Source organism: Syngnathus scovelli, chromosome 7 (assembly GCF_024217435.2).
Source record: "Syngnathus scovelli strain Florida chromosome 7, RoL_Ssco_1.2, whole genome shotgun sequence".
Taxonomy (NCBI): Eukaryota; Metazoa; Chordata; class Actinopteri; order Syngnathiformes; family Syngnathidae; genus Syngnathus; species Syngnathus scovelli.
In genome coordinates, this window is record NC_090853.1 from 7,421,891 (window position 1) to 7,555,211 (window position 133,321).

A 133,321-nucleotide genomic window follows, 5' to 3' on the forward strand; every position below is an offset into this window, starting at 1 on the left:
TATGTATCTATGTATGTGGGAGTATGACATGTATGACATCAGCCCATTTTTCCACATTAATGACAAGAAAGTAATACACCCGCCAGTCATCCAGTCAGTCAGCTACGCTTGCAGCTTGAGTGGTGTTGTGTAGAGCATAGTGACTATTGGCGAGCTGTCACTGGCTCTAACACACATCTTGACGTGGTATAGCCCTGCAGCCTGTCAAGAGCAAAAAAAGGGAGGGAAGTGTGTGTGTGTGTGTGTGTGCTTATGTAGGAGAACAGTGTGGGTAGATCAATAATAATCAGCTGCTTTAGAACTGGAAGGTAATTCAACAGGAACTGATGTGCACTAACATACTCAAATGTCCATGCACAGAAGGACCTGGAAAAAAAAAAAAGCTATATGACAGCTTCAAAGAAAAGACCATGCAATGGCACTCTACACTCAGACTGCACAAATCAATTTGAAAGAAAGTGCTCATAAAGAACCGAACTAAAAATGCATACATCAAAAACAATCGATTTTAGAAAGAATTAGTGCCCCTCCCCTTGGTACGAAATCCAAGCCTTGGAACCTTTTCCACTCTCTTTCCTACTCATTTTGTTTACCTTTTTGATGTGGTCTTGATGATGTCGGACACTTTTTGTATGTAATCTGTGGCAAGTACCACGATCTCCTTGTCTTCAGAGAAGTTGTCCTGGAAGATTTTATCCAGCAGGCGTTTCCAGTGAAGCTGTGGTCAGACAGAATCATCAATTGACACTGTGACGTAAACAATGTTATTTCCCCTTTATTGCATCATACTGATGGAATTCTTTGACTGACCATGTGAGCCCCTTTTTACTTGCTGTTTCAAGGTTAATATCGGGAGAATGTTATTTATAATATTCTATTCTACAATTATATAATTGAACAGTAGAGAGCCTTGTTAGAGTTAGGTCAGATGCCTCTAATGGCTAATTTCCATTGTCAAATTTAGTGTTTTTCTTTCAGCTGATCACTGTGTTGTTTGTTTATCTTGGTGCTCTAGTAATCAAAAACAGTCAATTCTAGGGAGTGACGATTCATGCTCATTGTGCATGTGCTCAGTTCGTAATCAGGTTATTGAATATACTGAAGCACGCAATTAGTGCATTAAGGAAACCACATTGTTTTAATAATTAAATACCTTTGGCATAATCACTTCAAATCCACACATATTTTTGAGAAATGCATCATGAAGTGTGTTTGCACATTTTTTACCTCTTCAAATCTCAATTATTTATTTATTTTTTCCTTTCTTTATTTCCTCCTTTATTTATTTATTTACTAACTACCTTGTCATATTCTAAACCAATCCAATGAGTCAGAGGTTCTATTATATTGTTGAGGAATACAGTACTTAAGAATGCATAATCACAGACTTCATTATAATACGTCTGTTCGAGGCTGGACCATTACTTTAATGAAAAGCCAGGCAAAGATTCATAAGTCAATATTCACGCTCAATATTGCATATTGTTATTCAATACTGATTCCACTGACTTTTCTTCATGAGATTTTTTACCATGGCTGCATTCAGACATTTTTGGTGGTGACAAAATAAAGGCGTATTCTTGCACCCTTGAAAAATGTTTTACTGCGGCAGTAAGAAATAAGTAGGCGAGCAAATCACTACACTATGGGCCATCAATGTGCAGTAATATGAAGTACTGTACTATAATACGTATATTGCGGAGATAGTAACATAACTTAGGTAACTTACCCATCCATCCTCTACACTGTGTATACTGTATATACATATGTGTGTGTTTAAAATGATATAGTTTTTCTTCTACAAGATCCAATTACATTAATGAAAATGTGTCCCCTTTGACAAACGAGTGAGTCTGGTCTGAGAGTTGCCTCAGGATGCAAATAGTTTAAAGGAAAGACCAAACAAAAAAAGATCAAGAGCGTTTGCCTTCCACAAATTCATTTGGAGGAATCAGTTAGTAAAGCCTCTTAATTACGTATCATGTAAACAAAATTTGCATCCTAAATTCATCAGCATCCTCCAGATCTAATTGACAGTAAATTGGTTGCAGCAGCACAGAGTGCTTCTTATGCTTCTGTTTCGGTCCAATTTTCAATCGGCATCTTTGGCCTCATTTTAAGGTTTGCAGATATTCACGATCAGAGTATGTTTCTTTCTTTAATGTAAATGTTTAATCTCATTTTGGCCAAGAATTTGAAATCAGGTACTTTATCTTTCTTTTTTTTTCTCATGTGTCTCTCTTCTAACCACAAAACATCTTGAGGATCTCTGTCAGCGTGCGCGCTGCTTCAGGGTAGTGCCTCCTCCTTCTCCTCGCTCGAAATCCAATTTACCTTTCCTCCTCCTCCTGCCATCATGTCTAACACTCTCCAATGTCCGCTTATACTTCTTCCTCCCCTCTCGCATTCAAGCTTCAATCTTAAGTCCTGCAAGGCGGACGCTTTTTGTGATTCACTTGTGTGTGTGTGTCTGTGTGTGTGTGTGTGTGTGTACAGTACTCACACCAGGAGCAGTGCGCTGTAGCTGCCTGAGTGTAATACGGTTATACATCGTGCTGACGTCCTTTCTTTGGTCATCATAATCTGACATGGTGATCTGGAGAGAGATTTTACTGAAGACTGGACACATAAACGTATGCTTGCTCGTAAACTGGCGCAGACACACAATCAGCTCACATTGGCTAGACGAGTCTCCAGCTGTATAATCTCCTTGGACTTTTGTGTAGCATTGTGAGCTCCCAGCATGCTTAGTAAGCGCTCCATGAGGGCCTTGTATGCCGCCAAGATCTGAAAAGCACAATGACTTCAGCGCTAATCGAAGGGAGGAGCGTCATAAATAACAGCTGGTGACGGCCTGACATGTGGCAGGGTGTAAAGGATAACAAAAGCACAGTGGGACACAAAAGAAAACAGGTGGATTAATGCAGATGAGCCAGGCAACTAAATAGAACAGATGGGAGAGGGATGAAGAAGTGAGGGAAGAAAGCAGCAAAAGACAAGAGGGTGAACTCATTGACAGTGAAGGGTGCAGGAAAGCATCATATTGGAAAGGGGATTGGATGTGGTCCAATAGGAAGTGAGGGCAGAAGGTACAGTGCAGGGAGAAAATGGCATGGAAAACGAAATGGATGGAAAAAACAGGAATTTCTACCTTGACACTGTCTTCATCCTGACCCAAGTAAAGACTTCTCTCAGGCAGTGTGAGTCCTTCCTGATCAATCTATGCAGACATCAGACATGCAATTCAATGTCATAGTCACAAAAGTGACAATATTTACCAAAAACAATGAAATACATGTTTATTTTTCAAATCATAAACATAACTGTGGCTAATCATTATTTGGGTCTGTTCCCTTTTCAAATTTGAAACTGAACCACCAACTAAATCATTTCTAAAAATCTGTGAGTGGCTCTTCTGCACTCCCACCACTCTATCACATAAGATTGGGACTAATTTACATAATAAATGCCCTCATGCGAGTTTCCTTTTGCCAACCCTCGCACATCATGTTATAGGCAGAGAAACCTGTTGTCCACTTTCAAGTGAGGGACATTTTATGTCCTATTTTTTTTTATTTTGCTCAGTTTTACTCCGTAAAAAAGAAAACATACTCAATTGCCTTACCTGCATGATTACGTACATTGGGTAAGATAAATAAATAAATAAATGCCCCCATAAGGGTCTCTGCCCTGCCGGGCTGATGTCACAGGTGGTGAATGGGCTTGGGTCGGTTATTATACAGAGCTACTTTAAAGTCCTTTTCTGAAAAATTATCAGGTAGAAAAACCAATATTTCAGTAAAAAAATCAATAAAATACAGTGGAAACTCCAAACTGTATGCCTTTAGGTTTTTCATTTTGTTGATGTGTGACATTTATTTCAAAAGTGACAAAGCATCCTCAACAAGGAGAAAAAGAGGAAGAGAAGAATGCACACAATAAATAAGTATGTTACATGATGTTTACAGCTACCAACCTTGCTTGTCTCACTATTAACAGTGGTCAACTTATATGTACACTAAAAAGCTAATCAGAATTTGATCAGCATCCCTTCAACAGATTGTCTTCAACCTTAGAGGTTCCACTGTCGAGCCACAATAAATAATACAATTTGAAGGTGTCTTTAGATTTCAAATTCGTCAACATAGAGAAATCATTAAAACCATGTAATATATTCCAACAATTGTCTTTGTCTGAAGTTTCTATTAAAAACTTGCAGGACAGTATTATAATGAGAGCCTTCTAAAGGCTATGCTTGAGTCAGCGCCTTATAATGTGAATTTTGACATTTAAATGAAATGTTTTCCCCGCTCCCTTTTCTTCCCTTCTTTAATCAGGAAAAAAAAGTATTTTAAACAGTCACAGTATTTGATCGTGGATATGAGCCATGTTTTTGCACCAAGAGTATCTCTGTGAGATCAAGTTCAACTCTGTGAGATCAAGTTCAACTCTACTGCTCAAACATGCTGTAATTAGGAGGCAGTCTATGACAACAAGCTGTGTTGTCACAGAGGATTAACCTTCTAACATAACGATACACACACGCAGATGCACGTGCCGCATAAAAATGGACACTGTTTCTCACCCTGATTGCATTCCGAGAAGAGTTCTTGTCATCCACGTTGACGGTGAGAGAGAAAAACACAGCAGTGCTGTACACGCCCTGCGTCCTATAAAGCAGTTCATTGAAATCTGGTCTTTGTGGGGCACCTTCTTTCTCCCAGCCTGCAGCCCCAGGAGGAGCCCCAACCTGATCCCACCCTCCGCAGCTGTCAATCACCTCCATCATGGGGTCAGAGCCTAGCTTGTCGATCTCTTGGATGTTGATGCATGATCTGTAAAACTCCTTGACTTTGCGCTCTGCCGATTGGGGCTCACGTCTCTGAATTGGCTCCATAAGTATGTGCTGCAGTTTTTCTTCATTGTGCTCTCCTATGGCTGTAATGATTCCATAGCTGAGCTTGTCCTCTGGGATGGCGTGACGTCTCAACCAGCCTCCACACGCAAAGGAGTAAAAGTCTTGGCAGGGCTGGATGGTGGGGTCAATATTGGCCTGCACAAAACGTGCCGCCCGCAACAGTACGCGTCGCCGCTGGCAGTCCTGCCTGCACTGCGGATCTTGCTGGGCCTCCAGCGAAATGTATTTCATTGCTAGCATGCTTCCTAAAATGACACACATGCCCGCTGCGAAGACCAAAGCCGATAGGAGGCAAATCTCTCTCCGGCTCCACCGGGGGAGCCCGCCACCGCTGCCGGTGCTGCTCGCATCTCTGTTGCGACCATTTGACCAGGTGCTTCCCCGCCCGCGCGTCATGTGACGGTCCAGACTGCCACCCAAGTGAAGGGTCATACCATTACTGAGGATGTCACTGCTGTAGCGGCCGCCATATTTCACTTCCTGGAACTCATCATAGTGTGCGGTTAGCGAGTAGGTCTTCTCCATGACAATGGGACGTTATGAATTAGACGTCACGAGCAGACGGCTGTGGGGGAGAAGGGATTAAAGGGATTTATTTTGTGTTCAGATTAAGACCATGACGCCGAGTGAGATAAATAGAGGGAGGCCACACAGGGCAAAACACGGATGATATGGACGTCTTAGGCTACGTTGCCTTTGTTCCTTTCAAATCACAAGCCGGCAGAGTGAGGACTTCCATTCTGCTTGAGGAATCTCCCGGGTCTTGCTCTCTATCTCGCTCATCCTCTTTCTCCTGGCTCCCTTTCCATTTGTTCTCCTCCTCCCCAACTGGTTCCAGGTCACCTGCTGATGAAAATAAGAATGATTTAGGAGGGGGCTTTGCGGCATCAAAAGAAATATTGAACAACCAAGACTTTAAAGTTTGGGCACAGTTTTTGCACATATTCTGACCAATTCTGATGGATGGCGGCGAAACCTGTTGGGTTAATCGCTGTCTCTGAGGGAAGTTTGGATGACTTGCTAAAAACAGGGGATAAAAGCTGAGAAATTGAGTGTAAACCTGAAGATTGGGTTCGCCAAGGTAATTTTGTGCTTAAAAATAAAATGCACCCAGAGAGAGTAATCAAAAGCATAAATCTTAAATGAAAGGCATCATCCAGATCCATGTTTCCGAGGGAACAAAATAATAGATCCCAACCTATCAACACAAGAAATTAAATCTGGATTAGAAGAAATGTTCAATCAAGTTTCCATATCTGTAATTGCAGTCATAAAGCATCATCATGTATTCTACTTGAAAAAAAAATCCCTAAAAATAATGCTCGAAAAGCTGCATTTGTGAAAGTACACAGACCCACAAGGTAAAGGTACATAGAAACAGTCGAGGGCTGACTGCTCCAACTAATCCACTGTCCATACTGCCTGTAGGCGATATCACACAAAACAATGACAGCGCCGGACAGATAAGTCGTGTTGTACCGGTGTGAGGGAGCACTCTGTATGACTGTGTTGCACGGGGTTATTGGTCAGCCAGAGTCAACCTGCTCAGAGCTATGAAGACCATCAGTTACACCTGATATGAGAAGAGCTTGCTGCAGTTGCTGCGTTCATCATGCATACACGTGGACACATCAAAATCCATCACCTCAGAAGACATAAAGTCGAAATGGTGAGCACCACATGACAACTGCAGGAATACGGATCGTACAGTAGTGCCTCGTCTGATGAATGATTATTAAGTGTATGGAGAATGTACATCCATCTTTTATTAAAACAAAATCGAAGCAGCGTATGAATTATAATGGAATTTTTCCAACAAATGCAATCACCATTATAAAAGACCAGCAATAGTTCAATGAGTATATAACAATTGCTCGCAAAAACATCATCGTCAGCATCATCACGACAGTTTTAGTAATTGGGTAGTTCTAGCACAGTCTTATGACAGGCAAGTTAACCTAATTGATCATATCAGCTTTTTTTTTTTTGTTGATAATTTAAGTGAGAATTATTCTTCCAGACGTCGTTAGTCGGCACACTTTTTTTGCAATGATGCCTCCCTATTAATATTTCTGATATTATGTATTTCTTGTAGCATCTAGTACTAAAAAATCTTAGTCATTACTGCTCTTGTTTCTGCTACGGGGTTATCAGTCATTCGCACCCTCCTCAAAGTGTTCGTCTCAATACACAGTGCTGTGTAGTTCAAGGCAAATTGGGTATCCAAAAGGGCAGAAAATTGGGGCAAGAACTGGGAAAATTCAACGATTAGGTCTCTCAGTGAGATGTCATTGTCCATCCAAATTTTCATCTGTCAAAACCGCCACTTTGGTGCACATGCTTTTGTATCGGTGAGGCTTTAACTACTGTATGTATCATGACATTAGTTTCATGTACTTAATGGATGAGCACTTATTCTCTCTACCTCTACTTATTATAATGCACAGGTGATCGGATTATATGATTTCGATATATGCCTCCTCTCTTTGCAAGTACTCTCGTCTGCTTTTGAAATGCACCTACACTCCCTTGTGCCACAGCTCCTTAAACACGACAATAAATTAAGGCGCGCACACAGACACACACACACGCACTCATGCACACACACATACGGACCTGAACTCGTGTATGGATAATGGATTGGATCTTGTGGGTTCCATCACAGAACGCTATGTGTGATGAATGGCTATTTACTGAACATGACAGCTTCTGATATCTGAGGGTAACTTATGCTGAAGCGTATGCACACACACGCGCACACACACACACACACACACGCACACACGCACACACACACGATGCAACTGCACAAGACTGGACACATATGTGGAAAACACAGGTCTCATGAGATATTGCACTTTAGCAGCTTTTGTCATTATATTGTATGCCTTTGAAAGTATTCTATTAACATAAGTGGTAAATCATTTCTTGGAAGGGCAACACTTTCTTTCAATGGCCCTCATTTACCACCAGTTCTTGATACGTCCTAGGGACTTATTGTGGTAGAATTGTATAATAATTGTTTGTATAAAAATAATTGGGTCTCTGGAATACATGCCCACTGATCCTTTGTCCGAGTCTGACGCCAAACTACACAGAAGCGCAATCATGTTGAAAAGAAAACATAAGCAGAGCTGCAGTGTTAGCACAGATTAGTGTCAACCACTGGTGTTACCAGCATTTATGTTTTACTCTCCAAAATGCTAATGAGCAGACAAAGCAAGACAGGTTATTATCAGGGGACTGTTACTGTATGCTAAGTCAGATCAGCTGGCAGACACCAAAACCGTCATACGCAATCACACTTAGCCAATTCAATCATAACAGCCCTAACTTCAGTCTGATAACCTGCTGCCCTGTGGCATCTTTTCTTGATGAAACACTTGATGACGACATCTTTCCTGACTTTGCAAATTATTTTGAGTGCTTCTGTTTCTTTTGTTGTGTGACACAGGCTTTGATTGTGCAACCTGTCCAGCTCGAGTTGCGTGTTCGTGCCAAGAAGAGGAAAGTGTGGTGAACTTTTTCTTTCTTTCTTTCTTTCTTTCTTTTTTTCTTTCTTTCTTTCTTTCTTTCTTTCTTTCTTTCTTTCTTTCTACAAACAAACCAGAAATTTGTAGTAATATGTAGTATTAGTGTATTTTTTTTTTGCATATGGAAATGTGAGCGTATTGTAACTTTTGTGCTTCACAGTGCTTGTTTGCCAATCTGGCAGACCTGTCTGCACCAAGCGGGGCATTGTGGCAGAGCGAGAGCGTGTCCTTTGACATGCACCCAGCACTACTGAAAATTTGGTGGCTGTAAGTCTGTCTAACTTCACATCTGCTTGTGCCATATCGCGGTCTGGCGGAGACCGCTGACTTAATGTGATTTTGATGAGCAGACCAGACGCAATTGGAGGTGTCGAGGACTAAGCGGCGCCCCAGAGGGGATCGAAACCTTTCTGTTGCTGGTCCTATTTAATGACCTTCCCTTAAATGTTGGGCAAGTACCATCTCTGTCAATTTTTAACACTCTATGGGCCCTATTTTGTGTAGCAAGTCTAATGCAGAGCATAGTCTAACAGGGATGGAAGTAGTCGTGTCTCTCATTTGCATCAAAATTAGGGCGATTGAAGAGTCTACCGTGCCTAACATTGCGAAACAAAAGCATCACCCTACTTGGGCATCATACCGTTGCTTAAAAGTGCAGGGCACTAATTGATGAGCTAAAATGAAAAAAAAAAAAAAAAAAATAATAATTCTTCCATGTACATGAATGTCATCGTATTTCATATGACAACCGGGTATCAAACCGTCTAAAGTAGTAATCAATTGATTGTATTATTATCATCATCATCAAAATTATAGTTGTTAAATCCCTTTGGATGACACAGGGATGGGGAGCAGGGCATGAAACGTCAGAGGTGGGGATGAATAAATCACCTACTCGGGCAAGTTAGCACCAGTTAATTCTACATTTATTGAGGGTACCTGCTAACCATGTCTAGTGCCACACGGGCCAAAAGCATCAACAAAGCGTCTAGCTTGGCTGGATTGCTGCCTTATTTTCCGCACAGCGATGTCTCCAGGCATGACTGTCATTGCGACACAATCAAAAGTGGAGCGGTTTATATTGGCGAAAAATTGTGCTGTTCACACCCACAGCGGCACGATTGGCCCTTTTTGTTGAACAAAATGGCTTGAGTGAAATTAACAATCCGTAATTGGTAATCCGGTTACCAATAGACCTAACTCACTTTCTTTACGCGCTAGACTTGTGCCAGCCGTGGAAAAATGGGTGCTCTGTTTTTCTTTTTTTTGCTTTTAGGGAACATACAGGAAAAACTGCTAAAGAAAATAACGTGGACAAAACGAAAGCTAACATAATTGCTTCTTTACAAATGTTTGCTTTTGTAGTGCCTCTCCACCCATCAAGTATGAAATTGTTCAGCCAAGTAAATTTTTTGTTAGGTGCCTGTTTCCAAAAACGGGTCTGTAAGCAAGCCTTTCAGATATTTCCTGAACTGTGACATCACAGGGTGTTTGCCGATGAGTCCATTGCGTATGCCACACGCACAAATCCACACACAAATTGACAAGTTTACTTTGGATGCTTGGTTTACGTTTCTTCATGAATAAAATTTTGATTTGTGGCCCGAAACAACTTGTGCTATTGTCATGTCCACAGTCTGCAGTGGAGATGACAGCATGGCTCATTTGTATGAAACGGGATGCTGCTCAAAGCTGGCTGTTTTCAAGAGGGCTGCAAAAATGTTTTGTATAAATGTTAAGTGTTCTATATTTCTGACTGACTGAGATATCTGTCATATATCAGTGTAAGATGAAGCATCACACATCTCTTTTAAGAATTGTCACACAAAGACGTCTAGCCTCTCTTCAATACCACTGCCACCACCAATGAGTCACACAGTATGTCTGCTTGCTGCTTGGCATTGTGCATGTTATATTGATTTTCAGAACGTTTTCTGTATAAGCAACTCCTTCCTGCAGCAGAGATACTATGTACATTAATACGGCGTAGTGTCTTTTGAAATAACAATCATGGACCAACTATAACTCTTGCTTTCACTTAACTGCTCAACTCGGGACCTTTGATGGTGACCAAATATAGACCATACCTTTAGCTTTTTTTCTTCAAACTCTCAAAATTCTCAGTGGATTAAATTATTATCCCTGAGATCAAAATTGTTTCAAAACTTGCTGTAGGAGCACTGTGACTCAACCCTTATCAGCAGCTTGCAGAGGCTACACTCAGTAGTTAGTCTTATGGTAACATGTTTAAAAATCAGCCTTGGATTTGTAATTTTAAGTAGCAGTGAATTCATTAAGGCACAACAACAGCAACAAACAGCAGCGACATCAACAACAATAGTCTTAGTAAATTGATCCATCAAATGTTAACTATTGGCTCACACATGCACTGTGCATATACGCTACAGTATATTGATACATCACATTTGTTTCAATACACTTTTTACGTGACATGCATTTATTGCTTCAGTTTTCTGTTGATCCTTCACACTTGCAAAGAAACACTGCGCGTCTGTTGTTTAGATTAGGAAAATATGAATACATAATAACTGTGAGAATATTTCTTTCTTTTTTTTCTTTTTCTTTTTTTACCAGATAATATATAACCATGAATTGGAAAACAAACGTTTATCTTGCTGTCAACTGAACGTGAACTTTCTTGTACTATTTGAACTTCAAGAACTTTTGTTTGTGACGCAAGGCACGGCAGCAAATTCATGGCTGTGCGTAAAACACAACCAGGGCTGTGGGCAATGGTCACTTTAATCGAATGGCAAAAATGCAAAGGCCTAGTAACAAAATTAATGAGGAATATATTACAAACATCATTCAATTGTGAAGTGTCCACTTATCCACTCAATCACACATTTAACATGGGTCCAACGGACCATTCAAAAGGCTTAGTAGGACCAATTGTGCGTAAAGTGACCAACAATCCCTTGAGCTTTTTCTTTCCCCAAGTTACAAATTGCAATCGCACTACATTGTCCAAAGCACAATTGCAAAGACCACCTGCGTGAGTTCTACCATGCACAAGAGTGGGAGGAACTTACCTGTGGAGAGTAAATCAAAACAGCTGGTGGGTATAGAGAAGTGCCTGAGAGATGATTGAGATCCGCTCCAGTGGAAGCCAAGCAGGTGATCCGCTTTCTTCACACACCGGGATGTGCACCGCTTACTGCCGCCGCTGCAGCAGCCCACAGCCTCCCAACTTGTAAGGGGGAGGGAGCGGAGAGGGAGGGACAAAAGAGAGTGAGAGAGAGAGAGAGAGAGAGAGAGAGAGAGAGAGAGAGAGAGAGAGAGAGAGAGAGAGAGGAGGTAAGTCCGTAATGCACCCGCGGCGCAGGCACACACAAGCCACACGATTATTCAAGTGTTCCTCTGTTGAGGTTTTAATAACTGGTCCCTTGTATCCCATGTATTTTGACATTGTGAGTCAACATGAGTATAGATTGTAGGTATTGTTTTAATAGGCATGGTCCAGTGCAGTTGTACACAAACTTTTTACAAACACACACAAAAGAAAAGCTAAACTCTTCAAATTCTACCATCATGACCACCATTAAAATACAATAGCTCAGTAGGCATAAGGGTGCATCACGCATGAGACAGTGGTGTTATTCCCCAAAATAGTAAAAGTAAGACACAGATTGAACATCATCAGTGCATTTAACCATTAGAAAATAAAATAAATACAAACTAATTCCATTAATGAATTGCATTAAGCAGTTGATGAAAATACTAATTGTACCAGACATTTCAATGTATACAGTTTAATTATCAAATTGACCCAACGGTCTTAATGTTGAGCTTGCACACCTTTAGTGGAACTTGGAAACATATTTGCCACCTTTCATGTGCTATACTTTTCCCCATATGAATCCATGAATCTCAAAACTGCAAAGCAGCTCTTTGGAAAATATTTGCAAACACTTTTTTTTTTTTCAGCCTTAACTGGATTGTCACCATCTAACCACCACACACAAGCCACAAGATCATTTATAGCCAACAAGTCGTAAACCAGTCAAACCAAAATGTTATACTGCAAATCAGCTTATTGACTAACTGGCTATTTCATTACCACTATTGAGAGGAAAGGAAAATCCATCATTTTTACTTCCTAATATGTTTGTCAAAGGTAGGTGTAGGTTGTAATGATATGACATTTGACATTTTGAGGTGGCTAAGAAGAGCAAGCAAGAAACTAAATATTTTTTTGCAGTAGTGTAAGAAAACATAATCTTTTCAATAATTGTACTAAGTTCATCTTGTTTTTCCTTTTTTAATCACTTCACTGGTTTCTTTTATATCAAACAAATTATTTTAGGTGCATTACCTGACATGTTTCGGCGGTTTCTTCCGACTTCATCAGAGTGTCACCGATGTGGTTGTGACGCATCTTTATCAGCTTATGGATGACAAAAACAAGATAAACTTAGTACAATTAAAACATAATCATGTAACACAAGAAGACACGAGTTGCTTCTGCACTTATTGGTTTTCATTTGATTGTTGTATTTGTATTTTAAATGTTTTTCAGCCAAATATTTATGGTATGACTTTTCTTCTGCATTAGCATGGGTTAGTGATAAATACGGTACATTACAAAACAACACAGCACATATCTTCTCACCTAGGAGTGTGAAATCTACTATTACGATATTGCTGTTCTTCCACTACTTCAGGAATTCTGTTGAGACAATGAATGAGCAGCAGTGGTTTAGTTGATTTAAATGTTATTGGTTAGCACTCTTGGGACCACAACTGACCTGACATTAGAAATAGTACCTCGTCAATGTTTGGAAAGTTTGTCTTCTACACAAAATTGTTCAAGAATCAGAATTAATTCAGTTTATAATAAACATTTCTTTATTCCAAATATGAACTAGTTCATAGTTCTTTGACGTGATGATTCTTCTCACATTCCAAAGACATGCGTCATGGGTACCGTATTTTCCGCAGTATAAGGTGCACCTAAAAACCTCCAATTTTCTCAAAAGCCGACAGTGCGCCTTATAATCTGGTGCGCCTTATATATAGACCTATGTTGAGCCACTACGGCAGGCGTGTCCAAATATATGGACTTATATATGGACTAAGTTTTAAAATGGGCCATTCATTGAAGGTGCGCTTTATAATCCGGTGCGCCTCATATATGGACAAAGTTTTAAAATGAGCCATTCATTGAAGGTGCGCTTTATAATCCGGTGCGCCTTATAGTGCGGAAAATACGGTACTTGAAGACATTCAACTGTGCATAAGCATGAGCGTGACCGTGAATGGTTGTTTGTCAATATGTTCCCAATATGTGTACCCAGCTTCTTGCCCAAAGTGCCCTGGGATAAGCTCCAGCTCACCTGTGACCGTAATGGTGATAAGTGGTTTAGAAAATGGATGGATGGATGTTGGACATCACGTTGGACAAAGTACCCAGCTACTTGACCTCATCCATCAACAGCGAGAGACGTGCCCAGCCTAGAAGGTACAGTACAGTTGAAGAGAAAAAATCGCTACAGTATTTCTCGTTGTGCCTAGGCAAAGGTTGATTCATTTGGAACTTTTCACTTTATTGTGAAGTACAGCCAACAGAAGTCTATTCGGCAATGCCTGCCTAGTTGTTATTGCATTCACAAATGCTACACTTCAATGTATGCAAAACCATTCTACTGTTTTTATTGTTTATATTGCATGAGAGGATTCATGGATGCTGCGGACAAAATCGTAACTCTTCTTTAAATAGATGATGAACTAGCCAACCAGCTGCACTACATCATTGGGCCTTGTGGAATTAATAGGGTAAATATTTGAGTTGAATAACACCAAATAAAACGAAATAGTCATTACATGCCAAAACAAACCATTCGGACAAAACAAAACAATAGAGCTCGGTTCCCAAAATGGCCACCACTTAAAAGGGAAACATAAGAAAAAAAATAGATCTGACACATTTCATTAAAGATGACCTATCATGGAATTGGACATTGGGTTTCTACAGGGCCTTCCCTATTACGTATGAAATTAAATAAGTAATTTTATGCTCACTTTCACTGCATGGGCCACATACACAAATCTGCACACTGCACGAGTGTTGCCGTCATTCAGTTTGCACTCATTTTAGAATTGAGGCTCATTAAGTACCCACTCCTTGCTCCACTCATCACAGGAACGAAAGCCATTATCGGAGTATGTCACATGGTATGTCACAAATAAGCTAGTAAGTTAACAAGCAACTGTTTATGAATGTCATGTGGTATTCTTGCAAATGCCACTTGAGCCATGACGTTCGCATCCTTGTCAGTCCTTAGCCACTGTGATATCATTTTCAGTTGGCAGCAAGTGGCAGTACAAAGCAAAATGGGAACAAACTGAAATGGACCAAAATGGGTGGATAGTTTTGCTTAATTCCAGAAACGCGATAGTAATCACAATACCATACCACATTAAGGCCAGTGGGGTGCATAGAATATATCATTGTAACGAAAATGTTTGACTTGACGTCAAATAATGAAATAAGATGGTATTTTTACATAGCTTGGCTCAATCTTTGGTCAATGCCCCATCCCATACACTCAGGCTGGTGACTGACAGTACCCTGTCTCTTGCCCAGGTCACCTTTTCTTGCCCATTTACTACCTCGATCCGGACAAAAAAAAAGACTTTGCTGGGCTTGTTGCATTGCGTCCTCTGACTATTTCACTTTCGCTTTGGGCATTTTGTCCCACTTTGCCCAAAAGTCATATTACTAACAGGTAACAGTGCAACGAGGCACACTGGCCTATAATCTGGCTCAGTGAAGCATTTCATTTGGGTTCAGCTGTCAGCCTGCACAGAAGCAGAACACTTGGCACAATTATATCCCAAAACACTTGCGGCCTACAGGCTCAGAATTATAACGAGTGCCCCTGGAGACCAGAGAGGAAGGAAAGAACCCGCCGAGCCAGGGACACTGATGATGAGCAGATGAGCTGGGATCAATGTTGGAGTCCAACTTAACGAACGTAAAGTGGTGTGACGAGGAGTGGTGCTTGGGGCCTGCAGCACTTCGCTTTCATTCAAACAGATTTGAATTAGGGTGTTATTTACACACCTGCTGCCAAGGGGACGGACAAGAAAACCCTCGCACCATCTCTGGCTGCTAGGCACACACATTATACAAACGAGTACTGGTGGGCAAACAAACGCATCTGGGTAATCCTCTCCAAATAGTTTAATTTCATTGGTCTCTAAACATGTCCTCTTGTAATCAGTGTTAATCAAGAATTGATCAAGGTCTGTACAGCTGGAAGGAACAATGAGTTATGTTTTGCTCCAGAGTTCCCCCTTGAGCTTGTGAAAGCAACTGAAGAAGCCAGAATTAGTTAAGCCAATAGAGTGAGATCAAGTGGAATTCCCACGAGCTTGTGCAGCTGGGACTTTGACCGAGGGCTGTGACCAACAATTATTTTAATAATCGCTTAATCTGTTGATTAAATGAATCAGGTTTAAAGGGAAAAATATTTTCTTTTCTACGTATAGTCAAGTTTATTTCTATAGCCCTAAATCACAGGCAAGTCTCAAAGGGCTTCACATATACAAAAAATTGACAATTGTTCTCAAACATCCCCTGATCTTAAACTCCCAGGAGGGCAAGGAAAAACTAAAAAAAAACCTACTAGGGGAAAAATGAGAAACCTTGAGAAGGGACCACAGATGGGAGGATCCCCCTTCCAGGATGACCAGGCTGCAATGGATGCAGAGAGGGCACATAGAATACATAATATAAAAAATTCCAAAGAAAAAGTAGATGTCCAATTCAAAGTGAAGAGCTGCAGGAGGTGCCCTCGATTGTCCTGGCAGTGTCTTCGAGGGGGGTATACTAAAAGTAAGGGCTATTTTAAATTAACACAATTCCCAAACATTAATTAAGATTCACTTACTTACAAGCTAAGATGCAAATTGAAAATTGATATACGCATAGACGTGTATTCCTCTCATGTAGCTAAACAAAGTAGGTAAAATGTAACACTAACAATAGCATACATCCCAATATAATAAATGTGGACCACTTTCACATTGCTAGACAAAGCCAAGCAACAATATACTTGTACTTTTTGATTCACTAGATCCAATCACATAGTGCAGGTGTAGCAAATGCTGTCGCTGCTGAGTTTGTGTCAGCATGACCACTGATATAGACCAGCTTCTACATGGGTGGGTGAAATAGAACGGGACCGACTTGCCTGCAGCTGGTGTGCCGGAGTAGGCGGACTCATGATGGATGGAGATACGTAGCTTGTCTAGGGGAGGTGGACAACATGAATTTCTTCTTTTGTTTTGCTCAGCATGTGAGCTTGACCTCAGCCCATGCATCCAGCGCCTCCCTCTTCCCACTCAGAAAGTCTAATGGTAAGGTCCGTTAATATTCTTCCACCATTACCTCACATGTCAGGGCAACGTTAATGATCCATGTACATTTTACTACTGTTCTTTTAAGAAGTCAACTTTGTATTATTAGAAAATAAGCATTCACAGTGACTATTTTGTCAGTGGGTGATTAGGTTATTAGGATTATTGGGAATGTATTTGAGACATGTAGTTCAGTGTATTTATTTTAAAACCGGGATTATATGTTTTTGCATTTTAAACATCTGAAGTTGTATTTTTCCTTCCCTGCCTTTTTCTTGCCTCAAGAAGTGTGCAATCAAAAGCTGTCGGGATTTCTATTTACTTATTGTCCACAGTTTAGTGCACATCCTTGTTCGTCTGCATGCTCGCTTAACAAATAGCATTTACAATGTGTCAACATATCAGAAGATTAGACTAATACTGTGTATGGTCTCATTTATTTAAATACGAACTATGACAGCTGAAAAAAAACTGGTGGAAAATGTAATTTCATTCAGGTGTTTGAGATTCAGTATCCGGGTATAGTGAATGCTGGCTCAATTTCCGAGTGTCATTGCTTGGTTTACTAGCCATTTGTTATTCATTCCCAATAGGTGCACAATGCAAGCACAAATTGAAAAGTACTGAGAGCAGGCCCTTAGTTTTGGCACGTTTATCGCAAAAGATATCCTGCAGCTTTTCAAATTTTGATTCGTCCCAAAGGTGTTTGATGGGGTTGATGTCAGAGCTCTATATAGGGTAGTCAACATTTTACACAGTCAACCATGCATGGGTATTACTTTGTGCACTGAAGCCAATGTCTAACAAAAAACTGCATTTCCAACTGTTACCACAAAATGGAAGCATGAAACTGAAAATGTTACGTTTGCACTGGACATTGATCATATTCAGACTAGACAAGGCTTTCTGTATATCTCAATTGTCTTTTTATTCTAACCCTAACCAATGTATCATTATCATTCATTCAATATGACCTTCTACATGTCTGAGCCCTGCATGGTATATAAAAAAAGACTACCCAAGGAGCAGTGTGTCATTTGGAAAAATTCCCATTTTCATTCAATTTTCTCTAGTACAGATGAATTTGTGTATGAATATCGATTAACAATAATGTGAGTACAGTACATGGTTAAATAGTAGAATAAAGTACAACTGAACTCACTGTCCTGCTCCCGTGACGTTTTTTGTTTTTGTTTACCGTAAATCATGGCATGCATGCGTCCCATAATGCATGTGTGGATTAAGTACAGAACAGCCCCCGAAATTTAAACTCGAAGAGCCTTATGGTGCGGAAAATACGGTATGTGAACTTGAACTTAAATCGTATCAGTAATTGCTTCAGTATCTGTCTTCTACTAAAACATACCCTCATTCATTTGCACCTCCACTGATCCTCAGATGACTTGTTTGGTGAGAGGCAGAAAACAAACAACATGAATTGGTCACCAGCCAATCAGTGTTTGTGAATAAGAAATTGTGAAAGTTTATCTGTTACTAACCGCATGAACGTCAGCTATACACTGTTAAAAATTGAGCTGGGGCAGTGAAACATGACATTAATCTCTGTAAACATATTTTCTGTCCTTGGAAAATCTTGAAGAAATGAGAAATTGACAACCACTGCAAAAACAAAAACCTTCCGACAACAAACTGGCATGTTTCCCATGAGCCACAGCTGCAATGTTCAATAATTGCTTAATTAACTGTTGCTGTCGAAAAGTCTCCTCTGAAGACGTTTGGATGTTGTTTATGCCTGTGTAAGTACACACACGCTAAACAGCTACACTTTACTGTGCATTCTTGCGTGTGCTCTTGCACACATGCAATTAAACTTTCACAATAACAAATGAGTAACAACAAAATGCTGCAAAAGAACGTCTCAGTGGAATTTTACTTTCTGTTATGCTCACAGACCAAGGAGTTTTTCCATAAAACTAATTATAATGTCCCTTCATTTACACCCTCCACGGTCCCTCTTCGCCATCTTTTTTACTTCTTTAGTCTCAAGTGTCAGAAACCCCATTACAGTATTTACATCAGTGGACCCTCAAAGAGTTCTCGTTCAAAGAGCCGTTGAGGGAAGGACGCATGGAGGCGAAGAGATATGGTAAGAAGGAAAGAGATGGATGGAAGGAGCTGAGCAGCCACACAAAGTCGCTGGCAAGACGGCAAGATGAAGGGCTGAGGGAGAGGATGGAGAACTGAGAACAAATATACTTCACAACTCAGGAAATATACAAGGAATAATAACGCATGGCGCAAGTCTAAGGTGCACTTGTACTCTTTAGACGTCAGTAAATCAGCAGCCCGCTAGTTTGAATTGCTGCTATAATTATCATAATTTTCTGAGTGAGTGGCACACTCTACTCTTTCACAAAGATTGTTACCATTTGATTTAAGACTTTATTCATCAAAATAAACCCCAAAACCTTTTTTAGTGCACAGTTAGATGTTGGGACATCTTTTTTTTTTTTTGCATTCATATGAAGCTGATGTAACTGTTTTGCTATTCAATGAGCAAAAAACAAACAAACACAAAATGCTGTGGCCTCGGTTTGATGATGGAAATGCTTTGGAAAGTCACAAAGAAGGACAAAGCTCGTAGGAGAATTTTATTGTGTTGCCAAAATGCTGTAAAATATTCAGAAAAAGCATGTTGATCTGTGCCCATTTAAAAACACAGCTAATTCATAAATACTAAATTCAGGGTGACAATAATTCAAGCTTGTTTTAAGTCCTTTGCATAGAGACTAATACTGTGTTCCAAAGCTTTAATAATTAACTATTTAAATTACAGTTGTACACTCTGGAACGACACTCAATGCATTTCTGTTGTTGTCACAGGAAATTATATGCGTACACAAAATAATGGCTGATACTGGACATCCATTTTTGGTTGCTGTTTTTGTCCCAGGATTTCCTAGAGGAATACATTTATTAATTCTTCGGTGGCGTGGCATTGGAGGGACCAACAATTCAGTCCACCGTTGTACAAATAGCTATGCGTTAATAGAAAGTTTTTTTTACAGTTTGATGTACAAAATGAAAATAAGAATAAAGACTCTTTAAAAGATATCTTGTGAATGGAGAAGATGAACACATGTTAGCAGCTAATTTCCCTGAGCATTTAAGAGAAGGGCAGAAAGGGGACAGGTGTCAAGACCCAGTGATAAAAGCTTCGGATTTAGAAGAGTTATGGACACTGAAAGGTGGCCAAGGGGAGGTCTAAGGAGAGATGGAGATTCTGCACCAGGAGTGCTTAGTGCTGTTCTCCTACATTGAAATTCTAAGCTCATAGTTTGCTGAAACCACTCCCCTCTTTTTATTTCCAGGGATGATGTCATCTATATGGATCCATTGGTCAGACGCCACAATCACTTACATCTGTGTCACTGTCACACACACACACGCACGCACGCACACACACACACACTCGTGCACTTAGCCTCACAACGACCTACATCTAAATGCACATTTGCTGCAAAGGACACAAATATATCTGTATCAGATGGGTGGAGTCAGCAGGGACCGGGAGAGTGGAGTGCATGATGGAGTATCATAGAGTCATGGCATACAGACAGTAAGTGAGTTGGAAAGCCACCCCTTCTACAAGAGCTTTATGGCTGGTTTAGGCCGGCTAACCAGGCCACTTAAGGCCACTGTGGAGGGGCGTGGCCCATTTTAATATGTGAGAGTGGTTCCAGTGGTGGCTGACGGCGTGAGGGAAGGTGGAGCTGACCGTAAATCATTTCAAATCATTCGGAATTCATGGATGGGAGGAGAGGACTTGAGGTGGGTGGGTGTATGTGTGTTTTAATAAAAGGAAGGTGGCCAAAGGCAAGCGCATGAATATTTCATTTTGATTATATTAAATATCACCACATGAGCTGCCGGAGAGCAAACCCTCAAAATATTGCTCTTTTTCACAGTTGTTTTTATTTTTTACTTTTTAACATCAAATTTGTGTATTATGTGCTCTTGTGATCTGTCGATGCACTGTGGTTGGGAAGGAATTGCTGTATTAGAACACCAGACTTAAAGCAATGGGTTTATGGATTACTTGATGAATGACTGTACTTCAGGCAACTGCTAATTATGATCCATTAATGTTCTTTTTTTTCCCCAAGAACTGGCGGGCTAACATTTTATTTAGCATTCAGACTGATCTATTTAGTAATTTTTTTTAAACGCAAAGTATAAATGTTTTGACCGTTCTCAGGGATGGAAAGTGGCCCTAAAAAATGTCTTTCTTTGTGCTGAGGCCTACATTAGGCTGAGAATTATAGATAAGTCTGAAATGAAATAGTTCTTTGCAAAGGAAAATTAAGAATTAATTCTATTTTTAAAAATCACATCAGTATTAGATTACCAAAAATATTCAACTAAGCAAGTGGTACATATATGTACCCACAGGTGATGTCAGCACCCCCAAATCGAAGACTATGGTCAACAGTCAGAAAGGGTGGAGTCCATTTTCTATACCAAATATCCAGTTCAGACTTAGGGTGAGAGGCATGCTACGCCTTGGAAAGATCACCAAGAGATCATAGAGTGATGGGAATGTATATAAAACTCATCTGTGTGAACCATACAGGGCAAATGGCTGCTGTAAGAAAGCATACTAATTAATGCTACTTTCAGTAAGTGGCAATCATATAGAAAATTCTAATGTCACTGAAGCACGAGTCTATTATGTATGCATCCCTACATTGTGTGTATGCATGTGGGGTGAGTACCGGAATTCAGCTCCCCATAAGGGAAACAGTTTGAATTAAACGTAACCATAATTATGTGGGCTCTGCGAGCCTCCATACAGTCACCATAGAGCCCCGGTCCCTACGCCTTTGGTTGATTACTAGTCCGAATGAGGACACCTGGGCAGCCATCTGCCGCTGAGGCAGCCATTTTCTACCCAAAGCAGGACCGCTGGCGTGAACGTTTTGAAGATGCTTTTTATTGCATGTTATGCTATCTTGGTCCGTACTGGCTCAACGATCAAACAATTTATTTTTCCCATTTTAGATATAAGAGGCTTTCATGCAAGAATCTAATGAGTGACCTATCCAAAAAGCACACAAAGCAAGATCATTACTTGTACTGCTTTGAGTCTTGTGTAAAGATTGCTGCACATATACAGTGTGTGTGTGATCAACTTGCTCAATACTTGGATTAAATTGAAATATTGTGCCTTTCAAAAGGTCATCGACAGTGATGAAGAATATGGGTCCATGGTAGATGTTAAGTCTTAAGTGGAGGACTGTCGAATCTCAGTGAACAAAGCCGGTCTATCTGAAGGTATTGGTGCAAGGAAGTCATTCTGTGTTGAGGCCAATATGGGAGTCATCACTTTCGGCGCAACGTCTGTTGATGGAGTCAGTCATTGGGATGGGAGAGTCATTCAGTGCTGAGGTTAGAACTGCCACTGTCAGGCCGACATCTCTTGATGAAGTCACTTGGTGTAAGGGGAGTCATTCAGTGCTGAAGCCGAGGTGGGAACCACCACTGGTCAACAACTCTTAGTGGAATTGGCCCAGTTGGCAAGAAACCACCACAGAAGGGAAGAAGAATCGCAGGTAGTCAAAAGCACAAGTCGCTTCATCACCTTTTATGTATGTATGTATTATGTATTTTCCGCACTATAAGGCGCACCGAATTATAAGGCGCACCTTCTATGAATGGCCCATTTTAAAACTTTGTCCATATATAAGGCGCACTGGATTATAAGGCGTACCTTCAATGAATGGCCCATTTTAAAACTTTGTCCATTTATAAGATATATACATTTGGCCCGCGGGCCGGACTTTGGACATGCCTGCTGTAGTGGCTCAATATTGGCCCATATATAAGGCGCACTGTCGGCTTTTGAGAAAATTTAAGGTTTTTAGGTGCACCTTATAGTGCGGAAAATACGGTATGTCTGATTGTTTGACTGTTAGTGTGTACTGTACAGTGAAGATTTCTTGACCAGGGGGTGGAAAAGTGTCAAAATTTATGTTTACAACTTTGTTACAGATAGGATGAGGCAAATGCAATCTGTATAATGTGAAACTGTCAAGTAAAGCTTTATTTAATGCAAGTCCAGTGTGTATGTGTGTGTTGGAGGGGGGGGGGGGGGGGGGGGGCAATAAAATGTTCACACGCAGTGATAACTCACAGCAAGCAGACCGAACCATTGTTGAAATTTGGGCCACGGCATGGAAGGAAGTAATGCACCATTGTACCCCTATAAATGTCTATGCTTGTGTGACAGAGCAAGCATTGGAGACAAGTGAGTAGCAACCTGGTCTAGTTGGCTATTGGCTGTTTATTGATTAAGGAGTCATTGAAAAGTCACCCTCTTCAGTCACTGTGCATGTATCTCTCTCTACACATGGACATACAAACACACACACACACACACACACACACATGCAAGTGACTGACAACATAAGGCGATAAGCAGCAACCTGCCAATGACATTGGATTTCAGGCTCGTAATGTTTAACTCAAACTAATTGAAAGCGTTAGCAGCGCAAGCAAGAGGAGGATAAGAAGGACACGGATGATTTGCTAGACGAGTTGTGAAGTGATTGACAGACAGACAGTAAATCTTGAAATGGGTTTGGGTAGAAGGGGTTGTGCGGTAAAAAGAAGGGGGGTGGCAAATGTCAGAACCTTGGACCTGATTGAAGAGAGCGGCAGTATGTTTGTGTCTGAGCTCAAGGGTGTCTAAGTGTCTCCAGTGAGCATCTAAGGCCATCAGATGTAAGAAAGGTACCCACACTCTGTCCAAATAGCCTAGAAGTCCAGAAACTCTTGTTGTACACTGAAGAAATTTTAACAAAAGTCCAGTTTTGATTTCATGTTATTTATATCCAGATGTGTGACAATGTTTCAGTTCATATATGTGTATTTCTGAGTCATGACTTTAAAGGCCACACTCCAGAACAAATATACATTCTCACAGGTATGGAACACTACATAGCCTTCACATAACACTTTATTGTACTTGGTATTGCATTTTTCTCCCACGAGTGAAGAAAACGCACAATGACACAGAAACAGACAATTTAATATTGAATGTACCATAAGGGAGGAGTTAACAGTAACACCCCCCTCTGGAACATCCTGGTCTCCTCCTACTTCTTCTTCACATCACCAAGCTGAGATACTCTTGAGATTTTTTTTTAGCCCACAAGAGAGCGTGAAATGAAAATATAATTGGGTTTTAATTTGTCTGACAAAGATTCAACTGTTCATCACGGCATTACGGCATAAAAACGCGGTAAATGCTAGACGAATTCCTCGTTTTAAAGAGGACACATGTAGCACACAAATTGTGTACATAAAAATCAGTAAGGCGTGTGTATCTCTTTACACCGCTCTGTTTACTCCAATGTCGGCTTTGTTAGCTTAGAATACACAGAGGGCCTCGCAGCACTGGTGTGTGAGCTCACAGCCTATAAACAATTGCTCAAGTGGGAGATCTCAAGACCCCTTAAGTAGCTCCTTATCACTACCCTGAGTTTATCTGTGTGTGTTTGTGGGTGCGTCCATTGATGCCCTGTAAAATTCTGACCTGTGACTGTGGAAGCTTCAAAACTCTTAAGGAGCCCTTTGAGACAGCAACCTGAGCAAGGGAAGTTGTAACTTAACCTGCTGTGCCTATACCAGTGAATAGAACAGAAGTGTTAGATTTTTATACATCTTGCATTATTTTGGCATACATGTGGATGGCAAAGTAAGAATTTAATTGCACAAGGAGAACGAATTAAGGCAAATTTACTGAACATGTTCGACAAAAAAAGAAAAGAAAAGAAATTTGAAAATTGAAAAATTTAAAACTGGATTCTGTTGTGTGTATGCAATAATATAAGACAGTCATTAATGAGGGAAACCGTAACTACGATGTGGCCCGCAACAAAAAATGAGTCACACCCCTGATATAGGAGCTAGGATATTAGGGGTGAGGCCCTCAGCAACTGTTTGCTTAGGAACTTAAGGGCAGATCGGAGACTTTCTTCCGCCAACACGACAATAAGGCTATCACTTTAAAAGAAAGGCTGATTAGTAGCATCCCTTCACTTATACTTGAATGCCCTAAATACCCTGAAGGCTCTGTTGAATGACATCTAAATTGTCTCGCAGGAAGGAGCCATTAATTCTTAAATACTAAACAACCTGTCATAGTATCATCTTCTCTGACCTCACGAACATGGCACAAATGTTTTCTTTGTGCACACCTTTCTTTTTCTAGGGAAAACTGGCTTCCACATTCCAAAACCATGCATGATGAATACATACTCTAAAATAGTTGTACTTAAAGGTAAAGATGTTAAAAATACACATATTGAGATCTGTCAGGCTACATACAATGCTGTATTCAAAATAAAATGTAAACTCTGCATTTGAGAATGTTTATTTGGGTTTACCCCAAATCCACAAAACTCTAAAGTCTCTTTTCCATTAGCCCCGCTCCACACCGGAACGGCCTCGCTTGGCCCTTGATGTTCGCTTTTCCATTAGACTTTTTCAGGGCTGAGCAGTTACATTGGGGTTTTCAGAACCATTTCTGAGGCAGTTTTAAAGCTCCAGCTGTCTGAGGCCAAGGAGAGCTGTCTCGTCACTATCACCTGATTGGCTGACGGCGATCCAGTAAGGAAAGGCACCGCACACGCCCAATTCATGTTTTTTTTCACCAACTGCCTACTGGCCATCACCAAAGTCATAAAAACACAGGAAAAGTCATTGATAAAAAGGCTGAACTACATTTTATATGCTCTATTTGATGCTTGTTTGATGATTACTGGTAAAACCTTTCGCAAGCGCATGCACTGCTTCCTCGCTGTGTCTCATCCACTTGAATGAGAGTTCGGGCAGAGGCTCGCCATTCCCCGTCCCGACCGATCATGGCTGCTGCCTCGGGGATGATGGCCTTGGGTGACCGCTGGAGGGTTTCAGAAAGAGTATGACGAGGAATTGACTCGGAGAGGCGGCCATATGAATGAGAATGGAGAATTCACCACGCAGAATAAATAAGGCCTTGCGGAGAACTTTGCATGCCATTGCAAAATCACTATTGCTGTATTTCATCCATAATACATATTGAATTGTAAACATGGTTCAATATTATTATTGTTTTGTTATACACAAAAATATGTGCGCTACAGTGTATAGACTTGTGTATTGATAGCTGGAAATGTGTTTTTGACTATATGCAAAAGCCTTAATTTAATGGGGTATAATAAAAACCCTTTACATATAAAAATGAGACAATGAAAGATTGTAAAACAATAAATTGAAACACCTTCGTAACAGTTGAAAGTCAGTCGAAAGCCAAAGAATAAAACTGGGTCTTTAAATAAGTTTTAAAAATGGACAGAAAGGGAGCTTGCCTCACATTAAAGCGGAGGTCATTCCAGGGTTAAGGAGCGGCAACAGAAAAAGATCGATGCCCTCTGAGGCTCTGGTTTGTCCTCAGTACCTCCGGTAGTGTCTGGTTTGCAGACCTGAGGTGAGTAGGGGTGGAGGAGCTCAGAGAGCTGGAGCGAGGCCATTACAGGAGGACTTTAGTTTACGATGTCCTTGAGTTACGCTATTTCGTGTTTACGACACACGCCTCATATATTATTATTTTTATTATTTTTTTGGTATTTTATCTCATATATTGAAAGCCTTTTTTCGAGACGCTTGAGAAAGGACTGTGGTGACTCAAAAAAAAAGTGCATTACTGTCATCTAGCCGAGATGTAAGGAAAGAGTGAATTGCTCTTTCTAAGTGCTGTTGAGAAAGGAAGGGCTTCACCTTAGCTAGAACCAGACCCAAGATGTCAAAGCTATAGAACCAGACAAATTATAGTGGCGCTAGAGCAAAGACATTCATGATTAAAGTTGTTGAGATGTTGATGGCGGTACTTTTATTACATTTGAATTATCAACATAACCCATCCTTTTCCCGTCATCCTTCTTAATGCTACAAGAGTGACAGATGACTTGAAGGTAAGAAATCAAAACAGATGGGGCTCTTCCCAAAGCCCCTTTGTAATTTCTTCGTTAAAGAGGAAGGGATTGGCTTCCTGACGACAGTTGGCGCCTGAAGTTGGCATTTGTGAGAGTGACACTGTGATGTGGATTTTATTATTCGCTGTAATGAGCTGACAGTTATTGCTTTGTCGTGCCTTAATTATTTTGGATTGAAATTGCCATGCGTTAATGAGAAGCCAGCTCAAAGAATTCTATTCAATTTCCCACTTTCTCTGGTTTCCTGAGGGTCAGGATGTACAGGAAGTACAAACATATAGTAAATGCAAAAAATAGATATTTTATGCTCTCAAATGCTTGTCTTTTATCTATACATTTTCATTGAACATACAGTTAGGGAAGATGAAAATGTAAAGTAAGAAAAGCGATGGCAGCTTTATTGTCATCTTATTGCCTTCTCTGAGACTGTTTTAATCAACTCGGGTCATATTTAATAATTGTTAAGGTTTAAAAATATCAAGAATCAACATAGTAATTCTAGAGGGGAAAAAATAGTAGAATTTTGCTTATTGCGTGCAGGGTCAGAAGCTGTTAAGTTTCCCCTAGCTGACTTTAATGCAGATGGCATGACGTAAATTTTCTCTTCGTAATTGTTCTGTGATTGAATGGCAAACGGTCGAGGGTGGAGACCCTGAAAAGCATTCTGGAAGAGGTACGGGAAATTGAATATCGAAATTGAACTTGACTTATTTATCCATTTTCAAGTGACATCTGAGGACATCTAGGGCCTGAGCTTCATTCTGAGGGGCATTTGCGCCATTGTGGGATGGAAGTAGACATTCATGTGAATCCCTCCCTGCCAGACGGACACACATACGTAAACAATAGTCATAGGGTGCTTTTAAAATCTTACATTTTTTTAAGATGATGACAAATATAATACGTTCAATTCATGACTCAGAGTGATTGTCGCACGTTATATTCATGAATGAAATAGGCTACATGACGTCATCTACAACTCACACCCGTGGAGTGCCAATTTACACTAAAATTGTGTTAGACTGCCTGTGCTTGGAATTAGATCTGCTTTTTAAATTAGATGCCTTAATGGACGAGGCAGAAATACTCTGTGAAGCATTCTGCTTCTGCCAAATCCACAAACACGGAAAACTAAACCATTGTCCCTGCACAAAAATGACGAAGTACTACTTTCTGTCACCAAATCATCAGGTGCACCAGAGGCGAGCCTGCTTTGTGTGCCCGCACACAGAGCCCCAAACACTGCCACAGAAGGGTGACGTTGTGCACGCAGGATACGTCAGAGCAAGTGAGCAAATTTAATTTGTTGGTTCATTTTGAGCTGATAAGAGCTGCGGTAAATGACCTCCCCATCAGGTCTGGCTTGCCAGGCTAATCCCATCCTAGCATTTATTTATGGCATCCAAAGGCAGAATAATCCTTACTTTCTACAAAATCTCTATTTTCCATTTTAGTAGACTTTATAGTTCATTCCTGTTAATATTAGGGCTAGCCTTCTGGTAACTTTTCTGCGGTCAACTGACGCGCTTGTGTTTGCTTAAATTTGTTAATTTTTAAGTGGAAAGAATATGATGGCAAACCACAATTGGGTCACTCACTTGGGCAAAGCTTTTTTGTAGACAACTTCTCGATGCAATGTAGAAACACTTCCCAGTCAACGTGCATGCTTCAACAAAAAGCACTCATTCCTGGCCAGATGGATTTAATATGAGGTTTTTGCACAAAACCGATTCGCCAGTGTGTGCACAATAAGCATAATGAATTTAATTTATGTTATATTGCAATAATGGAACCAATAAGAGCTAAAAGTGTGACACCAGTATCGACAACAGCAAGATTAATTACTTGCAAAACAAATCTTTTGTCCTGGCGATGCATTTTATGCTTTTATGTTGAATACTATTGTGTTCCTGTCGTGGTGGAGTGGTGTTGACTTGGCGCATGCAGAGTGGGATCAGCTCCCATTCAGCAATGGTGTGGGAATGTTTGTCTGTCTCTATATATGGCTTCAACCTGTGATTAACTGGGTCAATAAATGTAGAATGTAATGTAGGGGGCAGAGAGGGGGTTCTTAGTTTAAAAAAAACACCAGCTTTGTGTCGACAAGCACAAGCGTTTGGAATAACAACTTATGATTAAATTCACTCTTGATGGATTTGATTACTCTGTGATTCTAATCATTTGTAGCTTTCTCACTGACTCAATCCTGTGTTGTTTTTATTGACTCAGTAGATCACATCAATGCAGAATGAAAAAAGGTTTAAAATAAGAGTCTAAAAAAAATTGCACATGCTATTCCCAACGCACGCACAGACACACACACACAACAATATATTTGTTAGCGCCATTATGCTCTAGCAGAAAAGTGGCATTGTAGCAATGAGGACTTTGTGTTCTCACATTAGTCAGATTTCAGGTGAGGAAAATGCTGCTGGCAAAAATTACAAAAACAAAATGAAAACAAGATTAAGCCCCCTGTTGACATGTGTGTCAATACAATTTTTGCCTGCAGCATACATGTAGCATGGTAATTCATTAATTACTCCCACACATCTGCGCATTCACACACATTTACACAAACAATTTATTACTGGTATTTTTTATTCATACAGGATTTTACTAACAGTAAAAAATGAATGAATGGAAGTTTTTCTTTCCATTAATTTTCTATTGTATCCTCACAAACGCCTCCGTGTCTCTGGCACATACTGAGCGGATTGTTCCATTATTTTTTAATTAAAGCAATAGGACCGAGGGAAGTCATGCTACTTTGTGCTACTGTGAACACAATGCATCAGTAGAAAAACATTTTCTATGTAATTCTTAAACAAATTAATCGTTAATCAGTGCTTGAACCAACAGCCCAGTGGACGTCATTTGTAAGTGCTTGCACAAATTGTACACATAACCACTTATAAAGCTTATGAGTTTAATTATTTAATGCCTCAATCAACTTCAGCTACAATCAACTACACATACAGTATGTTATACTTAGCATTCCAAAAGTGTGCACAGTGTGAACTCAGTCATGCATAGAAGTCCCCATATTCCAATTTTTCCCTGATAGTCATTATATTAGTGCAATATAATATATAAATAATATAATATATAAGGTTAGACTGATGGATGAGGTGTCCAAATCGTGGGCGGAGGACAGACTGGAAACATTTGGTAACGCCAACATATAAAACCCATTATTATATTGGAGCATATCCCAGCTGACACCCACCTGTGTTAAAATGTTCTCCTGTTCAGGTTCCTACCCGAGGCCATCCTTTGAGCTTGCTGTACAGCTTTCTCTACCAATCTAAGGGACCCAGAGCATCAGCAGAACATGATGAAAGATAATGGAATTGTTTCCTCTCTGAGAAGCCTGTAGATAACCATCATGATATGATATGCTCACTGCTTTCTGATAATTAATGTGTCAAGTTTTGCTGTTAATATATTAATGAAACTTTAGACTGTAGCGGAGCAGCAGACTGGTGTCTCTTCCATGCACAAACAATCTGTTTGCTTCATTTTAAATGAGCCTCAAAAGGCTGCACTCATACACTGTGCTGTCTTACAGAGGTACAGAAGACACATGCATGCAATGTATTTTATTTTATGAAGCCTTCACACTATTCAGGGAATCACATAAATATGCATTTCAGGGAAACTAAATTGATCAGGGTGATGCAAATGGATGTTTTTGAGTTATACATTGTTGCTTAGCAAGACCTCTATGAAGAGTTTAACACTTGTTAAAAGGTGTAGCTGTTTAAAATGAAATTTTTGCATTAAAGAACAGTACATCTATAACAACAACAACAATGCTGGAGAAACTTGACTGGCACCGTAGCTTATGAAAATATCCAATTCAGTAAAATACCATTGGAAATATTCAAGACAACGCTTTAGATCAGTGGGATCGTTTACGCCAACTAGAAGCATGGATTAACTTAAATATTTGTTCCCTTTTATTTGGCTTGTTTCTACAGAGTCCAAAACTTTCCTTTACGATGTTACAGATTTGGTTGTGCGTGTGTGCGAGATTAGTTACGAGACAGACAGACAGACAGACAGACAGACAGACAGACAGAGAGAGAGAGAGAGAGAGAGAGAGAGAGAGAGAGAGAGAGAGAGAGAGAGAGAGAGAGAGAGAGAGAGAGAGAGAGAGAGATCGCGAGAGAGAGAGAGAGAGAGAGAGCGCGAGAGAGAGAGAGAGAGAGAGAGCGCGAGAGAGAGAGAGAGAGAGAGAGAGAGAGAGAGAGAGAGAGAGAGAGAGAGAGAGAGAGTGTGTGTGTGTGAAAGAGTGAAAGAGTGAAAGAGTGAAAGAGTGGAGACCTTCTTTGAGCATTTTGTTGGCAGACGATGAACAGATGTGTCCTTCTCAGACATTTTTTTTTTTTTAAGTTTTGGCAGTGTTATCTGCCAGGGAATGAAGCCAGAATGTGACATCAATGTAATAAATCTGAAGAAGATATACACTTTTCCACAAAATGTTAGTTTATGGAATAAAGTATCGTGTCCTTGGAGGATATACGCTTGCTCTCTGTACACTTTTTTTAAACCCAGCTCAGACATGCTGCTACAAAACACATGATAACACATGTAAATGGATTGATAATGACATTTTTTGTTTACTGGCATCCAGGCTGTTTGTTCTCATACTGCAAATGTTGTGCTTAGTGCATTATCGGTTTGTGGCTGTGTTCTAAAAGGATGAGGGGAAATACTTTGTAACAGAGAGTACATAAAGTGAATTGTACAAAATGTGTCTAATTATTTTTAAGTATAAAAAACTGTTTTTGTGAGTAAAGTAAGGCAACCAAATGTTGATGTTAAAGTGTATGTGTTGAAAAAAGAATCCTACAAAAAATAATCTTACAACAACTGTGGGACAAGGGTGCAAGTGTGTGTGTCTGTTTGTGTGAGAGAGAGAGAGTGTGTGTGTGTGTTTGTGTGAGAGTATACGTGTGTGTGTGTGTGTGTGTGTGTGTGTGTGTGTGTGTGTGTGTGTGTATGTGAGGGAAAACAAACGAGAACCCTCCAGGTAGTACTGAGGTTTCACAGTGACACATATTGATTGTGGGGCTGAATATGAAGCTGTGTATGAGAAAATGTGAATTCCTATGGTCACCACTTTTGTGTTTGAAATAAGTGTTTTGGCAAAAGTGTGCTTTTGTTTCCCAGAAGTTTTATCTGTCCATAATGTAATAAGACGTCGCCTGACAAAATAAATTAAGTTACGTTACTTAGTGTTTCTACAGGGTGCTACTACTGGAATGTAATGTTAGCTTTTACCGGAACAACTTTTTTCATGCTAGTGATGAAATATTTCGCAAACATTATTTTTTTGGCGTATTCTTGCGCAGAAGTCGGCAGGATTTGACCGGCAATGTATTTGGCAACATGAAAGCTTGTTATTTGTTGGGGTCGACCATATCTAATAAGTAATCCTACGTAATAAGTAATACTGCTGTTACCCTTGTAAACAGTTTTTCACTGTGAGTCCTAAAATAGGGGAGCCATATTGTAATTTTGCGATGGCCGAAGGGCGATTAAAATAACGATGATGGACTGATGAACTGACGATGACAGTTTTGGTTCGGCTGGAAATAATGATGGACAGACGATGACGGACAGGTGGTCCAGCCACATTTGAATGATGAATGACGTTAGGCAAAACATGCTGAACTCTTGTCATTAAGCATTTACCACAAGACAGGTCATGGAAAGACCCATCGTAAAAGGTTTTGCAAAATGAATATGCCACCCGAATTCAAATCCTGATTCTGGGTTTTTATTCCGTTTGAGGTGTTTATTTGGAGCATTTTTATCCTGTTGGGGCATTAGGTTTCATTCTAATCAGAATAAAAGGCTCACTGTAAACTTGGGCAATCTTCTTCCGCTACCTACAAAAAGTTAGACAGTAGGGACTGAAAAAATCCAAACAAAAATTTGAAATGGGGATTTGTACTTATTTTTTTACACTTTTACAAAATTTGATCCCACAACAAATAGGATTTACAGAGCATACTTTCTGAATTTTCAAATTTCATCTGGGGGTCAGCAAATGCACAGCATGTCTGAGGGACAGTGTGTGTTTGTGTGTATTTTGCCCACTCCACTCGGCTGTATTATGTCAGACCTAACTTTAATTCAGAGCCCATTTTCAGTCCATTACACTGGCTCACTGGGACACCGAAGCAAATTACAACTATCTCTACTCCACTGATTTCATCGTGAAAATTTAAATTGGCCTCCCCGCACCCTGCCTGTCATACATACGGTCTTATATTCCCAAGCACAAACAACTTCCAGGTATCTGCACTTACATCTGAAGGTACTGTATCTAAATGTGCTGCAACTCTCGAATAAAATGAGCAGCCAGTGTGAAAATTGATGAATATTGGTAAAAACAATATGCAGCAGAATTAACAAGAAAATCTTGCTGCATTAGTCTACCCTTTCACTTTCAGCTTGGCTAATCCATTGTGGAATGGCACCCTGACTACGATTGTGTTTAGTTCACTCTGCTGATAAACGTGTGTGTGTGTTCGTGTGTGTGCGTGCGTCCATGTTGGGTAATTTACACAATTTACACAGCAGGGATTGCCTTTGATAATGTAAAAGAGAGAACGGCTGGTCATTTATTTGATATAGCATCACAGTAGGTTTCATCCCACACTGTTTCCCATACAAAATCAAAAGTGGTAAGAGAAAGTGGACACAGTATGTGGAAAGTGGACAGGAAAGGAATAGATGTACTAATGTTAGAGCCGTAAGTCCTCGCTGGTGATAATCGCAGCCGTAAAAATGGATAATTGCACTGCTTTCTTCGTAAACACAACCGACTGTGAGAAGAGAAGAGAGCTGATATTTGTGGTAGCTTACTGCAATTGTGGTTGACAATTGCTATTCATTTTTACACGCATTCTCCTCAGCATGTGAATCCATTCTTTTGAGGGGGCAAATTGTGCACTTACTCAAATGAGATTGCATGATTTTGAATAATTTCTCCTTTCATGTCTTTCATTTGTGGGCTTGTGCGCAATGTATTTGGACATGTGTTTTGCAAAGTACGATGACAGGTATTAGCAGAAGCAGTTTTGAAGAAAAACAAGTATGTTTTGGTTCACTAAGAATTCAAACTAAAGCATGTTACGCTCTGCTTCCATTATCACACTTTTGTCAGTGTCAAAACCTGTCCACCTTTATGTTTACTGCATGTGCAACGCTATATTTATTACTGTTTTAATTTAGTGTTTCATCTGTATGTATATGCAAGACACTTTTCTTACAGCTGCAGTTGTTATGAAATACGCTATATAGATAAAAGAAGTTGTATTGTATTGTACTCTTTTGTTGTGACACTATATAGATAAAATAAGTTGTATTGTATTGTACTCTTTTGTTGAGACTGTGTTTCAAAATTCCAAAGTGTCATTTTCAAAATGTTTGGCAAGTTTGCACATCCCTGTATGACAGTATTATATTGATGATTGTATGGTCAGCTCTCTACATAATTTTGTAACTGTTGGTTTTCAATATTCCACACCACGAGACACCCTAAAGTGCTTCAGGACATTCTGCATCTTGCGACATTGTATGATAATTAGTACTGCACTACTACTGGTCATTATCGTGCATCGATTCATCATCTGCAAAATTGTCACTGTATTAAAGTTATTGCACTACTGGTTAATTTGTTTTTGCTTGATGACTCTCCTCATCATTTGCACAGCTGTCCCTGTTTGTTACAACAGCACTGATTACATTACGTAAAGACTCTGTACTTATATGTCATGCCCTAAATGTTCTATTTTTTTAATTGTTGCTTGTTTATGCAGCATTAGTGCGGTTCGTACTACTGGAAACAACATTTCTTGTGTCTTCTTACATACCTTAGTTTCTTATTGACGATTGATTATAGAATAGTGTAGGTTAGTCAAAAATGCTGAAAAACACGACGGTACTTTCCGCATCGTAAGGCACCTCTGTCAAGTTTTTTGGGTTTATCATAAATCATGGCATGCATACGCCCTATAACGTGGTGCGCCCTATGTGTGGATTTAGCAAAGAAAAGCCCCCGAAATCGAGTCTGCGCTTTTTAACCCGACTCACCTTATGGTACGGAAAATACGGTTACTTCATTTACATGCATTTTACTGAGTGAAGTAAGTATTTGGTCCCCCACAACTTAGCCAGAATTCTGGCTTGCCCACATTGTAATCAAATAGATATTTCACTCCATAAAATATATAATGACATCTAGTAATCACACTGTGAAGAAGAACAAAAACAGAGATCAACTTGTAAGGAATGACAATAGCACAGGAGGAAAACAAGAGTCGTGTGTGTTGTGGGGACCTGATGTGAAAAAAAAGCTGGTTTAACAATGGGGAAACTTTGTCATTCGCACTTGTGGCACAAAGAGACTCAGGGTAACATGCTGGGCCATTCATTCTGCTGGCAAAAGTCAAAGCTGGAATCCCACTGAGCAACGGGGAGGTCGGTTACACAAAATAGTTCCCTCTCCGGGGAATACTAATGTTTTCAAATAACACTATTTCTTCGCCACATATTGTGGCTTGTGGAGGATTGTGTCAGGAAGGGAATCAAAGATAAAACTTAGTCACAATAAAATATTCAAATTAAAACGTTGATTTCCATTGGTTGGGTTAACAATGACTGCCAACCATGCTGTTGACGTACAAAGTACAGGCTGTTAGCAAAACAAAAAGAAGAAGAGTAGATTGGTAAGGGGACAAGAGAAGAGGAAGATTAGGAGTGTTGGACTGAGAATTGTAGGCACAAAAGAGCTGGCTGGCATGATGCAGAAAAGGAGTGCAGACCATTTGGCAATGAGCTGGAGGAGAAAGCGGTTCTGTTGCCATTCCGATGTATCGAGAGTAATCTGAGAGGGGAGAGATTGGTGATTTGAGCAGACCTGATTGGGCACATGGGTGAAGAGAAGAGCTCATTAGTCGGTGAAGGGCAGTCGTGGTGTTAAGGACAGAAATTTAGAGGGACAAAAGGTGTTTTGCATCGAGGATGAATGGAAAAAAAACGATGATTGGGTTGGATACAGCAATGCTGATTAGGGACATAGGTGAAAAGGCACTTTCATCCATTGGCCACAACCTTAGACACAAAATTAATGTTACGCATAAACTCAAGGACAGAACCTGCCTCTTTCCAACTCTCTGGTTAACCACCATGAGGAAATGTGTTTTTCCTTCTTTTTTTCTTTTTGGAAGGTTTTCTAACTCTTTCCTTGAAATGCCCTGTTTTAAAATCAGCAACCCTGTTACTGGCTTGACCTAAATAGACGTCATTGGCTTGTTTAGAAAAAAAATATGGTAAAAACATTTGAGGGTGTCTTAAACTATTTTGAGTCTGTGATGCTGAGGTGCTAGGAGTGTAAATGGTTTATACCTGCATGCAGCCTACAGGAACTGACTGCATTCCGAGTGAGAAGAGCACAGGCCCTGGCCTCCAAATCTCATTTGGCTATGGGACATGAGGGGTGATTTTCTGATAGGGGCAAACGTGAGATGCAGAGGAGTGGGTGGACGGGAGCATGAGGGTTATGACGGAGCTGAGGAGAAAAAGAAAGCTATGGAAGGAAATTGCAGGGGGGAAATGAATGACGGTAAGTGTGGGGGTATAAAAGCAAACGGTAGAAGAGTCAGTGAAGAAGCCAAGAGTCTGATAACAAGAGGCATCATCTTGGATGGATTGAAAGAGTAAATAGAGGTGAAGGATGGATAAGAAGGAAAATAGTGGCTTGTTTCTCAGGACATGCAGCGAGATGTGGCACACTGTGTGCAAAAAGGTGAACGAAAGAGTTTCTTGTCACAGAGAAAAGTAGGGGAAGGAATTATGTGGAAAGAATTGGAGAGAATGTAGTGTGAAGAAAAAGATAGGAAGTGGAGAATGAGAGAAGAAAGTGTATTAAGGACGAGAAGACTGAGGAGAAGTGTGTCTGTGTGTGTGGGTGCGTGCACGCAACCGTAACTGATTTGGCCGAAGCATTCGTAAAAGGTTCGTCTAATACAGTGGGTGGCAAGGAGATCGGAGGGAAGAAGCCTGAAGGAAACACACTTTCAGAAAAAGGAAGAGAAGATGCGTAGAAAGGAGTTAGGTGCAAAAGATCCGGAGTTTCAAGTGGTGGAAAGGAGACAAACTTTCTGCAGTTTAACTACCACTTGAAAATACTGTATTTAATTAATCTGGTGTTTTATTTTTTTTTCAGCGTATCGTCACACATTCCCATAGACACCACGTTGTAAAGTTCCATGATTTGTGTAAGAAAGTAATTAAGCTCATTCAAATCAACCTGCCAAATGAATGAATTAGGTTTCACCATATTCTGCGTAATGATGACCCAAGGATGGATTTGGGATCGAGAAACACACAGAATGCACTCTACTGAAGGTAGTGTGGTCCTTTGTACGACTTCATCTGATGCATATTGCCGTTTTGCTTTCTCTCACACCCCTATTCCAGCCCGGGCTGTCCCTGACTCAGTGCCAGAGTTCACATTTGAGCTGGCGATGCTTGTGTAAAAGACAAACTGCCTGATATCGGCTTGGGCCAGACTAAGATGAAGGAGGATCCATGTATAAAGTGGATAAAAAAAAGTGGGGTTCAGACAAATGGAAGAAATGCTCCAGGGGGAGTTGTAGTAAAATGTGCCAGCACATTGATTTACAACTCCAATGATGTCTGCTTGTAGTGAAGTGATGCATTCTGGTTTAAGTGTGCATAAATAATCATGGCCGACAGTGTCCAGTAATGTATGGTCCTGCCTTAACAAGGTTAGTGAGGCTGTTTGTGGTGGCACAAAACAAGCATCAAAACCATTACAAGAGCCACTGAGGCTTAAGAGTGCATTAGATGAACAGACATGGCTTCTGATATGGCTGAATTTATTTTTTAAACGACTGTCTGTCTCTTGAGGTTAACTTTTACTATTAATTAACAACTGGAAAACATTGAATCATCAATTGTCATTGAAGACAAAAAATTGAATTAACAATTAGCCATCATTCAATGAAAGTTAGATTAGTAGAAAATTAGAAGATACCTTACTGGTTTATATTTGACCTCAGCTACATTGGACATCAGTGTTTGTTTCCATTCAAAAAAGACATTTCACGATTGCCATGTTAACATTAACATTCAAAATGGTGAGGAGCGTGCAAAAGACAGTTCCATCTACCGTATTTTCCGCACTATAAGGCGCACTGGATTATAAGGCGCACCTTCAATGAATGGCCGGTTTTAAAACTTTGTCCATATATAAAGCGCACCGGATTATAAAGCGCATAGAATAAATAACTCAACGTTGCTCAAACGTTAATGCAATCACAATATAGTAACACTCGAAATAGTGAAAACAATAATAATATATCAATAACTCAACGTTGCTCAAATGTTAATATCACACAACACACAAAATAAACACGTAGAGCTTACTTTAATAAATTAGTCCTCATCCACGAATCCATATTGGTCCATATATAAGGTGCACCGGATTATAAGGCGCACTGTCGGCCTTTGAGAAAATTGGAGGTTTTTAGGTGCGCCTTATCGTGCGGAAAATACGGTATGTTATCACCCGCACCCATAGACAGAGGTAGGCATTTTACCAAAGTTTGCTGGTCCGTCACTAGCATTCGTCAGCAGCCTTGGCACCAATCCGTTATAGTCGAATCTGATCAAGTGAATGGGTGTTGTCATCAGGATGCCAGCGGATAAATAGTTTTATTTGACTGGTTGCATTATTACATATTAACACCGGGCTATTGTCTTGGAGTTTTGAAAGACAGCACACATGGGGATGGGGTGAAGGAAAGAAAGATGGGAATGTAAGAGCAAATTGAAACCGTAGGGATGAATGACAGATAACGGGATGGTAAAAAACGACACCATCAGTCAGAGAATTAACAGGCCACGCCGAAGCAAAATGGCAAGCAGTGTGTTAAACACAGGCTTTGTCAGCCGCCACTGCCAGAAAGCCACTCTCCTGTTTGTTTGTGTCAAGGCTGATATGTGGCAGACTAAGGGAGGGAAGAGAGGCACAACGAGATGATAATTGGCTCAATAATCAACCTGGCTAAAATGCTTTCAGATTACTTTGTATTATTGATTTGCACATGCTTCACTTTGCTTAGTTTTTCTGCTATTTTCTCTCTTTATATTGTATTTTTTATTTAAGCTGGTTTTGCGATTTTCTTTCTTTCGATTGTATTTTTCCCTTTGTAGTTCCATTATGGCTCAGGTGACATAGCATCTTGTGTGCAATGTAAGTGTCTTGCTTTCTACACAATGACAACAACAATGTTTGTGATTTCATGGCGTTTTCTGAGAAGACCTTTTGAAATCGAGTAATTGTTGTCCCACTTGTTGTTCCACTTTATACACACACACACACGCCGTCTTTCACAGACGGTAAGCTTCTACTTTTTGCACAAGCTTTGAACCCTGCAGCTTGTAGTCCGGTCCGGTCTATGTAACACTCGTCAGGCAAATAGTGCCGCACAACTGACACGCGATGAAGACGGACATCACTGGAGAAAGGAAGTTGGGCTCCCCTCACAGTGATATCGTATGGGTATCTTGGAATTTAGATTTCTAGAGGAAACAAAAAGCCTTCTTTAGTTAGTAAATGCATTTTCTGTACTAAAATGTAATGGATTGTTTTCACTGTTTATGAAGTAAAGGGTAATCAAAAATAATTTTAATCATTAGTCTTCAGTTTATAATTCGACATTAGGAGTGGTGGGAGCTGCACAGACTGTAAATTAATCTCCAAGTGTTGTACTGTGTCTCTCTTTGCTCTTCTTCTGATTGAGCTATTTAGCCAGCCATTCCACCCTATTAATAAACTGTGTGTGTCAAGCTAAATTGATTCACTGAAGTAAATGATTTGATGAGGGGTCAGTCCACAAATCTTCCTGTATTAATGTGAAGCTAATGACAAATGACAACAGGATCAAGAGAAACACCTGACAACCAAGATCCTTCTTCAAGGTTATAAAACAAAACAAAACAAAACTATGAACAAAACTTTTACATTTTTTTAACTAAAGTCAGTGTGACATTTAACACCATAACAGTAAATGATTTTGAAGAAAATCAAGATTTGACATTGTTTAATTAAAGCATATATGCAGTCTCGTTTTGAGAACATTTGCACAAATAAATCAAAGAGCTCCCATTTACTAACTTAAAAAGCAATGACTGATAAGGAATAAATAAAAATATTAAAAAATTATAAATAAATAAATAAATACATAAATAAAAGCTGGATGTTAAATACTTTTCAGTATTAAACAAATAAGGATGAATGCCTTTACTATATGAATTAAACATTAGGCGGCATGGTGACGCACTCGTTAGCACGTCCGCCTCACAGTTAGGAGGGTGCGGTGTGGAGTTTGCATGTTCTCCCCGTGCCCACGTGGGTTTTCTCCGGGCACTCCGGTTACCGCCCACATCCCAAAAACATGCTTGGTAGGCCGATTGAGCATTCCAAATTGCCCCTGGGTGAGAGTGGTAGTGTGGATGGTTGTTCGTCTGTGTGCCCTGTGACTGGCTGGCAACCAATTGAGGGTGGAGTCGCCTTTCGCCCGATATCACATGGGATAGGCTCTAGCACCCTCCGTGACCCTGAACAGGATAAGCGGTGTTGAAAATAGATGGATGGATGAAATATGTGTGGGGCTCTATCAGACTATTGCATTTTCTGCGAATCATGTGTGGTCAGTGATGCACAAAGACACAGTTGGATTTCAAAGGGAGGTTAACAGGTGAATGAGAAGAACATAAGAGAGATGGGAAATGAGAAGATCGTATTTCTTTTGCGCACTGGCACTTGGACTGTGTGACCTCAGTCAAGCCTCATGAACACAACCATTCATCTACTTGATACGAGGAATAGCAGCCACTGAAGCATAAAATCCCTCTGCTGCAAGTATGGCTATGCATGACAATCAAAGTGGCTCCAGTTAAAGGTTGGCTAATTTAAATTGTTTTGTTTTCACTTTTATTCACTGACTTTAATGTGGCAATTTATGAATACGAAATATCAGACCGTGATAGCAAGCACTCCACCATAGTTAAACCTTCATGCATGGACAATACGGTGATCGTCATTGGTGTGTAGGCAGAGTGTACATTTATAAAAATTGTGATTCATGACTGGTCTTCCCAAAACTCCTCGGAATGTTGAACCTCTTTCTATTATGCCAACATTATGGGCCTGATTCACTAAGATTCCAAATACCGTAATTTCTGGACTATAAGCCGCACCGGACTATAAGCCGCACCAGCTAAAATTCAGGGATATTTTAGTTTTTTTCTTACATAAGCCGCACCGGACTATAAGCCGCACGTGCACATGAGTTTTTTACAAAGAAAGACAGTACACAGAAAGCCGTAAAAATCCATAAATACGCCGCGCCGCCATTTAAGCCTCAGGGTTCAAAGTAACCTTCTGAATAAAATGCATTAAAAGTTCACATTCATTACAACTTGTTTTTGGTGAGCAAAATGTCAGAAGAATTGAATTTAAATGCTGATTGATTGGGTTTTAATACAATGCAGATGGTCCAAACAGCGCCACTGCTTTGTGTAATCTCTGAGTCACATGGCAGAGTATGAAAAAGGGTTTAGAGCCCTTTGACGCAGGTCACCTAGCGTGCATTCCTACTAAAGCTCATAATAGTCACAAGCAACACAGACAGAATAAGCACCAGCCATAGTAGTGTTTCAAAATAGTATTTTTGTTGTTGTTTTGTTCTTCAAGATACCGCACAACAGTGGTCCACAGCCTTTTTGCGAGTGTATAAAAGTGATCAAATCATCACAAAAATCACGAAAAAATCGTATATAAGCCGCACCTGACTATAAGCCGCAGGGTTCAAAATTTTGGAAAAAAGTCGCGGCTTATAGTCCGGAAATTACGGTAGTCATCGCTAAATTGTGTGGTCTCTTATACAAAAATCACAAATATTGGGAATATCTTTTTGGGAGAAACTCTAAAATGGTGGTACTTCACTTAAAAATCTGGCCTCCAGAGATACTGAACAAAACATATTTAATGACGCACAGATCACACACATCCAACCTAAATGTCATCAAAAAGCCCCCAAAGTGAGAAGCAACACACATGAAAAGCAATGACGGAAGAAGCAGTAGAAAATGGTGAAAAGAAGTTCATTTAGAACTGAGAAATGTGAGACTTGCACGAGTGGTCTTACTTCTCTAACAAATGACGTGTGGACAGGCGTCACTTCGCAGACGCATTCCTTTCCTATTCAAAGCCATTTTTTTTTCTTGTATTGTTAAGAACTACATAAAACCAGAATTGACAAAAAAGAAAAAATCCTAATTAGGTGCTGTGGCATTTACTGTAATCATAGTTTTAATCAGATCATTATTTCCTTCTTTTTCACTTTAACGCCAGCATTGGTAACACAGGCCTGGAACAGTAACAAACAGTAGTTACTATATTTAAATTGGTATTAATTATCTCCTCGTCTGTGTATTAGCCCATTAGTCACTACCTGGCTATTGAATCCAAAAGTTTTATGGCTTATTTGCAGGTCCTCGTCTGGTAAATAAAAAAATGGACTGATGCGAGATGAATGTGTTGAAGTTGAATTTGCCGGTTTGTGACATAGTATCTGAGGAACAACACATGTCGCAACCAGAGTGTGAAGTTTAACACCTGTAATTTCCTGTCTGAAAGCCTTCAGTCTTGTTTGTGGACAAGCTCAAATTCTGGGTAATCATTTTCTTTGATGGATCCTGTTTGAAAGGGACAGGCAGATAAATCTCTGCTTAATAGATATGCATTTGGTGTGCCTACTTAGCATAGGGAATTCAGAGTGAACGTGGTTGTTGACTATTTGTCAATCATTATACACCTTGATGGAAACATGTCCTAAAAGAACGCCTAAAGCATGTTGAGCCTAACCCAAGCGAGGTAGTACAAATGCCAAAATTGGATGACAAAATACGGTGTTTGAAACACACAACAACATAATAGAAAATCAAGGACACAACATAAATATTCGCTTTACCCAAGCACAGTGCAAAAAATTAATACACAACAAAGCCTCTCTGTTTATGTCATTAGCTTTTCTATAATGCCAACAGAAAACTGATCAAGTGCTGGTTATTCATCGAGTGTTGGAATAATTAATAAAATTTGTAATCAAGAAATTTATCAAGTGCTACTCTGGTAACAGAAATACATAAACAGAAACAGCAGAAATGAAATAGAATAGAAATACAATATTTCCTATTCTGGCATCTTGGTCATAACCATATGGATGCATACAAAGTGTCCACTTGAGAGATCTGCGATGACTTTATCATACATACTTTGTAACCTTTGGCCTTCCGCAGGACTCAAGCAAATCAGTGCCTTGTTCTGCCATTTCAAAGACTTTCAGCCAATTCAGATTTTTGTTTTGTGAAATATATATATTTTTTTTGTCGACAATAACATTTTCAGACCTTTTTCCTCAATTGTCACTCCTTGTTTTGTTTTTTCGCACCTCTTGAAGTACTATGGATTTGCTTTAAGAAAGGTTTTATACAAAAACTGGCCTGGCTTTACTGTACAGACCATATATAAGGTAATGGACGCACGCCAAATACATATTCCCACAAGTTCACCACACCATCAAGTGCTGCTTTTGAAACGCTAAGGTATTTACAAGAAAATTCAGTGCACCTTTTCTTATCTTTTCATTTTAATGTAGTGTTTCACCCTCCCATGCACAGAATGGAAAGAATGATAATTAGACCATGCCATACATAGAATTTATTCCCATATGTCCTTTTTAGTTCAAGTAAATCTCCCAGAAATCTCTGCTATCACTGCCTGTTTCACAATATTCCAAATAATCAGCCAGCATAATGTGAACAAGTTGTTTACTAGCTCTTGACATCGCTAAATTAGATGGCATGCGTGAGCCTAAATTGGAGTTTTATACAACAGGTTGGCTGGTCAGCAGGGGGAGCTCTGCTGCTCAAAGACACTGATTTATTGGACAATTTCACAGCAGTGTCTGCAGTAATGGGACAGGATAAATGGCTGACCCCTCAGTGACTGAGCTACCTCCAGGGGAAGTGCCACACATTGTGAATTCGTGTGTTTGTGTATGTCAATTCTTTTTGGAAGTGTGTCTCTGTGCTATATCTATTCCTTTTCATAGAGTGTGTCTTTAGGGTGTTCCCCCTCAGGTTGTTGTGATGTTTTTTGTTCCTCCATTTCTCCATCTGTATACTTCATATAACCTCCCCCAATGCACATGAAAAATATATCTTCCCTTCACCATTCTTCCTCCATTCTATTATAACTAATTTACTCTCTGGCCGTACCATCCTTTAGTGCTGTCTCTATCACCTTGCCCTCGGATGAAAATTCCATTTGTGGCTGCCCATCCTTTTCCCAACACAGTGATACTCTTTCTCACATCTATTGGTATATTTCGCATTCATAACATCTTCCCTGGTCATTTCTGCCTGTGTATGGCTTTTGCCTGGGACATTTCCCATCACCCTAACCCTAACCCCCAAAAATAAAGTTATAAAACAACTACAAATCTCATACAATATGTTTTTGCACAGCGCACAGTCACCGCTTCAAAACATCGTGTCAGTTATTTTGTTGGGAGGTTTACCACCAAATCTTTCTGCTCTGACAACAATGTTTCTCACGGTTTTATGTATCATGCATTTTAATACCTTTAACACATGGTCAGTCTGGGATATTTGAATGGTATTTCCAGATGCTTTACATTTTGTTACTGGCTTGAATTAAACATCAGATTTGTGCAGCTCAGCTTTTTATTCCCACAATATTAAAATGTCTGAGATTCACATTACACGTATTTTTATTTTTCAAATCCATCTATGGACAGAGCACACCAAAGTTGATCTGACAACTGTATAACACAAGCAAACACATGCACACTTGAAATTATGGATTTAGGGAGACTGATCCAAAACATTCACCACACATTTCCTGGACAAAACGAGAAGCCAAGAAGTAATCAACAGACAGTGCATACTTATTTCTCTCTTGAGACTGACACTAGAGACGTTTCCAGATACTTCCAATTTACTTCATAACATTGGTAACAGTAGTTCAGGTTTCCACCCACCACATGGCTGAATAGATTTTGGGGCTGGTGCTGCTGCTGTGCTGGTCAAGCACTGGATGCTACTGGATGCTACAGAGTCACTGAAAGATCTACTCCCCATGGTCCTGAGATGAGCAAAGCGTGCAGTTAGATAGATTAAGGAGGACTAGAGGGTGCAGGTAAAAGAAAGTGGATCCATTGATCCTTTTTAGATTTTTGCACATGTTTTTATTCAGCACCCATCCCTTCTCTCATTTTATTCCAGTTAAGAGTGCACTTTGTAACCCACAAGATGTTTAAGCATGTGGCAACCAGCATTACATCAAAGTCAAATAGTAATAGGCTATCAAATTGATTGTTTGTTTCCTTTGTCATCATCTTAAATGGCCCAAGCGTCATGCTATAACAGTGTCACTTGAAAAGATTTATAACTGATGCAAAACTCGCCCAACTGTTATTTGGGTTTGATCCATTGCGTTGTTTAAATGGAGCTGAGTCATACTATGGTGTGTTCATTAATGAGACCACTTTATTGATTTAGTCATCTAATCTTTTTGACATCTATGACTCTGTGGCCAAAATGAATGAGTGTTTCAAGTATGACATCACACATTTTGAAACTCGTTTCTCAAACAGCATCATAGCACTAATGAGAAGAAATGACTTTGACAAAACTGTGTAAGGCCACTTGCATGGGATAGTCTTCTCATTTTTTTCAATATCTGTTACTGAAGAAAGCTATCCCAATGTCAAATTTTAACCACCATAAGCACGAAAAGGGATACATTTGCGGTGGTTTTTGCAGGAGTTATTTGGATGTGTGCGATGTGTTATGAGGACCTCCAAGTATCCGTACAAAGGATTTTCAGGACTACCAGCCTATTGTTATTAACTAGTGCCTAACCTTAACTGCCCACTTTGCTTACAGGAGCACAAATCACTTTGTTTTGCACGGTATATTATTTCATCACGGCTAACTGTGCATGAGTATGTTTTCATTATTGATCAGTATTCAGATGCAAAATCAGACATGCTACAATCTAAATGTGTTTTTACATTGTTTACAAGCAGACTGTCCTGCTTCTCAAAACAGTTACAGCAGGATTGCCTAACCACTCGCGGACGTGACACTGAAAGGCAGAACTTGAGCAGCATGTAAAACTGCAAGAGGATCCCTTTCATAGCTGTGTGTACCATTTTAAAATGCTGCTGCAGAATACCTTTCTTTGCCAATGCCATAGTTGTTGCATTGCAGATGAAACAAACAAGCTTTAAATGAGAATAAAGAATAAATATATACTGGTCTACCAGTTGTCCACAATCCACTGGTTGGGCCCTTCTGAGTAGTTATTTGGAGGAGAGCAGAGATTTTGGCAGCAAAATGGATGCTAGGTTTCTTTATCTTGCTACTTATAATTCCTAGATTGCCACTTTATCATGATTCATTGTGATGGTTATGCTGTTACGCGATAAGGTAAAGTGGTGTGGATTGAACTGAGTGAGAATTTTCTTTTATACATATTTGACTCCACGTTGTTACTTCTGCTCATTGGTCACATCAACATTGTTTGGACATAAAACTGTGTATTTGTCCTCATAAAGCATGAGATATTACCAGTAACATCCACCAGAGAATCAATCAGACTGATTTTCAAAGCTAAGAAAATATCACTCAACCATGTTTTTAATACTTCCCCTGTGCATGTTCTTCTCATCTTGTATTCCCTCATCTCCCTCCCTCTTCTTCTTCTTAGAACACCGGCACATACACAGCCAAAACGAATCACTTTTATTCATGCTGGCCGGCAGAACGTATTAAATTCTTTTAGGAAGGAGCGGGAGTCACAGTCTAAACAGCATTATGCTTCCAACACACTTCAATCTGTTAGACTTCACCTGAAAGACAAAACACTACTGCTAATGGGATCTATTGAGAATATAAACATTCAAACAATAGAAACAGCTTTTAACTCTTCTTCACTAATGTTATCTCCTATATCCATACACACGCAAACACATAGGCCTTATTTTGCCTTTAAGGTCTCCTAATAGTAACCATTACTAACTGCCAACACGGGAAGTGACAAAAGTGTTTGACGTATACCGTATTTTCCGGACTATAAATCGCAGTTTTTTTTTTTCCTAGTTTGGCCGAGGGTGCAATTTATATACTGGAGCGACTTATGTGTGAAATTATTAACACATTATATAATTTCACATGATATTTAGATTAGATAGATTGCCTTTCAAGATGACATGTCTGTTCTAGGTGTTGGATTTTATCAAATAAATTTCCCCCAAAAATGCGATTTATAGTCCAGTGTGACTTACTATATATGTCTTTTCCTTCTTTACTTTATTTTATGACTGGTGAGACTTGTACTCTGGAGCGACTTATAGTCCGGAAAATGCTGTATGTTTATACTCTTTGGGCATTTACTTATTACTTTCTAAACATATACGACTACAATTATTTTAAAAAGCAAAGGGAGTTTATGTGGTGTGGAGTACAAAATAATTATTTGATCATCGCCATACATGAGCTCAAGTTACATTGCATGATCTGGAGCAGGCTCGAGAATTTCATTTTTTACTTCTCTTTTTTCCAGTTGCAATATATACGTATACTGTCGGGTTGCAGGATATTTCACTTTGATACACAGGCCATGACGAAAGGGAAAAAGGTCATGGTGTACCAATGACCTTGTGTTCTAGTCAGTAAAGTGGAACTTACCGCTTGCTGTCAGTTACAGAATGTGATTTTATGCAAATGGAAATCTATGAAAACTGCATCCAACAATTTAAGAAGTTTATGGCCAAATTTCATTGCTGAAACTTGCCCTCCAAGTCTTTAACAACTCTACAAACAGATTCTATAGCCTACCTTTACTGTGTAAATACAGCATATACCTTTTTTTTTTTTTTTTTATTCCAGACAGATCCAATAGTGCTGACAAGGGACTCTGAAGTGCAGCAAAATTTCACTTCTCCCACTGCTTCTCGCTAACCCATTGTCATTTTTTTCTGCCAGACACTCCCTCCTTCCATTTTTCTGACAGATTGGACCTCTCTCCACTTTCACTTGATAAATTAGACGAATTGCAGTAGTTCCTGAGCAATAAATTTATTATTATTCACTGAAGTCAATAAATTGCAGCCATGAAAGTGCCATACCAGGACTGAAAACAGCCACCTCCATACCTGTACACTATCGCTCGTACACGCACGCACACACACACACCTTCATACACATATACACACACACAAATCAGACTAGGCTATTAATTGTCCATGTGTTTAGTTGTGACTTCCAACGTGGGCTGCATTCTCATGAGCGTACAGTGGCTATTTGTGTCATTGGATGACTGAAAAGGTCTGATGTGCACGACCTAAAGCCATTCCTATACTGATTTGCAATCAACCTCTTCTTACAACCACAAATTAATAGGGCCAGCCTATATTTGGTGGCAAAGGCACTATGGCTGAAGTGTAATCCTACCGTGCTAATGGAAGTGGATTTTTTCTACGTGAACAACATAAATAATATACCCAAGAGCAGGCAATGTAGAAAATGTGCAACAAAACTTGGTTAGAATTAAAGTGCAAAGTTGTTAGAATTGTTTTGTAGATTAAAGCACATAATGAATGATAATATGAAGAATTGACATTTTGTTTTATAGTATATACTATGCTGTTTTAGTGAGCTGTAATGTGGGTAGATGATGGTGGCAGCGGCTATGTGAATTGTGAATGCAGGGTATTAGCGGTCTGATCATCGGAGGGAACAAGCTGTTACAGGTTCAGACGGTTCAGTCTCTCCCTTGATGGATGGGAGACAGTCAATCAGTGTTGGTAAATGTCCAAATAGCTGGAGAGGGAGCGTGGGAGGGGGTCTTCACGGCTTGACCATGCGCTACAGGAATCGGCAGTACATATCCTGCTGAGCAATTACTAATCAAAATGGCAGGTCTGCAGAACTGTTTGGCGTGTATAAGCTGAGTCATGTTTAGAAAGGCGACAACCTATGACTAGTACATGAGTGAAAAAAATATAATGGCACTCACTGTACTGTAATCAGACCAGTACCCAGACCTTAGTCTTTGGGAGTGCACATAAAATGCATGGGTGCTCCGAATTACTTATTATTAACAGAATTATTATCATGTATCAGTATATACAAATAAATTAAGGGTAATAAATATTATTATTACCCTGCAAACAAATTCATGTGAAATCAAACAGTGCCATGGTTTGGTCCTGAAGCACGTCTTAACACGTTGAGACTGAGTAGAATTGTTGTCAATTTTCCAATGAACATGTTGACCCTATGGAATAAATAAAATAAAGATTTTATTGTTAAAGATACTCGAACACCTCTTAGCTCACACCTGACTATTGCCAAGACATGGGGATGACACCGACATGTTGCCTCAGTAGCAAGCATGCTGTAAGTAAGGTCATTTAGGCTGGGTTGAATATGTGCAAAATGACAATATTCTGAGGAAAAACTCCCTATGCAAATATTAATTAGAGAATTAACACACATTATTTTCTCTAGCAAATTTCGAGTTTAGGAAGGACATTTACGTGCACCTGTTATGTTAAAATGTTGATATACATTTAGTTTATCAAGATATATGGTGTCTTGGTCCTGCCACTCAAGGAGTACTATGGAGATGACTATATAGATAAAGAGCAGAGGGAGAAAAACAAACATAGAAGAAAGCAGAGTAGAGAGAATGCATGCTGCCTGATGGCTAGTGAAGTTCACAAATGAATATGAATTACCCAAACACCAGCTTGCTTTTTGGAACACAACACTACTCTTGTTTCTTTACCGTTACTTTTATGCTTTCTGGTAATGTGTTTAAAAATCAATGTATGCTCTTTCAGTACTTTCAGTGCTTCTAAATGACATTAACAGTTGTTTTTCTAAATCCGTGTAGGTGTTTTTTCCTTCTTTGTGCGAAGCACATTGAGTGCCTTGTCTATGAAATGTGGTAAAGAAATAAAACTACTTTTCCTTGCCTAATGAACTTGTCCTTTGCCTGTGCATGTCTCACTTGTTTCTCCTGGAAAGCTACTCCTTAAATCAAGGCACATGGAAACACCCCAGGACTTTGCCCAAAGGTACCTGTTGGTCTCTCAGGCATGGATAGCAAACAATGTTCTCTTCCCTGATAAGATTGAACTCTGGCATGAGTGACGAATGTCATGTTTGGAGGAAAACAAGCACGTGTCGTCACTTGGTCAACACCATCCTACACAGTGGAGCCACGTGCTCAAGACAGCTCAGGACCTTGGACTGGGGAAACCATTCAACTTTCAGTGGGACAACTTAAGTACACAGCCAAGATGTCAAAGGAGTGGCTACAGGATAAGTCTCTGCACATCCTTGAGTGACCCAGCCAGTGTGTAGGCTTGAATCCAATAGAATCTCTGCAGAGATTTGAAAATGTCTGCACTACGATGTTCCCCGAGTAACCTGATAGAGCTTGAGAGGTGCTACCAAAAGGAATGGGTAAAACTGACCAAAGATTCCTGTGCCAAGCTAGCACCTGTAATTCATCCCAAAGTCTGTGAATATTTGTGTACATTTCTTTGTTGTTGTAGACCATAATAAAATGTGCTGTGAAGACTTTCCAGCAATATTCTTACATTCTATACGAATAATTAATGTTCAACCAACCAACCAACCAACCAACCAACCAACCAACCAACCAACCAACCAACCAACCAACCAACCAACCAACCAACCAACCAACCAACCAACCAACCAACCAACCAACCAACCAACCAACCAACCAACCAACCAAAAGAGAAGAAAGAACAAACAACAACAACAACAAAGAACATCACTGGGGATAGATTTCAACAGTGTATTTCAACAAGTATAATATTCGATCAAGAAAAAAACAAAAAGATTCATATGTTGCTCAATGATAGCAGTAAATCATCAATTTGGTTAGTATGATATTTGTAAAAATATAATTGATAGTAAAATATAAGGATATAATGATGAATTATAATACAGTACAATTAATATATACAGTGTATGAAATTGGGAATTGAATACCTTCAAATGTGTTTCCAAACCTTTACTGAGCCACATTATTTTAACAAATTTTCACTGCAAACCAAAAAAAATAAAGGATGCATACTGAAATAATGATCTTGTCTCAATCTACTGTCAAATGTACTTTTTCAGTGTGAAATTGGACTAGTTAGATTTAAACAAAGCTAATACACAAAGACATAACGTACTCTGAATGGCAAGCAGAGCTGGTTACATAGATTTACTGTTTGTTATAAATTGCTGGCAAAGCTTGATGAATAAACAGAATTACTGAATTTGCAAAAGGAATTTTCCCCTACTTTTTTTGTTTTGCTCTTTAATCAGCTACCGTATTTCTCCCAATGTTTCCATGACCAACTATAGCAAACACAAGCTCCCGGCAAAACAGTCGATCTATTTTTATATGGCTATGTCTCTCTTGTAGAGGTGCGCAGTTTATCTCTGCCATGACTGTTGTTGGAGCACATTTATTTGGCGACTGAGTGCAGAGCTCTTTAGTACACAAGTTGTGCCCGTTGACCCAACTCTGTGTGTGTGTGTTTGTGTGTGTGTACGTGTGTGAGGGCAAAAGAGAGACTTTGTGTGAAAGACACATGAGTGATTTGGGATGTGTTATTCCTGAGAGAACTTGCGCTTATCTGGAAAAGCACATGGCCTTTTTGTATCCTCACTCACAGCCAAAACAGACATAACCGGAAAAAGGGATTGATAAATTGTAACCACAAGGATAAAATGGATTTTATGGTGATTATTTTGATGAACTTTTCATCGCTTTCAACGTTATGGAATGTTTGTGTGATGTCAGCACAGTCAGCTTCAGTGATGGCGTATTTGTTTTCATTAATAGCAGGTGAGTCAATCCCAGCGTATTAAGGTTAGAGGCAGGGTCACTGTCAGTGCTCCTCAAGACAAACCGCCTGTGTAGGTTCACATTTACAGGTGTTTTTTGGAATGCAGAAGGAAGTTGGAGAAACCTCGCTCAACTACATGTACATGTTCCCGTGTGGAGGACAGCCAGAGCTGAGATTCGAACCCAGAATCTCAGAAAAGTATGTCTGACGTGGTAACCAAAAGGGAATGTTATGACTAAGACCTGCTAGCCTAAAATGGACATAAACGTGTGAAGAATGGAAGTTGCTTATTTCATTTATGCAAATGATCCGCAGTCATTTGGATCACATAATTACCTCAGTTGACAAAAGGATTGGAATGGTGCAGCCATTTACATTATTTTTTCCTTCGATGTAGAATATTTTGATTTGAGATCAAATGTTGATTAACAGAATTCAGCTGACACAAAATTTAGAGACTATGGGTGATGAAAAAGATGTCTCATTCTGACTGAAGCATTAAATTACAGAATGCAACACACAAGACATGGAGAGAAAATAAAGCACAAGCTTTTAAAATGAATAAGAAATAATCATAGCACAGCAAAGTACCATTAAGGCTGATAAAAAGAATGAAAATAGGGTTGGAAACCACTTTGTGGACTTCTGAAATTCATGACAGCACACTGAGTTCCAACTACAGCTCCCATCTAAAAAAAATCAAAAGCAAAGTAAGGCAATTATGAGCTAGCAAGAAAGCAGCGAAAGATGTGTTTGACGCTTTTTCAAAAGCTGAACCTTCCTTATCTGTGCCCTTCGCGTCGTCTGATGATTAAAGTACAAATATATTAACGACTTGTAGAATTGTGCATCACACATGCATTCACGAGATTTAAATAACAAATTTGTGTGTATGCAGACCAACCAACTTGCACACTACCCCACTAAACTATGAACTTCACCTACGATAACTATCCATCCATTATCTGAACCACTTATCCTACTCATGATGTTATCCCTCTGGCTTTCCTTTTTTTTGTCTCCTAAAAAGACACTATGCAGCGAGTGATTCAGTTCATCCAATAAATAATTATTAAAATTGGAGCACAATTGTTAGTCATACAAATCACAGTTGCTCTTTTCATCAAAGCAGAAGATGTTTTTCCCTCCTCTGTTTCTCTTTCCACTTTATTGTGGAACAACATGTCCCCACCTATTGCTTCTGGACTCCCTGATCCATCCTTGCTTTTCTCCTTTCTTCTACTCATTTTTTCCCTGCCTCATCAATCAGGACCAATTCATTCATTGTCCTCTGTTCACTCCCGGCTAGCTTTCTATGTTCTCTGGGACTTTTTTCTTTTCATTAGAGGAGAGGATATGAGTTGGGGGTGATTCCTTGATTGCTTCAGTGTATGTGAGAGGCCTATAAATCTATCATCAGATGTCTCGTTAAACACACACATGCACACGCACAAGCACACACACAAGCACACGCACAAGCACACGCACAAGCACACGCACAAGCACACACACACACACACACACGGGAAGCATTTAAGATGGCCATCAGAGGTAACCACTCACAAGGAGAGGAAAGCATAAGAGTTGATAAGAGTAAAAAGTTCAAGTGTCTTTGAATGATCTAATGACAGGAGAGTGTTAGTTCAACCTGTCAAAACAGGAAAGGTGGATCAGCTTTCATAGCAAAGGTGAGACAGCACGATGGGTCACCCTGATGGGCCGATTACAAGAGATCGCTTTTAAATGAAGCATAAAGCCTTTAAGAACAGGTTTTAAAGTGGTGTTTTTTTAAACTCTGGTGTTATTCTCTACTTCTATAATACGGCAAGATACACCTTTTCAGAAACTTGTGCACACATTCATGGGGTCATGAATGTCTTAACAAAAGGTTGTAGTGTATTTGTGTCACTAGATAAGATGATCTTGACACCACTTCTCCATCAAGGTTACTACAAATAGTTCTATAAGAGTAACAAAGAGGAGAGTAATAAATAAAAGGCAGAGCAATAAGAAAAAGTGCTGAGCAAGAGATAACTGAATAATTAATAACAATAATAATAAATGTACAACAATAATAATTGTTATTTAATTATAAAATAAAATGAATCAGGATGTGGAAATAATGATATTAGATTTCTAGATTAGTCATCTGACCAACGCTGGCTGAAGACCAGAAATGCAGATCCAACGAGATGGATTGCAGTGGATAAATGAAAATTGAATTAATTAATTAAACCAACTTTCAAACAGTCGATCAGAGTGGCAGCAATGTTTGTGTGAATTTTAAGTCTGATTAATTGATTTAATGCAATCAATGTTAGATTTTTTCCCCTAATATATGCAGACCTATTGATTGTTCCACCTGTAAATCAATTGAGATTAAAATGCGAATGTTCCAAGGGCTTGTTTTTCATTTTGATGTCCTTCCTCAGGTAGCTGTAGATGGTATAAGTCAACAGTCGTAGGAGTTTATCTTATGCTAGTGAAAAGAGTGAGCAATACACCTCAAATGATTTATTTTTCTAATCCGACTTGATAGAAGCAAAATGATGTGAATCATCACACCACTGGCTCTAACATCAGTAATCCTGACCTCATTTGAATGTTGTTGTCTTTTTCAATGCACATCGATGTCAATTAAATTATGTTGTTTATGCACTCTAAATTTTCTTTATAAATTGGTGGGTGAAAATACACAATTATGACTTTTTCAACCTCATTCCTTTCAACCCAACTGATCATGACCCTTCATTATAAATGAAGGTAAAAACGAACAGTCAAGTGAAACCTATTGCACAGGCCATTATTTCAATTTCATTCATCAGTTCTTCTTCTTAACCAAAAGTGAAACCTAATTTAACTATTACGTACATTCTTGTTAAGTATGACATGAGCATTGTTTGCAAACCCATCTACTGATTCAGACAAATCAAGGTTGCGTAAGCAAACAATATAGTAGATGGCTCCAAATAGAAAATCCCAACCAGAATCTGTATCCTCCCATTCATGCATTGTAAAGATATTGTGTATTAGCCCTGGAAACCAAATCCTGGCCTAACCCTGTACTCCCAACTCCTGTTGGCATCTTGAGCAGGTACAGCACCTGGGTTAAAGTCTTGAATATAGCCAATTTAAATTTATGAGTAAGGGTCTTGTGAATATTGTAAGATAGAAATGCATCTCGAATTCCTAAACCTAAAACTGCAGTCTTGCAAATTTGCTTGTGCACATGTGCAAAGTAAACTGGATTATAATGCAAAAAATAAATCAATAAATATGAAAATTTTCACCAACAAGAATTGCCCGTGTTTGTGTAAGTACATGTGTGCATTCAAACAGTAGTCATTCATTCATTGTCTATTGCTGTGTAATCTGTGATTGGATGTCGACCAGTTCGGGGTGTCCCCCACCTACCACCCAAAGATTACCGGGATAGGCTCCTTGTGAGGATAAGCGGTATAAGTGAATGAATGAATGAGTAAAAAGAGTGCAAATGCACCACTTTGGGTGTTACAATTTGTTTTGTTTACCCATCAGATATGTTAGTTTAACATACTTTTCTTAAATGGGAGGCGGTTTTAAAAAGCAGGTACGAAATTGAGCACTCTGCTGTGTTTTTTTTTCCACCCATGTGAGTATTGTTATTGCAGACTGTGACGCAGTGTAGCGTAAAACCACTGCTTCAAACCACACTTAATCACACACTGCAGCACAGAGTAAATATCTAATCACACTCACAGGACTGCATGAATGCTGATGCACACACAAATGTGCTTATCACACACGCACACACGCACGCACATACACACAAAAGCACGCACGCACACCTACAACTACAATACAAAAACACACATACACTAGATACCAGTCTCGCACATCTGGAAAGGAAATTCCATCTTTTTCCACTTTGGGCAATGGTCGGAAACACTCACACAAACTACACACACAAATCAGTGTTTGTGATCTATCTCAATGCCACGCCTCAACAAATTCAATCAGAAGGGAGCTTGAGCTTTTTGTATGGCTTTTTTTCCTTTTTCTTTACCCTCCTGTTGTCGTACCCCGTCTCAAGGTATTTACACACATGCACACAGACACAACACATGCACACGCACATGCACAAACACACACGCACACATCCACACTTTCTGATTATCACTGACTACAGGCAAAACTTGCACATCCACGTTGACATTGTTTAGTGCACAAAATAATAAATAATTCTTAATAACACTGATTATTTATCTGAGAATAGAATTGACATTTGAGCAGCATCACATTAAAACCACAGATAAACTTATCTGGATAGTAATTAAACATCATTCAACTGTCTTTCTCCTTCCACTATTCCTGTCGCATTTTTATTCTCTTTATAGTTTCTACAACAAATTCACACAGGTGAGAACCTCCAGGCAAAAAGTATGCAGGTGTTGTCCTGAATCGTGCTAGCGGATTGCCTAATTAAAAAAGAAAATCCCATTTACGCTTAAACTTTCCTTATCCTGAGTGTGGTTTGTTATGCCTGATTCAATACCAACCTCTAAAACCTCACCTGAGGCAGCAGATATTGCCAAGTGTCTGAGTGGAAGTCTAAATCCATCTGTTTGCACTGAAAGCTCAACCCGCTGCTGTCAGCCGGCACAGAGCACCATTGCACAGGCAAGTTAAGCAGATGTTTGCTCGGAATGAGGATGTCGTCTCTTATTTCCTCCTCTCCCTCTGCTTCTCATCCCAGATCACACGGTTACAATCATTGCTTTTTTTGTCCTCTCTCTGTGGTTTGTCCTCGTCTTTGTTCTACTCTGGAACATAAACTTTCTCTGCTTGACGACATAAAAGTACAATTATTGCACATATGCTATGCTATAGAACAAACAAAACTTTTCGTGTATGAAGAAATCGGTTTACTGTTGCATTTACCTCAACAATTACTTAATTAAAATAAATACGTCTATAAATAAATAAATAAATCTATAAATAAATAAATACGACGTATTTCAAAACTGTAATTGTGAATCCGTAACTTGGTCATTGTTATTTTTTATGCATTTCAGACAAATTACAGTTTACATCTCCCATTATTTTAACTCTGTCATTTACGCACCTTCACTCAACACTAAAGTGTGAGCCTTCCCTGTCAATTCTGGTCTTGCAAGTATCTCTTAATACAACTGAAACAATTTTCCTCTGAGGCGCATCAGAGCTTGTAGTAAGGAAGGTGAAACATTAGTTTGGGTGCAGTTACGCTCCATGAGTTTCAGACATGGGCCTGACCTGAGCAACCTCTAAATAATGTCTGGAGGACAACTGAAGTAAGCCTTAATAGGTCTCAGTGGCCTGAGCTTTGGGAGACACATGATGATATACAGTGATGTGTTTAGGAAAACATTGCTCCCTGCTCATCTTGAAATAAATACTACAAAGCGGTCTTGGTGGAATAGTAGCTCACAAATGAGATTAAGCTCTTGACGTTATTGCTGCATCATTAGTCTAAGGGTGTATTCAGACCTGACTGTTTGGTCTGGACCAAACAAGCGAACTGAAGGACTTTTCTGGTCTGAATAGACACTCAAAGATGCACTTGTTCTTTTTTTTTGTCCTGCTCCTCATCTATTATGAAAGCCCAAAAATTTTCCAGTGCGATTTTTGTCTAAAGCAGTGGCAAAAGTCTCTGAGTTTACTTCCTGGTAGGTAGCTATGTCAGCGCTTCTTAATGTACGTAGGTACCATGGCACTTTGGGAATACCATCAAGAACGACGCGCAAACGTGAAGAAAAGTGAGTGATAACCACATTTTGAAAGGAAGGCCGAGTACTGATGAGAATCAAATCACAGCTACAGGAAGCATCATGCGGGCCTCGACTTTTATGATGATACTAAAACTTTAAATGTACTTTACAGCGCTTTAACGCTGTTGAATTTCTCCCTCACTGTCAACGGGTGTACATTTAACATTGACATACTGCTCGGATTGAACCGTTTTAGAGCATGTTTATGTTGGACGAGCGAATTGTATTGGTTTGCGCTTAGAGGACGTATCTGGAAACATGAATTTTTAGCTGCTCTACCTTAACTACCTCTTGTAGCCATTGTTGGTCTCACCATATAGTTTTGAAATCAAAGTACATTAAACACTATTTGATATAATGACTACTCAAGTTGCATCGTCAGCAGATATTCAGCATTGTTTAATTCCATTCTTGATGGGTGGACAGGCATTCCAGAGATCTAACTATTTGAATATGACAAAGGACCTGTAATGTAAAAGTAAAAGTGACTCATCAAAGTAAAGTAATGTGCAGCAAATTATAACTAGTGTTAAATGGTCACAATCACGAGCGTAAGTGTTTTGGCAACGGGAGAAATTTTGAAACCTCATTTGCACTCGATTGTGGAAAATTATTTAGTAAAAAAAGTTCAATCTTGAAAAAGAGTAAAATCTTTGACGTGCTAAAACATATATACCCAAAGAGAACCTATATATGTGTTATCTATACAACTTAAACAGTTTTATGTTATACCCCACATGCCAAAAACAATTTCAATAATACACTTGTTGCCAAAGATCCCTATTGCTCTTGAAAGTGCTGCTGTGCGTTGGTTGTAAAATTAACATTGTGGGTGCACTTCCCCCATTTCCTCTGCATGGCTAACCGGAGCATTCTACTCACAGTGTAGTGAACTAATTGGAGGTGTAAACACACACAAAAACAAACCCTCATAACAATTTGCTTTGTTAATTTCACAGAAACAATTGTCCAGTTTTATGCCGTCAGTTCAGCGATTCTGTTGGAGGGCTCACGCTCATCTTGGCTGTGTTGGGGACAAGCAATCTGTTTGTTCTCTGAGCCACAAAAAGATGACCACACTTCTCTTTGCAAAGAAAGTGGTTGCAGGAGAAGGTAGAGTGGATGCAACTTAATCTTCATGACTGAATATATGTGATTACATCTGTGGCAGGGTGGGGGCAGCAGGAGGTGACAGCCAGTGAAATAAGAGGTGGGATGATAATGACTTGCAGCGGGACTGAAGCAGAGCAGAGATGAGATCCGCTTTTGTTCTTCATTTGGGTCACCGCTCTGATTGCTGAACACCAAATGAGTCCTGGAGGCTTTTTTTTTTCGAAACATGGTTGAAGCAGACTGGGGCACATTAAACACAACACCGTAGATAGGGTTTGTGGAGCCCTCACCTAATAATAATAATAATTAATTCAAAGCAAGGGTAGTTTAGATTATCCAGCAACAGCAAACATGTCGCAGTGACAACAATAATACCAAACAGAATGAAATATGTCTGAAATATGTCTGGTGTGTGGTGTGCCAGAAAAAAAAAGTGTCTGGAAATAAGTGCAAAAAATATGTGAGATAAAAATTAGTGGTGAGTACGCTCTAAACCAAATCAATTATCTCAGCACAAAACACAAAACAGTCTACCTTAAACCACTTCACTTATACGGACACCAGCATCAATAATCATCTGCTATATATCAGAAATATTTTAAAGTACTCGAACCTCAAATTTGGCAAAGATTATATGGAATTGAGAATTAGACATTTATTGTATATAGGAGCTATATTGTGCATTTTTGTCACAGTTTATCACAATGATCTAGAATAAGAACATATGTCACACACTCTAATTATAGTCTTGCTGAAATGAGCAAGCTTCTACTTGTGAGAGTAGATTCCAGACTGTGAAAAAAAAAAAATTAATTGTGGAAGATGCACTTCATACACTGCATTGTGCATGTGACATGGTGGACATGTCACCAAACCAAACAAAGTTACCAAATTTTGACGTCACAAGTTAGAGACGGGCAGATGACAAAATATTGTATAATTTCCCTCTTGAGCCAACTATTTGTAAACAGGGCCCTGTTTTCTAGCTCAGCGCAAGAGAAGTCAAGCTTAATGTGCAGTCTGTGCACATGGGTGAAGTTTACTTTCTTTTGGTATTTTTGTCGACAGACACACAGAAATGAGCATTTGCATAAAAGTCAATTATTGTTAAAAGTTCCCTAGAAAGAAAAATTCAAAACAATCTCTGTTATTGGACAAGTAATTTGGAGAAAATGAAATGATCACAAATTGGAATTTGAGATGTATTAGTGGTCTTTGTCTTTGAAGGTTCCACTGTATTCAATTGAGGACCGTGGTGGGCTATGAAGCCAAGGGATTACAGAGAGTAGTAAATAAATGTTGGATCGTTTAGAGCTGGCAAGGCCTGCTACACTTTATGGAGACTCATTTGTTGAGGTGTTTGCACAAAGTCCCCCAAATCAATGCAGCAATGATTCATCGCTTCTTAAAATGTATGCGTCGCATCGTGCATAAAATGCAACTGAGAGGAAAAGAGTTGTCCAAATGGTTGCACAAAATCCAGAAGACTTTTTAATGGACTTGTATTACAATGAGAGAAAGGAGAATTGTTTCAGGATGACAGAGTGAATACAGCCTACAGGGAAATCAAACACTATTATGGGTTGCACCTTGCACCATGTCAGTGACAACGTGTAGATTTTTTTGCTATCTAGTGATGAACGAATAGAATGCGACAAGTTTGAAGCACATGCATTTTGAAGAACACGTACGATGACAGAGAGCACTTTTTGCTATCCTCCCACCATTTTTTTTTAGCTGAGGTGCAAGCCAAATGTCATTTCAAATGACTTCTAGTATGTCCTCAAGTGAGAAAGTAAGTGCATTGCATTTGTTACCATGCTGTAGTCATTGATCAGTGTCGTATACGGTGAGGCACGGCTCATGCAACATAATTAGCAATTACTAGAACTACAATTGTATGAAAAAAAAATATACGTTTACCGTATTTTCCGGACTATAAGGCGCACCGGACTATAAGGCGTACCGTTAATGAATGGCCCATTTTAAAACTTTGAGGCGCACCGGACTATAAGGCGCACCATTAATGCATCATGTCAGATTTTTAATCCAAATCAAATCATTCTCCATTTTATCTTTTTTATTTCAACTTCAGACGCAACAAATTACTTTATAATCACAAAACAATGATCCATAGTCTTTTTGATTCGTGATTCATAGTCTTCAGCGGGCCACTTATGATTGATTTCATGACACAATGCTTCGAGCCAGTTTAAATTTAGGAATTTGGTCCATATATATGGCGCACCGGACTATAAGGCGCACTGTCGGCTTTTGAGAAAATTTTACGTTTTTAGGTGCACCTTATAGTCCGTAAAATACGGTAAATGTGATAGAACATTTCTTTGCATGTTCTTGAAATTAAAAGTGGGCTTCTAAAATGATTTAAGGAAAATCAAAACATTCTACACATTTTACCTATAATCTCGATTAAAACACGCACACATACACGCACACACATACCCACAAACCCTCGCATACACACAAACACATCCAGCAGTTTATTCCAGACCAGTTATTTTGTCACTAAAGCACAAGTTGTAGACACACAGTGTCCTTTGAGTGACTGTGATGGATTTGGTGGCATCTACTATCCACCAACTGATAGATTCTATCAGTTCCATATGATGTAATTTCTTCCTCACATCTCCATCTCCCTATAGAAGACACAAATGCGGTAGTGTCGCATGGTGAAACAGGGGAAACCAAAACGCAATGTTCTTCATCCAGGGTGTCGCTATATTTATGAAGATCCAACCACCCTACCTGAGCACAGAAATGATTGATTTTCGTAGTATAGTGCAGTCCACAAATGAGACAGAATAAGAAATAAGGAATAGTCGTCCACCTGTGGCTCAGCAAGCACAACCAGCATAAATATTCAAACACACCACGGGAGGCTCGGTGTGGTGCCTGGCGAGACGCCTCGCACACACTGCTGATCCTTTACAGATGGATTACATTACATGCAGCTTGTCATTCCATATATGGATCCCCCCCCCAATACATTTTCATAGATACCAATGCTAATTAACGTCAAAAATTATACTGCAGAGAGAAAATTGGTTTGTTGACAGGCTCGATTGTCCTTCAAAAAAAAATCAGGTTGATGAACATGTGATAAAAGGCTGCTGCCTTTATGTTACATACCTTCATTTTAAAAAATGCACAATGGAGTCTGCCATGTCTTCCATCTAGCCACTGCTCAATGTATATATGGACAAAATACAACCTGTGGCCTTACAGCAATAAATTATGTTTATGATATTTCATGGGAAACGTTTATATGCTGGAATGATTGGAAAAGACAACAAATTGAAGAGTTTGGTTGCATCTTCAGTATGATGCAGCACAGTTCAACATCACTTTAAGAGACAAGCATAATCGTATTGTTAAATGAATACCTCTCTGAGAGTGTGGTTTAAAACTGAACATTATTACTATTAGTAAGGCAGAATATTTGATTCAGCACATGCACTGCACACCACTACATTGTAAAAGTGGTCAAATTACTGTGGCTAGTGGATATATTTGGAATAGAATATGAACACACTCTCACAGACACAGATCTGTTATGAAGTACTGTGCCACCTTTCAAAGTTTCTGAATATAAGATTATTGCAGGTTAGTGACAAAAATGGCATAGGGTAAAAAAAAAAAGTCAAGGACAGGCTCATGGCAGGTTATTTTGTCACAAAGCAGCATGTTTAAGAGTGGAAAATGGTGACTAACAAAATGCAACCTTGAATTCCGAGTTGATGACCAATGCTAAATAACAACTATGATGATTATACCCTCAGCAGAGCAAAGAGGAGAAAAGTCTGCAGCAGGGGTCACCAACGTGGTGAAGACCAAATGAGTAGCTCATGAGGCTGTTTTAAAAACAATGATAGAACTTTGTGATTTTCTAGGAGTGGTTCAGAAGTTATAATGAATCACATAATAATTTAAAAATATGAACACTAGCAGAGATGTATGAAAACACGTTTGCATGTATTTTTCAGTTCCCTAATTATTGTGAGAATCAACATTGTCAGCTTGTTAACAAAGAAGAATAACGTGAACAATAACACATACAATTAAGTCAAATTTAAATAACTCCTAATCACAACATGACTTGAACACAAATATTAATGACGTCCCCTGATCTTAACCCCAAAGGTTACTTGAGCAAATTAGTTTTCAGAAGTATGTATCAATTTAGAAGCCACTCTCACTAATCAGTAGCCAAGAAGTAGCTCTCACGTGCAAAAAGGTGAGTGACCCTTTCTCTGATGATTAATAATTTCAGAAAGTTCTTTATCATTTTTTCATTAGTATATGCTGTAGAGCAGTGGTTCTTAACCTGGGTTCGATCGAACCCTAGGGGTTCGGTGAGTCGGCTTCAGGGGTTTGGCCGAACACACCTGAATGTCGTGTAAATTCGCCATAACGCATATCTGAACTGGTCTTGCAAAGGCAACAGTAGAAGTCACACTGATTTGCTGGTACGTCATTACCCCCCCAAGAGGGGTTCGGTGAATGCGCATATGAAACCGATGGGGTTCGGTACTACTATCCCCCCAAAAAAGAGGGATTCGCTGAATGTGCATATGAAACTGATGGGGTTCGGTACCTCCAAAAAGGTTAAGAACCACTGCTGTAGAGTACGACAGCTTAGAAAGCAAAATTCTTGGAAAAACAATTTTAAAAAAACATTCTTAATTGCTTTACGTGATGAGCTATGCTACAAATAAAAAGCTGGGGTTAATCATTTTCATTTTCTTCGTTCATCATTTTCAGCATTAACGTGGTGCTCTCACATAGGTGTATAAAGGCCCTTTTCCAGCAACCACCCCTCCGTCTAATGGTTCATTGTGTTGGAAGGCTAATGGATGATTTCATGGAAAACATTAAATTGCTTGAGTGACCCCAAACCTTTGAACGGTAGTGTATATTGTAAACATTTGCAGCTTGTAAACAAGTTAGGGCAATAATCAGAGTTCGGCAACCCAAAATGTTCAAAGAGCCATATTGGCCCAAAAAAAAAAATAATAAATAAATAAAAAACATACCTGTCTGGAGCCGCAAAAAATCTAAAAGCCTTTTATAATGCAACATAGACTGCCAATACATAAGTTGTATGCCTACTATTAAAATAATAAAAAAAAAATAGTGGTATCAATTTGATAATTTCTTCTTGCGGCCCATTGGAGTTCACGTACCTGCGTTGCAGCGCTGGCTGTTCGATATCGGTCTCGTCACACAACTCATCCATCACAGGCAATTGAGAAAGCTGGAGCTGAATTGATGTCCTTGATTTGCTGATCTGTGATATTGTTTGCGCGGAGAGGCATGTCTTCAATTTTCGGAATGATGCCGGTTTTGTTTTTGAAGTCCGAAAATAGGCACTCTGATATTTTAATAAATGAATCCCTTCATGAACTCGCCATCGGTGAAGGGTTTTCCGCGCTTTATTATTTCCGGGGCTGCAACAAAACTTGCAGCAGTAGAGTTTGGAGATGCAATCCACTTCTTGAAATTGTTTTTTCGGTTCTCAAATTTCTCCACCAGCACTGCAATTGCACGTTTCCTCTCAATTGCAACTGGGTGATCGGCAGCAAATTTAGCGTGCTTTAGCTGAAAATGTCGCTCCAAATTCCTCTTCTTGTTATTTGACAACTTCTCATTGCAAATCAAACATGCAGGCAATGCTTCAGCATTGGCAATGAAAGCAAATAGTTCAGTCCATTCTTTCTTAAAGCCTCTGTTCTCATAAGCAATCTTTTTCTTTTTGTCTTTTGAATCCACGGCGCATCACTCACACACCTTTTTACAACTCACCTGTGCCGTGTCGCAGGCTATGACGCAATTTTGCTGTTTGGCGTCATTCTTAAATTTGGTATTTTTAATATATTTACAACTACATACATTTTTACAGCATACAATGTTTTTGTCATGATTACCATCGAAAAACCATATTTAAAAACAACAACAACAAAAAACAACAACATTTCCCATTTTCACGCATTTTTGCAAAAATTCCAGGAAGCCGCTAGGGGTTTGCATGCGGCTCTGGAGGCGCGGGTTGCCGACCCCTGCCCTAAATATTACTTTTGATTGTTCCTGAGTTAAAAAACTTTTACTGTATATCCTTTGTGATTGCCCTATGATGGGCATGCAATCAGTACACTGAAAAACCCTTGACACATTCACTATCATGATTATGCAAGACTTGCCAAGCCGAACTTTAAATATGTCAGCACTGTGCTCCCAACTGACACGTTTTGCGCATATTTTAATGCATATTGGCTCAAAGCAATCGCCAGGAGTCTGTTTGGCTTCCAAAATTCTTAACTGGTAATTTAATCTGCGTGTCAGCGTGACCAGATTGCACTTGACATCGCACCCTCCATACTGCTTTAATTCTTTTCCTCTCTCGTTTTCCCTGATCCATGTGATGACTCAGGAAAACTGCTTGCCTTTTGGAATTAAGTGGATGTGAACATGCGGTGAGGGTAGAAATTAAAAGTGAAGTGATAAGTGAGTATGTGAATCCTTGTGCCGGGGTGTTAAGGCTATGATACATGGAGTGGGTGACATGTTTCCTCTGATCAGGGCTGTGGACAGGGGGGACAGGGGGAAAAATGGTTTGCCTCAGGGCAAACACACTGAGCAAGAATGTTGTCTACCTTTGATGCTGTCACACACGCACATTTTGGAAACACCTCTGGCGTTTCCTCCTTCACTATCCTTCCATCATTTCAAGGAATTTTATTGTCATACCAACAGGCATTTCCACATTATATGGCACAAAATATGATACTTGAGGTCCCAGGTTAAGATGCTTATTTACGGTTATGAACAATCTTAGCGCTGAACAATGCACTTTATCTCAGTGCTGTTGCTCATAAAATGTCCTCACTAGAGGGATGGTTGCTGGAAATGGACCTTTATACATCTATGTAGATATTGTATTAAAAACTAGAGCTTACCACATCAACAATATATACAGTGTATTCCTGATCAGTTTCATTTTATCCTCATTGAAAAAAGTTAGATTTTATTTTAAAAACAAGGACATTTCTAAGTGGCCGCAAACTTTTGAACAGCAGTGTACATATTTACAAGTACTAAAAACAATATATGTGATTTAAACTAATTTGTATTACCAACTTTGATGGTAACTTTTGAACAGCAGTGTACATATTTATAATGTACATAATAAAATAATATGATTTTGCTTGAGTAGTGAAACAAATTTGTTTTACCAACTTTGATGGTAACATTGCACGCTTGACATGCCGCTGTTTAGTGCACGTCTGGGCTCTTTATGCTTTGTGTAGCGTGTTAAGTCAGACACACTAAACCTGCATTTTCTTTTTACCATCTACATCTGCTAGCCCATGGATTTGGAATAAAATATGCATTTTTTATGAAACTATGATTTGAAATACATTTTTTTTTCTTTGACCAGACACATTCTGTGTATTTGCACAAATTATCGACATCAGACTGGCGTCGCCAACACCAGCTTGTGAGTTTTACTCAATGTTAGAAATTGCTGATGGAGCAAGTATTACTTTTGTAGTAATATATTAGTTGTGGACTGATTAATCATTGTTGGTTGTTAGTCCCCCAATTGCCACTGATAAGGAAAGTGGCATTAAAATTGTTTTGATGGATCATGGTATTAATGTTTTTTTTTTTTTTTTTTTACAAATGCCATAGAGCAACAAATGAATGAGATGCAATAAAAACTTAATTTACCTAAGTTTACCTTTATTTCAGCACCTTTTTATCTAGAATTTCACAGTGATCAAAACTCTTTATTTTATTCATAAATAAGCATGATGCATCACGTACAATAATATCATGAAATGTATCATAACATTTGTGTAAGGAGCACTGTTGAGTCAGTCGTACCAATGGAAATCAAATGGCAAGTACCAGAAATATCTCAATTCAAACAATGTGAACACCCAAATAAGTATATAAATTCAATACCATGAAGAGGATCAACTAATGTAGCATACATTGTGCCAAATTGGCGTTTTTGGGGGAGGAACTAAATATCTTACACTTGCTGCTTGGTGACAGCCGTTTGGCGATGACACAGCAGTTAAAATAGTGGCTAATAATTTCAACTCTATTTATTTTGGCACTTGATAAATCAAACTGATCAGGCACTACTAACGAGGGAAAACAATTCAAAAAATCTGCTAAGCAGTTGCAAACACTGTGAATTGTTCAGTTTGCTGAACAAAATGGCAGAAAAACAAACAAATAAAGAAAAAAAGCTTTCTATCCTAAAAATGGAAACCAGCTCTCTGGAGTGTACTTGCTATGAAAATTAACAGTCCTGTCCAGGCTGGACTAGTTCCACACATTAGATCGCTAACACGCTCGGCACTTTTTGATCTGAAGGTGTTTGGAATGATCATTTTAACAAAATTGTGGGGCAACCCATCTCTAGGCCACAAGGGAAGCCAGGGGACACTTAAAATTGAGCTCAGACTGTATCGACCAGTGGAAACCTAAGTGTGGGATGGAATGATCTGGGTGGGGGGTGGACATCTTGATGAGAGGATAAATTCCCATGTAGGTTGGCCATGTTAAGTATTCATGATACATATGCACTTAGTGTCTTTGTCATCCTTCACAGGAGTATTCAAAATTATCATGACTTTTTACCTTCATTAAAAACATTCTTATAAAGATTGTATACTATGGACCTCTTTAGAATTTGTAAACAATGTGGCGTGATTTGGGGGCGTGGCTTAGCTGGAGGCAAAAAGACCCAGTGCGCTTGCTTTGCACATTTCGACACAGTGTTTACGTATAAACGAGAAAACTGGTCATGTAAGTGAATATAATAATACCACAACAAGATGACATTTTTCTGCATAAAAATAGCAGCGTTTATTTCTGGCTTCTCTTCATTTGCCTCCAGCTAACACCGTTACTTTATAATGATGTAAGCCGTAAAGATCTCCAAAATAACAGACCTGGGCAAAGTATGACTAGCGGACCACATCCAGCTTTTCCACAGTCTTTAACGGGCCCTCCAAGAGTTCATGAAGTTAAAATAAAGTGTGAAATATGGTTTGGTCCATATTGTAGTACTCGTGTTTTGGTCAGATCTCAAGGGCTGTTCCTCCATTCTGCTGTTGAGTGACATGTCAGCTACAGACAGCATCTTGATCAGCCAATAGGACTGCACGAAGCATGAAGTCCTGCCTTACTGCATGTGACAGATAGCGGAGTGGTCAGATATCAGTGGTGATGACAGGCGTCACACCATGAATGAGCAAAGTGGGGCCCATGTCACGAGTCAGCAGCTCCAGCTGATGCAAGTAAGAATTGTATCGACGGGTGTCAGCTGGTGGGCGGGGCAAGTATAGAAAGCGCACAGCGGGCGGTGGCTGGGCCTGGTCGAGGATGAGCTGATTGACAGCTGACAGGTAGTCATCAGACAACCGCGTGGTGTTGCTTGGCAAGCTGTTGACGGAATCCTCTTCATCCTCTTCGTCTTTTCCCAGTTTCTTCTCTTCCTTGATGGTATTGGAGGGCTGAGATGATCGCCTCTTGTCCCATTCACCTTGGCGCTGCCAGTGTAGCGCCACTTGCTGGTCCCAGGGCACGGGGCAAATTTGAGCTTTAATTCTTAGTTCTTTCAGCAGTTGTCCTAGCTTCTCTTCCAAGCCTCTCACGCTCCTCCCTTCCTCCACACAAAGGAAGAGACGTAGTGTAGCTTTACGCCAGGCTCGGACCATATTGAGAATGCAAGCTAGCTGCAGCAAGAACAGAGAGCAGGTATCCACGTAGCTTGTGCTGTCCGGACGCAGAAGGTTGACTGGCCAGACGTCCACATACACAAAACTCTTCCCTGGAGAGGAGGAGGCCCCTGACAAAGCCTCTGTTCGGTCAAAACCGTTAAAATGACGTGCCAAAACCACATTCTTCAGCATTTTCATGGCATCTGCAATGATTGCTACATACTCCGGGGGCCCCAAAACCTTGCCACCGTGCACGTCATCATTTGCAGTACTGGACCGAAGGGAAGCAAAATGGAACGGAGTTTGGTGCTGCTCAGGATCATGAGAGAGGCAAGAAAGATCTGTAGAATGATTTGTGGAGAGCTTGTCCTTTGGGAGGCTGTCATCATAAAAACCCAGGACAAGGGTGTTGGGGCGCATCCCACCTGGAAGGAGTCATTGAGACAAGATGATTTGTTTTAAAACAAACCTAAAATCCATCCACACAATACAAATCACCTTTCTATACAGTGAAGCACCAACATTTACTGTGGCTTATCAATTAGCAGGGTGACTGGAAATATGCCATATAAGCATATAAATTATATGTTGACATTCGAGGGTAATGTTGCATGATGGCACTCCTGGCACTTTTAAAATTTGTTGAAGATAGTAAACTTATAAGAATTAGGAGCGGGTAAGCATTTACCGACCAAACATTTGTTCCTGTTTCATTAGTCGTAATGATTCCCTTTTTCGTTTAGTACCATTGATCATCATGGCCAGACCCATTCACACGGGCTTTTTTTCCTCAGTTTCATTCTTATTTTATCATAGTAGCTATTTTTGTCTCATGAAATATTAACATTGCGTTGTTTATCACCAAGACATGAAAAATATAAAGAAATGATGATGTGATTTTGTTTGACTGATGGCCAGTCGTATCTACAACAGCCCATCACAGCCTTAGTGAGAATAATGTTAGGAGCACAGGCCTATACTACGTGACAAATGCATCAATGTTGTCATCCATTAGTCCTCAAATATTTCAAAGTGACTCTGCAACTTTTTTTTTTGTATGGCATTGTGTAATGCGGCATGACATGTTTGTAAAACATGAGCGCTGAGGACACTAGAGTGGCACACGACAATCTAAAACCCAACATAATCAGAAAATAAGCTTATGTTGCATAATTTGTCAGAAATCTACAATCACTCATTACCAAACTATGTGGACACCGTAGAATAATTTTGCGTGCTATCACTGAAACATTGAAGGTGCATTTCCAAGCATGTATCTATAAATGTACCCATCCATCCATGCATCCATGCATCCATCCATGCATCCATGCATCCATCCATGCATCCATCCATGCATCCATGCATCCATCCATGCATCCATCCATCCATCCATCCATCCATCCATCCATCCATCCATCCATCCATCCATCCATCCATCCATCCATCCATCCATCCATCCATCCATCCATCCATCCATCCATCCATCCATCCATCCATCCATCCATCCATCCATCCATCCATCCATCCATCCATCCATCCATCCATCCATCCATCCATCCATCCATCCATCCATCCATCCATCCATCCATCCATCCACCCATTATCTGAAAGTCGATTGGTCATTCAATTGGGCTCATTACTATTTTTTCATTTAGAACAGTCCAGCAGTTCCAAAGATTTTTTGCACCACACATAAAGAAATCTTTTGACAGATCAGCATAGAAACAACTGATTAAAAAAAAAAAAAAAAAAAATATATATATATATATATATATATATATATATATATATATATATATATATATATATATATATATATATAAAAAAAAAAAATTTAATCCAGCAAAACATGTGGGAGAGGAAGATAAGGCGAGTGGACGTCGTAAACAGTTCAAAGAAGATAGCAAGAGTGCCTGGTGGCCGAGGAGAGAAAAGAGCTACTACTTGTTTTTTAGAGTCCTGGTTTCATCATCACACTGAGCTAAGTTTGAGTGAATGTCTACCTAAGTATAGTCCAGCGTGCGATTCATTTAACCGTCAAAAGAACATGTTTGTGCCATTAATCCCAGCACAGAAACATCAAAGTCAAACAATAGTAACCTTGATAGATAACAGAAAAAATACCATCTACCATAGCCTAACAGAGTTAGTACAAGTAAAACTGCATCAGGCAGAAGAACTTATAGGTGGACTCTAGTCTTAATTACAAGTTATGTTGTATTCCGTGTGCCTTTAGGGTGTACATGTCTGATGACCAAGGTAGGTTAAGGTACATTTATTGCTCTCTCTTAAGTAAAGTTGTCAGTCCCTCAATCGTCATGTTAACTATGACATTTCATTCTGTTTCCTCAATCACTATGCCTCGGTCAAATGATATTGAAGGCTTTGTTTATTATTGGTGCCATTAATAAACACTTTGGCTTTTGCCTCATGGGAAACCGTGTGATGTCGTGCTACTGGATCTTATTAGAATGTTAAGGTGTAGCTGTGTACAAACAACAAAATGTGGGATTTGTACTGATGGTGGCACTGACCTAGTCCAGAAATGAACAGAAGGTGCTGGATTCCATGACGCACTGAATCAGCCAGCGTCAGGTTGACAAAGGCCTTTATGTTGAGATGATCCACCAGAGACAACCAGGAGGCATACTGAGATTGTAGAGGGTCAGAGGGTAATGTGTCTGTTGGTGAGGGTGGGGAAAGATAAACAGATACGTAAATCAAAAGCATAATATGCAGTATCAACAGAGCATAGCCCACAGGCCACATTGAAGGGCAAAAAAAATGGCCTGAAATTAATACGGGTGTACCTCGTCTTAAATTCCATCTGTGAGTGAATAACCGCCTCATATTTCTCAACACCAAGTGTCTGCTCAAATTAGAGAAGGGCTCTTCATCTGCTAATGAAAATATAATTCCACCCAACCAAGCGACACTCAGGGGAGATTATGAACTATTCATTCAGGCCCAGCTGGTGTCCATGAAAAAAAAAAAAAAAAAAAAAAAAAAAAAAAAAAAAAAAATATATATATATATATATATATATATATATATATATATATATATATATATATATATATATATATATATATATATATATATATATATATATATATATATATATATATATATCGGCTTGAGGAACATGGCTTACATGGTATGTGTGTTCAAAGCAAATGTTTGCCATGTTAGTAGAGCATGTTTTAGAATTAAATTTTTGGAAGGTGCAGATACATTCCTTCCTAAAAAACAAAAAAAAATCTGAATAGTGTCCCATATCAGTTCTTACTGAGTTCGCCAAGTTGGACATGCCCCAGCACGTACAGTCCACTCTTTTTAATATCGTTGATGAAGGTGATGAGGCCTACACTGCTTCGCGGGTTGGAGACCATCAGCAGAACCTGCGGCCTCCAGAACTTGACGTGATCCTTCCTCACATCCAGCATGAGCAAATACTTGCGTACCTAAAAGCGACAAGGAAGACCCATAAACTGAGATGCAATTTAAAATTAAAATTTACTAGCCACTCTATAATCCGGGTCATAGCTGGGAACGGTTCTTAAGTGAGTGACATTGAATGGATTAGATTGTCAATCTGAGTCCAAATGTGGTAGAGATTGGCTACGTTTACATGAAATCTGAAAATTGTGATTGGATACACTGTTTTCAGAGACACAAATATTTTGACCTGAGAAGGACTTCGGTGTTAATGCAACACACCTTCGATCGAAACAAATCATTTCACATGGGTAGATTGAACAAACATATAGAAAATAGTAGTCAAAGAAAAAAAACCTGTGTCAACAAAATATTGCTTCGTCCATTTCCACTTTAAGTGTAAGCGTTATTTTGCATATTTTTCTTGTTTGCTGCAATGTTCCAGACCAGACCAGTTGACTCTTGCACCTGCAATGTCGTTTGCTCGCTCCACATGCACGCACGCGCGCACACACACACACACACACCATATTAACACATGTGATTTAAAAGATAGCATCATCAGACAGGTTAATGTCCTTTCTTAAAACAGTTTGAGGTCAGGAATCTTGCATTCAGCTTGCTTGTCTAACCAATTGAAGTTTCAGCAATTTCCCACCTTACTTCCATTACATTACTTGCAATTACATGTTTTCATGCTTGCATCAACAAATAACCAACAATAGTCTCAGAGGTGCAGACCAACTGCGCCCACTCATCTAATCATCTGTCTTCTTTATCTTCCCATTTTCTTTGGTCTTCTCATCCATCAGACTATCATCATTTCTGTCTCTTTGGTCTCATCCATCACTTTATTTTCTCAATCACTCATCCGCTCTCTATGCTTATATTCTGTCTACATCTATTTCTTTACTCGATACCATTGGCGTCAATTTGACTTTTTTTTGTCCCCAAGTCTTTCTTTAACACTTGTCAGCAGCTTGTTATCGTCTAGTGTGTTTTTGTTGTGAGCGTTTCTGTCTCCATTTCTTGCTGCAATGCTATCTCGCTGGCAATCTGCCATACTGGGTGCTGTTGGAACTTTGACATATTTATAGTGTTTATAACATACTGCTACACACTTGTGTAATTTGGTGTTCTTGCAATTAAAAACCGGAGACAAAGATAATAACAAAAACAATTATTTACGATATATACACTACTGTTCAAAAGTTTGGGGTCAATTAGAAGTGTCCTTATTTAAAAAAAAAAAAAAAGAAAATCGCTATTTTTTCAATGAGGACAACATTAAAGTAATCAGGAACAAACGGTATACATTATTAATATTAATACATTAATACATTATTAACAGTATTTCCTGCACTATAAGGCATAGTGACATACTCATTGAATTTTTTACTTTAGAATTGTTTTCATATATAGGGCGCACCGAATTAAAAGGCGCATAGTAGCTACTGCATCAAACTGGGGTTGACTAGGGTTGCATTATGCATCCACTATATAGAGATATGCTAAAGGGAATGTCAACCCAGTTAATTATTAGTTGAAAGGTGCAGATATTTAGTGACATTAAAAGTTTACCAATTCTAAAATTACAATTCATTTTCACATCACAAAAACCTGGCAACTCGTTGACTTCCGTGTGCTGTTGAAGCAAGCATGTAGGTTCTATTTCTCTGCTTGAATGTAATCATGTAAATTGAACTGCCCTATATAAGAGAAAAAGCATGGAAGCAAGAAGGAGGTAGATGATAGGAACGTAAGCATCAGTGAGAAGGGAAGAAACGGAAAGGGAGGAGGGGGAAGGAAGAAAAGTGCAATAAGTTGAGTGGTTGTAATAATGTTCTGCCTCTTGACAAACTGCTGGCTAACCCAGACACCCGAATCGCCTTGGCAACAGGCCTTGCTGCAATGGAACCGCCTCACCTTGAAAGCAACAGGCCCGCCTATAGAGGACATAGCGAATTGTATGACACAAAGTTATGTATGAGTACAAGTGCAGCACTTTGTTGAAGGAAAAATATGCAGAGCGTGTCAGTTAGGTCTGATATAAAAATGATAGATAGGCTGCACAACAATGAATGGGTATGAATTTGGAGAGACAGCATTTGATGTGTGTGTTGTTGTCTGCTGCTTACACTTGGCTTGGGGAGGCAATAGTCTGTGTTTGTGAATCTCAATAAACATTTTAAAGAGATTGCTTGGCAAGAACACAATTTTTTTTTTTTTTAAGTTGAGGGAGTGAGATTTTAGTTGCTGTAATAATGATAAGGCAATGCTGTGTGCATTTGTTTGTGTGTGTGCTTCAAACCTGGTGGAAAATGAGAGCCTGGCTGATGTAGCCCCAGCTTGAAGTTGGACTGAGGTAGTGAATCAGCAGAAGCAGCAGCAGCATGAAGGCGATGCTGGCTGAGGCATAGATGGAATTGATGAGAAACATCATGACGGCGCAGCCTACGATGCCCAACACACACGTATGCCAGGTGAAGTAACGAAACGTGGGCCTGGGAAGGAAAAAGTAAAATCCTTCGTTATTGAATCAGAACAGCTATTTTCTAAATCAGACCTGTTTGCATAATGACTTAAGAGTGCTCAGGGTTTAGGTAATGATTAGTCATGGCTCAACTTGCGAACATCACATGAGCTGTGTTTGATTATTATATGAGCCCTGAGCATGTCGCTTTGATTCTAATTTTGAAACAGCGACGGCTAATGTGTGCAGTAACCTCCACTATGTGCTCTGTGTGCAGGGTGGCTAAACAGATGATGGAGGACCAGAAAGATCAATACTATCAATATTTTCTTTTTACCTTTTAATGTAAAACCTCACCTCTCATGCCTTCAAATACTGGGCTGGTTCAATCCCCGAGTTGATGGACACCATTATCACGATTACACAGAGAGCAATTGCAAGTGAGTACAAATCTCAAAATTTGTGTTTATCGATTTTTTTTAATTCATATTTATTTTCACAAGGCATTAGTGTAATAAATGGTTGACACTTGTATGTTAAGTCAGAACATGTCATAGTCTATAACACAGGTGTCAAACTCAAGGGCGGGGGCCAGATACGGCCCGCCACATCATTTAATGTGGCCCGCGAAGACAAATTGTGCATCAAATTTGTGTGTCATTACTAGAGTAGAAAATTGTCATCACTTTTAAAAATATATTTTTTTTTTAAATATTTGACCAGTTTTTACTAGTCTTTTTTGAAAACGAGTTATTTGTCAGTTTGTTTTGTAGCTTATACTGTATATAATATGAGATGATCATACATTTATTTGGATTGACAGTCATAATGGCCCTTTGAAAGAAACTATGGCTACAATGCAGCCCGCGAAAAAAACGAGTTAGACACCCCTGGTCTATAACTAACACAAGTTAACACAGTAGTCAAGTTATTTACGAAGAATATCTGTATAAAAAATACCTTAAAAATATGAAACAAATACAAAATGGTAAGTATAGTATCTGAAGAGAGGGGTCTATAGTAAACCTTTTGAAATGTATGGCAACATTATTGATACTTAACTTTTAAGTCCTGACCTAAACCCACTGATGTGCCACATACAGGTTCACTACTTCAAACTTTGCTTTTACGTCTTGACCAAACATCTTAGCCTCTTTTTCACCTTATTGGAGAGGTGGGTGTAATAACAATAAAAGCTCACCTTAACCGCCCTAGCAATCCATCTCATCTTTTCGTTTCATTATGATGGTAGCTCTACAAACCGTCTCTCTCTCAACCCATCACCTGTCTGTGGTTTTCCAGCAGCTGATGTCACTTTGCTGACACGACAAAATTACCCTAAGAGAATCACTGCCAATCAGTGAATTAAAACAGGCGACTAGACTTGGACATTTGCCCAGAATCATGACATAATTACGGTAAAGTTAGGGCAGAAACTAAATTCTTATGAGCACGCACAAACACGCACACAAACACACACACACAAAGCGGTCTACGAGACGAGACATTACGTCAGCCGACAGGAGATACTCAATGACAAGTGACAGATTTCAATATCTTCCTTTTAAAATATAATTTTATCTGTAAACATTACTTACATAATTACAGTCTACACAATGTGGCAACTGTGTTCTTCGAATATGAAGTCTGCAGGTTCCAGACACACTTGCCAACTTTCTTGATTCAGGCAGAACTCTCGAATTTTAGCCCTATCTAATCTCACGATTTTACAGTGATGTAAAGGGTTTACGTTCTGGGGAATGTGATGCGACACGGCTCCTCTTTACAGAGGGGAAGACTTCACCCAGACTCCTGTCAGAAGTCATCCAGTGAGCAATCATCCTAAAACACAGTCTCATCAATATTTTGAAGCAGATGTAATGCCTCCTGTACTGTATGTTTTTTTGGCGACCATAATGATTTTCTACCAAAATCAATGAATGTTGGAATGAAAGTAAGTTTATTTTCCTGAATAACCACGAGGTACTGTGGCACTGGGAAACATTTTAACACATTTTTGTTTTGTTTGTTTTGTAAAAATTTGAATCTGGGCCAAAACGTGTATGAAGATGTTTCAAGGTGGTCAGACAAAACAGTTTTTGTATTTTCTTATGATTGGTTTGAGTTTGACAGAGGTCTAATGGAAAGGTCTGCAATTACTTTAAAAGAAAAATATTTGAGCAACTACGGCAAAAGCAAACAACATATTGTTTGTACAAATAGACTGTGATAAACTTTCTACTTTTAGGTACTTTACCAATGTGGCACAAAGTCTCCTTTCTGCCAGAGTTCATGTTAAAAGGTCATAAAGTTCAAAAGGTTAAAAGACCCTTTGATTGTATCCTAGTGATTCTCGTATCCATTGTTTCCTATAAATCCACACATATTTAGTGATCCATCTGGATTTTATTGCACTATACATTTAACAAAATATAGTATGTACTTAACAGAGGACTAACCACGTAGTAGTTCGTTCGGATGGTCAATTCACTTATTAAAACAGAGACAATCAACTTGGATCAGAGATTGTGGTTGGTAAAGGGAATGTCGGTGTCTTTTGAATGCAATGGGAATAGAAAACATGTGACCTGTAATTCACATAATTAAAATCCACATGGAAACAATGAAGAGCAGATTATCCCCTTAATCTTGCTCAGTGACAAAACAATGCTGTATATATGTGCTGCATTTTTTGTTTCTGTGGGCATTTGTGTGTTCTTAGGCAGTCCTGCAGAGTGACTGCAGTTGGCCTTAAGGAATAGTCTGCGTTGCTGGAACCACTACTGATAAAGCTGTAGCCCACACAGAGGCCTCACCACACTAAAAGATAACACCAGAAATGCGCACGCACGCACGCACGCACGCACGCACGCACGCATGCACGCTCACACGATGCTCGCGTCAGACAGCTTTACTCACACATCGATAATCAGGAACAAAAAAAAACCTCCGGCATGACTTCACACAAAGCCATTGTCCAAATTGCATGCCTTTACGCTTCCGTTGTATCCATATTCTGCAGATACATTTGCACACAGACAGACTTAACAAGTAGGTATTTTTTTCCGCTACATCATAATTTCAAACCCACCCCTACACAATGCCAAATTTAAGGGAAAGGGAAATATTTCTGCTAAATTAGTTATGCTAATTACAGAGCAGCTCTCCAGGGAGACATGGGGCTAAATGGCTTTTAATTCTTTTTGCCTGGAAAGAGATGTGGGAGAACGCCTCGGCACAATGAAAGAAGCAGACAGAGTAAAAAGAGGAAAACAACTAGAAACGTACGGCTAGCAGACAGGCCGCATTATCAGCGCGGTGACTCCTTGGCATGGGAGATCAGCAGGTGGGAAAGTTTTGCCTCCGTGATGACTAATTCCTGCAGCCTGTTCTAAAAGTCAACAAGATGCAATTCCCTGAAATAGCATAAAGAAAAGCATACTTTAAGAGCACTTTCCATTTTGTTGGACTGTATGTTACATGAAACAGTTGTGTGTGTGTGAATGCACAGTTTTTTTGCATGTTTCTTGCACATTAAAATGGTTAGAATCATCAAGCCTATTTTAATTGGCAAAGTCACACAAATATATTCTTTTTTCTAAATAATCTTTGGGGATAAAAAAAAATATTTTTTGGTAGAAAAAAAATGTTAATCCCTCCCCATATAGTAGAAAAAAAGTAGTAGGGCTTATTAAAAATGCTAATCCCTCCCCTTATAGTATATAAAAAAGTAGGGTTTATGCACACCCTTATACATAAATATGGTGGTGACAGTGTGATGGTGTGGGGCTGCCCTGTTTCTTCAGGACTTGAATCTTCTGTGATTATTGGATATTGAATTCTGGTGTCCATGTGGAAATACTGACATTCAAACATTCAGCCATCAGTAGCTTGATGTTCATTCCCGTTTTATGCCACGCTGTCTCTAATCTCGATCTTTTTATTTTTTGGGTGGGAAGAAATCTGTCAAATGCATGTCACCATCTTGTGTTTAGCTGCTGACAGTTTTGTATTTTTCTACTTAGGGGCCTGGTGGATGGGTGTAGCCAGCACATAACTGCTTGGCATCTAAATCAGCAGGGTCCTTAAGTGCTAAAAGAAGCTAGTTGCTGTTGTTTGTCTTAGTCAATGGAACACGTGAGTTTTACCTGCCATGGTTCATCTCGTACAAGTATGTATCAGAAATATGTCGGGTTTTCTTATTCTTATTTTTATTTTTTTTAAAGTGAACTAGTCTGTGTTTTTGTGTGGTTGTCTGTCAGTATCTAAGATCCAGAAACTGCTCTTTCATTTGTTACATTTTCCCCTTGTTTATTCATCACATATAAGTAGATTGAGGTACGAGCTTGGTTACCTATCAAACTCGAGAAACAATTGTAATGCTGAAAAATGTGCAGGTTAGAGTAAATAAAATTCATATAATTTCGGAGAACAGCTCTTTCAAATGTAAAATGTAATAAATGATTATTTTTACGTTTGGCAAAACAAATCATTGATTTGAACTAGTGCTCAACCTTTGTGTTGTTTTTAAATTTTGTGTTTACGCTGTCTGTTTTGGTATCTTTACTTTAACTGCACTCAAGCTATACGTGCTTGGGAGGCTCCAAGTATTCTCATAAATTTCAGGACTAATATCCAGCTTTTACTGCAGGGGAATCCATAACACAAAATGCAATACCGGAGGTGATATGTCATAACAAGGGAATGATGCACTGTGCCTAAACAGCTTCTCTCCAGTGTGACAAATTAAAAGCAGTTGCACTTATCATGTTTAGAACATATCTCTCAGCCCAAGGAAAGGTTTAATCCTGGAAAGTATGACTTAAGGAAAGCGGTCCCGGTTACTGCGTTTGGAGATGCACATCTATAATGACAGATAGTAGCAGCAGCAACCAGAAATATGAAATGACTCATAAAAAGTGATTCAAATACCAAATGCCAGCAGTGCCACAATGTAATCATTGAGCTAAAAACACACTGACGCTGTCCTCATGTGTGAACACAGCTTTAGGGAGCTTTTATAAATCAGGGTCATTGCTAGTGTCCAAGGAATACAAGCCACACGCCAAAACACAAACATTGTAAATTTAAATCTTTTAGCATCTCCAATCCCAGGTACTTGAACAACCAATTCACATTGCACACCCTCAAACACAAACAGTTTTATTGCTGGTCCCTCTCCAATATGGGGCCATAAGCAGGGACCAGGTTTATGTCTTTTAATTAGTACACAGTTGCCATAGTAGCATCCAGCTGGAATACAAGCACCCCTTTCACACATAAACAATGGTACCCATAGAGAAGAGAGAACAGGAGGGGATTATGATTAGAGTGGAAATGGGAAAATGTGCAACAAAATAATATATCTTATTGAGTTTTATGTATTGCCTTTATTATCAAAATGTGACCTGGGTAAGGGTGTGAGGGGTAAGACGAACAACTCCATATTTGAAAGCGATGGATCATAACACTAGCTGAATGCATATTGGGATCGTTGTTTTACCTGAAATTGGGTGCAGATGCCCATTCCAGAGCAAGGCATGCCAAGTCCACAGCGGCATAAACCAGCAGAAAGAAAATGGTCACAATACTGGCAATGGTGTTGAGCTTTCCAGAAAACAGCACCAACTACAGCAAATAAACAAAGGAAGAGGGGGGGGAATAAAGAAAAATAAAAGGCAACAATTATAGAATGTATTGAAATTACCAAAACAAGTTAGAAGAACAATTGCAAAGTGTATAAAACCTGCGCTTCACCGTACTTTCAAATCTTGAAAGAGCATAGCAATATAAAGGTCAGTCAAGAAAAAGTCACATTTTACAATAATGAATGGGGAAAAAAAAGGTCTAATTCTACTAGACACACAACTTTTGCACAGTACGACACAGAAACAACACGCAGCAAATAGCTGCTGCTAATGCATCGCCTCTCCTCTGTGCAAGCCATAACAGAGTTTACCAAGAACTCTCAAAGGTCCCCCACACAGCAGGAAATTCTTTGATTCGCTGATATCCAACTTCATGGCCCCTATTTGAAATGGAAAGTGTAAAGGGGAACTAAAAGTTGTTGAACCTTGGCTTTTCTACCTAGGTGTTCTTTAACAACTCACTCAAATGATTATTTCCACATTTGGGTGACCAACAACTCTTGGTAGAGTGCTATTGGAAACATTCATCTGTTATCAAATGCTTGTAGTGAAATAACCAATTATCTTTTTCAGTAAAGCATATGACCCAGAGTCCTTGGTAACAAGACTCTTACACATGGAAAAGATGAAATCCTAAAATCAATCTTTGCTTGCTTAATATGCGGAACAAGAATCAGAGTGATGTAATTGAGAAAAAAATTCAAACAACAGGTATCTCTGAAGTAACATTAACTATATTCTTTTTTGAAACCAAATTCCACTATCACATAAAATTTCACCTGCGGCAGTTAAGGAAAATGAGAGCATACAACCTCTGGAATCATCTTTAAAGAACCTATGCGTGTGGCGGAATATTACATCTATTTTGCATTGCGCATATGCCCCAGTTCTTGTCTGACTTACAATGAGAAGTTGAAAGAATCTATCTATGTATTAAATAAACGGGTTTAAAAATGGCAAGTCAGTGTGATTTCAGACCAATATTGAACACAGTGCTATCTAGGGGAGTCAAAAAATACAATAACAGGTTCATGAAGCAAATTTGAAGCATCTGCCCCATCTATCCTGACCTTTGGAGACCCCTGGCTGTGTGTGGTGCACAATATGTGTGTATTGTGTGATACATACCCCGATTCATCTATATAAGAAGACCTGTAAGTACTTCATCCGTAGTGATAACAAAATTTTACTAATCAATATCTGTAAACTATTTACCCTTCTCATTAAAAAACAAAACTATTTAAGTTGAATGTATTTATTTTTATTATATTATTTCATTTTAATTATTTAATTTTTGTTTTTTAGTGTGACTCAGCGGCCCACTATTGGCAAACTGCTAGTATTTTTAGGTAAGACAGAGAGGAAGGGACTTGAATAACAAAATAAATATTTAAAAACTTAAATTGTATCTTCATTTTATTGGATTAGCATTTTGTTGAATGTTTTGTGTCTGCATATTGTGCTTGGACAAAAATTGTAAAGTGGACTATTATACATACCCTGTATTATCCTGTGTATTATAAAATGACTGACTGTTGCTTTTATCCAACATGTACCTAAATGAAATTTTCAGAAAAAAAAACAAGATGAGCTCCTTACGATCCAGTAATGTTCGTGGTTATGTGTGTGTCTCTGTGTGTGTCTGTGTGTGTGTCTCTGTGTGTGTCTCTGTGTGTGTCTGTGTGTGTGTCTGTGTGTGTGTGGGGGGGGGGGGGGGGGAGGGGGGAGACAAGATTACAATCAGACTTATGTCATCAGTGAATTATTGGAATGGTGGTGGAATAGAGCAGGAAGATGAGAGTCAATGATCTCCGAGGAGCAAACGATTTCCATCTAATTGCTCCCCTTCTACTCACAGGCAGTTGAGATGGGTGAAAAGGACACACGGGACAAAGAGAGAAAAAGAAACAAAGAGCGCAAGTAATGATAAAGCATTCTGCCTCGTCCTCTTTCTTTGAATAATGATGGTATTGTCAGGCCTTTAACACAAAAGTCTGTATTTCACAATCCAAGGCCCATCCCCTTTGCCAATAGTCTCCTCTACAACCAAAACTGACTTGTATAAACCATAATTAATAAATTAATTTATGCATTTATGGAAACTGCAATAGTATTCCTCACTTACTTGTACAAGGAACCAGGAAATAAGTACAGAGACCCATGGGTTGCCACTGTTCGATGTCTTTTTCGCAGGAGACAACACTTTACCTGAAGCAAGAAAAGAAAAACAATGTGAAAAACGGTTTTGTTATTACATTGAATCTCATGCTTAGGTTAGGTACTTAATTATTTTCTCAATTATTTACTTTGGGTAGAAAAAAAAATAGTATATAGTAAATGTGAGCTGTTATAAACTGACAATTCTGTGTGTTTCTGTTATAATATACCAAGTGAAAGTATATACAGTATTACATTGCAATGTATTTTCTAGTAACCAGAAAGGAAATGTGCTCCATACCAAACAAGTCATCTTTGGCTAATGCATAGAGGATGCGTGAGGCTCCAATGAGGTTGCTCATTGCTGCTGAAAGTGTGGAGGAGTAAACTCCAATGGTGACAAAGGGATTCCAGACATTAATATCTCTCAGAAAACTGTAATCTTTTTGAAGCAGCACTCTGGAAGGAAAACAAATAGCAATCACTGATCATTCAGAACCCTTGATTTTACATTTTTAATCACCCCACTTATTGCACGCAAAATTGTTACACTCATCATACATCAAGATAGTTCCAAATAATAATAATAATAAAACAAACAGACTGGCCATGCTACAGAGTGCTTGTATTGCCTCCTCTCAGTTTTTTTTTTTAAGGTCCGTTCCCACTGTGCAGTACTCGAGAGGCCCTTCTAACCAATCTAACCCATCAGGGAAGACAGCCAGTCTTGTGTGTCTTGGCACCGAAATGAAACACATTACCATGGCAAGAGCTGCTAAAAACACTGAGGCTATGTTTAACTGAATCGGCGAGCTTGGTCTGGGCTATGGATGCTCTCTTGACGGAAATGCATAGTGACGTCCTTGTTTACGCACTTGAAACTGGCAGCATCTTACCAGACCTTTTCTGTGACGGGTGAACTTGTTTGAAACGATTTGTAACTTGTTTTTATAAAGCCGTTGAATGAAGAAATGTGTCAAAACACAACTGCTGTGTTTGTTCCATCTCGATAAATCATGTCAATGTTGAATGTTTTATAATCTGTGTGCGTCACACCGCTATAAAAGGTCAATTCTGATGAATGTAGTGGAGCATGCTCACAGGTAACAAGAGATCAAATCGTTTCAGTTGGAGTACAAAAATGAATCCATGTAAAACATATGAAGCGGGTGAGTTGTGTAATTTGGACTTTCTTGAAGGACTGAATATTTGTCTTATTCCTTCCTGACCTTTTCTAAGCTCATAACTGCACTTTATTTATTTAATGCCTCGTGATTTTGATACAAAAAATATTAGGTTTGTGTAGCTTCGGTTACACGTTTACTAAAATGCTAGGTTTGAGTTTAAACTTATATTTGTTTGAAAACAACCCACTGAAAATGGATGTTTCGCCCAGGACGCAAAAGTAGCCAGGACCGCCTCTGAATACATCCACAGATGGATATTAAGGGAATGGGAAAGGTTTATGTCACGTAAAAATATTGGGGACGGTTTAAAAAGCTTTAATATTGTGCACTGGACCGCAATGCAAAAGGAGATTCATGCGCAACCGTGACTCACTTTGGTTTCGCTATGCATGATGTGTAGTTTGGTAGTTCTGAAGGTGGACACGTTGCATTACTTGACAAGGAAAAAACACTCTTGTAATTGACTTCCATGATATCTAGTGGCCAACAAGAAACACCATGTGTTGGAAATTTCAATATAACGGTGTCTAAATGTCTAAATAATACATGCCGTTTTATAATCCGGTGCGCCTTATAGTGCGGAAAATACGGTATATTGTTTCTACTTCGCGGATTTTTGTTTTTCGTGGGTGGTTCTGGAACGTATCTCCCGCAAAAAAAAATAAGTAATCCCTGTACTACCAATTGTTAATACAATACTACATTGAACTATCTTGCATATAATGCTACCAAACATATCCATTTAAATTCCCAACCACAATAATAGATTATGAACCTATTACCTTCACATAGGAGATCAAAATCAAGTGGCCCAACGGTGGTGTGTCATTTTAAACTCATTTATTGCAGGGGCAAAATGGTTTTCAATGAAAATGTTGAGAGCAAAGTGATGATTGTTCTACCAAGGTGCCTAATGATGAGCTCCTGGAGGGGACTCACTCCGGAGAGAGCGACGATGAGAGAGTAAGTGTGCATGAGAGTGACTGTGCTTGCGCGTATTAGCGCACAAGATGCTGCAGTCAACATGGAGGCAGTGAGATCAGAAATGAAAAAACACAGCAGGGTGTGCATGATTACCTCTGGCCCCCCACCTCCTTCCACTACAACACAGCCAGAGAGTGGAATTACAGTGTGAAGAATTTCTCACTCTCTCCTGATCCCTCTCAATCTCTTGTGGTGCTTCAAAACATGTATGTGCAAGTGCACACACACTTTTTTTTTTGACAATCACAAAAAAATGTGTTTATTTTCATCATGGATTATTTGTTCCCCTCATAAAGTGGCTGCGTAACATTGTATGTATGCGTAACACTTGGCAACCGCTCACAAACACAATCCATCCATTTCCTTCCATCATTATCTCCTCCTGCCTCATAAGTATGGAGTCAAAACATGTTTTCTTTTGTTGCTCTCTGAATGATTTTTTTTTATTTTGCAATCCTTTGTTCATTTATATGTAAAGTTTACATTTGAAACAGTGTCTATTCTATCTCATTCTTTCTTTTTTTGCTTGCAATAGTAATTAAGAGGCTCATCACGTCAACTTTAAGGTCCACTGATTTTAATACTTACCATCATGGCCCTATTACATATTGTTCACTCCACTCAAAGAATTGAGCACACTATTATTAAACTTGGCGTCTAAACGGCACAAACACATTTATATGCACACGCAGACACACACACAACCACACAAAAACGTGTTCTGCAGCATCTACAGTAGTTAAAAGAAATAATACTAACAGAGATGAACTGTCCCAACGTGGAAAATTTAATCTTGAATATAGTCTGTCAATGGATGCATTTTGACTTTTGCTGATTTAGAAACAAATGTTCCAATAAACAATGGAATTAGAAGGGATCCAGTGTTGAACGGTATGTTTCATAACTTTGCCGTTTATGTTTAGCAAGCCAAAAACATTTACAGTCGTGCTCTGATAGTTTAAAAAAGTTGAAGACTTGCACGGTTTGTCAGGAGTAAATAAGTTTGCGCTGGTATATACGGTGAAGTCAAGTGTGAACGTTAGAATCCAAATTCTGGTGCGTAAGAATTTGATTGAGTCCAACTGATCAGGTGGTTTCTATCTGGTTCTGATTTGGATCAGCAAGTGTGAATGTGTGTGTTTGTAACTAAAAGGAACGATACCTTAGACCAGTGTTGTGAAATCAAAAATGTATAGCAATAAAACTTGGCATCAATGTCTGAGAAGTCTTGAAGGCAGATCTCTATTTTGAAGAAATTCCATATTCTGTTTAGATTTCATTTTTTTAATTTTATCATGACATCTCAGTCGGAAAAAAAACTACAAGCGTGTGTAAACTAGTAGATCGCATTACTGCTTTGTAAGTTTGAGTCTCGTCACACAATACATCATGAACACTGTAACTGAATACAAATCCTTTTTAATTCGCACCCTCTGATTCCATGAAAAAATAGTAGCAGAAACAAAGACCAAGGGAATAATTTAAAGTGTTTGATTCTGATCACAGTTCCAACAAGTGAATACCGCTTAAGTGTCAACCATGATAAAGAATTAAGGGTCCCTTTTTAATGGACCTCAGGGGTGTGATGTTTGGATTAGAACTGATGGCCTCATTATTGGTTTATCTGATGTGCAGTTGGCGTCAAATAAATCTTGACAAATTTGAGATTTGCAAACTGGCGTTCAAATTATAGTTTGCAGCATGGATGGCAGAGACAAATGCGACGTATGACAAATGAGATGACAGCAGCTTGAAGCTTGAGTTGCAGTATATGGGTAGGCGACAATAGTACACAAAGTAATTTGTATGTATAGAGGCTACAGCATGTTTTATAATTGTGTGTAAATTCATTAACAGTGGTATTGCTTATCATTGTGAGGGCCTGGATAGTAATTATTGATCCAAGCATCCATATGAAATGAGCACAGACATCTAAATAAAAAGAGGAATAAAGGAATATGAGAGAGAGAGAAATGAAGCAAAATGACTCAAAGGGAACGACAGAGATTGTACTCAGAGATTGCTTTCATTTCTTATGGCATGCTACCTTCAATTCTTTAGTTTACCTTTGATTTTCATACCCTCATTTGCGGAGTTGTGTATGTAATTTTTTCCAGCCATTATTTAACATGTTTGTGCTTTTGACAAGCCATTCACAATTTAAGGCAATAGGTAATTCACTGTGTTTTGTATGTATGTATCAGAATATAAGCCATTCTCATTCTCATTTCCAGGGGTTTCAACTTATTCATTCATCAGAAAAACAAATAAAATGATTCAGAAGCATCGGGTTCAATGAACATGGAGAAAAACGCCTCAGAATCTCCAATCAATGCTGAAATGGGATGGGAGCTTGTTACCGAGATGGCTCCATCTTATGACTAACATCACTGACCAATTGTGTGTCTACAAAATAAAAACAATAGCCATGTAAATCAATACATATATCCATTTTCTGAACTGTGCAAAGCTAAATCTCTCTTACTAATGTCTTAAGATGAGTTCAAAGATAGGAACGTTACACACTTGTGGACACGCCTACGGCCACTAGGCTGGAATGCGTTGTGAGTGTGTGAGGTGAGTAGGCTGTCATTATCATCATTTTGTCTTTTTTTTAACCCTATTGATTATTTAATGGAAGGTGCCTTTCATGCTATTTAGGGAAAATCATGATTTGGAGGACTTTCCTTCGTCGAGATGGGGAGTAGTGGGGAGCTAACATATATAACTATTTCTATACAGTGGGCCAGTGGTTAGGAACCAAAGTCCTGAATGACCAAAATGCAGACATAATTTTTTCATGCATTCCAATACTCTGGGTATTAATGAAGAATCAGAATACACTAAGGTTTGTCTTTCTTGTAGGGAAGTTGTTAAATTACAAAATGACCAATTCATTAAAAAGATAGTATTTTTGAAAATGAGATTTCAAAAACCACATGTATAATCTACAAAATTCTGAACGTTTCAACTAAGTTAAAACAGATAAAAGTTGATTGAATCTGATCCAGACATTTTTTTTCTCACATGCAAGATCATAGTTTAAGAACAACACAGAACAACTCATTTTAAATGTTAATTTACACCATTAACACAGATTAGAGATCTACTTGTAATATGAAGTAAACGGTAGCAAAGAAGTCACAAAACACGCAACCCTTTCAAAAAAGAGAATCTAAGATTGCGTCATATATTATCTCAGGCCTTCAAGATACCACTGAGTCAATTGCATGGAAACAAAGGCACTAGCACCGAACTAAAATCTCTGTCTGTTGGGATTTAATGTTAGTCTTTAACCCCACTTTACCATGACCTTGTAGGTACTTAAAGAGTATGGCTGAGGTACACCGGGAGCAAGAAAGAGATACAGACAGATAAACTAGAGGCAGAGCGTCAAAGAGAGGCAAGGGGAGAATTTCAGGAGGCAGAGAGACAGAGCGAAAGTGAAAGATAAGTGCTCTCAAGGGAGTTGACTGTGGTTAAGGATTATTAAATGGAATCAATAACTAACAAGGCCTCTGCGTGTACACAGACTCACGCAACCACGTGCACACACAACGGCATGCATTCGCATTTTAATATTAAACCTATGTCTGTTTTTAGAAGTCTTGCCTTCTCTTCCCAAACCATTTACCTGGATTCAGAGGTTTCAATTCTTTTCCATGTTTGGTCATTTTCATCTACCGTATTTCCCGGACTATAAATCGCTCCAGAGTATAAATTGCATCAGCCATAAAATGCACAATACAGAAGAAAAAGATACATATAAGTCGCATTTTTGGGGGGGAAATGTATTTGATAAAATCCAACACCAAGAACAGACGTGCAATCTTGAAAGACAATTTAAAAATAATAATAGAATAGAGGCAACAACATGGTGAATACTTGTACGGTATGGTAACGTTACATAAACACAAACAAGGAACTGAGAACTTTCCTGACGTAACATATTAAGAGTGCAAATAACTATAGCACAAATAACATGCTAACAAGTTTATCGAACCATCCATGTCACTCCAAATCATTAAATCCAACGAAATCTTCATCCTCGATGTTACTTAGAAATAACTCCACTAACTCCGGAAGTAGAAGATGCAGCGCTTTCTCGTCTATGTGGCTTACGTCAGACTTATCGTCAGTTGCTGTTCCAATTGTTCTACAGGCCTAGAGCGCCCTCATGTGGTTTAGTGTGAAAATAACGTGAAAGGATTTAATGTGTTAATAATTTCACACAAGTCGCTAATGAAAATGTGTCGAACCCCCGGACAAACTATGAAAAAAACTGTGATTTATAGTCCGGAAAATACAGTACGTCTACAAACATGGCCAATGCTTTAATTCATTCATTCAGGTTTTAAATTCATTCATTCAGTCATTTCATTTGTTCATTTATTCATTAGAATAAATCTGGAATTTAAAAATTATGAAAATCCCTATTTGCATTTATTATTGTAATTGTCGATAACTCATTATAAATTATCATACGTCAAGATTTCAGTGGCCGTTGCAAGGTTTTCAGTGTTAAACAAAGAGGGAGGGAGTTCACCAAAAAGCATTATTTTTGGGTGTTGTAGCTCTGTAATCGAAATTATTGTGCATCTTCCCTAAGTCATTAATCAGGTAACTCTACAGGTGCATCTCAACAAATTTCATGATTATAGCTTACATCTAAACAAACAAATCAAAATTGAAGCAACAATGAGAAAAAAACATGTATTCAATCAATCTGTAGATGTCGTTTTTTTATGTGAACTTCTGAAATTATTGAATTTATCAAATTTATTGAGAATTGTATATTATTTAAGACGAATCAATATAAATGCCTGTCAAAGATTTATGTCATAAAGTGCAGAGGTATACTACAGTAGATTATTTTAATATTTATTACACGATCAAAAAAACAAAGACATTTACAGATTGTTGGATTAGAATTCCCATTTAGCACATGCCATGGATAGAGTATGAGGTACATTAATCACAATAAACATAAATCATATAAACTCCATTGTGCCTATCATTGAAACAACATGCCCATTTTTAAAGGCTAGCATCTCAAACTGTTACCAAAATTGCCATGTTAGCATCCTTTTATCAAAATTGAAAATGAAGAAAAACAAACAAAAATAAAAAGTATGACAGAAATCTATGTTGTGGTGAAATAGAAGAAGGTGAGAAAGCTGGAGGAGGACAGAGATGGATGGGAAAAATATGCCAGATAAGAACAGAAAGGATAGTGGAGAGATAGAGAGTAGGCAAGAATATTGCAGTTTGGCGATAGTGGAAGGTGAAAACAGCAATACTGGAAATGCATTTTAGTGGCCGTAAAATTCAGAAAGAAACTAAAAAATAAAAAGTGTATAAAAAACAACAAAGGAATATTTTAAACAAACGTTGACTAAATTTTACCAGAAAAAAAATTTACCCCAAAAAATCCTCTGCTTTTTCTAGTATTTCATGAAAGACTAATTTATCTTTTGTGTTGAATTAAAAGAGACATTTTCAATGAACTGCTTTGGCTTCAGGACACAATTTCCATTAAGCCTTCAATTGGGTCCAGAATTTGGGAATCGTGTTAACCCCGAAAGCGCATTGTATAGAAAGGCATGTTTTAGGCAGTCGAAGAGATCCTTTTTAACGTTAATTTAGGTCAAGCGAGTTGTTAGGCAGCCAAAGGTGTCCGTTTGCTCCACACACATTGAAGTCTGTTGACATTTTATTAAAAGAGAAGCAATACGCAGATGAAACTATCAGGAGGGTTGAGTAAGTCATTTTGATGCTATGTGAATTGGATGGAAGAGAGAATAAAGCTGTGTCCGGCCACGCTCTTTGACTTGTTAGTGACTGTGTGGATGAGGTGCTTCCGTGAACTTCCCCCTTTCCAAAGCAAAAACAATCTTAGTGATCCGTATCACCCGACTTCTTATTATCAAACTCTTTTGGTGTCGGAAATTCATCAGCTACGGTTTACTCGCTCGTCATTTAGCTTCGGTCCTTTAAGCATCAATTTGAAATACTACTTGAAAATGTATTTATGACAAAAACATTTGACCAAACTGCATTATACAGAAAGTCACGTAGGATCCAAGCGAGTAAAATTGAGATTTAGGTGTAATACCAAATAAACAAAAATAATGGTTTAATAAACAGTAATTCGGGAAAAAGGTTTCTTCTAATACACTTAAATGCAAATTGTATCCGATTGTTCAATTAATCAATGGAATAATTGATAGAATTGATTCTAAAAATATTCAATGGTGACATTCATGTCAGCAAATATTGATCAATTGATATTTCTTACCTATTCAAAATGGGAAAATAATTCATTAATAATAAAATAAATTAAATACAACCATCAAGATAAAAAAATACCCTTCATACCACTCAGTCACAAAATTTTAAATCTTATGATTTGAGTTGGATTTCTCCAGTGAAATGTATACGTGTACACAAATATTAAACTGGATCGATCCAGCCAAAAAAAAACAAGTGCAACCAGAATCAAAGCATTAAGAGTAGACCCAATAGAAAACAGACTAAGAGAAGGATGAAAAAATGTAATGCAAACAAATAAATCATTATGAAAAAGTGAAAATTAGATTCAGTGTGTGCATGCGTGGGTCTGTAATTATTTTTAGCAAATGAGAGACAATTCAAGGGAAATGTGGGCTGAACAAAAAATCCACAAGGCTGCTTGTCAGCGATAGCACAACAAAAAAGAGCCATGCAGATTCAAACTAATATAATCATCAAGTAATTTATTAATAGAAAAGCTTCTCTAGCACAGGGCGGATTAGCCCACAGGTCACTGATGCATAACATCGTGCAGCAGGAAATTCTTAATGCGTAAGGTTTACACTAACGAAAAATAAACTTGAAATAAAATGAAGGGAATAGCAGAGGACAAAATCAAAAATACAAAAATAAAAGGACTTTTAAAAAAAGAGTTGCCACGAATGGTGGACGTTGTACATAACAATATTGCAATAAAAATGTATTTAATATGCAACTATTGCTTTGCCTGGTTAAACACACGCACGCACACACAAGTTTCAAAAAATGGGGCATGGCACTCTGTCATGCCTGGCTAACTGGTAGAATAGATTTTCCATATCTCATATTGGCTAAGTCTTCATCATCACCATCATTGTCTCTTTCACCATTTTGTCACATAACTTCTGATTATCTAAAAAAATGACAGTCGATTAGGTGACCTGAAAACCAATTGCACACTGTTGTAAATGAGCTTTATTGAGCTTCCAATGAACTACAAGCGAAGTATTGATAGTGATAGGGATTTTAAAACCGTTAGATGCTTGAATAGAAATGGTGGCTTTATGTACTAATTTCATTGCTCATTGTTGCAGTAGAGGACAAAGGAAGTAGCTATTTCTCTATACCTAGACTGATGGCAAGTGATGGATATGACATATTTGGCTGACATTGCTAGTGCATCAATACATCATTTGAGCAGTGTGTGCTTCCAGCAGTTGGACTGAATGTAACTCGGCAGTGTTCATGTGTTGATATACTCATAATTCACATTTTGGTGCTGTTGGCTTGTGCTTTTCAGTGCAAAAAGATTTTTTTCGTTAGAATAATCAATGTTGATATGGTTGGAGTGAACCCTTGATCGACTTAAAGTATTTCTTTTTCTTCAAGAAATCAATTCAAATATTCTAAAAATTGAGATTTTACAAGTATGATTCATGAGACCTTGTCTATAGTTTAGGTACTCACACCAACTTGCACAACTTTTCCCCGACAACAAGAAGCTAAAAAAACAACTTGTGCTGAAGGAGTTTAAAGATTAGCGGGAGGCTCCGATAATAGTACGGTGCAAGAGATTGAGAGTCTTTATCGGCTGTTGCTGCAAAACCGGGTTCTCACACTGAGCGCTGCCATTATTAATCTTTGTTGCTACTGTGGATGTTATCATATTGTCACTCCCCACAAACATGGGTGGGCAATTATTATTTTTAAGTCGTGTACCTTTGTTATGCACAACAATCATCTTCAATAGTTATTATCAAAGGTCTCTGACATTCTCTTAAATGCGCTATTGACTTCTTTAAGAGATTTGATGCAGAACAACAATTTGGAAAAGAGACTCATGCAAAGGTTAGTTTGGCACTAAATGTTCCTCTGGAGTGAAGCAGAGCAGATATGTTGGAAAGCAAGACTGCCACCATTTGGACGACTTGTATAAATGCAGTGATGCAACCAACTCAAAGCATTGGCGCTCAAACGTCTTCCCACAGACCTTCATTAATTGTATTTTATTTATTTGTACTGTTTGAAACACAAATCTCGGGCCACATGCTATGAATGCCATATTTGTCCCTGTTACTCTACTTTGCCGTTAGAAATGATTTTGATAAGTCATTATTGGAGATTGTTAAGAAAACAAGATTTATTTTAAATATATTTTAAAAGGCAGCACTGTAATCACAAATTACAGGCCATGATACCTGCAAAAACTATTGGATCAATTAGCTGAATATGTAATTAGTAACTTTGAGTAGAAACATTATACTTGAAACACATTTTAAAATAAGCCACATAAAAACAAATGTGTGTAAAATTACATTTACATGTGGCAAAATAATCATTTTCTAATGACTGCTAAATGACAATTGCTTCTTATGTAGAATGCATCCTTTTTCTGTTGGGGTGCCCCTGGAAAGAAAAAAAATATTTTGTGTCTCCCCCCCCCCCCCCCAACTCTGTGCCACAACTCTAAATAGTATCAATTGTCTATAAAATTCTTATAAGTACACCTCTGCACGCGTAACATTGTATTCTTATTAATACTCTAAAATCAATAAGAAAAACGCATCGATCAACTTAAAACAAAGAATAGCTTTATTAACATGATCAAGGATGACGACTACTAATTCTTATTATTCTGGAGAAATCAAATTATGGGTTCACCTTTGCCCTGATAGTGTCAACTTGTAGTACTCGGTCAATGAGTGTATTCTTCTGAGTTTTGTGTCAAATATTGTCTCATGACCTTTTATATCATTACGCACAACAGACTATGTGTGCATGAAGTGTCATTCAATGCACACGTGAAACTATCACATGGAGACTCACGGAAACACAGCACGGAAAGAAAGAAAGAAAGGCAATCCATTCAGTAGACTTCCTTCTTCTTTTGAAACCAGAACTATCCAACAGCCCAACTTCATAAGACTAAGATTGAATCCCTGCAATGGTGTTTCTGTGACATGAGCAGAATTTCTTTTCAGTTCAGTTAAGGTCAGATCGAATAAACTACCCTGAGTGACGTGAAATTCATCAGGCAACATACAGTCATTTGCGCTGACTTGAATGTTGAAATCAGAGTAAAGTGGTTTTGTTTTGAATCAGGTTTAAGTTACAATCAGTGGTAAAGAATATAGATTTGAAACAATTGTTACAGTAATGCTCAATTAATTCATCACATCCATAAAAGGATCGTTAAGTAGATTTTGTTTTTTCTTTCTGTAATGGGCAACAAGTACAGAGAGGCTCTAATGATGACGGTTTCAATGCAAAACTAGTATTATTGCCATCAAACTTTTTACCAGAAAAGAAAGAATTCCAAACACCATTAATCATTTGTTTTAAATTGTCAAACTCTAGCTATTTACTTGCATTCCTGCACAATAGCAGTCACGCTTCATTAATCAAATAACTTTGCGGCTAATACTTCCATTTTTGAGAATGGAAACCAGGAAATCTAGGAACCATATATTACATGAGTACTGAGAAAAAAAACTGCTTTTGAACGGTGATTTTAATAATAGCAAATAATAATGGAGTTTGTGTTATTGTCTACAAAATACGGTAACTGATATCTCTATTCAAGTGTTCTGACACTTATCTAATCATTGTCACAAAGGTTTCCGTTATGGCCCAAAATGATATCAGTGCAATATACGCCTTCACGGTGACACACCTGAATACCAACAACCCTTTTGCACACACACTCACGTCATGTGAGCTAAAGTAGGCCAAAACACTTCATCCATACACTTTAAATTCTTAGTGCTTAGAATTTGAATAACTTTCCCAAGAAGGTAATTTGTGGCCTGTGTCTTGTCTTTTAAAACAAAATTGAAGCTAAAATGTTGAAGTAAGCTGTAAGAGTAGAACAGGGCTTCTGATAAGCAACTTTGTCTCGATTCAGCGAGTCTGTGTAGCATGCAGGCAGATAGCGGTAGGATGGTCTGGCAGAGTAAATGATGTCCGCATTGATCTCTGTTGCTGTTTTATAGCCATGTCATGTCAATTTAGCACCTCAAGAACACTTGCTGTAGAGCTAATCAATAGTGAACTCTGGCAGTGATAGACATGGAGAAAGAGAAAACCAGAGTGTGAAGAAAAGGTGTATAAAGAGAAAAACAAAATCTCTAGACAAAAAGATTAGGGGGGTCATTTACACAACTCTGTATTTAACTGAAATTAATCAATTTCAAGTCAAGCAATTTGAGTGATTCAGAATTTTTTTCTCACAATACAAAAGAAAAAATATATATATATTTTTTAGTCTCAGAATGCAAAATGTAACAAAGATCTGATTTCCTCTCTTATCCACAATTTGAAAAGTGACTTTTTGCAAATAATCTTGATCATAGTATTTCTGTCAGGCGGAAACATCCTATGTTCAACTTTGATCCATTTGCCCTTTTCCACAAATCGATAGTATTAGTCAGTACCCTCGACACTGCTGAAATCTTCTTGGTAAATTAAAAAAATATATACACTTCAATATATTATGTTGTATGCGGAGCCTCCAAAGGCAAGACAAGCTGGCACAGTTGACACCGCACCCATTGCGGTGGTGACTCCCCCCCAAGCCAACTCAAGCATGAACACATCAGTAGAGGACAACACACAAATTAATGCCATACACACACGCCTGCATGCAAATACAAAAAACACTTCTGCTGTAGCAAAAAATATTCATATTTAAAGCTCAGTTGAAATCAGATGTGATATTTTTAATATTGTGACTTTAATTTTTATGGCTGTCAGTCAGTTCTAATAAAATAACTACACTTTCACTTCCTTTTTGGATTCATAAATAGTACATACTATGTATATTTGGGGAGGATATGAGCTGCTTATTTTTCCACTGAACCCAAAGTAATATTGTTAGAGATATATGGCAAAATTAGCAAGATGTGAAATTTATCCATATCCGACAGCCCTAAATGACAGTGTTAATCATCTTAGCTGCCTGAGGTCATCTTTACTCTATTCATAGGGGTGGACATTCCGCCATAGTTTCAGCAATGCTCCTGAAGTCGACAGAAACAAGCCAGCATGGGACCGCAAGGGCGTGCCCCTGAGTGCAAGGCAAATGATGAACCCCTTTTCAGTAACCTCCTCTGTCTTTGACTGGTTGCTTTTCTTTGGGGTTCTTAAAAATCAAATTGGAAATACAGATGGGGCCAAAGAGGTGTTGATTCTTTCTTCCCCACAGATCATTTTACTAATGTGCTACTGTCAGGTCATATTGACAGGTTTAACAAATATGAGAAAAAGTTTATTGTACAGTTTGGTTGACCGCTTTCCACGGAGTGAACCCACCATAGTTTTGATGAGTGAGTTCACCATATTTACCAAACTGTAACCAAACACAACTAATACATTTTTAATTCAATGTGATATAATATAAGCAAATCCAGCACAATTATTACAGCTGTTAAATTGTTGCAATTTTATCCCTTTGGATATATTGTGAGAAATGCAATCCACAACACTTGCCTTTATGGAACCTTGGTTTTGACAAATTTGCTAAGTTTGAGGATCGATTTGAGTGTTACTGACCGGTCACAGGAACAGGCCACAAGAACGCTGAGCAGGTTGTAGATTATGAAGGTGAAGATGACAGCTGTGATAGTACCACGTGGAATGGAGTAGCTTGGATTCTTGAGATCACCTTGGAGATGGGTTAAGTATGAGCATTGAGTCAATTTGGATACACATTGTCCATTTATAGTCATGGCCAAAAACATTGGCACCCGTGTGATTCAGTCAGATAACGCACTACTTGTTTGGTTTCGTTTGCAATGGAAAGACTAATTATTCAACTCGAAATTCCATAAATTTGACGGGACAAAATTATTGGCACTTTCTCAAAGTTCTAAGAAATAATTGCATTGCGAGCATGCCATGCTCCTGTAATTTGTAATTAAACTCAACTGCGGCAACTAACAGGTCCTGACGATTCAGAAATGTCACTAGCAGCCAGTTAAAATTAAGAAAAGGTGACTGTGTTGTGTCTTTGCTGATCACATTGAGGATGGAGCAAATAAAGAGCAAAGAAATGTCAGAACTTGAAAGCAAAAATGTGGAAAAGCATGAACAAGCTCAATGCTGCAAGTCCCTCTCAAGAGACCTGAGGGTGAAATTCACAAAAGGATTGTGTGACTTTTGTGTGGCGATAACGGGTGAGAATAAAGCCAAGCGTGCGCAGGTGGTGAAATGCTTCACTAACTGTGCTGCCAAGCAGAATGTGTCCCGATGCGCCGATGGTACTTGTGCATATTTACATGAGTCAATATGCATATATTTGGGGCAGAAATTGCCCACCTCTTTGCAAATGAGCCTCATTGATAAACATTGTCTAATTCACAAACACTAGCGCTAATAACCACAGGCATTTTGCGTGAAGCAAATAACATCTTTGGAAAGCTGGCGTAAACTTGGCACTCCTCTAGGGAAGTCTTATCATGTCAGTAGTAGCACGGGGGAAGGCATTGTCATACCAAGCAGAACCGTCAAGTCTGACATGCAGAACATGCGTAGGGCCCAGAGGTGGATGAGGGATGACAAAATTAAAAAAAGATTAACTGAGGACTGGCAGAAGTGGGTTATGTGTCCATTCCTGTAATTGTCCCTTCCCGGGTCAAATGACGACTAACCAGTTTGTCCAACGAACCGTTTCGTCACATTTTTCAACCCGCGACATATCACCAACATGAGGGAACAAAATGGTGCATTATCTGACAAAAGCACAAGTGGTGCCAATATTTTTGACTCAAACTTCTGGATATGCAGTTCAAATACCTGACATATTGGAGCCCGCCATGATGCCAGTGCACCCATTAAACATCACCGCAAAAACAGTGGCAAAGGTCATCAGATTCCCGGTTGTGTAATCCACAGTGTAGTCGGCTGCGTGAAGAGAAAACGTAAGATGAGTTGTTCCTAGAGCTTCCGTCTTCAACCAGCAAGGTCAATGATATCTGTTGACAAATGCTCACAATGCAGGATGTACTTTTAAAGTGAAAGTGACAGTTGTGAGGTGAGAAAGAACCTCAGAGCCTCCTTTGAATTTATGACAACAGTATTCATTAGAATTACATTTTGCTCATTTGCTATATAAGAGTGAAAATAATCTTTTAGCAATATCCATTCAGTTTCTTAATAAAAACTTGGGGACACTCCACCAGCGTTAAAACACTCCCTAAAGAGAAGACACAGTTTCTATACATGAATATATAAAATATATTAATTCTAACAAATCTGATTTGAACATATTTTAGACATTAGTATTTCTCACCATTCATTCACCATTCATTTGTATCATCCTTCCCAAAAACTAACACAGACTCACAGTTTTTTACAAATGAAAAAAAATATTTCTCGTCATTATAGGTGTCGCATAATGTTGGATTGGACAAAATAAAATGAGACTGCACTAATACTATTTCAGTCTGTTTGCCTTACCCCACAGGTTCCCAAGAAGGGTGTCTAATTTGAAGCCGGTAAAGTTTGCTGCGGTGGGGCCTGTTCCATTTACAATAGGGTTGGAGTCAGCAGAACTAGGCAGAATGATGGTGCGTGGGTGCACAGCAAAAAAGCTGATGAAGATGGTGCCCAGGACAAACATGACCACTAGGAAGATTAGAAAGGTGGCCTTGGCATAAATGTGAGCACCGACCATGCACACAAGCAAACATAGCAGGGCAATGGCTGTGGCGTAAAGTAGAGACCACCAGTAGCCTGATTGCAGAACTTGGTAGGAAGATGCAGCTAGTGCGCCATCTAAGGGAGGATCAGATGTGAGAGGCCATATTATTAAAAAATTTGATTATATATACCAAGCCGATAAAGCTGACACTTTTCAACTTCGATTAGTTACATTGAAACTTACCTTCTGGCACACCAAAGGTGGCAACAATGGCTTCAACCAAACCCAGCACATAAAGAGCACAAGCACACACATTAGCCAAGAAGAACATAATTCCGATACTCCCGCCAAATTCTGGGCCCAGTGCTCGGCTGATCATGTCTGAGGCATTTTAAGGAAAGGTAGTTTGGGAAATGGTAAAATCCATTTTAAATGCATAGTCTATTCCCCGTGATAAACACAAAATTGTATTTTGAACAAATCAAACTGGAATTAAAGTCCCCCCCCATGCCCCTGTGGCTAAAGTGTTACTGCTAGATGCTTACAGCTGCTGAATATGAAGTTTCTTGAGATTGATTAGCCATCTGACGTAAATAAAAACAGACATGCAATTAAATCAGTTGTGTATTGCATAATTCATAGGACAGAAAGTGTAGATTTTACACAAGTTAAATGTGCAGGAGGATACAATAAGCCCCCCCAGCGTCTAGCGCTCCATTGGTGGAGATGGCACATACTGACAGCACAGTCATGCAGATTATGAAGTAGGCCACGATAAACATGGCAATTCCTTGGTACAGTCCCGACTGGCCAACCAAGAAACCTGCAAAAACAAAAAAAAACATACTCATTCTGATAAAGGTAATGAGTGCTTAATCGAGAAGCAGTTAGGTTGGAATGAATCGAATAAAAGAAATGAAATACTGCTCTAATTATGAAGATATCCATTGGGACAACAGTAAACCTACCTTGCTCATTTTAGATGATGTACGGTAAGTGAATGTCATTATAAAAAAAAGTGTCTGTTAAGTGACATCACTTTATAATAAAAGACAATTTTATAGATTTGTGGCATAATTTGGGTCTTTCTATTCCGTTGAAAAACCAGATGTTATTATTTTGACTAAACACAAAAGCTAAATCAGTCAGCTTTCACGAAGTACTAGAGAAATCACAGATTATTTTTGAGAGTCAGACAGAATTTGAACAATCATAGTTATAAAAATATCTGTAAACAATTACTCCATTGTTAAAATGCGGCAATTAATTTGATAATCGATTAGTTTGACGCCTCTTAAAAACAACAATACTAATAATAAGAAGAGGAAGACACAGATATATAAATACACAGTATTGTAGATAGGAACCATAAGAACCTGATGTTCGAAATTGAAACACTGTATATTATAGTTCTCAGTACCTACCCATAAAACCATTGTTTGTTCCATTCAAAGCCATAAGCATGTTAGTGTGAGTGAATAGTCTTAAGTCGTGCACAAACGCTACTGTGTGTGTGCGTGTGTGTGCCCCCAGGCATGTGTATGCTCTCCACAGCAGCTGACATCTCACGAGACTTGTAGTGGGGGGTAGAAAACAACATGGTGGTAGAACTAGGAGACTTGCCACATGACTACTCGCAAAGCTTGTCTAGAGATTCAACGAAAGCCAAGGAGCAACATGAATATAAAACTCTATCCGAGTTATTTTTTTTTTTTTAATGCTTTTACAGCAATGACTGGAAACCTTCAACTGCATGGCATTTTATTATTTCCTGCTTCACGCTAACAGTGTGGTTTAGTCACTATGCAAACATGACATTTAAAAAAAGAAGTGTCCCCTTCTATCAGCTTTTTTGTAGATTTTTAAAATCTACAATATCGTTTTATCGTGTTTTGATGATAATTTGGGTTTGAAGATGCGGGGTGCTCTTTTTCTGAGGTATTTTTAGTGATCAGGAATAACACTTCTCATTAATATAAAAACATTCAATATGCAAATGAGCTTTTCTGTGATTGGGTCTCTCTTCTCCTCAATATGGGAAACAGCTTTTTCTGAATGGTTAGTTCCCGATTTGTGGGAGTCTTGTGGCCACCATCTCTCATTGTGTTGGCGTCATTAAAATTTAGCGTGTCATCATGAAATTGTGCAAGTGCACAAGTGCACAAGAAGCCTAGCCTAGAAATCTAGACTCATAGCTGTACCAGCGATTGAATCTGGTGGGTATTCTCATCAAGTGCATTTCTGAGGTACAAACCTGAATAAACAGACAGTGAAATGAACCAATCAGTGAAGAGCAGATGGAAAAAAAAGTCTAGCGTGTGACATTTTGCACAAAGGATATGTCAAATAAAGTAACAAAATTTCATTGAACGGTTTGATTTGAACCGAGGCCTTGAAGTCGAGTCCAAAATGTTACTTGTAATATGTTCTATGTGCCCCCTGTCGTCTAAACGCGACATTCTGATTAATATTGGGTTGGTCAAAAGAATGAATCAGATTAATCCACCTGTTTTCAGCCATTCAAGGAGGCTGACATTTCATGTAGCACAAGCCCCCTGCTATCTGCTGAAATTGACAGCAGTGCTCTCGGACTTTACGAATGTCACAGGCTCAGCTGTTTGGGTTTGGTCACGTGATGTTCACGATTGTGTAGCATCCACTAGTAAGCACATAATTGAATAATGACCCACAATGCACTTTTATCCTGTGATTGAATTGCAAAATGCAATATCTCATGTATTATCCATTTTCTCTAGCGCTTGTCCTAATCAGAATGTGAGCTAGAGCCAATCCAAGCTGACAATGGGCACAGTAGCTAGATACAACCCTGGACTGGACGCCAGCTAATTGCAAAGTACACATTCATATGGTAATTTAGAGCATGCATTTGATTAATCTAACATGGAAAACTGGAATAGATGGAGAAAACCCAGGCAAGCAAGGGGAGACGATTGAAAATTCCACAGAAAAAGGCCAGAGCTGAAATTTAAAACATTGAAACTCAGCAATGTGAGACAGAGGTGCAATCCAGATTTACACTTGTATTAAAGGAGGCACAGTGGGTGAGTCGTTAGCACATCTCCCTCACAGTTCTGAAGTTGAATCTGGGCCTTGGCCTTACTTTGCAAAATTGTTAGTTTTTTGTGAATATGGAGAAAAAAAAAAAAATCCCACAACTGCATTGTGCTACAATGTGGAGGAAAAAAATCAATTTTATAGGGGTGCTAAATAAAAAAAATATTTGAAGGGGAAAATTGATTTTGATTTGATGAACCGAATCAAATTGTTACATTTTGAAATAAATCCATCCTTGAATTGTATCACAGTAATCCTAAACAAGTGTACCATATCAAATTTAATCGTAACCAAACATCTTAAAATCGTTACATACTTGAATCACATCGAATTGCATGCATTGTAAATCATATCCAATCATGTTTTGCGGGGAGATGCACACCCCAACTATTTTACCATATTAAAAAATGACGCACGCACGCACGCACGCACGCACACACGCACACACACACACAAGCACACTTGCATGAACATGCACGAATAAACTTGTACTACGTGGTTAACTCAGAACTATTGGCATCTCTCAACGTTTAAGTGAACATGCATAATTTTAAAGATTCTAAATACATGTAGCCTATACAAAAAAAAAAAAAAAAAAAAACATATGAGAGGATGGGCAAGAAGAGAAATAACTTTGCTTAAGTGGATGGATGCTTCCATCAAAACTCACCAATCCTCAGAAAAACAACCACGCTGAACATTGACAGCAAGGTTGGAATGACCACACCGGAGAAAGTGGGCAGCTTCTTTGGTTGACTCTGAGAGAACCGGTGCCGGAGGGTGGCTGGGCGCTCCTCCGGCATCCGGCCGGTCGGAGGTGCCCGCAGCTCGGATTCATTGACGCTGGTGGAGAGTCGGTAGTGGAGGAGAGGGGTTCGCTCTGTCATCTTGCAACTCTATCTTTGCAGTCCCACGTTTTATTATTATTTTTCCTTATGTATATCCCACTGATTGTTTTGACCAAGAGCACGTCAATAAACTTTATACCAGGAAAGTTAATCAGTGGCATGTCCTGGCCCGGCATTCGAATAAACGTTTCCTGGCTACGATCATAGCAACGCCGGAAATAAGCGTTTTATATGGACGAGAAAAAAAAACTGATAGTTTGCAAAGTTGAGCGAACGTTCCAAAAACTTTTAGGAGTCCATTAAAGTCCATAAGAGGTTCCCATGTCGGCTCATTTCTCTGCAAATCCACTTGTGAGCTGTCATGTGATGCACAAACATCAAGCTACATATTATCATGCATTTCCGGCTTTGTTATTCAAATTAAGACTTTACAATTTCTCCTGGATTCCAGGACCTGGAACAAACATTTACAATTGATCGTGACTAGGGCAGGGAACAGTCGCTCTCGTTAAATTGCTATTTTATAAACTAGTTTAACTAGTTTTATAAACTAGTTTAACTAGTTTAACTAATAACATTAACATAGTTTTTAGTTAATCAAATTACACCAAAAATAAAGCAAATACTAGTTCCGGTATTATTCTTATCTATACATCAAAACTTGATGAATAGTTTCATTCAAATCCTTTAGCGGTCCGTTGATGAAGAGCTCACGATTTGTAATATAGTAAATAGTAAGTAATATAGTAAATAGTAATACGTATACCCATGTCAATATTTTATCAATGTCACTTTTTGTTACATCTGTTTCTACCATATTTCTCTTTTTTTAAATAAATTCTGCCATGTCAATGCCTCAGGAAGTAGAGATGTTGCCATACCTTTCTGCAGACAGCTCCAGCATTTGCCTGAAATCAAAATTCATTATCAATTATTGTTCCCAGATAATTAATGAACAGCAAGCCTCTGGGTGTATGGAGATTGGATTGTGTGTATGCCAATTGCATGTTCACTCGCCATGTCACAAATATCAGCCACCTATTCAATGCCAGCAAAAGAATAAATATACGTATGTGCCATTCATACAATGTTGTCTTTTAGGAGTAGTCTATGTTTGTGAATACTAAATACTGTGTAAGTTGCAGTGTGGCTGACCAGTTTAGTATAAAATTGCTTTGCTTGTTTAATAGATGAGAACATGCACATTTTATTCACGCAAGAGATCTTTGCAACACGTATTTTTGTGTGGCTGTGCTTTTCTATGTGAAGAGATGTTACCGTAGCAACACCAAGCGGTAAGTGCCTTTTCAAAGGCTGGGCTACTCAGTCACGACCACCCCCTTTTTTTTCTTTTATCAGCTCCCAACCGGTTCTACATAATGCAGCCACAACAGTCATTTGGGACACAAGAGAGTGAGCGCAACATGGGGATTTCGGCTTTATATCCTCCAGGCTGTCAATGTGCTTTTGGTCTTTTAAAGAAGAGTGAATTTTGTCATTTTTACTGCAGCAGGATATCTCTAAACAACACAACATCTGCATCTAGGCGGATGTCTTCTGAACAAAAGGATGGGAAGCTGTTCACCGAAGCCTGAGGCCTTGCCTTCTGAAGAGCATAATTGGATACAGACAGTCACGCTTTCACACAGTAAATAGAATTATTCTATTTTTTTGTTATTGCTTCTTGTTTACTCATGAATTCAAAGTAAACTCAGGTGACAAACATCAGACGTAAGGAAACAAAATTCAGTTCCACCACTGTTGACAGAAGAAGAAATGAGGCCGTCTGAAAGGAACGTAAAGCATTTGTTTCTGCATCAAAATGTCACTGCTGACCTATTGTCCCAGGGAAAAGAAACATATTGACAGGGATGATAACAAGTGCACTGAGGGATTCCAGGACTTCTCCAAATGTCCTGCTTGTAACAGAGATAATGAGGAGATCCTAATCCTGCCATGTTCTCATACCATGTGTGTTCACTGTATAAAAAGGGAAGGAGAGAAGAGGTCAGCTCAGTCTCCCCGTTATGATGTGAGCCCACGTGCCTGCTCAGTGTTGTGTCCATTATGTATGTATGATGTGGAGCTGCCATGTAGGATGTGGTCAACAGCTCCATTCTGTCTCCCAAAATATCCTTCTCTTAAGTCTCAATGTGTCCCACCTGAGGGCACATCGGAACCGCACCAACCACCACCTTCAAGCATACAAGTAAGAATTGTCTGGCTACTGAATTAATTGAAGGATTTGTAAGATTTGTATTGTTTACTGTCAAAATTTCTTCCACTGTGGAATTCAGGGGAGCTCCAATGTTGTGACTGCACAGGAAGTGACAACACAATGTGAGTTCATTCATGTTTGTGTATGGAATCGGTGGATGGATGGATGGATGGATGGATGGATGGATGGATGGATGGATGGATGGATGGATGGATGGATGGATGGATGGATGGATGGATGGATGGATGGATGGATGGATGGATGGATGGATGGATGGATAATTAATAATTTAATAAGTGTTTTGATTTATTATATACTTGTTCCAGAATGGTGAACATCTGCCTCAAAGTTCTGAGGTCCTGGGTTTGAAAGTTGACTCCTTGAGTGGACTTAACATGTTCACCCCATGCATGTGTGGGTTTGTGTTTACATTGTAGATAGGTGTGAATGTTTGTTTACTGTATGTGAATGGCTGGTGACCAGCTCAGGGTATGCCTCTTGCGAAGTACGCTGAAATGGGCTCCAATTCATCTGTGAGCCTATTGAGGACAAGTGGTATAGAAAACTGATGGATGGACCCATGATTTTGCAGTTGTTAAGAGTTCATAGGACTGTTGATATTAAATCTAGGTTCCAGTGCGTGCAGCTTTACCGTATCACCAGCTGAGGGCAATGTAGAACTACAAGAGGAGGCGATGGAGCGGTCTGTTTTTGGTAAGTAATCATGCTTCAGATTCATTTTGTTTTTTTAAATATTTTTTCTGGTGGAGTTTGGGAGGTTCTGTCTTATGGTATTTTTTTTCCAAATAATAAAATATTTTCAGGATATAATGTTTTTGATGACAGAAAAAATATTCTGACAAACAAAAAAAATGCATAAAACAGAAAATTGAAAAACAACAAAGGCACAAAAAGAATTTATTAGAAAACCTAAGGTAAATGCAATTCACTTTCATAGCTATTTATTTATTTATTTATTTATTTATTTATTTATTTATTTATTTATTTATTTATTCTTTTTTATTAGGTTTATATTTCGCTCTGGACCCAGTAACAGCCCACCCTTCGCTCCATCTGTCCAACTCCTCCCTCACCGTGACTTACCAAAAAGCTATCTCTCCTGATCTGCTTCCAAACAATGTCAAGAGAGTAATGATGACCTCTGACCCTCGGGTGATGGCTTACCTCCCTCAAGTTTATGCTGATGTTGTCATTGCACAAGGGCAGTATTACTGGGAAGTGGAGGTCTGCAACAGTTCTCTCTACAAAATAGGTAAGTTTTTTCCTTAATATTGTTTCTGTTTTACTTCACATTCATAGAGACAAGCCTCTGAGACACGACTGATTATTCTTGAGATTTTAACCACTAGTTGTATTGAGGCCTGTGATCAGCGGTGGTGGCTCATAATCAGCATTCTAGCGTCTCTTGCCAAGGGACCCAATTAGGCATTACTGTTCGCCCGGATCGGGATTTGGGGATTCAAATCTCCTACTGGGGATCATTCATGCAATAAAAAAAACACAAGGGTTTCCTTTATTTCATTAAAACCCAACAATATAGCTGCATTATATGAGGCAGGAGGTTAATGTGGGAAAAGATATAGTGCTATTAAAAATATTTGCCCTCTAAATTCAACTTTTTTGCATCGTTTCCCTTCTTTGTTTTCCGTACAATGTTTAAGATGATCATTTGTAAATGTCAGACTAAGATAGTCCAAGTAAATATAAAATTAAAAGTTTCTAAATGGAAAAAATCCCTAAAAAATGTTCTTAGCAATCATATGTTTGATGCAACTTTGCCAGTTTAAACCACATTATGCTGCTTAATGCGTATGTGGTATTTGAAAGAAGCAGCAAAATCCACCCATTATAATTCATCTCAGTGGGCGGACATTTTGCCACTTTCTGATGATTGAAAATGACATTACAGTTTCTCAGAGCGCATAATAATACAATTGACTCTCTCCCCAATCACGGCTTGCTTATTGCCTGAGTTTGGTAACATTTACAAGCTTATATCATGTATGACATTATATAACGTCAGGTTGGGGGCTAGTGTATATGCACATGCATGAGGAATTGTGCTCATGCTCAAACCCTCATCTTGGGACCAGGGAAGTGTACTGTATTTGTGAGCTGAACATCTCTAGTCTAGTCAAACACACCAGAGTTTAGTTGTCAGGTTAGTCCAATGATGAGCCAGGTTGGCTGTGAGTGAAGAGCTCACACGAGGCACAAAAGGTCAACTCGAGTGGACCAGCTGATCACAGGATGTCGTAATGGTTGTCATAAACCAAATGGTGATGAGACCAAGCTCACCAAACCACCAATTGAATAGACAGTATTATAAAGTGACACCACCTATCAAGAAATTCCTTGTTATCTTTGTTAGGTTTCAATCACTTACTACACACTTTTGTTCTTTCAGGTGTGAGCTCTCCGGACGGTCGTGAAGGCTGGTTTCTGGAAAGGCAGGGTTTGTCGTTTTTTACTGTTTATGATGGAAGAAGGGAATTGCTCAACATAGTCCCACCTCAGATCAAAACCATTGGACTCTTTCTTAATTTTGGAGGAGGTGCTCTGAGCTTCCATAACCCTGTGACCCAGGAGCATCTCGTCACCCTGCCTACCCGCTTTAATCGGGTAGGAGTGTTGCCAACTGTGGGCCTCGCTCAGGGTTGGCTACGTTTGCGTTGCGGCCTTCCGCCTCCTCTCCATGTTTTCCTCAGTAAAAACTCAGCCTTTAGAGGGCCCTGTGGATCTGGTAGAGGCCGGGGGCGGAGGGATATTCCCTTCCACTCAGTACGGAAAATTATACAGAAGTTTGAGGAGATGTCAGCTACGAATTTTGCAGTCAAATCTAGTTTTGGATCATCGTGCTCCTGAGGATTCTGTGGCACAAATCTCTCTGGGCACACAGGACAGGAACCTGAGGCAGAAGACAATTCTACTATAATGGAGACATCCATTGACAGACTCACAAATCCTCAGAAAGGTTTGATCAATGGGTGCAATTTGAAAGGCAAATGTTCCATATTGAAGGACTTTCAGATGCTTCCTTCAATTCTCTGTGTGACCCCAGACCTCTAATTGACTCTCTCCCCAGGACACAGTTCTTTCCCTCAATCAATCACCCCCGCTGCTCTGGGCTTGATCCAGAATGAGTCCTCATTATTATGAAGTGTAAGGAAAGGGTGGGCTTTTATCAGTATGACTTCTTAATTTGTCTCTGTGTGACACTCGTCTGACAGTAGGTGTCTTTGCACTCCCAACACATCCCTGTACGCTTGAGCATTAGTTCTACGACCCGAAGTGTGTGCTTTTGTATTGCTGGTATGTAAACAAGCAGAAATAAAGTTAAGGTGAGAAAAAGAGGTGTAAGTACAGTGACACCAGTGGTGTCAACTCAAAGCAGCAATAACAGGTGGTACCACACGTTTATCCCACGCTCTGCCTTCGATCAGACAGTAGGCTGCCCTTTCTTGACCCTTTCAAACCACAGGACTCCTTAAAACTTCAAAAGGGACAGCAAAGCGCAAGAGAACAGAGAGGGGGGGGGGGGGGAGAAAAAACAGCATGCATGAAATAAAGACAGCAGGTGACGGTCAAAAGAAATGAGCTGAAGGAGGATTTCCCAGCAGCTTTCAAGCCAAGACTCCCTGAAAAGATTAAATGTCCTTGGCTGAAAATTAATTTAAAACTGCCACTGAGTTGCGTTGGCCAAAAAAATTACATTAGACGTGTGGTGTCAGTATTTCCTTTGCACATTTGTCAGTCATACTTTACAAATATATTTACAATGGGGAAAATAATTAAATGAAACTGTACTTTCAAAGGTTTGCTCACTTACTCAAGCATTAACATTCAACAGCATAAATACACACAATAAAAAAGTTCATAAATGTGCATTTTACAAACTGTATATAGTGCATGGTATTATATAAAAATAAAATGAAAGCTAATAAGCTGGACTACAACCGTGCAGTTATGTGTTTTGTGAAATAATGTTAAGAGTTCTTTGAGTTTAAGGCCATTCATTTGTGTAGTTTAAGGGTCGATTTGATTTGATTTGATGGGAAAACCAGGAGTGGAAGGAAAGCATAACTTTCACAAGTTTTAGCCAAGCAAGTGGCAAGTCCTAAAATGAGCAACTCAGAGCCATGTACTCTAAATCTAGTATCAAAACCACCTTTTGTCTGCAAAACAATGAAGATGGGTTCTTCCATATAATGATATCCAAAAAAAATACTGCCAGGGCAACAAAGCAGTGGCTCATTGTTTTCCCCAATACAGTCCACTCATTAAGGTCTGGGCTCATCAGTCTCATAATGTCAACCCAATCGAAAACTTGTGGAGGAAGTTGACTCTTAGGCCAACAAATTTGAGTACACCCCTAAGTGAAAATGTCCTAATTGGGCCCAGTTAGCCAGTTTCTTTCCCCGGTGTCATGACATAATAGTGTTAGTTGGTCTCACGTGTGAATGCTGAGCAGCTGTTAAATTTTTTGTTATTGCTCTTCTACCCTCTCATACTGGTCACTGAAAGTTCAAAATGGCACCTCATGGCAAAGAATTCTAAGACAAGGATATTGAAGCCATGTCTTGTGGTCTGATGAGCCCAAGATAATTATATTTGGTTCAGATGTTGTACTCACTTTTGTTGACAGTGGTTAAGTATTGAGTTATTTTGAAGAGACAGTAAATTTAGTTGGGTATACAAGTACAAGTCTACAGTTTGTAGACTTTACAGCTTGTACTTGTATAGCTAAGTAAATTTACTGTCTCTTCAAAATAACTACAGTGTAGACTGACTACTTTGTAGCAAAGTATCATTTCTTCACTATTATACAGTATAACAAAATATGTATTGATTTAATTGAGAAGTTATCTATAATGTGTACATTCATCATGTAAGGCTTATTTTTTTTATGATTCCTGCTGGTAGGATGTTAGTGATTATAAAAAGCATGAATGCCTATTTCAGCAGCTCAGAGGCCCCAATTTATCGTACCGCGTATATTTACTCTTGGACAGTTTTCATTTTCAATCTCCATGCTGCCACTTTCAGATTCACAGATGACATCTCTCTGCAGCCTCATCTTATCCGAATGTTTTTAGTGGCTGTGTTTTTGCCGTTTAAATTAAATTTTGTGGCATTATAAAATGATGATCAAATGTTTGCTTTGAATTAAAAGTTAATGCTGAAAAATAAGAGGCTTATTCTGGCCAGTTATCAACCACACATCTTTCATTTAACACACACACACACGAGCAGACTGGATATTACCCGATGAGTCAAATGTGCTCTTATTAGACTGTCGCCTCTCCCGCCATTCGTCAGCATGACTGTGTGTTGATGTTTCATGCTCGACCTATCATGTGCGTGTGCCGTGACCACTTTTGGTAAAGTGCACTTCTATCAGCTTTAGGAAATGCGCAGAAAAGTGTGTGGAAGCAATTTCACTTGCATAAACAAAAATGAGACTAACCTTACTGACACGCAGGGTCGGGGGTCGGGGGGTCAGGGGTTTGTGGCATATACTGTACAACTTCAAAGCTCTTATTTCTATTCTGAATGAATATCCATCAAATTCATTAGGCCATTTATAGGAGGACTTGAGTTCAACTTTATGTAGTCCACTGCTTCTTATTTATCTGTGGAATTTAAGACTCAAGTATTAAGCATAATTGTTTTTGCACCGGTCAAAACAAGTCAATAAATAAATCAATTCAAATTGACTAAGTACAACATATCGACACCAATGGAAGCAGATAATTTAAATATTAAGTTATAATAAAACATGTGAAAGGCTTTTCCTTTTTTGGTTCTCTTACACAATACATTTTAATTTAAAGCATTGACAAGAGTAAAACTTGTTGCTTATTGAACTCTGCCTCTATACCCAGTTTCAGCCTCCTCCCACTGGTGTGAAACTTATCCAGCTCCACACAGCGACAGTGTTTTTTTTTTTTTAAGATGACAAATTGCCTCCAATATGTATGCACAGATCTCTACATAAGGTCACACATGAATATATTTTCAATTTTTCCAAATATACTTGTTTTTGTTTGTCTTTTGTATCAATTTTTCAAACTGTTGGTCAATGGACCATTTTTTTTAAATTATTGAACCCTCATTGAGAGTTACAGTATATGTATTTGCAAAGATTACAAATTCATCACATATTGCTATGAAGCAATAAAAAAACGTTTGAATAACTTAGCACAAAACGCATTTAGTGAAGGTCAGCAAAGTTTGCATGCACGTAAATACAAATATTTTAAAAAGTTCAAGGGGGAGGGGTGGGAGCACACTATATCCTCTTCAGATCATGTGAAACAAAGGTCCTCTTTTCAGTTTCGACTGTCTGTAAATCGATGCCATTAGTATGAATAAACATTGCCTCTGCAAGACTTCTACAATTTGCACATTGAGAGAGGAAAGACCCTTTCGCATCTTTCCGCTGCAAAAGCAGGGTGAAAATTAGCTTTACAAGTGATCAGTACGCCTCTTATTACCATCTTTATTGACATCAGCATAACAGTAGCTGAAAAGCAACATGCTCCTCTTGTTTAATTGATGCGTTATTTTGCTCCCCGCCACATCTTGCTTTTACTGATATGCAACGATGCAGTTGGATTAACAACCGAGGCTCCTGTTGTGGGGAAATACTTTATCTTAATGGCCCTAATCTTAATTTTCTCGTTTAAAAAAAAGCAAAAAACGGGAGACGCGACATTACATGATCTTATCCAAACCTGAGTCAGAAATGAAATGGTTCATTTGAATTCCCGGAAAATGTGTGCGTCGGTCTCTCCTACCTAAAATGAGACGTTTATTTATTTATTTATTTATTTATTTATTTATTTATTTATTTATTTATTTATTTATTTATTTATTTATTTATTTAGTCATTCATTCATATCACTCTGATAACCCTGCGTTCTTTTCAAGACAAACGTTACACAAAATCACGCAGCTACCATTGGGATAGGGAACAGGTGGTGAAATAGAGCGCCGAATCTGGAAGATGGGGGTAGGTGGTCGCGCATCTGCCAGGCTATTATAACTCAATGGGTTTAATATTCACACCTCCAAGACCGAGCAGCAAACAGGATGCTGTCCCAAGCGGGCGCTCCTTGTCAAGCAGGACAGCTTGGGGGAGGAGAAGTTAATTGTGTGTGTGTGTGTGTGTGGGGGGGGGGGGGGGGGGGGGAGTGCCGTGGGGGGGGGGGGGGGGGGGAGTGCCGTTAAACAATCAGTATTAATGGCCCCGCAAACGTCTGTCAGACACCGGCAAATACACAGCGCCGTGATTGAGAGTGTAGATCCATCCAATGGAACCATTACGCACCATTATGCATGTGTCACCGCCCACGCCCTCACGCACACGCGCAAGATAATGTTCTTTTAATTGCCACGCATTTCCGCTTGGAAATCTGCTACTGCTCCGTTTGTAGTTTTCCTCGGTGGAATGCTTTATTTTAGATGGACGGACGGGCCGGACGAACGGACAGACGAATGGATGAACGGTTGGATGGATGGATGGATGGATGAATGGATGGATGGATGGATGGATGGATGGATGGATGGATGGACGGACGGACGGACGGACGGACGGACGGACGGACGGATGGATGGATGGATGGATGGATGTTGAAATTAGGATGGGATACAATAAACAAGGTTGCCTCATCCCATTTTCCATTTCGGGAAGTTCTGTGTGCATGCTACGAAAACTGTGACGAAGATTGACTACATGCAGAAATCAATAGGGTGATAGGATTTTACAATGCAGCTATGACTTTCAGGAAGGGGAAATCCACCAGTCAAGCCTCTAATTCATAATTATTACCAAGTTTATTACTACAATATATATTATATTATTGTTATTATATTATTATAATACAATCCAGCGTGTTAGAAAAAACATGGACAGATTTTAACAGTAAACACTATAGCCTATACACCTATAGGCTAGATTTTTATTTTAAATTAAAATCTGTTATTTTTGGAATGATTTAAAATAGTTAAATCATTGCAAAAAATAATCTGAAAAAGTTTACTTGCATCTCTGATTTAAAAAAAATAATAAATTTTGGGCATTTTTAAATAAAAATAAAAATGTACTGTATACTGCAGTGTACAGTACATTTTGATTTTAGCCTATTCATGTATAGGCTATAGTATTTACTGTTATATGGTATTTTAATCAGAGCGCAATGGGTTTACCATCCTCCAGTAGTTTGAAAACATGAACTGGATTCTCTCCAATACACAAAATTGTCCTAGCACTGCCAATTGAGGTTTTGTGAACTCTCAAATGGACGATTACGAATGCCGTCTGCCTAATGAATGACTTTGTGCAGTGTTGGAGAAAAGGGTCGCTTAGCACCCAATGATGAAGTGCAAACAGGCCATCATCGACTCTCATTGTTTGGGGGGTTTGCAGCGTGAATCCCCACACCCTGTGGGAAGTGGCTCCCACAGGAGACATTATGTGACATATGCATTAAAAAAACACCTTGCGCTCACACCTCGCTCGGCGCTTTTGGCACACAAAAACGATTGGATGTGACACGTTTACGCGGTGGTGCAGCATAAAGACACTCGAGGCGAGTGTTGCTTGTGGAAATATTTCCCACAGTCTCTGACGAGAAAGTTGGGAGTATGGAATGTTAAAATGTGGCAGCAAATGCGCTCACTTCTTGCAGAAAAGTCGTTTATTGATTTGAGTTAAATATGGATGTATGCAATGGCTTGTTGTTGTAGCCACAAATGGGTTAGAATTCATATAAAAACAAGCATTTTGGGTTTGATGTCAATTCATTTTTATGTCTAAAAATGTCCTTGAGATAAATTATACTTAAAATAGCTTTTGGCACAATGGCTCACTCAAATGAATGACATCACAGCACATGGGATTTTAAGTCGAAGTGTCCAGGTTTGAGCTTTCGACTAAGCCAAAAGAAACAATAGAAGGAACAAGTTGCAGAGAGCCAATACAAATTGAAAATCTATTGCAAATATTTTCATTCGGTTCTGTTCCGTCACTTAGGTCTGAGCATACGAGGAGGTGGGGGTGTTCAGCCACCTACAAACACACATGCATCTCAGTTTTAACAATACAGTACATACATTTTAAAATCTATTTCATCTCATTTTACATACAGTCCTGTACAGTATTGATTTATGTTTGCATTGGAGAGTCATTTATTTGAATTCGCTTTGAATTACAGCTGTTTAAAGACATACGTATCATTTTGCTTTTTTTCTGCGCTCTCTCTCTCTCTCTCTCTCTCTCTCTCTCTCTCTTTCTCTCTCTGTGTTGCAATTCTTATACTTCATACATGGATCAATAAAGAATTCTGAATTTGACAATGAGTGATTTAAAACTCATACTACCAAACCAGGAACTGTGAGTAGAAAATTGAAGGGTGAGCCTGTTAAACTTGTCCGGGGGGGGGGGGGACTCCAATTGGTAATCCAGCCTTGGCCCACCCCCATCACCGATCCCACCTATTACCCCCCCCCCCCCCCCCCCCCCCCTCCCCTCTTCCCAGCCGGTGGCTGTTTCAAGCTGTCAGGGAAGCAGGCTATAAAAGTGAGAGAGGGACGGCCCTTAGGAGAATTCTAGTCCACACTGCACTGAACTTGTCACATCGGTTTTGGTTGCTAAAAGAGCACCACTTGGACGTAAAGGTGACTTTATCGGTGCTCGCTAAATAATTGTATACATTCATTTGGGGAAGTGGTGAAGAATCTCCGCGGGCTGAATCCAGCAAACAGAGCGAGCGCGGCGATGCTGGTTCCACGCCTGCTCTGCGCGATACTGTGCGTGCTTAGCTGCGTGTGTGCGTGCGTGGAGGCCGCCTCACGCCTCAAGTCTCACTCGCTGCCCATCCAGTCTGAGAAAGAACCTCTGCCTTCCAAAGGCCTGTCAGGTAAGCCAGTTCTATTACTACTTTAATTTATTATGCCCATCGGAAATACACCTATTATTATGACGATCACCTTATTCATTTATTTATTTATTTTGATGAAGCGTTTGCCTTCCTTTGCTGTCGAAATCCAAGTTTCCTCGTCTTCATGTGTAAACGAAAGGCGTGAGTCATAACCACATTTGATGCATGAGCAGAATGTGTAAAATCCCCGCGCGTTCGAAAAGCCTCCTCCAGCATTTTACGAGGCAGCTAACGACTCGGCAGTGCGCCTCAACGTGTAATTCTGCAATGGAAACTCTAATCAATCGACTTTCCATTACAAGCATGTGCTCTTTGGAGATGATTCATTCCAAGCTGAAGTGGCTCAAAGTTTGGACTAGTTGAAGAGTGCAATCATTTTAATAGGGGGGCAATGGAAACCTGTTTATTCTCAGCGTGCACAAAACTAACTCAAGATGTTACCATAGCAATAATAAAAGACACTGGCAGGAAAGCTGAAACAGTACGTGTTCAAACTAGATTCTTTTTTGACTGCATTTCTCCTTAAATTATTATTTTTAAATCTAATCAAACCGTCTGCTTTTTTATGCACTACATTCTTCAAAATGGAAAATCTGGAAAATACAGCATGATATATAGTATGAGAGGGAACCACTAATAATCCCAGAATGGAAAATTGAATGTTTCCCATGCATGCATCATTGAGATGAGGCAGGATGCCGGACTGTAAAACCCCAACACGTAAGGGATTCTGTGAGTTTCATTCCCAACCAACATACCAGAGGTGAGATGAGCAGGATGTTGTGGTTCGCTGCAAAGTTAAATACTTTGTGTCACACATTTCTTGACACAAAACATCAGGGTATAGTGAAATCATGCCAAATTGTTAACATTATAATGTTTTATCTATTGTTCAACAATATTTCTTGTACAGGATGCTCATTTGGGGGTCGGTTCTACTCGCTGGAGGACACATGGCATCCAGATTTGGGGGAGCCCTTTGGTGTAATGCATTGTGTACAATGTCATTGTGACCCTGTAAGTTTTCAACTTTCTTTACTGCATGAAGTCTATATGTAAGCAAATGTAGTGTCATCAATTTCCATCAATTTCCAATAATGTTGTGCAGCAAAAGAGTCGCCGTGGGAAGATATTTGGGAAAGTCAACTGCAAGAACATAAAGCAGGACTGTCCGAATCCAGACTGTGATGATCCCATCCTGCTGCCAGGACACTGCTGCAAAACCTGCCCAAAAGGTAATTCACATGTTTATCTTGTTGAAAACGGTCTTCATTTCCTCTTCTCATCAAGTCTACAAAATTATTATTTTTATTGTTATTATTATTATATTAAAAATATTAATATACATATAATAATGATTAATAATAATATTAATATATTTATAATAATTGTAATAATAATAACAATAATAATAAATTTATTTTAAGCTCTATCAAAAATCCCAAGAACACAGAGCAATCTAACGATAGTGGTTATATATATAATTTGATAAATAGTGGTAGAGACATATTGCCACTGAATTTCATTTGGAAAATCAATTAATTTTAGTGATATGAGAATATATTGATTATCACTTTGTGTAATTGAAAAGGCAATTTTTTTCTTAAAAAAATTGTTTAAAGATAATATCTTTCAAAATTTTATCGGCATAATGTCCTTATGGTTATGTGTCCTGATTGAAATTTCAATGTTTACAGGGACAATTGGGACTTTATTGTCTTTCCGTAAAGAGGTTAATTAATTGTCTAATTAAGATGAGACAAATCCTGGGAAAAAAGTCTTTTAACTTCACTTACGACACCACCATTCTATTTTGTCTCATGCTGTTGCAGACCCTGCAATTTCATCGTATTAACATATTCCTCCACTGACGTAGACATATACACACAAACACACTTTGTGGGGTACATGCTACTCTTATTCACTAGATTGGGTGTTTTTTCTGTGTCTGGTAATGGAATGGAAAGTAAAAGGTAAAACATTGCAGCCTCCATCAGTGTGACAACACTGAGTTCTGTGTGTGTGTGTGTGTGTGAGCATATACGTGTGTGTTGTTGTCAGAGTGTGTTTGTGCGTGTGTGTCAAAATCGGAACAGGGTCAAGACTGTGTATGTGTGTTGTGGTTATGTTTGAAGGAAAAGGTTGAGTGTGTTCGTCCTAGCTTTGGCACAAAGGCAGCTTGTATATTTGTGCAAGTGATGGAAAAGGTGTGTGTGTGTGTGCGTGTGTGTGTGTGTGTGTGTGTGTGTGTGTGTGCATGCATTTGTGTGTGTAGCTGGTGCACCTGAGCATTCAGTAATATAGGGAAATTTGAGTGTGACATTACCCAGAAGCTAACAAGTGTATACGCAAGGGATGTTCGATACCAATTTTTTCAGACCGATGAGTACACTTAGATTTTGATTTTACACAGACTTTGGGGTCCAGAATTTGGGAATCCCGTTAACCCTGAAAGTGCATTGTATAGAAAGTCTTGTTTTTTTAGAAAGGCATGTTTTTAGGCAACATCCTAACAACAATCAACAAGTCAACTTTTGAATGGTTTAAGAACAAACAATGAAGGTTTTGGAGCGCTTTAGACAAAGTCCAGACTTGAATCTGATTAAAGTAACGTGGCATAACCTTTAAATCGCAATGCAGTGAACTTTATTGATTGCATGCATTTCATACTCAAGGGACCTCAATGTGCTCCACACAAGCACATTTACAACACCTAAAACATTTACAATATGTCAAACAAAACATTCAGGAACAAAGTAGAGAAAACAAAAGTAGCTCACCCAACTTAATAAAGGAAAATATATTAACACATTAACAGAAAACTTGAAAACATTGTTCATGCTTGAAAATCCTGCTGTGTTGTTGAACTAAAACAATTGTGTAAAGCAGAGTGGGCCCAAATAATCAGAAATTCTCAAGTTCGGTTTGATGTCCAAATATTACATAACATTACATTAATCAATCCTCTCTATTTTCTCCAAAAGACAATAAAGTCAGCACTGATTTTAATTAACTTGACTCTCTGGAAGCGCCTTGTTTTAATACATCTTGATTTTTTTTCTCTCTCACTTGCCACACTTCCTCTTTGGCTGCCCATGTTCACATATTTCATCCTCAAATGCAAATGTGGGAACAAAGGCAGCCAGCTGACACTATTGTCGCATCTGTCCACCAGATTTTCGGGAAGATGTAGCAGGATGTGCTTTGGGAAGTTTGTATGGGCTTGCCAGACAAAAGAGAATAGCCGTTGCGATACCCTCAGGAGAAAATAACTATTAAACATTGTTACTTGAACCTAATGAGTTGGTTGTAATTGTAGATGTGGGAAACATGCGTGAATTCCCACAGCATTTGCTTCTTCTCTATGCGTAGGTGAAGAAGACAAGAAACAGACCGACCCAATACTGGACAGCTTTGAGTATTTCCATGACAAGGGCAAAGGGAAGGAGGACGACCTGCACAAATCTTACAACGACAGATCCTACCTGAGCTCAGAGGATATGGGCCCGGAGGAGAGCCGCACTGGTGAGCAGGGACGCTCACCGATGTACCATCACTTTACACAAAAACTACCGTATTTTCGGCACTATAAGGCACACCGGATTATAAACCGCACCTTCAATGAATGGCCCATTTTAAAATTTTGTCCAAATATAAGGCGCACCGGATTATAACGCGCACCTTCAATGAATGGCCCATTTTAAATCTTTGTCCATGTATAAGATATATACATTTGGCCCGTGGGCCGGACTTTGGACACGCCTGCTGTAGTGGCTCAATATTGGTCCATTTATAAGGCGCACCTGATTATAAGGTGCACTGTCGGCTTTTGAGAAAATTGGAGGTTTTTAGGTGTGCCTTATAGTGCGGAAAATACGGTACTTAAAAACTGACATCACTCATGAAATATTTATTTAGAGAGAAATAAAACAGTATGATGATTCATGTGTTGTTGACCAACTTTACCCTCGCCTTTTCTGCAGACTTTGTCGCACTGTTGACAGGAGTGACAGAATCATGGGTGCCAAGCTCTAGCGCTGTTGCCAGAGCTCGCTTCTCTTTGACTAGAACCAGCCTGGCCTTCTCCATCACATACCAAAAGTAAACAGTTGCTGTGAAGGAGAAAAACAAGAGAGGAAATAATTGCAACACCACTATATAATTATCTATCTATTGTTGTTCCAGAATGGCCCATCCCAGTAAAATCCTCTTCTTGGGTACAGATGGTGCCACTGCTTTTGAATACAAAGTCCCCAAGGGCCAGTCCGACATGGTAAGACTTCATCTGGATAAATTAAATCATCTTGCTTCTCTTAGGAGTCTTTTTATGACGTGTGCATGGATGTCAAAGTGTTTCCTGAGAGAGGGAAGCTTCCCCCGCTTCATGATATATGCTTTGACTCCATGACTTTTTTATTTTTTGCCATAACTCATGCTGCAGCAATAAACAGCAGCATGCACACATAGTCTCTGGTTTCATAACATCTCCAAACATGAACCAGTCGATTAATTACTCACTAGAATGTAGAAAATGGAACATCTCAGGTAAAGTGCCTCGAGTGTCTGACGTATCACATTCAAAAGTCTGTGACTATCCTCATAAATTAGTCAGGGGTTATTTGTGTCTAACAGTAGTTTCTTTAAATGTATTCCCGCATAGTCCCTGATGTCTGAAGCTATCACTACATATCACTTCCTGCCAAAATACACACATCGCACATTCCATTTCAGGCTGAACACGCAACTCCGTAAGGCAGGAGCCCTTTAAACACAGGTCCTAGAAATTGGTCTATTATTATTTTAAGATAAATGTCAGTGTTAAACACCAGGCAGCCGTGGAGAAAACACTCCAGCGCAGAAAAGGAATGAGAAGGGACGAAGGAGTTTGCCTGAGCAAAACTTTGGGGAAGAAGAACATTTTTCACTTGTTACATCACCGCGTAGCGAGGGGACAAACATAGGCTAATTAGAAAGGAGATTACCCCTGAACTCTAAGTTATGAGGTGCCGGCACGCGCACATATTTCTTCTCTTGCAGCCTGGGGTTGAAAGAGAAGTCAATCGTTTGATGGGTTGTCGACAAGTGTCACTGCTTCTCTGTTGACCCGACAATTATTTTTTTCAGATTTACTCATTTTCTTTTGTTATTGTTTTGTTTTGTGCGTACAGATCTGTGGTGTATGGAAAAACGTTGCCAAGCCGCTTCTACGACAGCTGCAGAATGAGCAATTGCGCGTCCGCATGAGCACGTCAGCCGGCCAACAAGAGGAAGTAGAAGGAAAGATCATCAAACACAGGGCTCTGTTCGCTGGTGAGCTTTCTGGAGACATCACAATGCATCACATTGCATAATTGACACACCTCAGATACAAAAGAAGTACCGTATTTTCCAGACTATAAGCAGCTACTTTTTGCACAAGTTTTGAACCATGCGGTTTATAGTCCAGAGAGGTTTATCGATTGATTTTTTTTTATGATTTTAATGATATTGTGTGATTTATGCATCTCCTCTTCTATAAGGAAACCAAACATTTATAAGAAATGCTTATAACACCCCAATGGATAAAGATGATTGTGTTTTTGTGCTATTTATTTTATAGTGCTCAAAAATCTCTGTTTACATAGTGGCAGAATTGTTGCATTTCCAAAGGTCTGTAAGGGAATACAAATACTCAGTTTGTTTATTATTCACTATGAACAGAGACATTCAGCTCAACACTGACATCAGAAGAGGAGAACGCAGGCATGGGAGGCATCGCCATGTTGACGCTGAGTGACATGGAGAACAACCTCCACTTCATCCTCATCTTGCAAGGCCTCATCAAAAACAAAGATAAAGGTAAAGGGACACTTAGTGCATTTTATTTTGGGGGCGGGTATTTTTCTGTCCTGATTTTAATTCCATGACTTAGTCTGTCATTACATTTGTTACAAGTCTTAAATCCAGGGATTGGTTTTAGTTTCTCTTTGTTTTTTTCCACAGAACCCCTTTTAGTTCCCATTCGAGTCCAACTGCTTTACAGGCAACACATCCTGAGAGAGATCCAGGCCAACATCACATCTCATGTGAGTACCAGTCAAAGCAGTTGATAACGAATAACACAAAAATAATATACAAGAACAAATTTAGGAATGCAATGCAGACTATTCCCCTCCCACTTGTGACACGATTTTTGCACTGTTCAAATTAACCTAAAAAATGCCCTGGCTTATAACTGGAGCTAATATATCCTTATTTTTGTAATGTAATATGTTCTTCGTTGACTTACCATTCCACCATTATTTTCCATAGTAGCTGTAACTAACAAATAAACATTGATAGAAACATAACCTCCTCGGCAGCATGTCAAAAGTGAGGTACTTTAAGAGTTTTGTCCTAGATTTAAAATTAGGGGGTTGCTGCAGTTAAAGAGCAAAAAAATACTGAGATGGAAGTGGTCTAACCACCACATCCTAGCGCTTGTTGTCGCCATCGCTCTGATCTAAGCTAACTACTTTGAGACATGATAAAAGGAAAAATGGATGGAAGAGAAAGTGTTCTAGCGCAAGACAGCGGGTCGGAGACAGATGTGTGGCCGGGATGAGAGACGGAGGGAGGTACGTTACGGAAGATGGTCTGCGTCCACACTTCTTACACATGCCAGTAGTTAGTGGTCTGTGGGTTGAGATGGATGAAGAGAGGAAAAGGGGGGAAGGACAATCGATGAAATGAGAGCCTGGTTTTAATTCTGCCTGGAATGGCACGAAGGTCCGATGTGTCTCTTTCAGGCCTGTGGGTGAGCGTGACCATGTAATATGTTTGCGCTGACCTCTGTTTAATATCCTTAAATGCAATACACTGACTCATTATGGATCTAGCTGAGTAACTAAGTCATCCAAAAACATGTTGCACATCATCCTTCTTTCTCCTGTAATGAGTGTTGACACCATACTTTGTGAAGACCTTATTGTGCCCATTACTTGTTAAGATTCTTTTGGCCTCTCCCTGCACATATTTATGGGACATGTATATTTATACTGAGGTATATTTATACTGAGCTGATGCCCCAGGGTCACAAAACTAACATTTTGTCATCGCCTGTGTACATCTGCCCAGTATTTAGTATATTGCTTTGGTGTTCTGACCGATTCACATCTTTCTAGTCAGTTGAGGAGGATTTCATCTCAGCATGCAATGCAAGCCAGATTTTAAAGTCAATGTTTTATGTGAGTTCTGGGATACTTTTTAAGAGAAAGTCAAACCCCTAATTTTCTTTGTAATTGTATGTTCTATGCAGCCCAACTAGTGTTGAATTAAACGGGAAAAATCCAGCTGTTTAATCTATCTCAGGGGGCGGCCATTTTGTCACTTGCTGTCGACTAAAAATGACATCAGAGTCGGCAGGTCTTAACCAATCACGGCTCACCAGTTTTCTGAAGCTGAGCCGTGATTGGTTGTGACCTGAGACCTGGCAACTGTGATGTCATTTTCAGTCGACAGCAAGTGGCAAAAAGTTAAATACACTGAGATAGATAAAAAAGAGTGAATTATGCTGCTTAACTCATATTTCATAAACGAAACATTTAACAAAATGCCGTATTTAGAGTACTGGGAAGTAGCACATGCAACATATTATTGTAAAGAAAATGTTGGGGTTGGCTTCCCTTTTTCCACAGTCATATGTGTTTCTAATGATATTTTTGGTCTCGATGCACATGTGGTCACTGAATTTCTCTGCGGGAGATTTTATTGTCCTCTCACTCTTGCTTGACTTGGCTGTACTCAGCTCATCTTTGTGAAATGTTTTGAAGGTGGAAACACTTGGTCGATATTTGATGTGCTCATTAAGGGTGACTGGCTTTGTATACAGGAGGAATATGGTTTCCGTTCAATGACTGTTAGCTGTTTGTTCTCTCAGATTCTCAATTTCTGTTTTACCATTCCAATGTGTGCAGGATCCAGACTTTGCAGAGGTGCTGACAGACATGAATAGCCGCGAACTCTTCTGGCTTTCTCGTGGGCAGCTGGAGATCGCAGTGGCAACAGAGGGTCACCGTTCCCAGCAGATCTCTGGATTTATTACTGGCAGAAAATCCTGTGACAGTAAGTACAACCAAACGTATGTTTTGTTAAAACTAGACATGGTTCTGGCAAGTGTCTCCTGCCATTGTTTAAACAAAAAAAAAAAAAAAAAAATGCTTGGTTATGTCTTTGCATTGAAGATCTTGCAGGAAGTGTGCTGTTTTGCATTTGGATAAAAGTACTTTTCCAATGGTTGGATGTTCTTCCTATGCTTGTATGTTATTTTTCTGCAAACTTTGTTCCCCTCTCATATTTCCAAAACATACTTATTGTTATTTGATAACATGTCCATTCAGTAGCTGTAAATGTGAGTGTGAGTTGCTTGCCTATATGTGTCCTGTGAGAGATGTCAAAATGAATCGATTACACACATCGACAACAAAATGATTATCGAATCAATCGCCTCGTATTTCAATAATTGAGTCATTGTTTGGAGGCATTGTTAAACTGAAGATTGTCCAAATCTGATTTCAGACTTTCAAAGTAATAATTCTTTGTTTGCTCTCATCCTTCATGCAAAGCAGACTGACTTATCCTTTGTATTTAATCAAAATAAGACATTTGCAAGCATCTGTCTTTACTTTGGAAAACAATGACCAACAATGTTCCTTGTGTGACATTGCTTAACTGTTGTTTTGTTGCCTTTGATCACCAAATAGTACCAAATAAACAAAAATAATTGACAAATCAAAAGTAATCAGGGAAATAAAGTTGTATCAGATAATTCAGATAATAGATAGAATAATTGATACAATTATTTATTCTAAAAACTCTCAATAGTAACAGCCCCTACTTTTGACCTTGCCAGTGCAAACCACCCCTCCAAAGTCAGTTTGAAGTTGAAAAAATGCTATTCAATTCATTGCTATTAGTGTCATTCTCTATTCATTCTCAATAATACTAAAATGTGCTTAATGAAACTAAAACTGACTTTTAGATATTTTGTTTGACATTGTCCCACCAGATCAACAGAAATTCCAGAAGTTTCAAAAATGATTTTGACAGCATAATAGCCTGTCAGTGTTGAACCACATACGGTCCGAACATACAATATGAACATTGAACTTGGAATCATGCAAAGCTTCTCACGTGCCGCCTCCAAAAGAAACACACGCACATACACTAAAAGTTAGCTTACATGCCTGAAAGTTTGCTGGACATGACAGTCCTTGTTGGTTGTCACTGTTTGTGCTGTGATGTCATGTGTGAAGAATTTAAACCCAACAGGGCCTTTTCACTCTCACCTCTCTTCTTTTTTCCTCCTCTTCTTCATCATTCCGTCTCTGAGTACATTTATGGCCATATTTGTTCAGCATTTTTCTGCCCCTTTTTCATTTTCGTACAATGTTATCACCCTCTGCTTCTAATTCCTCTCAATCCTTTTAAGCCTGCTGCATTCAGCAAGGGTTACCTCATACCAAGACTTTACCTTGGGTGGGTTTTTGTGAATGCACCACATATTCAATCGCCATATGGGTCTGCAAATAGGATCAGATGTTGTAGGTTATAATGCTCTCGTTGACTTTTCATCAGATATGTGCACGGTGCGAGTATCATGCGCCCCTTTTTCCCCTCATCTAAGAAGCAAATATGACAGTAATCATTTTCTCATTTTGCGTGCTGTCATGAAGAATCCGCGGCAGTTTTAAGAGGGGGATTACCCTGTGTGGAGAATGTGTTGAACCTCAGTAATATGAGCATGAAAACAGTCTTAAGGAGATTTTGATGAAAGTCACTTCGTGTGTGGTTCAGCCATCCAAAGCGTGCTGTCCAGCGGTGATGCACTGACTCCTGGGAAGACAGGAGGCACGGGCTCCGCCGTCTTTAACCTTCATGATAACGGCACGCTGGATTATCAGGTATGGATCTGTTTAGGTTTAATGAATGTTATTTTTCACATGATGGGACACATTTATTGAATTACAAATGGGAAAACTCTTGAACTAGTGTTGCTGGCTATAGGTTTTCAATATTATAAAGTGTCAACTTTTTTTATACTGTCAAATATCTTTGTTTGCTGGATTCTTATAAGAAAAATAACCAACACCTGCAATTTCAATATAAATTCCACTCCACACTCAGATTCAAGTTGCGGGTCTCACCGGAGACATGGTCGGCCTCACAATTGAGCTGAAGCCAAGGCGACGAAATAAGCGCTCAATACTCTACGACTTGACGCCGGAGTACAACAAGGCCTCGGGAAGGGCAGTGGGCAGCTGGAGTCGCTTGGAGGCCCGAAACATCCACATGCTGCTGCAGAATGAACTTTTCATCAATGTGGCTACGTCTCAAAACCAGGAGGGAGAACTAAGGGGTCAGATCAAAGCACTGCCATATAGTGGCCTGGAGGCTCCAAGGCATGGTAAGATTCATTGATTGACACAATTTCAGCTGTAAAACATTTCTCACCACAACTCATCCAATTATATATATATAATATATAATTCATGTTCACTTTCTCCTCTAGAGTTGCCCACCCCTCTTGCTGGGCACTATGTGTCACCCCCAGTTAGAACCGGTGCTTCTGGCCACGCCTGGGTGTCAGTGGATAAATATTGCCACCTTCATTATGAGATCGTTGTGTCGGGCCTCAGCAAGGCTGATGACCTCACAGTGAACGCCCACCTGCATGGCTTCGCTGAGATCGGGGAGTTGGATGACAGCAGTGTTAACCACAAGAGACTGCTGACTGGTTTTTATGGCTCTCAGGTACATCGCCACAGACACTGTTGATGAATGCAAGCACAAATTCGGAACATCATCTCAATCTGTTTTAACCTCTCACTCATCTCCTCCAGGCTCGGGGTGTTCTAAAGGACATCAGTGCAGAATTACTGCAGCACTTGGACCAAGGAACAGCCTTCATCCAGGTCAGCACCAAGCTGAACCCAAGGGGAGAAATTCGTGGCCAGGTTTGTGAAATTTCCTTGCTTCGTCCTTGTTTATCTCCTGTGATTTATTTATAACATTTGCATTCATAGTAAAAAAATTAAACTAAACTTGATGTAGACTTTGATTAATTTTTAAGGGGGTTATTTCCTCAAACATTTAGAGTCCATCTGTGCAGATATTGTAAGAATGCTTCACTTTTGACTCTTAAGTGCACTGGCAGGTTTGATGATATCTCCAATTAATGAGAATCAATTGGTTGAAATGTCAAACAGGTCCAACACACAAAAAGCCATTTGTGAATAGAGAAGCTACATTTAGCAGCAATTAAAACATCTCCAGCAATGTCTCGCTTTCCTTCCCTTCAACCTCCTTTACAATCATGTCATTTTGTCCAGGTTCATGTTTCCAACAACTGCGAGTTTGGGACGAAAGAAGACGTAGATGAGGCTGAATTTGACGACATTTTTCTCAAAGATCCTGAAGTGCTGAAAAAAGACCCTCATACATGCTCCTTTGAGAACCAGTACCACGCTCACGGATCCCATTGGACTCCCAACTATGATAAATGTTTCTCCTGCAGCTGCCAGGTAACTCAAAAGAAACACAGTGACACATAAGTTTGAAAATGGAATCTCATATTTCTTTCTTTGTAGAAGCGAACTGTGATCTGTGATCCAGTAATCTGCCCGGTGTTGACGTGTTCCCAAACTACCCAGCCTGACGATAAATGCTGCCCAATTTGTGATGGTGAGATTCTTATTTAATGACATTGAAGTTAGATCAGTGGGCCTTAAGAGAAAATCGGGTGTGCCACAAAATTTGTCCAGCTTCACTTAGGTGGTCCAAAAAAATATTTATTTACTACCACTATTGTATCTTTCTGTGTCTTTGTTTGTCTGTCTGACAATACTGATAGTATGAGTCCTACATTTAGTATAATCACTAATAATTATGTCTCTTTTCTTTTCTTGCCACCCAGAGAGAAAAGACGCAAAGGACATAAAACTTCCAGAAAAAGCGGAAGAAAATCCTGAAGGTGTGTGTTTTTCTTCCTCTCATCTGGAATTTGTTTGTGTCATGTGTCTGTTTGCAAGTATCGACTGCAAAGTATTTGGGTATTTTCCAAAGGCAACAATCTAATGTCTTTCTCTTAGGTTGTTATTTTGAGGGAGACCAGAAGATGCACGCGCCTGGAACGACATGGCATCCTTTTGTACCTCCCTTTGGTTACATTAAATGTGCCGTCTGCACTTGCAAGGTATACATGCACCAGCACTCAACATCTGGCTTTACTTTGCAAGGCCCCTAATGGATCATTTAACGTGTGTTCGCTCCTAAGAAACAGTCCTGAATACACGTCTCACGAGGTCATTTCAGTAAATTGTGGAAATATAATGAGCATTTTCTCAGAAATGGCAAACTGACAGCTAAAATGCAGAAGAAAGACATTGATGGGGGACTGTAATTCGGGTTCATATACAATGTATGTGTCATATCAATGCCTAGAGGTCCTACAAATATGCAACTTGGGGTTGTGAGCAGCGTCTGACATCTGGGCCCTCCGTTTAGGTCGTTCATTGCAATAGTTCATTCCAGGATTGCCACATTGCTTTTGTGACTATTGTGTCATCTTTGGTACTCACCTCTGCAGGGTTCAACCGGTGAAGTACACTGTGAGAAGGTGACGTGTCCAACGTTGACATGCAGTCATCCGGTGAGACGAAATCCATCAGATTGCTGTAAAGAGTGTCCGGATGAGGAGAAGATCCTCGGCGACCTGGAACACACCGACATGATGCAAGCGGATGGGCCGAGACACTGCAAATTTGGCAAGAACTATTACCAGAACAGCGATAACTGGCATCCGTGGGTGCCATTGGTAGGAGAGATGAAGTGCATCAACTGCTGGTGTGATGTAAGTATTGTCAAAAATGTAGGGAATAACCTTTTAATTTATTAGCAGATGTTTGACTAGATCCCGCTGAATTCTAGTTCTTCATTTTACCAAAATATTATTTTATGATTCTAGCGTGGAGAAATTTATAAAGCCACCTCTCGTCAAAGCTAACCTGCAATTTTCCACATCCTTTATCCATTGTTAAGTTCAGGCTCATCATATTTTATGGTCCATTCAACATCACCTATGGCTCGGGCTAAAAGTTTGCCATCTAAAGCAACAACCAGATCAGTGCGCAGGATCACCGACACGTGACATCCTGCGCACGTCATTGCAAAAAAGACCTATTTGTTTCACAAACGTAGAGACTTGTGGCGCATGAAATAATGTAATTAGCAGAAATTTCCCAAGAGAGCACCAAAATTGAACTAATCGAAAAGTAAATATTGCACTTACATTCCTCAGATATCAAAAGTAGAAGTAGTCGCGTTGCTTCTGCCAGATCAGTCGATAAGGTTTGCTTTTATTTTCAATATCAACTTCAATAAATAACGTGTCAGTGTTTTGTTTGAGAACCACGGCCGGTCCCTCTGGGTTTGTTTTAATAAAAGTGAAAAGTGAAGCAGCGGCTTCTCCATGTTTTTTTTTTTTTTTTTTTTTTTTTTACTAACACGTCCAACTAATATTCCTCTGTTCTTTCCCACAGCATGGTGTGACTAAATGTCAACGTAAACAATGTCCATTGCTGACCTGCTCCAACATCACTCGCAAAGATGGTTCATGCTGCCCCGACTGCATCGGTACGTGCTTATCATGCCTTGAACTGGTCGCCAGCCAATCATCAACTTTTGAATCAAAAACAAAATGGTAACTTTTTTTCCACTTTAGATTCAAGAGACGAAGATGAACTTGTGATGAAGGCTCTTGATAAACGGTCAAGCCAGAGACACTGAGCTAACACAGAACGCTCAAATAACTCAGATGACGACTTTGCCGAAGTGACACTTCACTCAAACCCAGAACTGCACACTGGGCCAATCAAGTTTCACGCTTACCCCCACCCCCATCTCCCACCCACCTTGTCGTCAGCTTTAAGATTGTAAAGGACAGAGAGGACCAGAGGAGGAGGATTAGAAGATAAAAACTTTTAATGAATGACAGAATTTTCCTAGGGATTAGTGACCTTGGAGACGACCAAACAGACGCTACAAACCTGCTTCCTGTCTTGAAATTTTCCTGGAGATTTTTGCTTGCTTTAAAATAAATAAATAAAATAAAAACTCAGCAGCTTAACAAGGCAGCCTTTGAATGGAAGCTTTGGGCTGTTGAGTGAGTTTCAGTTAAATGTCCATTTTGGAGCACATCCTTAGTTTCTGTACTACAGCGACTTCAAGTGCTCTCACTGGATGATGTAAAGACATGGATGAATGTGTGAATCTGTCTGCGTCCATATGTGGGAGTGTGCATATGATGCCTTTTAAATGACAGCTGCACATAGATGTGACAGCAAACTTGGGTGGCAAGGTGAACTTTTAAAGTGAAACAAAGGCAGATTTTGTTTTTGTTTGTTTTGGGGGCATTTAAGTGAGTTTTTATGTTTTTCTTTTTGGCAGCATTGAGAAGGTGCAAGATGCTCTGCTGCTCCGTGTTACTCTGCTAACCTTGAGCCTCTTGTTGATTTCGCTTTTGCTCTGCTTCACTTCACACCTAATTTGCCACCTATCTGTTGTGAATTAAGTCATATTGTATGATCTTTTTGATACTGTTTTTTAAGACATGAAGCTTGTTTGTATTTGTATTTATTAAATGTTGTGGTTCCAAAATAAAACAGATGATGGCAAAATTTATATCTGTTGTTTGTTTTACAGTATTATTAAAAATTCCATTGTAGCACACAGAGAAGTGGGATGGCCTCACTAAAACATTTCATACTATTGTGAAATCAAATATTACAAACAAACCTCTCAGAGAAAAGTAAAAGTAGTACCGTAATTTCCGGACTATAAGTCGCGCTTTTTTTCATAGTTTGGGTGGGGGGGCGACTTATACTCAGGAGCGACTTATATATGTTTTTTTTCACAAATTTTTACTTGATCATTAAGACATCACTTACAAGTATAGTTGACCACTTCCCATGTTATTTTTAGTATAGTTGATCACTTCACATGCTTTTATTTCTTTATCTTGAACATATTCAAAACATAAAAAATAGAGAAAACATCAAATAAAGCAATTAACACTTTAAAGCACCATATCCAAGTCCACTGTCTGCTGTATGTACACTTGCTCCATTTTTGCTCCTCTTATATTTATTATTATTATTTATTATTATTTGTTTATTTATCATTTATTCAATACTCTTATTTATTCATTGTTAGTGCCTTCTTGGTTTTTTTTGTGTTGCTTGTATGCATATGTGTACTATCTCACCGAGGGATAGTGGAAATGTAATTTCAATCTCTTTGTGTGTCTTAGTATATAAAAAAATATATCGACGATAAAGCAGACTTTGACTTTGATAAAACAACCAAGAAAAATTATATTTTCAGACGAAACTGGATGAGGGCGCTCTAAATTTTACCGTTGGCCGTGACTCATCAACTGGGTGGGCTTAAGAAAAATGGCACCAAAAAGAAACGCATATTTTGCAGGTTACAAACTTCAAGTTGTAAAATATGCAGCTGAAAACAGTAATCGAGCAGCAGAAAGAAAGTTTGGAGAACCGTGATGTACCAATGGATTACTATTTCAAGTGACGTCAGTAGCGCGGCGCGCCGGTTGTTTACATACAAACGTGCCCACACAAGGACTACCGGCATCATTCGCGGTGATCATTTCTAAGTGACACGGAAGACAAAGAGTTTGAAGGAATTAAGGATTTGGAGTGACATAGAAGGTTTGAAAAACTATTATGGCTTTTACGCACGCCCGGTCTCTACTGAGTCGGGGGCCGACGCTCGGCCGAGTGGCTGTCCGCGAACGGTGCGCGGGGCTCGGACATGGCCATTACGCACGCCCGGTCTGTCTGGAAGTCCACGCCGCCACACGCTTGGAAGTTTGTTTTGTTTAATAAAGAGCCGTTTACCAAACCTACGTCTATCCTTGTACTTTGTTAACGCTACAATATAGTTATATAGTAGATCTGTGGAATAAAGACGAGGCTGACGTCAGGGCGCACGCGCGGCGATGTTGACAAAGGACGAGGAATTTGATTGATGGATTTAATGGAATTAAAGTGCACGGATGGTTTGATCATATTATTGGCTTGTATTATAGTTATTTAAAATATAGTTTATCTATCGTTATATGAGCCTGTGGAATATTTTGAAGCGCAAGCGCCCTCAGCCGTGCGCACCCATTGTTGACAAAGAACGATCGATGGATTTAATGAATTGGAGTGACACCGATGGTTTTATAAACATGTTATTCATGTAATAGTTGTCCTTAATCACTCTATATGTTACGTCAGGCCCGTTCTCAGCTCTTTGTTTTTGTTTGTCACGTTAGCATACCTATCGTTTAGCCTGTTGTTGCTATTTAATGAATTGGAGTGACACCGATGGTTTTATAAACATGTTATTCATGTAATAGTTGTCCTTAATCACTCTATATGTTACGTCAGGCCCGTTCTCAGCTCTTTGTTTGAGTTTGTCACGTTAGCATACCTATCGTTTAGCCTGTTGTTGCTATTTAATGAATTGGAGTGACACTGATGGTTTTATAAACATGTTATTCATGTAATAGTTGTCCTTAATCCCTCTATATGTTACGTCAGGCCCGTTCTCAGCTCTTTGTTTGTGTTTGTCACGTTAGCATACCTATCGTTTAGCCTGTTGTTGCTATCGTTTAGCCTGTTGTTGCTCGTTCATGACTGTTTTTGGTGTGGGATTTTGTCGAATAAATTGCCCCCAAAATGCGACTTATACTCCGAAGCGACTTATATATGTTTTTTTTCACTTTTTGGGGCATTTTATGGCTGGTGCGACTTATACTCCGGAGCGACTTATAGTCCGGAAAATACGGTAATGTGATTTTTTTGGGGGGAGTCTTTGATTATAACTTTTCCAATGGAGAAAAAAATCACAGGATGTGCTTTTAGTTGTATGTTTCAAACACTTTCTTGCTGATTAGAGGATCTTCTATGCATGCATTGAAAAAGGTATAATGAAAAAATAATATTTCAAGAGCATGCATTTTGCACAAATGCACATATTTTGTCAACTTTTAAAATGACAATTTTGTCATTCATCTGGTAAGGAAGTGGCTCCATTTTACTACTGATAAAAAATAATGACCCCCTCCAGCATTTTAGTTGCTCATCCCTCATCTGTAGTGTTTTTAGCATATTTCTATTATTATCGTGCAAATACATGTAATCTCCCATAAACACAAGCTTCACATTGCTCTCTGCTGGCCAAGCTACACAATTACATGAGAGGAGCTAATGAAACAACAGTTGACAGCCTTAGAAGGTCCCTGTTGACCTCCTCTGTGAGCCATACAGCAGTTTTGAGGACTCATCACGACAGCAAGGAGAGTTGTATGTTAGAGCCAGATGGTGGAGGTCAAAGGTCAAGCTGTGGCAGCCAGAAAACAATCATGAGACATTCACCAGCTGTAGTGCTGCACCTGCACATGGTGTCAGTGTGAGTGTGTGAACAGATCAACAGTGGACCAACTATATTTGCTTGATTTCATACATGAAAAGATTACACATGTAAAAAATATATTTGTATGGTTTTCCTACTCTTTTTGTCTCATTGACAACAGCTGAAATGTGCACTTTTGAAGTATTTTCATACACATTATTTATTGGTAAATGTAAATTAGTCAATTTATGAAGTGATCAAACTTTTTTCGTCTTGTAACGTAAACCTCAGTTTTTGTACATGGCATATATAGTATTTATGTTACTGTATGGCTAAGAATTCAAGTACAGAACATTTCAGTACATTAAGAGCTTTTTTTTAAACTGTGAAACAGCACACTCTCCTGGATACTGATAGAGTGGATCCTATTCATGTCTGTCACTGTCATAGAACATTTTTAAAGTCAAACAAAACTGCCAAAACCTAAATAAAGAAATAGCAAAAATAAAAAGAAACGTAGATGGCGACTCACGCGTGACCCTCCAAAAAGAATAAGCAAAGCCAGACGCAACATAAAAAGAACATTCATTTAGAATCTCAACTTTGACTCTTTTGTGTGGAGTTTTGATGTTCTTGTGATTTTGTGGGATTTCCCTGGGTATTCTAATTTAAGCCCACAGTCCCATTGTATGCTAAATTAATTGGACCGTGTAAATGGCCCATGGACGTGAATGTCAGTGTGAATGATTGTCTGTCCACACTCTGATGGGTTAAGAGTTCAGTATGTACACTGCTTCTTGCCCAAAGGCAATTCGGGGGAGATAAACCTAAAGATGATATGTGGTTAAAATTGTGATGGATCTTATCAGTGTTGACAAACATATTGATTTCTAAAGCGCTTAAGAGCAGATGCCCAGAGTTCCTCACAGGCAGAATTGTGACTCAAGAATGAGTCTTAAATTAAAATCATAATAAATCTGATTACAGACAACAGCTGCTTGGTGGCTGTGTGTTGTATCCTTCGATGCAATAGCTGAGAATGTTCATGTTTAATTGTTACGCTACAAAATTTACACTTTATTTTGGTGTTTTCTCTTTTTAATACAAATGAAGTCCATGTAAATAATCTTGTAAAAACAACAATTTTAACAGTACAGATGCAGCCAGATATAATCTTTAACAATTGCTTAAAGCATAAATAAATTGCCCATGTATAATTTGTCACCCTTCTATAAATCAGCCTTTAGGTTCTTTGTTTACATGACATTATTCCTACTAAAGTTTATTGCAACATTATGTTGCTACGGTTGCACAATGAGACAAATTTAGGCATAACTAATTGATGGATCAGTGTACAGCAAAACATTTTTGATTATTTTACAAGCAAGTCACAAGGTTTGT

General features: G+C 39.1%; 4 protein-coding genes across 6 annotated transcripts in view; 2 read left to right on the forward strand and 2 right to left on the reverse strand.

Moving 5' to 3' along the window:
* LOC125972011 (endothelin-converting enzyme-like 1) overlaps positions 1-11,662 on the reverse strand; it is a 36,492-nt gene extending 24,830 nt beyond the window's left edge. Inside the window, exons 1-6 of one of the 2 annotated variants that reach the window (XM_049725248.1) lie at positions 11,505-11,662; positions 4,586-5,761; positions 3,152-3,220; positions 2,677-2,787; positions 2,504-2,596; positions 594-718 (exon numbers count right to left, since the gene is read on the reverse strand). In XM_049725248.1, the coding sequence (XP_049581205.1) occupies positions 594-718; positions 2,504-2,596; positions 2,677-2,787; positions 3,152-3,220; positions 4,586-5,443 (1,256 nt within the window). In that variant the 5' untranslated portion in view covers positions 5,444-5,761; positions 11,505-11,662. Of the gene's footprint in view, positions 1-593; positions 719-2,503; positions 2,597-2,676; positions 2,788-3,151; positions 3,221-4,585; positions 5,765-11,504 lie in introns of both variants that reach the window. The other variant, XM_049725247.1, reaches the window with a different exon arrangement.
* A 54,899-nt stretch (positions 11,663-66,561) lies between these two features.
* On the reverse strand, positions 66,562-102,661 carry zgc:153039. 2 transcript variants are annotated; one of them, XM_049725596.2, is made up of 13 exons: positions 102,121-102,661; positions 99,064-99,198; positions 98,619-98,756; positions 98,192-98,509; positions 97,529-97,636; positions 96,287-96,398; positions 82,597-82,754; positions 82,264-82,346; positions 79,994-80,118; positions 74,329-74,521; positions 71,869-72,043; positions 71,114-71,260; positions 66,562-69,004 (listed from the first exon to the last, which is right to left on the reverse strand). In XM_049725596.2, exons 1-13 carry the CDS (start codon positions 102,335-102,337, stop codon positions 68,070-68,072), a joined length of 2,844 nt encoding a protein of 947 aa, XP_049581553.1. In that variant the 5' UTR covers positions 102,338-102,661; the 3' UTR covers positions 66,562-68,069. The 2 variants fall into 2 exon arrangements, with proteins under 2 accessions (XP_049581553.1, XP_068507467.1); XM_068651366.1 differs by lacking the exons at positions 66,562-69,004; positions 71,114-71,260; positions 71,869-72,043; positions 74,329-74,521 and adding an exon at positions 77,389-77,906.
* A 922-nt stretch (positions 102,662-103,583) lies between these two features.
* Positions 103,584-109,713, forward strand: LOC125972546 (uncharacterized). Its single transcript, XM_049726297.2, has 5 exons — positions 103,584-104,507; positions 104,596-104,638; positions 105,147-105,230; positions 105,544-105,789; positions 106,945-109,713. The coding sequence occupies exons 1-5, from the start codon at positions 104,121-104,123 to the stop codon at positions 107,400-107,402; spliced, it is 1,218 nt and encodes a 405-aa protein (XP_049582254.1). The 5' UTR covers positions 103,584-104,120; the 3' UTR covers positions 107,403-109,713.
* Positions 109,714-114,126: 4,413 nt separating this feature from the next.
* chrd (chordin) lies at positions 114,127-129,178 on the forward strand. Its single transcript, XM_049725575.2, has 21 exons — positions 114,127-114,460; positions 115,395-115,498; positions 115,590-115,716; positions 117,854-118,006; positions 118,465-118,582; positions 118,667-118,754; positions 119,650-119,791; positions 120,182-120,319; positions 120,464-120,546; positions 122,416-122,563; positions 124,295-124,401; positions 124,625-124,904; positions 125,010-125,251; positions 125,341-125,454; positions 125,830-126,021; positions 126,088-126,181; positions 126,414-126,470; positions 126,589-126,692; positions 127,086-127,349; positions 128,038-128,131; positions 128,220-129,178. Exons 1-21 carry the CDS (start codon positions 114,319-114,321, stop codon positions 128,282-128,284), a joined length of 2,856 nt encoding a protein of 951 aa, XP_049581532.1. The 5' UTR covers positions 114,127-114,318; the 3' UTR covers positions 128,285-129,178.
* Positions 129,179-133,321: the final 4,143 nt, after the last annotated feature.

Bases quoted from the DNA above. Each gene is read 5' to 3' on its own strand.
- chrd (XM_049725575.2), top strand. From the start codon at position 114,319: ATGCTGGTTCCACGCCTGCTCTGCGCGATACTGTGCGTGCTTAGCTGC. The intron at 115,717-117,853 runs GTAATTCACATG...CTCTATGCGTAG, and splicing joins CTGCAAAACCTGCCCAAAAG to GTGAAGAAGACAAGAAACAG. The intron at 125,455-125,829 runs GTTTGTGAAATT...CATTTTGTCCAG, and splicing joins GGGGAGAAATTCGTGGCCAG to GTTCATGTTTCCAACAACTG.
- zgc:153039 (XM_049725596.2), bottom strand. From the start codon at position 102,337: ATGACAGAGCGAACCCCTCTCCTCCACTACCGACTCTCCACCAGCGTC. The intron at 80,119-82,263 runs GTAAGTGAGGAA...TATTTGCTGTAG, and splicing joins TTTCCTGGTTCCTTGTACAA to TTGGTGCTGTTTTCTGGAAA. The intron at 72,044-74,328 runs GTTTGAAGCACA...TGTCGCTTTTAG, and splicing joins AGGCTCTCATTTTCCACCAG to GTACGCAAGTATTTGCTCAT.
- LOC125972546 (XM_049726297.2), top strand. From the start codon at position 104,121: ATGTCACTGCTGACCTATTGTCCCAGGGAAAAGAAACATATTGACAGG. The intron at 104,508-104,595 runs GTAAGAATTGTC...TGTGGAATTCAG, and splicing joins CACCACCTTCAAGCATACAA to GGGAGCTCCAATGTTGTGAC. The intron at 105,790-106,944 runs GTAAGTTTTTTC...TTGTTCTTTCAG, and splicing joins CAGTTCTCTCTACAAAATAG to GTGTGAGCTCTCCGGACGGT.